Source organism: Rhinatrema bivittatum, chromosome 17 (assembly GCF_901001135.1).
Source record: "Rhinatrema bivittatum chromosome 17, aRhiBiv1.1, whole genome shotgun sequence".
Classification (NCBI taxonomy): Eukaryota; Metazoa; Chordata; class Amphibia; order Gymnophiona; family Rhinatrematidae; genus Rhinatrema; species Rhinatrema bivittatum.
This window is the reverse complement of record NC_042631.1, coordinates 41,471,976-41,616,154: the sequence shown is the minus strand read 5'-3', so window position 1 is coordinate 41,616,154 and position 144,179 is coordinate 41,471,976. Positions and strand designations below refer to the sequence as shown.

Here is a 144,179-nt window from a genome sequence, read left to right as displayed (position 1 = left end):
TCGAGGGCCTATGTTCCTGAATACTCTGAAGATTCTCCTTGTCCAGAAGATATTGCATGTACAGACATTGTGAGCTACTATTCAGAAGGTATATAGGAACTGGCACTCTCTCCTCGAGGGCCTATGTTCCTGAACACTCTGAAAATTCTCTATTGACTAGAAGCTTTTCCAGATACAGATTACTGTGAGTTACCACCGCTCTCTCAGAGCTTTCGCTGGAACCAGGTACTCGCTCCTCGAGGGCCTAACCCTTTCCAGCTACTGAGCCATCTTAAGACCTTATGTGAGTTATCACCTAGTACTGGCTATGTATATCTGCATGCCCTGTCTATTCACTATCTACAGTCTCTTTGCAGCTCAGCAACCTTGGAATTGCAGTTCTAGTATCTGAAGGACTTCAGCCCTGCCGGGCATACCAGCTCACTACTGCCACCTCTGGTGGTTATACTAACTTTCTAATAAAAGAACTATCTGTGTCTGTCTCCATACTCTAGCCTAGCCAGTGGTCCCTCTCGGGACTCCCTCCTGGGGGCGCTGTCAACTGCCATCGGCCCAAGGATTCACCTATCTACTTGCTGTCCAGTTGAGCAACATCTCTAGTACTCCACTGGTACAGATTGCCAACTCTGCAGTCTACATCATAACATATTGCCATTCCTTAGCAGACCCATAGGAGGCAGTACACTACAGATTGCTACTCCTCCCCTTTGGGGAAGGGATTCTGCTATTCTCATCTGCTAGCTCCTCCCATCCACATAGCAAATCCCAACAGATTGCTAACCTGCTAGCAGATCCCACAACAACAAGGCTCTCTGCAAAGTATAGATTGTTGCCTATGTTATTCAAGTCTATTAAATGTCTTCTCTTTTTATGTATGATTTGACTGTATAGAATAGACCTTCAAATCCTTCGTGCCCCTCCTCCTCTGTTCCGTATAACAAGAACAACAATGTGGAAAGTCTCACCGATCTATATTTCTCTATAACTCTGCATGAGTTTACTAACTTGATCTAAGAAATTATCAGCATTCAGATCCTGAGGATTTAACTTTCCTGAATACAAAGAATTATGAAAACCTGTAGAATGTAAATGCACCTGCACATAATCAGCAGGTGAATCTCTGTTGCTTATTTCATTTAGAACATGCTGTATGCCTTGCCGCACAACGTCTTGCACATCTCTGAATGAGGTTATTCTCTTTATATTAATAAAACAAAATTCCTCTGAATAAAGTACACCATTACATTTTTCTAAATCACGGATCCACCTTCTCACAAATTCTACAAAACTCACTGGTTCATTTTTTGCAGATGCATTTTCAGAGGGGCCTGATATACAATAATTTGCCAAACCCTCTGAAACACTATTATCACCAGTACAATTATCTAAAGCCATACTTTCAAATTCTTTCTCTACTGTATCACTGTGTGCTGGTTCCCTCTCTCTAAAGTTCTCACTGTCTTTTCTTTTGGACATAGGCCCTTTTGTAGCATTTTCACGGTCTAAAAATTAAAAATAATAATAATAAACAAGTTTGCATGAGGGTCATACTTTTTATTGATTTTACAATATTTTAAGAAGAATTTTGTAAAACTATAACAGTATAAATGCTTACTATTTTGCTTAAATTTTGGTTTTGCATGATGGCTTATCAGATTTCTTTGGCATTTGCTGCTCTTAGTCTGTTATATAAAAAACACATGCTAATATCTTTTCATTAGTAAGATACCAACAATAAATTTATAAATTGTCCTGTAATCAACGAGAAATTAATTCTGTAGAAAACACATTGAATCAAATATTTATAAGTTCAATGCATCAGTTTAACTTTATTGAATCAAATCTTTAAAATAACTTCAATTTTTATTTTTAAAATTGTTTCTTCTCCTAACTTCTTTGGACCATTCATAACACTCCGCGATTTAAACAAGTTTGTAGACTTCACTTATGTATTTACCGCTCGGAGTCATTTTTAATCATCTGTCCACTAGAGTCATTTTTTTAGGTATATATATTAGGGATGTGAATCGTTTTTGAACGATTAAAATTATCGTCCGATAATTTTAAAATCGTTCTAAACCGTTAGAGTACACGATACAATACAAATGCCCACGATTTATCTTCAGGAGCATTTATATTGTATCGTTAAATAGGGCACGGGAATTATTTGGGGGAGGGCGGGAAAACCGGCACACCAAAACAACCCCTAAACCCACCCCGACCTTTTAAAAGAAATTCCTTACCCTCCCGAACCCCCCAAAAACCTTTTACATGTACCTGGTGGTCTAGCGGAGGGTCCGGGAGCCATCCATTCAATCGTGCCGTGAGGGTGCTGCACTGGAGGTTTCATAATGGCGCCGGTCTTCTTTGCCCTTAACTTGTCACAGGGAGGGACCTGCACTCGAATCGTGTTGCCATACGGCCGGCGCCATTTTGAAAATGGCGCCAGCCATATTGCCGTACGGCAGCACGATTCGAGTGCAGGAGGTTGTTCCCGGACCCCCGCTGGACCCCCAGGGACTTTTGGCCAGCTTGGGGGGGCCTCCTGACCCCCACAAGCCTTGCCAAAAGTCCAGCGGGGGTCCGGGAATGACCTCCTGCATTCGAATCGTGTTGCCGTAGGGCAATATGGCCATATGGCCGGCGCCATTTTCAAAATGGCGCCGGCCGTACGGCAACACGATTCGAGTGCAGGAGGTCAGTTCCCGGACCCCTGCTGGACTTTTGGCAAGTCTTGTGGGGTCAGGAGGCCCTCCCAAGCTGGCCAAAAGTCCCTGGGGGTCCAGCGGGGGTCCGGGAGCGATCTCCTACGCTCGCGACGTCTGGGGACAGGAACCAAAATGGCACCGGCGCTACCTTTGCCCTGTCATATGACAGGGCAAAGGTAGCGCCAGCACCATTTCTATCAAATGCACCCGTGGCCCGAGAGTGGAACATCACACTGGGACCCACCCACTGGACCCCAGGTAATTTAAGACATTTTGGGGTGGTTCGGGAGGGTGGAGGATTTATTTTAAAGGGTCGGGGTGGGTTTTAGGGTTGTTTTAGTGTGCCGGTTTTCCCGCCTTCCCCCGATTTACGATTTACACGATATTTAACAAAACAAAACTGCGATGATCTGATTCCCTCCCCCCACAGCCGAAATCGATCGTTAAGACGATCGATCACATGATTCACATCTCTAATATATATATATATATATCAGGCAGGTCCTTATTCGCTGTTGCCTGGGGCCTGATTGGTGCTTTGAACCACTGGAAAGCCATAGTGATGTTCAAAGAAGGAGTTGAGTCCCAGGTAACAGAGGACAAAGAAGCAGTCTGAAGCACTACTTGTGAACCTGGATCATCAGTGGTGCTGAAGATATGAGCTGGGGATGAGAATAGGATCGTCAGAGTAGGAGATGGATGAAGAGGATGGAATGAGAAAAGAGGCATTGAAAGCGAGGTCATTGGGAGAGTGAGAGGGGGGATCATTTGAGGGGGGTTAGGAGGGGCTGAGAGGAAGAACACTGGGAGTGAGGACAGGCTGGGGTGCATGTGTCTGTGTATGAGAAAGAAGAAAGTGGGGGCAGTGTTTGTGTGTGATTGAGAAGGGAATGGAACTGGATGTGTGTGTTTCTAGATTGGATGGGAGAATAGAGAGTAAATGGGGATGTAAGGGAGAGCAAGACTAGAACAGGGATAGGGACATTTCCCCCTCTCCATCGCAATTTGGATACCCTCTCCCTGGATCTCAGATTCTACCCCCCAGATCATTGAACCTCCCTAGCTCTCCCTTCTCCCCTGATCCTAGAACTCCTACCCCATCTCCCCATTTTTAACCCCTGATCCCAGATCCTGCCTCCTCTGATATTCCTCCTACTCCTTCCTTATTCCCAGAACCTCTCTCCCTCCTCCTTCTTTCCCCATCACAGATGCCAGATCCCCTCCCATCTTATTCCCCCTCCCTTGCTTCAATCTTCCTGATCTCCCATCTCCCATCTCCCCAATCCCTTTCCTTACCTCATTCCTGGTCCTTCGCCCTCTCATCTCCCCAATCTCTTCTCTGCATCCCTGATCCACTCACTCTCCCCATCTCTGAGATCTCCTCCCCATGCTGACAATTAAGATCATTTTTCCTTACCCAATAAAAACAAAAAATATTTTATAAAAACACAAATGAGGCTGAGAAACTGTAATGTAATTTAAAAGATGGAAATGTTTGTGAATATGCTTCTGAAGTTTTTAATTCTTGCCACTGAACCTACCCCTCAGCTGCTGCAGGAAACTGTGGGACTGTGCCTCAGACCTTCCACTTCCTATTGTCCAAACTTTCCAGGCAGGGGGAAGAGAAGGTGGGAAATCACATCATCATCAGTGCTTCACTTAAACACTTTCCATTGGGTTATAAACTGTATTAAACATTAAACAGAAGAAAGGTCCCTTCCACAAGACCATAAGCAGGCTAAATATATTGCAGATTACTAGAAATTTCTGGTTTCATAGGAAACATTTAAGAAATAGCTTTATATGGAAGCCCCTGTGGACTTCTAGAGATCTGGATATTTTTAATGATCAAGACTACGACTTGCTCATAGCTACACCTTGGTGTGACTCTAAATAGAATTCCAAATTGAATGATTCATGGTAATGATGAGGGCTTTAGTTTTGACAGTTTATAACCCAATGGAAAGTGTTTAAGTGAAGCCAGTGGTACATTAATTGGCTCTCTCTCTTTAAAAGCTGGGCCACAGCAGTGTTTGTAACATTTAAGGCAGGAGGCCAGTGATGAATACAGGATATTGCTATTCCATTACTGAAATACCAAGAACTGCTTCAACAGCTTTTGGAAATCTTATACATAATGATTATGTTAATTTTAGGAGAGAGCCAATAGATGCAAACAGGGAAAGTGCTGTACTTGATGCTCCATTTGAGCACAGCCTTAATTACATTTCCTGGATGCAAAGTATATGTTTTCGTGCTAGAAAAAGGATCTCCCAAACTGCATACAAGATAACCTTCAGTGTGTTCATGCAGTACTAATGCAAGTATTGAAAGCAATAATTATAGGAGCTGTAGGTTTCCTATTAAACTATTCCAAAACCTTCAAAAGAACAGACCCAGCTGTGATCTGCAGTCTAGCCCTGGGATATTTGTTCCACATAGTGAAAGTAGTAAGCAAATAGGTCATTGGGGTGGGAGGGGAGGAGGAAGGGTACTTGTTCTCATGGAAAATTCTAATGATTTACACTCAAAATATAACTAAAAGCATTTTCTTTAAATTTGGTTACCACAAAATATTTTGAGCCCATTGCAAAAGACTCCACACTTCCTCAACCCCACCCTCACCCCTAGAAGAACATCCCTACATCCTCCTCCCATCCCTGGTAGGTTTTTCTGCATTCTCCTCCCGCCCGTGCTCTAAAGCTCTCCTAGCATTTTGCTCCCCACCAAAGCTCTTCTCGCATTCTGCTCCCTGCCCCCTGAATGTAATCCACTTTGAAGTGCTGAAAAAAAGCACAAAAAGTGAAATGTAAAAATCTAAATAAATCTAAATAAAGCTCTCCCCGCAAGCTCCTCCCCCACTAATTGTTCCTGCATTCTTCTCTCTACCCCTGCAACCCCCAAAGTTCTCCGCACATTCTTCACCCTGGTCTCAACTTCTCTACCCTTGCCTTTCTGGAAAGCTGTGGCTGCATTCTCATCCACCACTTCCAGGAAGCTTTGGCTAGACTCCTCTGCAGCTCCCCCTGATTGTTCTTGTACTGCAATTCTTGTATGCTTATGATCCTCCATACCAAGGAGGAAAAGTGACAATTTATTATCTACTTTCTGTGCTGGGGCCAGCCTGAAGGTATGAGTGACTGGCCCAGCACATGGGAAGCTACTGCAGCCTGGTTGGAGAGGGAACAGAATGCACCAGGCTCCACGTTGCCAGCCTGGCTCACTGTGACACCACTTTCGCCGAAGTTGCTGCCATATGCAAGTTCATGGTTAGCATAATGAGTTGCACCGGTCCTGACTCTTAAGTAGGTGGGGATTTCATTTTGCACCTGACAGTACATGGGGTTAAGAATCTCTACTGTGCAAGACCACTGCTGGAATTTCAAAGGGAACCCAAGGGCCTGGAAGCACACACAGGGAGTATGAAAATTGCTCTCTGTAGCATGACGGCAGATAAAGATCAACTGATCCATCCTGTATGCCTAGTTTTTCTGGTCTACACTGTTAGGATATATTCCAGTTACTAGTCATAAAGGCTTGACTGTTTATAGGATATCACTTCTTATCTACGGTGTATTAAAGATTAAAATTTGAAGTGTACATTCATTTTGAAACAACATGAAAAATGTAACAAAACAACCTGTTTCATTATGTGCCATTTCAAAATGAAACAAAACAAAACATTATTGGGTTTTTCATTTCATTGCAAAAAAAAGGCAAGCATTCATCCCCAACCCAGTCTGCCACTGCTGCCATTGCCACAAAATCCTCAGCACCACCAAAATTAAAAAACTGACCCATCCCCACCATCCCCCATTACCTTATATTTTCCCACCCCTACAGATGCCTCTTACCTCTGTCATGAGCTCTCCAAACCCCAAATGGAGCAGAAACGATTCTTACTGGGTCCCAATTTGAAAATGATGCTTGTCAACCTTGAGACCAGCACCATTTTGTTGAATGACCATTCAACAACATACAACCATATAGCATACAGCCATACATACAGCCATATATCCCTCCTATCCCCCCAATAGGAGATGGCTATAGAAGCCCACCTGCAGATCCAGTGTCCCTTCTTCCAATCCCCTGAATCAGCAATGGCAGCAGAACCCCCTGGTCTTGCTCCAAACCCTGAAACAGAGGCATTGTTAGGTACTTAGAAAGATCAGGGGCTGAAACTCAGAGAGACCAGGTTTTGAATCTCACTTCCCCCACCAACACTTCTTGTGTTTTTGGACAAGTCACTTGATGTCCCGTTGCCTCAGGTACCCACTTAAATTGTAAGCTCTTTAAGACAGAGACTTATTGTACCTGGATTCTAAAACCAACAAAAGACTGTAAATTGCCTTGAGCATTATTTGGAAAGGCTGGAATCAAATTTCAAAATGTAAAATAATTAAATATGATTTTTAAGATCAAGTTGTTTCACTTACCATACATTTAATGTGATGGGTGGGTGGGCCTGCCTGTTCCCAATCTTCCAATCTGGATCAGATGATGGTACAGCCCCCTATCAGGTTTGTTTTTCTATCACTTTCTACCGTTCTCTTCTTAAATGCTCACTCTCCACTCCAGCCCCACCCATCCAATCCTACTCATTTGCTCTCACCCTAGCCTCCTTTCTTACTCTCTCACCCTTCCAACACCCCACCATATGCTATCTCACTCCTCTGCTCTCACCATCTAGGACCCCACCTTGCTCTCTCTTCCACCCCTGAAGACTCCCCAGTCTTATCCCTGTTCCCCCTTTCTTGCCATTTCACCCCACCTCCCCTTGCTTTCATCCCCCAGCCCCTTTGCCCACTATCTCCCAATTCATTATTTGCTTCCCTAGCCTCAATTTGTATTTTCTCTCCCCATTCTCTTTCCCTCTTCCTCCTTCTTCTCTCCCCACTCTCCCTTTGTTCTTGTTCTCCTTTGTGATCCTCCCTGTATCACACCACATCACAAGATCCATACTTTCTCTGGCAGGTGGAAAGTAGAACAAAAAAATGGTGTTTACAATATTAATTATTTTATTACAATATACATCACATAACATAGAAAATCACACCGCTACACATCAATCAAAACCCTAAAAAATATCCACCCCAACTAGGACTTAGTTTTGACAACCCCACTTGTCTTCTTCAGGGGACAGCCAATTAAAACAACACTTTCACATGTACATATATCATCAAGACTTTTACATAACATCTGATACCAATGGCTACACACAGTCAAACTTCTCTCATTGATGAATAACACATATTTTTATCTTCTTCAGTATGGCCAAAAAATCGCCATCTTATGTTATTAGCTCAGTATCTTAATCACCACCAGCATAAGTCCTTCCTTACACACTAACGTGTACATATGAATTTCAATGCGCTAAACACACTGCTCCTCTCCATATACTACAACAGCAGTTCGGTAGTCTATCCAACATACTGGCTGCCAAAAGTTTCTTCCCAACGGCGCAGTTTCAACGTACTCACAACTTCAGTGTGCACGTACGTGCATGCATCACCTGACATGTGTGATTTTCTATGTTACATGTATATTGTAATAAAATAATTAACATTGAAAACACCATTTTTTTGGGTTGTATTTTGGCATGGATTAGTAAATGGTGTAATAATTGTTACTCCTTGGTCAGTGCCGTGAAGGTGGAAAGTAGAGTCATTTTTACCTGCTTCCTCCTCTGCTGGCTGTAATATGAAGTTTGACTGCACAGGCCTGATCCTAGGAGACTAACTCTCCACATCCTCTTCAATAAACACTGAATCAAATAAATCATTTTATCTTTCCGCAATGGCCTTATCTTCTTTGCCGGGAAAAATCATGGAAAATGTTATAAAAAATAAAATAACAAAACATTTAGATAGACATGGTTTGATGGAGCACAGCCAACATGGATTTACCCAAGGGAAGTCTTGCCTCACATCTCCTACATTTTTTTGAAGGTGTGAATAAACATGTGGACAAAGGTGAACCAGTACATATGGTATATTTGGATTTCCAGAAGGCATTCAACAGTCCTACATGAGAGGTTTTTTAGTTTTCTTATAAATGATCTGGCAAGGGGTACGACGAGGGAGGGGATCAAATTTGCGGTCGACATAAAATTATGCAGAGTAGTTAAATCTCAAGCGGATTGTGATGAATTGCAGGAGGACCTTGTGAGACTGGAAGATTGGGCTTCCAAATGGCAGTTGAAGTTTAACGTGGACAAGTACAAAGTGATGCATATAGGGAAAAATAATCCTTGCTGTAGTTACACGGTGTTAGGTTTTGTCTTAGGATTTACCATTCAGGAAAGAGATCTAGGCATCATAGTGGATAATACATTGAAATCATTGGCTCAGTGTGCTATGGTGATCAAAAAAGCAAACAGAATGTTAGGAATTATTAGGAAGGGAATGGAAAATAAAATGGAGGATATCATAATGCTTCTGTATCGCCCCATGGTGAGACCACACTTTGAATACTGTGTGCAATTCTGGTCACTACATCTCAAAAAGGATATAGCTACACTGGAGACAGTACAGAGAAGGGTGACCAAAATGATAAGGGGCATGGAACGGCTGCCCTATGAGGAAAGGCTAAAGAAGTTAGGGCTGTTCAGTTCAGAGAAGAGATGACTGAGGGGGGGATATGATAGAAGTCTACAAAATCATGAAAGGACTTGAACAAGTTAATGTAAATCGGTTATTTACTCTCTCAGATAATACAAGGACCAGGGGGCACTCCATGAAGTTAGCAAGTAGCTCATTTAAAACAAATCGAAGAAAATTCTTTTTCACTCAGCGCACAGTTAAACTCTGGAATTCATTGCCAGGGTATGTGGTTTCAGCAGTTAGTGTTATTAGGTTTAAAAAAGGTTTGGATAAGTTCCTAGAGGTTAAATCCATAAACTGCTATTATAGTAATTAATAAGTAATAGTAGCTTGTGATCTGTCTAATGTTTGGGTACTTGCCACTGTTGGAAACAGAATACTGGGCTTGATAGACCCTTGATCTGACCTAGTATGGCATTTCTTATGTTCTTATGTAATAAGTTCTTTAACTTTGTTTAACAGGTATCTGGAATACCCCCTTTGGCAACAGTATTGTTAGGTTTTTGGTGACAAGCCATTTGGCCTAGCTCAATTGTTCCTAAGCTGACCAACAGATTTTTAAACTGGAGAGAATCACACCCTTAAACTACTGAATAGTTCGGGAAGTATTCACGTCCAAAATGGTTTGTCTTTCCGGAGTCATCAGTAGAACCCAACCAGTTGAATACTGCTGCTGTTCACCAAGTAAACAGGCAAGTGTCACCTTCCTCTTGTAATTAAGTCTTTACTTATGAGGATCTTTCCAGATCCTGAATCCACCAGGGCCTGGGTGGGCACTTCATTGTTCCACTAAATGATAAAGTCTGAAAGTTCCCTACATGGCCCATCTATTAAGTTATAGCTTGCATTTTTGTAAAAGTATTTGCCCATTCTTGATCCACTCTTCATTCTCCCATTGAAACAATTCTTTCTAAAGTGTTCTTTCACTCCACAATGGGAGCATGTGTGTTGTAGTTGTTCAGCTTTGATTATGACAGTGCTTACAAATGTTTTGGCATGCCCTTCCTTCTGGTGGCTGCATGCTCTCTTGCTTGGGTCTGCTAACTTGCGTGCCCATTCTGTAGCCTCTAGCCAAAGGCAGTCCTCGTTAGCATGGTCACCCATCTTACAGAAGGAGCATGGCCATGATAATTGTTCCATTTTAAGTATACCTCTTCCTACCAAGGGTTTTTAATTTTCTTCTTTTTCATAGGAGCAACACTCTCTCTCATGTCCATTCCCAGCACAAAGTGAGCAAAAGGAAAATGTATCCAGACTCTTGCTAGTCAGGAGGGTGGGTACCTCCAAAATTCCTTTTTTTCCTCTGACCTTTCAGTCATCCCTGCTTTGAAGGTCCTCTCTTGTCAATGTTCTTATTAACCTCTGATGTTGGCTGAGTTACTAGGTTGATATCCATAGCCTCAGTTCCTTGGTATCAGTTTCTAGCCAAATATCCTTGCTTCCTACATTTGAAACAAGCAGAGTAGCCATATAGCTATGCTTTGAGTTTGGAGGCAGAATTGTCCTACTCTGAGGACTGTTGTTGGGTTCTGTGCCATGATAGGGAGCCTGTGTAGGTTGTCTCTCCAGTCTCCACATTTCTTCTGGCATCATCTGAGCCAGATGAAAGGCATCTGCCACTTCCAAGGCTTTCTCCAGGGTGAACCCTGGGTATTGACACACCCAGTTCCACATGGGTTTGGTCAGTCTATCCAGGAACTGCTCTAAAATGACCTGATTGGCTACTTCAAGGCTTGTCTTCATCTCTGGCTATAGCCACTAGGGATGTGAATCGTGTCCTCGATCGTCTTAACGATCGATTTCGGCTGGGAGGGGGAGGGAATCGTATTGTTGCCGTTTGGGGGGGTAAAATATCGTGAAAAATCGTGAAAAAATCGTTAAAAAATCGAAAAAATCGAAAAATCGAAAAACCGGCACATTAAAACCCCCTAAAACCCACCCCCAACCCTTTAAATTAAATCCCCCACCCCCAAATAACTTAAATAACCTGCGGGTCCAGCGGCGGTCCGGAACGGCAGCGGTCCGGAACGGGCTCCTGCTCCTGCATCTTGTCGTCTTCGGCCGGCGCCATTTTCCAAAATGGCGCCGAAAAATGGCGGTGGCCATAGACGAAAAAGATTGGACGGCAGGAGGTCCTTCCGGACCCCCGCTGGACTTTTGGCAAGTCTCGTGGGGGTCAGGAGGCCCCCCACAAGCTGGCCAAAAGTTCCTGGAGGTCCAGCGGGGGTCAGGGAGCGATTTCCCGCCGCGAATCGTTTTCGTACGGAAAATGGCGCCGGCCATACGTGTATGGCCGGTGCCATTTTCCGTACGGAAAATGGCGCCGGCAGGAGATCGACTGCAGGAGGTCGTTCAGCGAGGCGCCGGAACCCTCGCTGAACGACCTCCTGCAGTCGATCTCCTGCCGGCGCCATTTTCCGTACGGAAAATGGCGCCGGCCATACGCGTATGGCCGGCGCCATTTTCCGTACGAAAACGATTCGCGGCGGGAAATCGCTCCCTGACCCCCGCTGGACCTCCAGGAACTTTTGGCCAGCTTGTGGGGGGCCTCCTGACCCCCACGAGACTTGCCAAAAGTCCAGCGGGGGTCCGGAAGGACCTCCTGCCGTCCAATCTTTTTCGTCTATGGCCGCCGCCATTTTTCGGCGCCATTTTGGAAAATGGCGCCGGCCGAAGACGACAAGATGCAGGAGCAGGAGCCCGTTCCGGACCGCTGCCGTTCCGGACCGCCGCTGGACCCGCAGGTTATTTAAGTTATTTGGGGGGGGTTCGGGAGGGTGGGGGATTTAATTTAAAGGGTCGGGGGTGGGTTTTAGGGGGTTTTAGTGTGCCGGCTCACGATTCTAACGATTTATAACGATAAATCGTTAGAATCTGTATTGTATTGTGTTCCATAACGGTTTAAGACGATATTAAAATTATCGGACGATAATTTTAATCGTCCTAAAACGATTCACATCCCTAATAGCCACATCTTTCCAGCATCTTTCAGCAGATGGAAAATGCTTCATAGGGTTTCCCCCCAGCTGTAGGGTACTCTAGAATTTCTGCTGGAAGATCTCTGTCATATAACCCGTTCTTTCCAGGATGATAGTTTTGACTGTGGAATACATTTTTCTCCCATTTGACTGTCACTTTGAAGGCTGCTTGACTCCTGCCAGTGAGCAAATTTGCTAGGTATATGGTCCAACTGGCTTCTGGCCAGCCTGACAGGCAAGCAGTTCTTTCAAATTTCTTTAAGAACACATCCGGGTCTTCCCCCACCTTCATTTTAAACAGAACAGGAGGTGGCGGGTGTGCCTGTGTCACTGTGGTTTACATTGCTTGTGCCAAATAGGTCAGTATCATTTGCTGGTTGCTCACCAATGTCAGCGGCTGGGCCACTTCTTTAGTCAGGGTGTGCACTGCCCCCCAGGTTTTCTGCTGCTCTTTGATGAATCTAAGAGAACTCAAAAATACTTAAACATTCAATTCCAACAATATGCTTGTTTATTCATAGAAATGTATATAAAAACAATCCTATCTAGACAATAAATGCTCTCTAGCACAATCATTCATCCATACCTCAATCATTCAATCACATACATAAAAACATTTTATCATAATGTAATACACCATCCCCAAGTGATAATTTCAATTATGCTGAAAATACACAGTATCTCATGCAATCTAATGCAATCTAAACTTGAATATATTTTTTAGGACCCCGCCAACATCTTAGACTTTTCAAAATCTGGTCTTCTCATATTCCAACAATGAACGTTTTTACATTCCGATCTTCAAAACAATAAAGATGGCATCATCCACTGGACCTGTCCGACAAGGACTCCTTGTTTCACCCGTGTCATCCGGGCTTCATCAGGGAAACTCTCGCCAACTATTTGTTTCTAATACATTCTTCCCACGTCATGCGCTTTCACGGCTTGAAACATACAACCACCATTTTCATATAAATAATCTTTAATTCGTTCAATTTTCAAATTACTGGAAAAGATAGCTTCACATCCAATACATCATTTCGCTATTCCCGGTAGCCAACAGCTTCCTCCGGAACTGACGACACCACGTACAAATAGGGATACAAAAATCCTCTGCCTACACTTATTTAGGTACATCTTTAGAAGGAATTCTAGCGAGATATAACACCCTCTACAAGGATAATTTGTTCTCAACCAGCCAGAGTTTCAATTTTTTTAGACACTGAACGATTCTATCAATAGCTTTAGAAAAGAAAGCTCCAGTTGTTCCGATGGGCTGCTGAGCTAGGGAACCACTGCTCCTCCTCTCTCACCCAGGGAGGTTAGCCTAGCCATGTGCCTGATGACATAGTTGGGGTGTTTTACTGGGCAGGCCATTTTGGAATGAGCCTGCCCTAGCAAAACCTGAAGTTTATGCATGCATGTAAAGAAGTATGAGCGTACTAAATTTTCCAAGTGCGTGCATACTTATGGGGGCATGGATACCTATAAGAACATAAGAAATTGCCATGCTGGGTCAGACCAAGGGTCCATCAAGCCCAGCATCCTGTTTCCAACAGAGGCCAAAACCAGGCCTCAAGAACCTGGCAATTACCCAAACACTAAGAAGATCCCATGCTACTGATGCAATTAATAGCAGTGGCTATTCCCTAAGTAAAATTGATTAATAGCCATTAATGGACTTCTCCTCCAAGAACTTATCCAAACCTTTTTTGAACCCAGCTACACTAACTGCACTAACCACATCCTCTGGCAACAAATTCCAGAGCTTTATTCTGCATTGAGTGAAAAAGAATTTTTCCCGATTAGTCTTAAATGTGCTACTTGCTAACTTTATGGAATGCCCCCTAGTCCTTCTATTATTCGAAAGTGTAAATAACCAATTCACATCTACTTGTTCAAGACCTCTTATGATCTTAAAGACCTCTATCATATCCCCCCTAAACTGTCTCTTCTCCAAGCTGAACAGCCTTAACCTCTTCAGCCTTTCCTCACAGGGGAGGTGTTCCATCCCCTTTATCATTTTAGTTGCCCTTCTCTGTACCTTCTCCATCGTAACTATATCTTTGAGATGCGGCAACCAGAATTATACACAGTATTCAAGGTGTGGTTTCACCATGGAGCGATATAGAGGAATTATGACATGTATTCTCGTATAGATTATATATATTGCTCCTGGAGCTATGGTTTGCAAAATACAAAACTGTGATATACATGAGGTTCCCTTCGTGGATCATTCTATGATTAAATTACAATTAGCGTTTATCCAGAGAAGAAGGAGGCCTCCAAGTTGGAGATTGCCAGCCACAGATTATCATGATATAGAGTTTGTAAAATTTTTGAAACAACAATGGGAGGAATATCTACTATTTAATTCAGATAAGAATGTAAGTGCTCTTACTTTTTGGAATGCTGGAAAGGTGGAACTATGGGGGCATATTATTGCTTACCAAGCTAAGCAATGACGGGTTCATTCTAGTAAAATTTTAGAATTCTAGTAAAATTTTAGAATTATTCAAAAAGTTATTTCGGCTTAAGTGCTCCCATCATACTACATTTGATTCTAGTGTTAAAAAATTGCTGACACTCAAAAGGAATTGGATGATTTATTAAACTATAACACAAAAAACATATAGGGCCTCATTTTCTAAAGTATTGCAGGCCTGCGATACTTTAGAAGATGAGGGGCGGGGGGCCGAAATAGGGGGAGGGCTTGTGCTAGCCGGCAGCGATCTCACCATCACTGTGCGATCGCTGCCGGTTTAGCACCCAATAGCACCACCATAGGAGGTGTAGCTATTGGGAGCGAAAGCTGCCGCGAAAAGGCACTTACCTTTTCGCTGTCCAGCATCGGCGCAGAGTTGGCCCCGGTGATGCCCCGACTCCTCCTCTTCCAAAGCCGACTCCACCCCCATCCTGGTATCTCACGCGATAAGGGACTTTTCGTGTGCGAGCGGCGTGGAAAATGAGGCCCATAGTGACATATACAATATATCATAATCTTTATTTTTTTCACAAAGAAAATATTTCCAAAAAAACCTTTCTTTTAAAATTGCAAGACACAAACCCAAGGAATACCCTCCTAAAAATCCCAACCTATACTCACACTCCATTCATACTTCCTTTCACACACATATTCTCTAAAAACCTTGTTTTCCCAACATCTTTTCTTATATATTGAAATTTTTCAAATATCTTTTCTCATTCCAAAATGAATTTTTCAAAAAGCAGAAAAAGATTCTCATTTCAATGAATTTTCATAACTGCCAAACGATCACATTCTTTATTTAATATCAACAGTTATACTATTCTTATACTCTCTGCCTCAGGAGGAAGAAAGGTTTTTTTTGAAATATTTTCTTTGTGAAACAAATAAAGATTATGATATATTGTAAATGTCTCTATATGTTTTTTGTGTTTGGATTTTTGTGATATGTTACTAATTTGCCAGTGTAGTTGTATTTATTAAATTATAAGGCATAACAAAATATAATTTTCCCAGCAATAGTAGGCAGAATTAGCCATGCGGTCTGGGGGGTGTTGCGTGACCGGCAGTAGGCGGAGTTTCTCCTAGAGTACAGAGTTTTGAACTCTGTGCGGCTGCGCGGTGAGGTTCCTGCGCGATTGCCCGATTTACCTCAGTCTCTTTTTTTCTGTGAGCAGGACTGCACACGGCTGTTTTTCTCCTCTCCTCGTCTCTTCAAAATTTTCAAATTTTTTTGATTTTTTTGATTTTTGAAAGCTTCAGTGATGGTTCCGAAGCCATCGCGATTTAAATATTGCCAATGTGGCATAATTATGTCCATCGCCGATGGACATAATTATTGCTACATTTGCTTGGGCCCGGAGCACGACACAGCCTCATGCAGAGACTGTGGTCGGATGTTGCCCCGGGCCCGAAGACAGCGCGCCAAAATAATTGCGCGCCTACGGTCCCCTCATTCTTCGCCGGACCCGGCGAAGAAAATAAAGAAGAAGCTGCCTAGAAGAAAGACTTCGCTGAAAGGGGAATCGGCCAGGTCGGTGCCACCACCAGGGCCACGAAGGGAGGTCGAGGCCTTGACTCCCTCGGGGGATAAGTCAACTGCGTCATTGGTCAACTGCGTTCCCGCTCAAGTCAACTGCGTTCCCGCTCCTCGACGCCGAAGCACTCGGAGCATAGGAAAAGCAAACGGAGCAGCCACACAAGGCACGGCACATCGGCGCATGGCACATCCCATGGCGCATCGGCGCACGGCGCATCTCACGGTGCATCGGCGCATGGCGCATCTCACGGTGCATCGGTGCATGGCGCATCAATGCCACGGGTAACTCAGGATGGCTCTTCGATGCTAGGTGCATCAGACGGTGCTTCAGGGAGAGCTGCTTCGCTATCTGGGTCATCTCAACATGATGTTCAAAAATGGAAACACGTTAGCCATCACCATCATGGTAATGCAAAGCATACAAAACATCAGGACCCACCTATAGCTCCACCATTGACCTCTCCCCAAGATCCACCTCAAGGTGAACACCATTCCAAACAGAAGGCCAAGAGGAAATATCTCCAAATGACAGAATCCCCACGTACTGATTCTGATGTAGAAATAGTTCACCTGTCTACTAATCAATCGTCAGAGGGGGAGAGTTCTCAATCTGATTGTTCCTCTTCTCTGAGATCTCAATCAAGCCACCATATGGAACCATGCCGCCCTTCTTAGGATTTCTCTCTAGGAGAGCTGCCCCCTCCTGCAGAACTACTTCCTATGCCTTCACATCATACATTAGCATCCAAGGCGATGTCACAAATTTCTCTTGCTTTGACTTCTTTTTTCCATGATCTGGAAGAGATACATCCACGGATTCCAGGTCCACCGTCTCCAACTTCCACTCCACATCTCCCAACGGTCCCGCCACCAAAGCAGAGAGAAAAATCACATCCAGTTCCAGTCAATCCAGATTCACCACATTCACCATGGACTTCATCGTCACCTTTGTCATCTACAGTTTTTCCGTCAGATCCCCTGAGGGCCTTCCCAAACCATATTCTCCTCTGGAGGATTTATCCTATGCTAAATTTATAGAAAAAGTAGGATCTCTCCTAAACATTGAAACAGGAAAGGTTCCTGACCCTCGGGTGGAGGTTCTCGGAATCCTGAAAATATTTGAAATGCTGCCTGAACCAACTGTCTTACCACCACATGCGGTGTTAGATTCGGTTCTACATAAGATGTGGGGAAAACCCTTTACTACTTCAGCGGCCTCAAGGAAAATGGATTTAAAGTACAGGATGTGGAATTCCATGATATATGAATCCACCCAATTACCCCATAACTCGGTAGTGGTGGAATCAGCACTATTACGGGCCAAAAGATCAAAACTCCATGCAAATTCACCACCAGGGAAGGATCATAAATCCCTGGATGATTTTGGTCGTAAGGTATATCATTCCTCCATGCTGGCCACGAAGATACAACACCATGAATTTTACGTAATACAGTATCTCTTTGAATGTTTACAGAGATTACGTCCAGTATGCGTGGCTTCGGATAATTCCTTACCGCAACCATTCACAGACATGGAGGAAGGTCTCAGACACTTACTCCATTCAGTTTATGAGTCATTTGAATCATCGGCTCATTCTTCAGTGACAGCAATAGCAGCACGTCGCATGGCATGGTTAAGAGCTAGTTCCATAAGGGACGATGTCCATGACAAGTTGGTGGATATTCCTTGTTTGGGGGACAATCTTTTTGGTAACAAGTTTGGTGAGACAGTTACCCTTCTGAAAGAGCAGAATATGGCAGTTCAATCCCTGACTTTGTCAGACCTGCATTCTTCTTCTAAAAGATTTTATCCTTCATACCGAAGAAGACCTTATGCAAGGGCACCTTTCAGACCATATAACACGTATAGGTCTCAGTATTATCAACATCAACGTTACCAACCACAACCACAGCCTTCACGTGGGTGACCTCGCCAACCACATCCACCAAAACCAACTCCAGCAGCACCACCAAAGCCAGCACAGTCTTTTTGAGTTACCCAGAGCCACCTCCACCTCACTACATAGGGGGCCAGCTTCAGCTATTTTATGCCAGCTGGGAGGAGATTACTTCAGACCGCTGGGTGCTAAACATCATAAAAGAAGGTTACAGATTAAATCTGTTAACTCTTCCCACACTTCCGCAAATTTCCTCTCTCAAGATCATATCAAAATATTCAACAGATCTACAGGAACAGTTAGTCAGTCTACAGACGCATAACTCAATCCGAGTACTTTCAACTTCATTACAAAATCAGGGGTTTTACTCCCCATATTTTCTCATTCCAAAAAAGTCAGGAGGTCTTTGACCCATCTTAGATTTGAGAAACCTCAACAAACACATTCAAAAAGAAAAATTCAAGATGATGTCTCTCAAGAGCATTCTACCCCTTCTGCAACCCAACGACTGGCTATGCTCCATAGACCTGAAGGATGCTTATTCCCATATACCCATGCAACCTTCCTCCTAGCAGTACCTTTGTTTCCAAGTTCAGAGCATTCATTACCAGTTCACAGTCCTACCTTTTGGCCTTTCCTCAGCCCCGAGGGTGTTCACAAAATGCTTAGTGGTGGTGGTGGCTCATCTCCGACAGCTCTCAATAGATTTTTCCCTATCTCAATGACTGGCTTTTGGTAGCCTTGGATCTGACTACCTTAAAGATTCATGCATTCCAATCAATTGTCTTCAGAAGCTGGGATTCATAATCAATTACGAAAAATCCCATCTTCAACCTACTCAAGTTCTACAGTTCATTGGGGTGCTCTTCAACACTGTACATCAGAGGGCGTACCTAACACATAACAGGATACAAACACTGTCTTCTCTGGCTCAACGTCTGTTCAATCAATCACATGCATCGGCATGACAAATTCTTCAACTGTTGGGTCATATGGCAGCAGCCATCCACGTAGTCCCATATACAAGACTCCACATGTGTCATCTACAATGGGGTCTCAAGAACCAGTGGTCACAGTTCTGGCAACCACTATCAACCAGAGTACGCCTCACCAGACAAATGCGAAAAGACATTCAATGGTGGATGCACATCAACCACCTGAACTCAGGAGTACCATTTCAGCGGCTTCCTCATCAAGTCACTCTCACCACAGATGCCTCACGGAAGTGCTGGGGAGCCCATCTAAACAACTTAAAGACTCAGGGACGTTGGTCTCTTTGGGAGTCCAATTTTCAAATCAATCTCCTCGAACTTCGAGCCATTTGGAAAGGACTTCAAACCTTCTCGACAACACTTCGGGGGAAGCATATCATGGTGTATACAGACAACCAAGTAGCCATGTTTTATATAAACAAAGAAGGAGGGTCAGGTTCCTGGATCCTCTGTCGAGAAATGCTTTGCATATTGATGTGGGCAGTATCCAACCAAGTCTCGATACAAGCCACTTACTTTCCCAGTCTCGACAATGTAACAGTGGATCGCCTCAGCAGAATTTTCCATCCACACGAATGGACTTTGAACCGGGATGTAGTGGCCAACATATTCCATCAGTGGGGATCTCCAACCATAGATCTATTTGCCACAGAGAGCAACTGATAAACTCAGGCATTTTGCTCCATCTACCACAGCAAACTTTGTTACGCTCCAGATGCTTTCCTCATTCCATGGACGGAAGGTCTACTTTACGCTTACCCTCCCATTCCACTAATCCATTCGCCCACCAATTCTACTGGAAAACCATCCCCAGCTTCTAACTCAGGAAGGGGGATCCCTTCGTCATCCAATGCATCAATCCCTTCATCTGACAGCATGGAGATTAAAAGGCACGAACTAAACTACCTGGGACTCTCATCTCAACTGGGACGTTCTCATTGAATCCAGAAAACCGTCCACCAGGTATAACTATGCCGGGAAATGGCACCGGTACTCAGAATGGTGCAGACCAAAAAACCTAGACCCTTTCTCTACAATGATAACGCATCTTCTAGAATACCTCCATACTCTGTTCGCAGCAGGTCTCGCATATGACTCTGTTAGAGTACATGTTAGTGCATTTGCAGCTTTTCACCATACTCAAAATGGACTACCTATTTCCAACCACCCTTTAATCTCCAGATTCTTGCGTGGTATTCTACATCTGAGACCACCGGTCATAGAGCCGCCAGTACCATGGAATCTCAATATCGTACTGGAACAACTAATGTTACCTCCTTTCGAACCTCTAGATGCCTGTCATATCAAATACCTTACTTGGAAAACAGTTTTCTTAGTAGTGGTAACATCAGCAAGGAGAGTAAGCGAATTACAAGCCCTAGTTCACTACTCCCCTTATTTAGAATTCTTTCATAACAAGGTCACACTTCGTCCTCATCCTACCATCCTCCTGAAGGTGGTATCAGCATTTCATATCAACCAGTCCATTACTCTTCCCATTTTCAAACCAAAACCTCATCAGAACGACAGAGATAAACTTCTCCACACCTTGGACTGTAAAAGAGCATTGGCTTATTACAAACAGAGAACTCATTCGGAATCCAGACCATCTCAGCTATTCCTCTCTTTTAACCCAAACTCTCCTAACCAACCTGTCTCCAAAAGGACTCTGGCTAGTTGGTTGTCCCAATGCATTACCTTTTGTTACAATAAGCATAATCTGCCATTACAAACGATACTGAAAGCACACCAAATAAGAGCAACTGCAACATCAGTCGCCCATTACAGAAACGTTTCACTGATAGACATTTGCAAAGCGGCCACTTGGTCTTCTTTACACACTTTCACTGTGCACTACTGCTTACAACAGCAGAGCGCTTCTGATGCAGCCATGGGCTCGGCAATCCTGTCAACCATGACACAAAGATAAGACTGTCTACTATTTAAAGACTTAAGGGTGGCGTCCTAACCTACAAACAAACATCTAGACACCACCCAGGAGCTTGGGACTCCCAGACAGCATGGCTAATTCAGCCTGCTATCGCTGGGAAAAACCAAGTTTGCTTACCATAAACAGTGTTTCCGTAGATAGCAGGATGAATTAGCCATGTGATCCCTCCCTCCTCCCTAGACAGTCTCTACACAAACGCACTAAATACATTTTACTTTCTATATTCTTCTCGCTTTGAAACAAGAGACTGAGGTAAATCGGGCAATCGCGAGGGAACCTCACTGTGCAGCCGCACAGAGTTCAAAACTCTGTACTCTAGGAGAAACTCTGCCTACTGCCGGTCATGCGACGCCCCCCAGACAGCATGGCTAATTCATCCTGCTATCTACGGAAACACCGTTTACGGTAAGCAAACTTGCTTTTACTTCCAATATAGGCTTTTTCAATGGAGTAAAAAGTCTGGAAAATTACAAATTTAATCAAAAAAGTTAAAAAATAATAATAATACAGAGGTTATCCAATCGAAATGTTATTCATAGTGATACTTCTTCCATATTAGCAGGATTTTTATTATCAGTTATACACAAGTGATGGTTCTTCAATGGAGTCTCGGCAGAGGTTCTTTGAGGATCTCTCTCTTCCCCAACTAACAACTGAAGATAGAGCCACCTTGGAGGAATCTATTAAGGATGGGGAAATTAGGAGGGTTATTAGTAAATTATATCTGGGAAAATTGCCTGGGCTGGATGGGTTCAGTGGAGAATTTTATAAAATATTGGAAGAAGAAATTGTTACCCCCTTGAAGGAAATGTTTTTTGCTGCTAAGAAAGATGGCCATTTCAAGATAGGCCATAATTTTGCCACAGTAGCGCTAATACTTAAACGAGGAAAAGATATATTGTATCCTAAATCATATAGACCTATGCCTTTACTTAATCAGGATATCAAGATTTTAGCTACCATTCTTGCCAATCAAATGAATCATCATATTCAATCCCTAATAGCACCAGATCAAACTGGCATTATCATTGGAAGGCATTCTTCCGCTAATCTTTTAAAGGTACTAATGGTTCTCCAAATAGGTTGTAACAGACAAAATGATAATGTTTTGGTTAGTCTAGATGCAGAAAAGGCCTTTGATTAACTTTCATGTGGTGTATATTGAAACAATATAACTTTGGTGACAATTTTGTAAACTGGGTACAGCTCCTGTATGCAGATTCTTGTGCATAGATCTTGCTAAATGAATCCATTTCCAATGTTTTTTCTTAGGGCCAGGGAAGAAGTTGGTGACCACTGTGCCCTTTGCTATATGTTTTAGTGTTGGAAACTCTGGCTATTAAATTAAGAAACCTGAATATTTTTCAAGGAATTGCTATTAAGAATAAGAAAGTTAAATTTAGTCTGCAGATGATATGTTTCTATTTATAGGCAACCCCAGAGCTAGTCTTGCTGAAATCATTATTACCATTCAAATATTTGGATCCTTTTCAGGATTAAAAATCAATTATAATAAATCTGAGGTGTTTCCCTTAGATGTACATTACCAACCAGATGGATGGAGACATTTCCTCTTAGGTGGCCTCTGGATAAACTTAGTTATCTGGGTATCTGGCTTCCTTGTACTGTTAAAGGTCTTTGCAAATAAAAGATCTTAGAAAACCAGCATAGAATTAAAGAACTTCTTTATAAATGGATAACATCCCGCTTGAACTTGATGGGAAGGTGTGTAATCATTAAAATAGTAATTCTTCCTAAAATCTTGTACTGCAAGTTAATGTTGCCTATTTGAATAAAGAACAAAGAAATAAATAGCTTTAGATCTATGCTTACTAGGGGTGTGAATCGTGTGATCGATCGTCTTAACGATCGATTTTGGCTGGGGTGGGAGGGAAATCTGATCGTCGTGTTTTTTTTTTTTAATCGTTAACAATCGTAAATCGGGGGAGGGCGGGAAAACTGGTACACCAAAACAACCCTAAAACCCACCCCAAACCTTTAAAACAAATCCCCCACCCTCCCGAACCCCCCAAAATGTTTTAAATTACCTGGGGTCCAGTGGGGGGGGGGGGGGGTCCCGGCGTGATCTCCAGCTCTCTGGCCACAGCTGTGTTGAGAAATGGCGCCGGTGGCCCTTTGCCCTTATCATGTGACAGGGCAAAGGTAGCGCCGGCGCCATTTTGGTTCCTGGCTCCCGACGTCACACGGGCAGGAGATCGCTCCTGGACCCCCGCTGGACCCCCAGGGACTTTTGGCCAGCTTGGGGGGGGCCTCCTGACCCCCACAAGACTTGCCAAAAGTCCAGCGGGGGTCTGGGAGCGACCTCTTGCACGCGGGCCGTATTGCCAATCTTCAAAATGGCGCCGGCGCTACCTTTGCCCTCACTGTGTCATACTGTGAACCAAAATGGCGCCGGCGCTACCTTTGCCCTGTCACATGATAAGGGCAAAGGGCCACCGGCGCCATTTCTCAACGCAGCCGTGGCCAGAGAGCTGGAGATCACGCCGGGACCCCCCCCCACTGGACCCCAGGTAATTTAAAACATTTTGGGGGGTTCGCGAGGGTGGGGGATTTGTTTTAATGGTTCGGGGTGGGTTTTAGGGTTGTTTTGGTGTGCCGGTTTTCCCGCACCCTATTTAACGATACAATACAAATGCCCCTGACGATAAATCGGGGGCATTTGTATTGTATCGTGCACTCTAATGATTTTGGACGATTTTAAAATTATCTATTTTAATTGTTCAAAAATGATTCACATCCCTAATGCTTACTTCCTTTATTTGAAGTAGCAAGTGAGCACATTTTTTTTTTTTTTTTCTCCTTTATCTTTTGGTCATCAATGTTACAACGTTATTGTTAAATTTTGAACTTATGTACACTGTTCCAAGTTTCATAACCTTGTTCTATGTAATGCCTTTTGGCAATTTTCATGTTCTGTTTCAATGTAAACCGATGTGATCTTTATTTCATATAGGAACACCGGTATATAAAAATCTAAAAATAAATAAATAAATAAATTTAAAATTGGATACCTTATGAAAAAAAATGGGAGGATTGGCTGTCCCTGGTTTGCGCTTTTATAATATAGCCTGCCTTATGAGATATATTCAATAATGGGTCTCCTTGCATAATACATTTGATAGTTATGAATTACAACAGGAATGGTCTCGGTCATACCGAGTAATTAATCTTTTACATAAGCCCAGGGCAGTGTCATGCTCTTTACAGATTTCTGGATTCTGGGTTTTATCTTTTGGAGGGCCTAGAAATGGCGGTGAAAGAGTATTCATAGATCTTGTACTGTCTCCCCATTTCTATTTTTTACCATAGTTGATGATTTCCTAGTTGGCTTAAATAGTACTTTTTAAATTCTTGGATGTGGAATGGATTTTATTGCCTGGGTTATTTAATACATCCAGAACTGGGAGTCTTGTAATCTTTTCAGCAATTATAGGAAGAATGGGGCCTTTCTGGAAATAATTCTTTTGTTTACATGCAACTAAGGCATTATTGTCTTAGTATTTGTAAAGAGAACTTAGACCAAATTACTTTAAGAACATAAGAACATGCCATACTGGGTCAAACCAAGGGTCCATCAAGCCCAGCATCCTGTTTCCAACAATGGCCAATCCAGACCATAAGAACCTGGCAAGTACCCAAAAACTAAGTCTGTTTCATGTTACTGTTGCTAGTAATAGCAGTGGCTATTTTCTAAGTCAACATCTCCTCCAAGAACTTATCCAATCCCTTTTTAAACACAGCTACACTATTTATTTTATTTATTTGAAGAGTTTTATATACCGTTATTCAGAAAGCCATCATAACGGTTTACAAAGAGAATAAATTTTAACACAGAGGTTTTTAGATATAAAAAAAAACATGTTGTAATTACAATAATGATAAACATAAACAAGTAAGTCTCTGCAGATATAAGGTTGAATGTGGAGGGAGGTTAGTAATGTTGAGAATTAAGGTTATGAGTTCATTTGAGAGTTGGTCTGTGTAGATGATTGTGGATCCAAGAAGAATTTACGAAACAGTAAAGTTTTTAGGTCTTTTTTGAAGGTTTTTATATTGTGTTGAGTTAGTGCAGTTAGATTAGTTTTAAATGTGCCACATGCTAACTTCATGGAGTGCCTCCTAGTCTTTTTCTTATCCAAAAGAGTAAATAACCAATTCACATTTACCCGTTCTAGACCTCTCATGATTTTAATCACCTCTATCATATCCCCCCTCAGCCATCTCTTCTCCAAGCTGAAAAGTCCTAACCTCTTCAGCCTTTCCTCATAGGGGAGCTGTTCCATTCCCTTTATCATTTTGGTCACCCTTCTCTGTACCTTCCCTATCGCAACTATATCTTTTTTGAGATGCGGCGACCAGAATTGTGCACAGTATTCAAGGTGCAGTTTCACCATGGAGTGATACAGAGGCATTACGACATTTTCCGTTTTAGTCACCATTCTCTTTCTAATAATTCCCAACATGGTGGCATTTCTAAAGATAAGCGTTTATATTCTCACATTAAGGTATTTATAGATGCACAGTTTTTAGTAGTAAACTAAAAAAATTACTGAAAAAATAATTTACAAAATATATATATAGTTTTGCATGGACTTGGATGAGACCTATGATTATTACTAACAGGGTACAGTTAAACATGCTAAATGTTTCACAAGATTTCTATGGTACGTAGTTTAGCAAATACTTATAACCTCGATTTATGATGGTTTCTTTAACCTAAGGTCTCTACCGTTGGTTGTCATTATTTTCCTTTGTGTCTATAATACTAGCAAAAAGGTTAATTTTTCATTATTGTAAGGATGAAACAGTGCCATATGTTCAAGAATGGAAGCAGGCCAATGTTAAATTTTGCAAGTATTGAAAAGTTGAGGAGCAAAGACAATTCTAATCTAAAGTCTTTTCTAAAACAGGGGTTATTTTCATCTATGGGATAGAGTATCTTCAAGTTTGTAACGAGGCATACATTTTATTGACAAGTCTGCAGCACTATATTATGCTATAATTGTCACCACTTTACATGGAGTTGTTTAGATGTTGGTGTGCATGATAAGAGTGAATTGTATGAGTGTATGTCTGGTGTGCGCATATTGGGGTAGATTGTAATAAAATACGCTCTCACATACTTTTGTTCGCACACCAGGCGCAAACAAGAGTACGCCGGATTTTAATAGATACGCGCGTATCCTTTTAAAATCCGGGGTCGGCGCGCGCAAGGCTGTGCAAAATTGGCAGCCTGCATGCGCCGAGCCGTGCAGCCTGCCTCCGATGCCTCCGAGGCCGCTCCGAAATGGGAGCGGCCTTGGAGGGAACTTTCCTTCCACCCCCCCCCCGCACCTTCCCCTCCCTTCCCCTATCTAACCCACCCCCTAGCCCTATCTAAACCCCCCTCTACCTTTGTTTGAAGAGTTACGCCTGCGCGCGCACCGGCTGCGCAATTCCCCGGCCCAGGAGCAGTTTCGGAGGCCTCGGCCACACCCTCGAAATGCTGCTGGGCCAGAACCACGACCGTGACATGCCCCCGACACACACCCCCAGGAAAGCCCCAGGACTTACGCGCATCCCGGGGCTTGCGTGCGCCGCCGAGCTTATTCAACATAGGCTCGGTGCACGCAGGGGGAACTTGGGGCAGGTTTTCGGGGCGTACGCGCGTACCCCTTTGAAAATCTGCCCCACTGCGTACATGGGGAGGGGGAGCTAATAAGTGGAAATAAAAAATGGAAAACTGGTGAACAGAGTGTAATATGAGTTAGCACCATCTGTTACATAGGATGTTCATTTTATATTTTGTACTTATTTTGTTTTTTTATTGGTTGAATAATGTATCTTTGTATCTGTTACTAAATCTGTTACTAAATCTGTTACTGTTAATAAAAATGAATATACAAAAAAAAAAAAAAGACAAATGAGCACTTGATGTGATTTACCTGGATTTCAGCAAGGTTAACTATATGGTCCCGAATAGTATGTTCATGAACACAATGAAAAGCCTGGGAGTGGGTCCCAAGGTGGTGGAATGGATTACAAACTAGATGACAGACAGAAGTCAGTGAGTTGTGGTAAATAGAACCTACTCTGAGGAGAGAAGAGTCATAAGTAGAGTGCCTCAAGGATCGGTGCTAGGGCGGGCAGATTCTGTTCAATATTTTGGTGAGCAACATTGCAGAATAGTTAGAAGGAAAAGTTTGCCTTTCTGCAATTGACACTAAGATCTGCAACAGAGTAGACACACCAGAAGGAATGGAATGATAAGCGATCTAAGAAAACCTGAGAAGTGGTCAAAGTTTGCGGCTGGGATTCAATGCAAAGAAATGCAGAGTTATTTGGGGTTCAGAAATCTGAAGCAGCTGTATGTGATGAAGGGTGAAAGACTGATGTGCACAGACCAGGAAAGAGACCTCAGGTGATAATATCTGAAGCAAAGTGACAAGGTGGTGGCTAAGGCCAGAGGGATGCTGGGCTGCATAGAGAGAGGCATAACCAGCAGGAAAAAGGAGGTGATAATGCCCTATGCAGGACACCTTTAATACTGTGTGCAGTTCTGGAGACTGTCTAAAAAAGGGATAGAAACAAGATGGAAGTGGTCCAGAGAAAGAGAACCAAAATGGGGAAGGGTCTGCATCAAAAGCGATATGAGATGAGACTGAAGGACCTGAATTTCTATAGCCTGGAGGAGAAGAGGTGCAGGGAAGATATAATAGACTTTTACATATCTGAAAGGAATTAATGATGCACCAGAATAAAATATTTTCCAATGGAAAGAAAGCTGCAGGGGGTCATGATATGAAATGCCAAGGAGTTAAAATCAGGAGCAATGTCAGGAAATATTTCTTCTCAGAATGGGTGGTGGATGCCTGGAGTGTCCTCCCAGAGGAGGTGTGAAGACAAGAACAGTAATGGAATTCAAAAGGTGTGAGATAAATACAGAGGATCCCTTGTGGCTAGAGGATAGAAATGAAGAAAAATGTGATATGTTAACTGGGGTAACTTTCATGGAGTGGCAGTTACTTTCTTAAATAAAAATAAAACCCTGCTGGGCAGACTGGATGGACCCCTTGGGTCTTTTTCTCTCAACATTTACTATGTTACTATGTTAGTTTGTGAAGCTCTGGTTCACATTGCGGCAATCAAGTTGACCCTCCCTGTAGGATCTAGAATCTCTATAAAGATGAACAAAAGCGATTTGTTTGATTACCTCAGTAATCTTTCTTCCAGGATATGCTCATAGATGTGGGTCTCCCTGAATTCTTTCGACAGAAGAAGGTTTGCAGCAATACATAACACCCTTCCCAGATTGCAAATACACTTTGCTGACCCATTCTCCTTCCCGGAAAAGGCTAAGCATCCTCTGTTTACCTGTTCACCTGCAGAGGGAAGCTCAAATCCTCAAGCCCCACCTTCCTAAGAATCAGTGTGAAGCAATCTGGGATTGCAGCCAAACGCTCCTTCTATAAAAGGTTTCTCTAAGGCACAGGTGAACTGTTCCTCCTCTCAAGTCCTCAGTTCGGTACCTTGTGTCCGAACTTCGGACAAGATGGGCATAGGTAGAGGGACACGGATTCACATATGGATCCTAGTAATAGCAGCCACCTTTGTCCAGCTACAAGGTAGGAACTTGCATATTCTATTTCTTTTATCAGTTTTATCAGTTGAACTAAATCTGTTCAAACAACAAGGTTAACTTGAACTCTGAATGTAAGAAACTTTTACTAGTGAGTTTATATGGGTGGAATTTTTTTTTCCGCTTACAAATCCAGTAAATGTTAACTGGACAGGCTCAACATCAATAGTCCATCTGCAAACACAGGAGCCTGGGGCAAACCTAATATGAAAGAGAAAGTGCAGAACCTAAACCATTTTAAAATAGTAGCACATCTGTAAATGCTGGGAGAGAAGTTTATGTTTTAAAAAAGAATGTCTTGCTTTCAAATTAGTGAAAGAAACCTGATGACAGTGGAAGTGGGTGGTGTGTTTGACAAAGGCTGACAAGAAAGATCTCACATTCTTGTTCTCCTTTGATCTTACTCTGTGGGTGCTGTCAGCTCCTCTTCTAATTGTAGCTGAACCCCAAACTTTTTAGCTTTCACTCCTCCCAGTTCTGCTGTCCTTTCTACTGGATCTCTTGGCTTCCTCTTCCTAGTATTTAGGAAAACGATTAAGAGCACAGATGCATATGCAGCCATTCTGAAAGCTGGAAAAAAACTGAAACCAATCTAAAACCAGAGATTTCCTCAAGGATTATATTGATCTTAAAGAGGCAATACTGGCCACATTTCTTTTGTTAATCCAATTGGCAGTGGAAATACATAAAATCATTAGCTTCCATCCTAGTTTTGGTTGTGATTTGTATTTATCTCCTGAGGACACATTAGTGATTGAAAACTGCTCTTAATGCACCATTTCCATCATTGCAAATCTATGTAAATTAGTGTATTGTTGTGCTGCTTGATGAACTCTTTAAGGATAAGCTCACAACTCAATTTCCAACCTCAGGCAGATCTACGTTTGGTTCATAGAATCCTTCCATGAAAATAAGCATCTAAAATTCAAAGGAGTGCCCTAGAGCCAAGTGATTACATGCATGCATTCATTTATAATATCAAGTCAACATGTTGGAAGAGATTGAAAAGCAAACAAATTCTCAGACTATCCAAACAAATAAGGTGAAATTTTATGAAAGCTATAAAATGAATAGTTTTGTGCCATAGTAAATCAACATCCTTGGCAGTAAGTAGCAATGGAACATCCCCACATTTTTACAGTTTGAAAACTCAGCGCCAGTATTGCACCAGTACAAGTAAAGTATGAAAAACCACAAAAGGGAATGGACAAGAAGGACTATGACCATTAACAGAGTGTGCACACCTATGATAACAAAAAAGTGTAAATGTATGAAGTGAAACGTGTAATTATCATAACTGTGCACTAATACCGCACCGTTAATACCCTTCCAATTTCTCCAGAAGCCACGTTATAATACTGTTCCCTTGGAACTGCAGTGATATTAACTATGACACTTTTGTTTTTAACCATTTTGCACATCTACAACTAGATCTAGTGAATTTAACAGGCTTAAAAGGCAGGTTCTATCTTACTGTTCTCCTCTCTGGTGCTCCAAAATACCTTTAAGGTAATTTTAAAAAATAGATCTAGTTTTGCTACCCTGTCATTAGATTTTCTGAGTAGTAAAAGTTGCAAGATCTAGTTGCTGTTTCATTGCATCTTCTAAAATACATGTGGCCATGCATCATTTTTATGAAGTTCTGTGATTGCAGGGACCCTTTGCTGCTGTAGGACTTCACCTGAAATTCATTGCAAAAGCTTTAGATGGTTAAGCACTGTGAGGGATTTACAGTGTACACATGGGGTTAAAAAAAAGTCACTGTCTGGGGTGCCTGGCATCAAGATGGGACCAAGGAGGCCAATATTCAGCAGGCCAGTGAATGGAAAAGTCACTTGGGTGACTTCACCTGGATATTCAGCAGAACATACCTGGGTAAATGTTCCACTGAATATACCCTGCTAAAGTTATCCAGGTAACGTGACGACAGCGTATCCCCCGGCAAAGTTTATATGGATAGCCTTGAATATTGGCACTAGCTGGATACATTTTAGCTATGCCCCTGGAATGTCGCCCAACCTGCATCTTTTTCTCCAGGTAAATTTAGCCAGTGGTTGGGGAAAATCTGCATTTCTCAGTTTTTGTCCAGGTAACCTTTGGAGTTACCTGGACAAACCTTTGAATACCGACCTCCAGAAGAGAAAGTTACATAGTAACATATAGAGCAGTATCAGGGAGACCTAACAGAAGTAACTATTACTAGGGTGTGATAATGGCTGTTGATAACTAGTACAGAAATGTATTATTTTATAATTTTATATTATATTGTATTTGGTACATGGTATTTTTAATAGAGCTGTACATCACCTTAAGCATTTTTTAACAGTAAGGCATTCAATAAATGTAATAAATAAATAAATAAAATAAAACAGACTATTGGCAGCAGAAAAAGACCATCCATCCATCCACTCTGCCCAGGAAGTAACTACTGCTCCGTGCAGGTTACCCCAAGCCTTATATTAAGGATAGTAGTATTAACAATCAAAACCAAGCACTGTCAAACTCATAACAAAATTATTGCTAGCAACATTTTTACAGGGGGAGCAGCCTTCCTAATAATTCAGACAATGCTGCTTGAACGGGCTTTGCTTTTGGACCCAGCCACAGAAGCAGTCCTGAGCTTTTTCCCTAATCTCTGCATATCAGCACCCCGGACTGTAAAAGTCAGGGCCTTGACTTTTCTCCCCTGCTGTCGAAGCAGAGAGCAATGTCGCAGTTGTGTCAAAATCATGAAAGCAGGGACAGTAACTTTTAAACCAGCTCGCAAGTGCACATGTGCACGCGCTTATCGGCCCGTACCCAGGGACGCGACCGTTTATAACTTAAGCGCTTATATGCATGCATGCTGTAAAGAAGCCTGAACTGTGCGCATATGTGCACTCAGTTTAAGTGGATGCGTGCCTATGTGCACAAATACCGCTTCTGCTGCATTCGAGGGGAGATTTTAAAAGCCACACACGCCGACACCAAGGGTTTTCCCATCTGTGCTAGTTAAGGGATAGGACTTCCAAACCCCTCTAGTTTAACAGCCTCCCTTCTCCCCTGTTAGCCCCGACCTTTAAAACCCCGCTGATCTGCCTGTATTTTTTGGTTTTACTACTTACACATCATAGCAGAAGTAAAGTTACTTGGCAGGGGACTCTGGCACGTGCCAGTGCATGTAAGTATTTAAGCACAAACTTAATGATAAAATTCTGGAATGCCCATGCCCTATCCAGACCACGCCCTTGCCCCCCATCCCCCTTTTGGAAACTTTCTATGCACGCCTTGGCATTTACACTCTTATCCCAGTGGCTTTTAAAACCTGCTCAGCGAGTGCCGGCCCATTCCCTAATTTTGGCGTGCATTGGGCTTTTAAAATTCACCTTTAATTGTTTCCGGATAGTAATATTGGTGTCTTCTGTTAGGGGTAGTAGCTGCCGCTCCTTGCAGGTTATCCTCATGCACCCTTTTCTTCATTTCTACCTCTAGCCTTTGGGGATCTGCAGTGTTTATCCCATGCCTTTTTGAATTTGTTTACCTTTTTCATTTTCACCACCTCTTCTGGAAGGGCATTCCAGGCATCCACCACCCTCTCTGTGAAGAAATATTTCCAGATGCTGGTTCTGAGTCGTCCCCTGGAGTTTCATTTCATGATCTCTAGTTCTACTATTTGCTTTCCAACAGAAAAGGTTTGAGGATCGTGCATCAATAAAACCTTTCCAATTTCTGAAATTCTGTTACCATGTCTTCCCTGCACCTCCTGCCTTCCAAGGTATACATATTCAGATCCTTCTGCCTTTCCTCATAAGTCTTCTGATACAGATCCCACACCATTTCAGTTACCTTTCTGTGGATCGCCTCCTTTCTCTATCCTTTTTGAGATATGAGTTCCAGAACTGAACACAAAACTCCAGGTGAGGCCTCATCAAGGACCCGTAGAAGGGCATTATCACCTCCTTTTTTTTTTTATTGGTTATTCCTTTCTCTTTGTAGCACAGCATTCTTCTGCCTTTAGCTATCACCTTGCACCAGACATTATCACACAAAGGTCCCTTTCCCAGTCTTTCACTCACCATCACATACAGCTCTTTTGGATTTCCGCATCCCAGATGCATGACTCTGCACTTCTTGGCATTGAGTCCCAGCTATAGATAGGGACGGTGTAGTGCTAAGAGTTCACAGATCCTTATATTGAGTTAATCAGAGAAATGAAGCATTAAATCAAGCATTTTCAACTTTTATTCATAAATTCTTAGAGCAAGGTTTTGGTCCCCTGACACGGACCCTATTTCGCCACATGGGATGTGTTGGGAGGGACAGAGGCCCGAAAAACAACTGATGGTAGTGTCAAAGGGTTCTTAGTACATAGGGATACAATCATTGGTTCATGCACTATCAGGGGAAAATGCCGATGTTGAGAGAGGGACGCCTTGAGGAGGATTGTCCAAGAAGGAGTAAGCTGCTGGGCGCAGTAAAATAGTGCACAAAAGGTTCCCAGTCGATTTCTATATATGACCAGCTTTTTAACCAGAACTATTCAAAGGGGAGAGAGAACTCTGACAAACTCCGCGGAGATGTCATTGTTTCACCGTTCCAGCTACCTTCAATGCTACATTTGTCAGAGTTCCCTCTACCCTTTGAATAGTTCTGGTTAAAAAGCCGGTCCTATATAGAAATCGATTGGGAAACTTTTGTGCAGTGTTTCACTGCGCCCAGCAGCTTACTCCTTCTTGGACAGTCCTCCGCAAGGCATCCCTCTCTCAACACCAGCATTTTCCCCTGATAGTACATATGGATACGATCATTGGCTCATGCATTGAGAACCCTTTGACACTACCAACAGTTGTTTTCAGGGCTTCTGCCACTCCCGACGCAGCCTATGTGGCAAAACACGGTCCACGTCGGGGGACAGCAACCTTGCTTAAGAATTTATGAATAAAAGGTGAAAACATTTGATTTAATGCTTCATTTCTCTGATTAACTCAATATAAGGATCCGTGAACTCTTAGCGCTATACCATCCCTATCTATAGTTTTTCACCAATAGTGTATACTGCTCATCATCTCCACTTCCTATTTGTTATCGAGTCACAGCTGCCAAACATTTGACTACTCTTCAAGCTTTCTTATATCCCTTTTCATTCTCTCTACTGCTTCAGGCATGTCCACTCTATTACAGATTTTAATATCATCTACAAATAGACAAACTTTACCTTTTGTCCCTTCTGCAATGTCACTCACAAACATATTGAACAGAACCGGTCCCAAAACCAGCCCTTGTGGCACTCCACTCAATACTGATCTCTCTTTTGACTAGGTTCCATTTACCATTACACACTGTCTCCTGTCAGTCAACCTGTTTGTAATCTACTCCACCACTTTGGCCCTGACTCCAAGTTTCTCATTTTATTCATGAGCTCCCTATGCGGGACTGTATCAAAGCTTTGCTGAAATCCAAGTATATTACATCAAGTGCTCTTCCTTGATCCAATTCTCTAGTGACTCAATCAAAAAAATCAATCAGATTTGTCTGACAGGACCTATCTCTGATGAATCCATGCTGCCTCAAGTCCAGAACCCCACCACTTTGTAGAAGGTTCACTATCTTTTCCTTCAAAAGAGTCTCCATTAATTTTCCCACCACCAAGGTGAGCTAACCGGCCTGTTTTTTCCAGCCTCCTCTCTGCTACCACTCTTGGTAAGTGGGACCACCACTGTTTTTCTTGAGTCATGTAGCACCACTCCTGTTTCTAGGGATCTACTGAACAGTTCTTTCAGAGGACCAGCGAGCACATCTCTGAGCTCCCTCAGTATCCTAGGATGTACCTCATCCAGCCTCACAGCCTTGTCCACTTTCAGTTTTCCTAGCTCTTTTTCCATACACTCTCTTCTGTATGTATGTAGTCTTTTTAACCAGCAACAGTCCTTCTCCAAGGTCTTCTGTAGTGAACACCAAACTGAAGTATTTGTTTCTATTTCAGCCATTTCTTCATCTAATCACTTCAAACCTCTCTTTTTTCTGATATATCTGAAAAATGTTTTGTCATCTTGCTTTACCTCTTTGGCAATCTTCCACCTGACCTTTTGCTTTCCTTATTTCTTTCTTCTTCTCCCTTACTTTCACCAGATATTCTTCCCTGTCTTCCTCTTTTTGGGATCCTTCATACTTCCTGAACGCTGTTCTTTTTGTCTTTTTCAGCATCTCTTTTGAGAACCAGGTCAGTTTATTTTCCCTCTTACTTTTGTTTACTTTTCTAATGTATAGATTTATTGCCTTTGTAATAGCTTCTTTTAATTTGCCCACTATTGTTCCACCTCGCCCATTTTCTCCCAGTCTTCTAGTTCTTCTTCCAGAAACATCCCCATTTTGGCAAAGTCTGTGGGGGAGTTAGGGGTTAAAGTTATAGATATTCAATATATATATATCAAGTAGAATGCTTTACAGACTGTAAGAGGTTCTGACCTAGACAAATCTAGATAATACAAGATACAATATAAAAGAAAGCCTGGCAGCCAAAAGGCATAAAATAAAGTCCTTTTCAATTCTAGCTGAATCTGCTTTCACTAAATCAAAATGACTTGTCCTCACTCAACGCACTTCTTGAGTCTTTGAATCTGTAAAAGAGAAAAGTCTGTGAAGTACACAGAAATTATGCAATGTGTAAAGAATTCCTATCACCCTGAAGGTTGGGTAAATTTCCCAGTATATTTATTCTAAATTGGCAAACTAATATTTAAAATTACTGCAGTAAATATAATGGAAAGCTAAGTACCTTTCAGGAGCTGCTGTCATTAGACAATGGGGCCTGATGTCATAGTTAAAAAAAGTGGCATGGGTTATAAATTGTTTTCAAGTTACTAATAAATGGGTAAAATCTTTTAAACATAGCACATGATGGCAGATAACAATCTAGAAAGATGCAGTAATATTCATAGAACAACCATATATAATCACTTTAAAGGTGTCATTTTTTCCAAAGTGATCTCACCAAGACAGAAGCTTTGAATCTAGTATTAAGAGCTGACACATTGTACTATACTGAAAAATGAGTCTGTGTGTGAACTAGAATGTAATAAAATTCCAAGATGTCAATACAGAAGTGCTGGAGAGTAGGCAGCAAAGGGTTCTATTATATCACTGTAATTCACCTAATAGTTTTTTTTTCTGTTGATGGTGAGCTAGTCCTATGAAAAAACAGTTCAAAGGCTTTGCAATGATTAGCAGTATCAGCTGATACTAACACACAGTTCTCTCATTATAAGGCTATTGGCAAGAGATGTTATAGAGAAGGCATTTTATAACAGGGATCTGCAATGTATATCAGAAGAGTTGGGTTTTAGGGCTCCATTTACCCCAGTCTAGTTTGGCATCTGGAAGCCAAACAGAATGAAATATTTGGGTTTTGCTGAATAGCAAGTGCACTTATTTATTTATTTTATTTACATTTCTTATATCCCATTTATAAAAATCAATTCCTTCAAAGCAGGAGGACAGGCACAAGAAAAATTCAGATCAAGAGATTCACAAGGAAGATTCAGCATATACACACTATTAATAGCCTTTTCAACTCTTACAGATACACTAGCAACATACATCCAACCCTGAGCACTGTTACCGATACCGCAATGCAATCCCATTATTTCCTATGAAAGAAATGTTGTCACTTTTAAAATGTTTTTGTACTTGGGGTAAAATAGCTAAAATAAACCTGGTTCTTTTACTCTAACACATAATGGCACCCAAAACATTTTACACCTTTCCCCATATTGTAATGATTAGCTAACTTTCCACACATAAAATCTGGTATTAAAGGGTCAATTTGGATTTAGATTTGATTACTCATCTTTGCAAACCTGAGCTTAAAGCTTTTCACACTAGGGATCACAGTGTTTGCATTTTAAAGATTGCTTTGGCATACCCTAACAACTATAATCTCTATACACATACTCCATCTCTCTTATCCTAATATAAACACATTCACATTTTTACTCCCTCTTTCAGGCTTATTTAGTCACACCTTGCATAATCAAATTTGCACTATACACATGTTCTGCATGCATGCAAACCTGTTTATAGAGCTATCCTTAGCTACTCAGACAGCACACACCTGTGTGTGTAGTCCTGGGACATTAGGATAACATAATCTATAAACAGTATTGGCAAACTGCTGAGTCACATTAGCAAACATGGCTCACCCACACTGGCTACTCATAACACTACATAGCACTACTATGTGCTAGTGTATAACCTTCAGTACATATAATTGACACATACCCATCCCTACTAATAGCATATTATGCACAATACTTTTGATAATGAGCCTGAGGTTACAGTTTCCTTGGTTAAACAAACACATAAAGTGGTTAAATTACCACATGTTTGAAAACTGTGATCAGTAACATCAATCATTAATCTGTCTGCTCACAAGTTTGAAATTTATGCTAATTCAACCCCTATTTGTATCTATTACTATGTGTCCAATATATGCTCAAATATTTTATTTGGTTAAACAAGAACCCCTGAAGAATTTACTTTGAGAGTGCACTCTTAGTGGCTGCTTCAAGAGAGTGAGAGGAGAAAATAGCATCATAAGAGAGAGAGAGTGCACTAAGCATCACTTAGTGCTCTCTGTCCAGACATGTTCATTTCTTCTTGAATACCAAGTATGCATACATTTATGCCAATACTTCAATTATGGCTGTACAATATAAGCTGAATTTTCAAAAGGTGTGCATGTAAAAACCAACATATAGGCATGTAATTGCATATACTCACTTATATACTAAATAAGGGTGTGTGAGTAAATCTATACATGTAAAGAAGGGGCAGTTCAGGGGCGTTCCCAGGTGGGGACCAACATTTATACATGGAAGTTGCTAGTTCATAAGAGATTTACACATGTAGATATGGCTGTTTACTCATATATTACTTACATATGTGCTTTATCTGTAAACACTTTAAAGTGAAATACTGATTAGGTGGGGGGGGGGGGGTCTGGGTGAAATGGGGGGAAGCTGAGGCTGAAGAGCCAGGAGGGCAATGACCTGCAGATGAAGTGGGCAAACTGGTAGACTAATTGGTAAAACTGGTAATTTCACTGCTGCATGCATGTTAAAAAAAAAATCTCCTGACTTACACGCGCAAAACCTGACTTCCGGGGTAAATACATGTAAATTAAGTGGATAAAATCTCCATGTATGTATTTTTAAAGTTAGAAATAGCTTTGCCGCTACTTAGCCGGATAAATCCTAAAAGTGCTACTTATGAAGCTAACAGGGTCATTTATCATTTTGCGTTAAGGCCCTAACACGTGCGGTAAATGGTGCAAAGCATGGAGTTAATGGTAATGAGCGGCTCCTAATGTCAAATGTCTTTCTGTGCACTACCAACCGAAAATGTTTGAGAGCGAGCGAGAGAGAGCTAGGCAGAGAGAATACATTGTACAAATCAACTCCTCTTTTACCTTTCATCGCTCCTAATGACAGAAAATTTTCAGTGATGTCAACTTTTCTGCTCGTACCTCTGACTGAGTATGTAAAACTGTCTCCCCCAAACCTAGCCCACCCTCCAAACCCCCAAAATATCCCTTTTATAATGATATAAATAGTAAAGTTACATATTCTCCCTCTCTCCCTCCCCCCTCTTTTTGGTTGGTAACGTACCTGTGGTGGATTAATAAGCATGTGATGTGAAAATTAGCACTAGTGTGATAAATTTATCGCAGCTTGTGGAAATTACCTGTGCCATGCAGGAGCACATGCCTCCTTTTTTTTATCGTGGGCGCTATTTTTGCTATATTTATAGCTTTTTGATTAATCTAGGCCTAAGTCAAATAACTGGGCAAATCTGAAAGATGCTACTTATCTGCTTAAGTAAGATGATGAATGTCTCAAATAGAGCTACTTACACAGATAAGTATAACTATTTAAGACCTATCCGGCTAGCTGACTTGACCGGATAAGTAGCCCTTTTCAGACTTATCTGGCTATCTGACATAACCAGATAAGTGCCGCTTTTAAAACTTTTCTCTTAGCCAGAGATATATGAACTTATCCAGATAAGTGCAATATGTGTGTTTACATTTTTTTTTTACATATGCACACATGTTTAAGAACATAAGAACATAAGAAAATGCCATACTGGGTCAGACCAAGGGTCCATCAAGCCCAGCATCCTGTTTCCAACAGTGGCCAATCCAGGCCATAAGAACCTGGCAAGTACCCAAAAACTAAGTCTATTCCATGTAACCATTGCTAATGGCAGTGGCTATTCTCTAAGGGGCGGATTTTCAGAGCCCTGCTCGCGTAAATCCGCCCAAAACCGGGCGGATTTACGCGAGCAGGGCCCTGCGCGCCGGGAAGCCTATTTTACATAGGCCTCCCGGCGCGCGCAGAGCCCCGGGACTCGCGTAAGTCCCGGGGTTCTCGGAGGGGGGCGTGTCGGGGGCGTGTCGGGGGGCGGGCCCGGTCGTCGCGGCGTTCCGGGGGGCGTGTCGGCAGCGGTTTGGGGGCGGGTACGGGGGCGTGGCTACGGCCCGGGGGCGTGGCCGCGCCCTCCGTACCCGCCCCCAGGTCGCGGCCCGGCGCGCAGCAGGCCCGCTGGCGCGCGGGGATTTACGTCTCCCTCCGGGAGGCGTAAATCCCCCGACAAAGGTAAGGGGGGGGTGTAGACAGGGCCGGGTGGGTGGGTTAGGTAGGGGAAGGGAGGGTAAGGTGAGGGGAGGGCAAAGGAAAGTTCCCTCCGAGGCCGCTCCGATTTCGGAGCGGCCTTGGAGGGAACGGGGGGAGGCAGCGCGGCTCGGCGCGCGCAGGCTATACAAAATCGATAGCCTTGCGCGCGCCGATTCAGGATTTTAGTGGATACGCGCGCCTCCGCGCGTATCTACTAAAATCCAGCGTACTTTTGCTTGAGTCTGATGCGCAAGCAAAAGTAGGCTGATCGCGCTTCTTTTAAAATCTACCCCTAAGTGAACTTAATAGCAGGTAATGGACTTCTCCTCCAAGAACTTATCCAATCCTTTTTTAAACACAGCTATACTAACTGCACGAACCACATTCTCTGGCAACAAATTCCAGAGTTTAATTGTGCGTTGAGTAAAAAAGAACTTTCTCCGATTAGTTTTAAATGTGCCCCATGCTAACTTCATGGAGTGTCCCCTAGTCCTTCTACTATCCGAAAGAGTAAATAACCGATTCACATCTACCCGTTCTAGACCTCTCATGATTTTAAACACCTCTATCATATCCCCCCTCAGTCGTCTCTTCTCCAAGCTGAAAAGTCCTAACCTCTTTAGTCTTTCCTCATAGGGGAGTTGTTCCATTCCCCTTATCATTTTGGTAGCCCTTCTCTGTACCTTCTCCATCGCAATTATATCTTTTTTGAGATGCGGCGACCAGAATTGTACACAGTATTCAAGGTGCGGTCTCACCATGGAGCGATACAGAGGCATTATGACATTTTCCGTTTTATTCATCATTCCTTTTCTAATAATTCCCAACATTCTGTTTGCTTTTTTGCCTGCCGCAGCACACTGAACCGACGATTTCAATGTGTTATCCACTATGACACCTAGATCTCTTTCTTGGGTTGTAGCACCTAATATGGAACCCAACATCGTGTAATTATAGCATGGGTTATTTTTCCCTATATGCATCACCTTGCACTTATCCACATTAAATTTCATCTGCCATTTGGATGCCCAATTTTCCAGTCTCACAAGGTCTTCCTGCAATTTATCACAATCTGCTTGTGATTTAACTACTCTGCACAATTTTGTGTCATCTGCAAATTTGATTATCTCACTCGTCGTATTTCTTTCCAGATCATTTATAAATATATTGAACAGAAGGGTCCCAATACAGATCCCTGAGGCACTCCACTGTCCACTCCCTTCCACTGAGAAAATTGCCCATTTAATCCTACTCTCTGTTTCCTGTCTTTTAGCCAGTTTGCAATCCACGAAAGGACATCGCCACCTATCCCATGACTTTTTACTTTTCCTAGAAGCCTCTCATGAGGAACTTTGTCAAACGCCTTCTGAAAATCCAAGTATACTATATCTACCGGTTCACCTTTATCCACATGTTTATTAACTCCTTCAAAAAAGTGAAGCAGATTTGTGAGGCAAGACTTGCCCTGGGTAAAGCTATGCTGACTTTGTTCCATTAAACCATGTCTTTCTATATGTTCTGTGATTTTGATGTTTAGAACACTTTCCACTATTTTTCCTGGCACTGAAGTCAGGCTAACCGGTCTGTAGTTTCCCGGATCGCCCCTGGAGCCCTTTTTAAATATTGGGGTTACATTTGCTATCCTCCAGTCTTCAGGTACAATGGATGATTTTAATGATAAGTTACAAATTTTTACTAATAGGTCTGAAATTTCATTTTTTAGTTCCTTCAGAACTCTGGGGTGTATACCATCCGGTCCAGGTGATTTACTACTCTTCTGTTTGTCAATCAGGCCTACCACATCTTCTAGGTTCACCGTGATTTGATTCAGTCCATCTGAATCATTACCCATGAAAACCTTCTCCATTACGGGTACCTCCCCAACATCCTCTTCAGTAAACACCGAAGCAAAGAAATCATTTAATCTTTCCGCGATGGCCTTATCTTCTCTAAGTGCCCCTTTAACCCCTCGATCATCTAACGGTCCAACTGACTCCCTCACAGGCTTTCTGCTTCGGATATATTTAAAAAAGTTTTTACTGTGAGTTTTTGCCTCTACAGCCAACTTCTTTTCAAATTCTCTCTTAGCCTGTCTTATCAATGTCTTACATTTAACTTGCCAATGTTTATGCTTTATCCTATTTTCTTCTGTTGGATCCTTCTTCCAATTTTTGAATGAAGATCTTTTGGCTAAAATAGCTTCTTTCACCTCCCCTTTTAACCATGCCAGTAATCGTTTTGCCTTCTTTCCACCTTTCTTAATGTGTGGAATACATCTGGACTGTGCTTCTAGAATGGTATTTTTTAACAATGACCACGCCTCTTGGACATTTTTTACTTTTGTAGCTGCTCCTTTCAGTTTTTTTCTAACAATTTTTCTCATTTTATCAAAGTTTCCCTTTTGAAAGTTTAGCACGAGAGCCTTGGATTTGCACACTGTTCCTTTTCCAGTCATTAAATCAAATTTGATCATATTATGATCACTATTGCCAAGTGGCCCCACCACCGTTACCTCTCTCACCAAGTCCTGTGCTCCACTGAGAATTAGATCTAAAATTGCTCCCTCTCTCGTCGGTTCCTGAACCAATTGTTTCATGGAGCGTTTGCTATTCCTAGTGTTGTTTGAAAGGGTAAATAACCATTTCCTATTTATCCATTCCATACCACTCATGATTTTATGACTCATATCCCCCCTCAGCTGTTTCTTTTCCAAGCTTAAGAGCCCGAATCTTTCTAGCTATTCTCCATTTTGACTGGTCCTCACAGATGGTAATTTTAAACAGCACCCATTCCCCCCTACAAGTTTTTAACCTTCTAGATTGTATCTTTCAGTTTCTTTCTAAAAAAAAGTCTTCATTTTACCATAGTCTCTCTTTTTATAGTTAAATGCTACTGCAGTCATTTTCCTTACTAATCACCCTCCAGTGATTATGTCAAATTATATTACATTATGATCACTCTTGCCAAGTGTATCTACCACCTTTATCTCTGGCACCAGGTTCTGCATGGCACTAAGATCTAGATCTAATATAGTTTCCCTTCTCGTTGGTTCCATGATCAATTGCTGCATGAAGCAGTCCTTGATTACGTCTAGGAGCTTGAGATTTATCTCCCTTGCATGTCCTGATGTGACATTTACCCAATCAATGCTTGGGTAATTGAAGTCTCCCATTATTATTTTGTAGCCCATTTTATAAGCCAGTCTAATCTCTGTTAGCATTTTGCAGTCTGTTTCTTCATCCTGACCAGGTGGACAGTAGTATACTGTATTCCCATTATTATACTCTTCCCTTTTATCTTTGGAATTTCTAATTGAATATGTAGCTTAGTTAGGGGTAGTAACCACCTCAATAAGCAAGCTACACCCATGCTTTTGTTTACTCGACTATGTAATTCAGTCCTTGTTGGTTGTTGTCTATATATAGATCCTCTTTTCTACATTGCCCCTGCCGTTGAAGCAGAGAGCTATGCTGGCTATGCTTTGAAAGTGAAGTAACAAACTTTCTCCCCTGCCGTTGAAGCAGAGAGCTATGCGTTGAAAGTGAAGTAACAGACTTTCTCCCCTGCCGTTGAAGCAGAGAGCTATGCTGGCTATGCGTTGAAAGTGAAGTATCAGACTTTCTCCCCCGCCGTTGAAGCAGAGAGCTTTGCTGGCTATGCGTTGAAGGTGAAGTAACAGACTTTCTCCCCTGCCATTGAAGCAGAGAGCTATGCTGGCTATGCGTTGAAAGTGAAGTATCAGACTTTCTCCCCTGCCGTTGAAGCAGACAACTCACAGGGTCATTTTCCAAGGTGTGATAGCCCATTATCGCGTGCATTAGGGCATTATCGCACGTGATAACGCCCTAACGCACGCGATAATGGGTTTATCGCGGCGGTAACATTAAAATTAGGGGAAGGAGTAGAGTTAGGAGTTTGTGAGGGGTTTAGGGAAATGGGGTGGCGGCACCACTGCCAGTGATAATGTTTTGGACATTATCTCTGGCAATAACGCAGGAAATAGCACCACCTTTTAATGTGGCGCTATGGGGGGGGCGATAGTGTGTGGCATGGCGAAACTGCAATGCTGTGATGTGGCCGGCTGCACACTAGTTTCCCCCACCCCTTTTTTCACCTTCCCCGCCCCCTTTACCATGGCAGCTCATCATTCCGCAGGGAATGATGAATCTAGCCCGCAATCTGAATCAAGCCTTAAGTTGATTCTACAAATAAGCTCGCCTGTATATGAAGGTTTTAAGTGATGCTTTAAATGTTTTTAAGCACTCACATAAATGCAGCTCTGCTGGAAAAAAATTCCACAGGACTGGAGCCGCTACTGAGAAGGCAGAATCCCTAGTCTCCGAGAGATGTGCGCTTCTTACAGAGAGGATATCCAGCATTCTTCTTTCGGAGGGCCTAAGTAGATGTGTTGGCTGATAGAATTTTAAAAGAGCATTTGATCATGGGAATGAATTTGAATTGATCAATTTGAAAACAATTGTCCCTATTTTGTATATCGTCCACTGAGGCAGTGGAAGCCAGTGTAGGTCCATGAGTCCTGGTGTTATATGCTCGTTTCGGTGTGTTTCGGAAATGACGCAGGCTGCAGAGTTTAACAGCAGCTGAAATAGTCTGAAGGAAATATCAGGGAGGCCAATATAGAGTGTGTTACCATAATCAATAAGTGGTAAAATGGAAGCCTGAACTACTATATCAAAATCTGGTTTTTCCAGAAGATTTTTTAAACTGGAAACCACATGACATTTGTAGAAACCAACTCTAATGATGGATCTAATATATGGATGAAAAGTAAGATTATAATCCATCCAAAGTCCTAGGCTTTTAATGCTTTTCTTAATCAGAAAAGTCATATTATCAATGACAATGGATGACTGTTGGATTTTAGGGGATACACTCTGAATCAAAAGACATATTTAGAGCCAACTTGTTGTGGTGTAACCATTGCTTAATGGTTGAAAGACAAATCTGGAGGTGCTCTGTTGTATCTTGCCATTTCATATGGGTACAGATGAAAAATTGAATATTGTCCACATATATTTTGTACCCCTTATATGTCTATATCTTCAGTTAGTGCCATACATTCTAACTCTCTAGTCTTATTTTTCAAATTTCTGGCATTTACATATGAACATTTTAAAGTAGTTTTATTTGAATTTCTATTTTTATATGTAGACACAACCTGCTTTTTATCAGATGATACAGGCTGTTTGGAGTCATTTTTATCTGCATGCTCTATTTTTAAATGCATCTGGGATTTTTCAGCTTTTACAATTACCTACTAAGGTTTGCCAATATCCTTTGAAGATACCTTCCCCCAAACTATGTGCTGCTGAGCAGCTGTCGACTTTCCCCTATGTTCTGGTTTAAAAGTTGCTCTATCTCTTTTTTCAAAGAGTGCCAGCACTTTGGTTCCACCCTGGTTAAGGTGAAACCCAGCCTGTCAAAATAGCTCCCCTTCTCAAGTATGTTCCCCAGTTCCTAACAAATCTAAAACACTCTTCCCTGCAGCATTGTCTCATCCATGCATTGAGACTCTGGAGTCCTAAGCATGGAACAGAAAGCATTTCTGCGAATGCAGCCCTGCAGGTTATGGATTCAGTTTCCTCCCTAAGAGCCTAAATTTGTCCTCCAGAACCTCCCTCCTGCACCTTCCTATGTAATTAGTACTGATAGGTACCACAATAGCTGGCAGCTCACCAGCACTCTATAAAATCTTAGTTAGATGGCACATGAGATTTGCTAGTTTTGCACCAGGCAGGCAAGTTACCAAGTGATCTTCATGCCCACTGGCCAATTAGCTATCTACTTTTCTAATGATCGAATCACCCACTACAACAGTTGTCCTAACCCTTCCCTCCTGGGCACTAACTAGTAAACTACTAGTTATCCAGAACCAGTTTTCTCATCTTCTCCCATTAAGTAAGTGACTTTGCAAACCCACAATTCTAACATTAGTAAACAAAAACTATCTCTACTAGCTTAGACAAAGTCTATTTTCCTACCACACAAACAATTCTAACACTAGCAAACTCAAACTATCTTTTAAAACTCAGAGAATCAAAGATTATATTCCTATCACACAATTCTAATACTAGCAAAAAAATACTTTTACTAGCTCACAGAATCAAGTTACACAAACAATGCAAACAGTAGCAAACAAATATAACCAGTTAGTTTTAAAGTTATTGGCTAAAGACAGCCAATAACTTTAAACTTAACTGTTTAAATTCAAAAGAACATCGCTGGTTAAGTAGCCACAGAAAAAGAAAGGCGAAGCAGAGCAGATCTGGCTTCTTGATTGTCAGCCTCCACCCAAGTGACACAAAGGTTGAACCTGGCAGCCCAATCCATCCTATCCCCAGGTCCCACCAAAGAATGTTGCAAAGTGTAAGGCCTGCTGGAATATTGGCACCATCTCCTCTCAAGCCACCCCTCCAGGTTGTAAAAATTACTTACCCCTGGGTACTCCCTGCCTCTCTGTCAAGCATAGCCTAATCTTCCCACCCCAGCGAGACACCCTTAAACCCATAAATGCAACCGGAAGCTCAGAACTAGCATCCGGCTCCTGGACAAATAAGCTATCAGCATTGCTGTCAGAGAAAAAGAGAGACATCGGGAGTCGGATGCTAGTTCCGAGTTCCTGATCACATTTAGGGGGGTCCAACTGGGATAGGAGGGTTAGGCTAGGCTTGATAGGGTGAGAGTTGGGCAGTTGGGCAGCCAGGCCCTGCTCCACTTCTCTCTCTTATTTTGCTATGGCCACGTAACTTGTTATTTTCTTTTGAATATAGCTGGCTAAGTAGCAAATTATCCGGCCACACGCAACTTGATTATTTTAGGACTGCTCTGAGACAGTCCTAGAGTTTTCTGGACAGAGCTGAATATTTCCTAAGATAGCCAGATACCTTTGCTGCTCCCTGGAACACCTCTTTTTGATCTGGCTAAGTTTTAGCCAGATAATGACTTATCCAGTAAAACTTGGCTATTTGGGAGGGGACATTTAAACACCAGATTTATTCAGTTAAATCTGGGACTTAGCTGGACAAATCCTTTTGAATATGGACTTTTAAGTATTCTTTTGTAATGCATGCAATACTTAAACATCCCTAACACCAGCAATGACTGGAAATTCAAACCATTTGGAAAGGCCTATTACTTCCTAACTGACTCTACATTTTTTCAGTGCGTTGGCACTCTATTTGCGCTTGTAGTCGTAGGAATCTCATAATTAATCTCATCTCTTATACACTATGCGGTAAATTTTCAAAGAGTTATACACATAAAAAAATTAGCATGTACGAATATAAATAGCATCTACTCACAAACATGTTATTTTATAAACATCAAATATTTTCGGTGAATTTTAAAAGCCCAACGCGCACATCAATTAGGGGGATACACGAATATGATGGGCCAGTGCGCACCGAGCGGATTTTAAAAGCCGCCTGGATGCGCGCATATCTCCCGCTGTGCGCACAGACTTTTTTCGCCAGAAAAGGAGTGGGGCATGGGTGTGGTCTGGCAGAGCATGGGCGTTCCTGGATTTCACATAGAAATTAGCAATGTAAATACTTATGTGCACAGGCGCTCAATGGGGTCCCCTGCCGTGTAACTTTACTTCTGCGTGTAAGTCTTAATGCCAAAAAGAAATAAACAGATCAGTGGGGTTTTAAAGGTCAGGGAAAACAGGAAAGAAAGGAGACTATCCCTTACCTGGACAAACTGGGAAAACTGGTAATGTTGTCAGCCCGCTTGTCTATTAAAATTCCTCCACTTATGGAGTAGATGCAGCATTTGCGTGATTAGGCATGCGCCTACTTAAAATTGCGTGCCTATGTGCGCGCACGCAGCCTATTTTATAACGTGCGTATATACATGAGTATGTTCTAAGATAGCCGTGTCCCTGGGCGAGAGCCGACAAACGCGTGCACATGTGCGCCCACGCGCCTGTTTGAAAGTCACCGTCCCTGTGCAATTTTTGCTTTTGCAAGCTCATGTATACAGGTACAAGAGGGAATTATGAGGTGGAGACTTTTATGCACATAGGTTGCTATTTTAAAAGACATGCACGTGGATCTGCCAACTTATTCTTGACCTTCAGGTACCTGAAGACATAGAGGCAGATGATAGCATGGGTTTCTCTTGTTTGTAGCTGAGTTTATTCCATGGCTGCTTAGTTCTTAGGTCTGAACAATAGCACAGAATACAATAGCCACAATTCTAATTTCAATACCCATTCAAATGTGGTAAAGAAACCTGTACAGATTTAAAAGATTATGTTACTCGGTACTTCTAAGTATAAGGAAACTACGGGAATATTCACGGAGGAATGGCAGCCAGCCATTGGAGGCTAGGCAGCATAGCTACTCATGATTTTCAGTCAGTGACTGGCATTTTAATTCACTCCTATGAAATCTCACGTCCCTTCAACTGCTCCATGTACTTTTTCAGTTACTAGATTTAAGGTCATAAGCAATGCCCAGGGAAGGTAATTTAATAACTGTGCATGGTGGGTTAAAGTCTACCAGTATCTTTTCCGCACAGACTTTAGGACAAATTTTCATAAGTTTGCTTTTAAAATTTGCGAAGTGTCATCATACGTACACAAGTTCATCTACATGAACTTTCACCTGCTCTGTCGAGGATGTAATTTTTGCACTTGCATACTTTGTAAAATTGAAAAGCACTGGCAACAGTCCCCACTCTGCCCTCCTGGAATTCCTCTCTTTGGAATTCCTTTCTTTGCTTCGTGTGAAAACGCATGCAAAACCATAAGAACATAAGAACATAAGAAAATGCCATACTGGGTCAGACCAAGGGTCCATCAAGCCCAGCATCCTGTTTCCAACAGTGGCCAATCCAGGCCACAAGAACCTGGCAAGTACCCAAAAACTAAGTATATTCCATGTAACCATTGCTAATGGCAGTGGCTATTCTCTAAGTGAACTTAATAGCAGGTAATGGACTTCTCCTCCAAGAACTTATCCAATCCTTTTTTAAACACAGCTATACTAACTGCACGAACCACATTCTCTGGCAACAAATTCCAGAGTTTAATTGTGCGTTGAGTAAAAAAGAACTTTCTCCGATTAGTTTTAAATGTGCCCCATGCTAACTTCATGGAGTGCCCCCTAGTCTTTCTACTATCCGAAAGAGTAAATAACCGATTCACATCTACCCGTTCTAGACCTCTCATGATTTTAAACACCTCTATCATATCCCCCCTCAGTCGTCTCTTCTCCAAGCTGAAAAGTCCTAACCTCTTTAGTCTTTCCTCATAGGGGAGTTGTTCCATTCCCTTTATCATTTTGGTAGCCCTTCTCTGTACCTTCTCCATCGCAATTATATCTTTTTTGAGATGCGGCGACCAGAATTGTACACAGTATTCAAGGTGCGGTCTCACCATGGAGCGATACAGAGGCATTATGACATTTTCCGTTTTATTCATCATTCCTTTTCTAATAATTCCCAACATTCTGTTTGCTTTTTTGACTGCCGCAGCACACTGCACCGACGGGTTACATGTGTATTTTTACATGAACTGAGCCCATCAGTCTTGTAACAGCCACTTACACACATCAAACCGTCTTTTATGCATTAAAATGGTTTGAAAATCAGGCCCTGAAAGACAACATCAAGGGGTCAATTTTCAAGAAGCCAGTCAGTGGTAACTTAACCGGCTATGTTATATCCTAACAGCCGCAAGCTATCCGGCTACATTCAAGCCTGTTATCCATTAGCATGGACTTAGCCAGTTAAACTTTGCCGGCTAGCACTGATAATCTGTACCACTTGGCTAAGTTTCCCCTCAATCAAATCATGCCCCCAGGATCCCCTACATGTTAGGGGCCTTATTTTTAAAGAGCTTTATGCACATAAAACAGTGTACTATGCATATTCAAAACCTGATTTACGTGTGTACTTTCATTCCACTGACAGGAGGCATTCTGGGAGTGGAGTTAGCGAGGGGAAAAGATTTATATGCGCTCTTTTGATTTGTGAGCATTACACCTGCTCTTTCTACACTTCTGTCCGTGCATATAGCAGCACAACCCACGAATTTTCAAAGCAGCACTTTCTACCCACAGGCTTTAACCCTATACAGGCTGTTAGAAAATGACCCATCCTGTGGCTGCCTAGTGAAAAAAGGCAGTTTTATGTAACCACTCAATGGGGTACATTTTCAGGGGATAAGATTTTGTTGCGTAACTCCTAAAGTTAGATGCCTACAACCTTTTCAAAATTTACCCCCAAATCTGTAAGGCCATTCCTTAGCATTCTGGGAGCTGTAGTCACAGGTCATTACATCTCAGTGCATACAGCAATGAGAGTTAATAAAACTGGACTGGCTGAAAACGTTTGAGTTTTTAAGAAGAAGATACATGGATGAGATTGAAAGAACAATATGTAAATAGTTCTCTTTGGCCCCTTTGGTCTCCAAAGTCTATGCATATGCTCCCTACTTGGTCTTCTTGGTCTTTTAGGTAGGCAGTGCCTTGTGTGGCTATAAGAACTCACACGCAAATGTGTGAATTTTAGCTCTCTTGTCTTCCTGGTACATATCAGTTTTTTTCTCATATTTTTGAAGGTCTTTGAGGAATCCAAGTTTCAACCGAATGAACAGTTATATATTTAGAAAAACAGCAAAAGATGTAATAGATATATGACATACAAAGCAATGAGAAGCTGGGTGAGCTCGATTCTAAAAGTCTATCAACCACCTAAGGCTTTGAGGTCAGCACAGAAGAATTTTACTGGAAGTCCCAACAGTGACGTTAGCCCATCCTAATGTCACTAGGGATCGGGCTTTTCAGCAGCAGTGCCCATTCTTTGGAACTCTCTTCCTGATGAAATTAGAATGGAACCTTGAGCAAAAATCTTGAAAAAGGCATTAAAAAACTTTCTTTTTAAGAAAGCCTTTACTGGGAAACGAGTAAGGCAGGGTTTTTTCTCATCTGATGGGTGCATCTTTGTAATCTACTCTGTGACTAACGGGATCATTTACTAAGCATTTTTCCCATAGACAAAGCATGAGAGAAAATCTTTAGTAAATAGGCCCCTAAGTTTGTTGTGATGTATTTTATGTATGTCTCTATTGTAAATTGCTTCCATTTTTTTAATGATGTATGCAGTATATAAAATTTAAATAAACTAAACTAAAATAACCAGTGTATGCCACATGTAGTTATGATAACCAATGGAATAATGTATATATGTGATACTTAACAGAGTCCCAGAAATACCCCGTTTTGTTTTTACACACTGTGGCTATACCTACAGCACCAGAATGTAATCTGCTTTGAAAGATGGAAAATAACTTGAATAAATAATTTTATGGGCAGCCAAGACTTCTGTCCTCATCTGGCACCCACTCCCTTTACACCTCATTAAATAAACTTACACAAATAACATGAGCCACATAAACTTTATGGGAACCATGATGCTACAGATTTATTAAGAAAATATAACCAAACAATTGACCTAAACATAACAAATAAGATATTTATTTATTTATTTATTTTTAATTTTTATATACCGATGTTCCTGTAAAGAATACATATCGCACCGGTTTACAAGGAACTGAACAGTCGCCTCCAGGGCGGAAATACATTAAAACAGTCGCCTCAAGGCAGAATACATTAACACAAGTATACAGGAAAACTATTAAAAGAGAACTTTCATAAACTCAATTAAATGTAACTGTGAACCATAAATCAGGAACCATAAATCAGGAACATATGTACAGAGGTAGGTATATCGTCTGTCGCTTCAGTCCGGGAGCGATTTCCTGACGCAAATCGTTTTCCGTACGGAAAATGGCGCCGGCAGGAGATCGACTGCAGGAGGTCGTTCAACGGCGGTCCGGAACCTCCGCTGAACGACCTCCTGCAGTCGATCTCCTGCCGGCGCCATTTTCCGTACGGAAAACGATTCGCAGCAGGAAATCGCTCCCGGACCCCCGCTGGACCCCCAGGAACTTTTGGCCAGCTTGGGGGGGCCTCCTGACCCCCACAAGACTTGCCAAAAGTCCAGCGGGGGTCCGGAACAACCTCCTGCAGTCGAATCGTGTTGGTCTATGGCCGCCGCCATTTTGCGCCGCCATTTTGGAAAATGGCGCCGGCTGAAGACAACACGATTCAATTGCAGGAGGCTGTTCCGGACCGCCGCCGTTCCGGACCGTCGCTGGATCCCCAGGTAATTTAAAGCACAGATGCAGCTTTGATTTCCTTAAGAGAAGCGGGACACGGGAGTTGGATAAACCTGTCTTACACAAACAGTGCAGTTAGCCACCTTTGGGCAAACTCAGCTGGAGCTAAGCTAATGAAATATATTAGGGAAAAAATTAAGTAGAGCAAGAAATAAGACCGCCGCCGTTCCGGACCGCCGCTGGATCCCCAGGTAATTTAAAGCATTTGGGGGGGGGGGTCCGGAGGGTGGGGGATTTAATTTAAAGGGTCGGGGGTGGGTTTTAGGGGGTTTTAGTGTGCCGGCTCACGATTTTAACGATTTTCACGATACTTTACACACCCAAACGGCAACAATACGATTCCCTCCCCCTCCCAGCCGAAATCGATCGTTAAGACGATCGAGGACACGATTCACATCTCTAATTGATATGACTCTTTGTATTACAGCATTTAGGTGTGCTGATTTGGGGGAAGTTATAGGTAGAATCCCATTGCTTGAAGATCTTGTAGTTCTCTGTGGAGTGTGAAAGTGAAGTGCTGCAATGTGCCATTCCATTTTATTGTTGTATAGGGTTTTATGAATTAATGATAGTGTTTTAAACTGGGAACAATATATGATTGGGAGCCAGTGTAGATCCTTTAAGATTGGGGTTATGTGTTCCGTTTTTTTAGTATTTGTTAGAATTCTAGCAGCCGAGTTTTGCCAGAGTTGAAGGGGTCTAATGGTGGAAGTTGTGAGGCCTAAGAGTAAAGCATTGCAGTAGTCTATTTTTGAGAAAAGAAGTGCTTGCAGAACTGTTCTAAAATCATGATTGTGAAGGAGTGGTTTTAATTTTTTTAAAACATGTAACTTAAAATAACCGTCTTTAATTAGATTATCCAGTTTTTCAGTTTAGTTTGCTATCAAGTGTGACACCCAGGTCTTTGACTTCATGAGCGATAGAGTATTTGCTTGCCGATGTTGTTATGTGGATGGCGGGATGAGGCCACGGAGGCACAGAATAACAAAGGCAACAACAACTGCCTTTCCTACACTTTTAAAGCTACAGAAATATCCCCTCTCCCTTGCAGCTTATCCAATCAGCCCGACAGACTATATTCCAGAGCTTCTTGAATGTCCACAATGAAGCAACAGAGCACCACTATCCACCTCCCCCCCCCCTTCCTAACCCCTACCATCCTCCTAAGGGCTACTCCACGGTTGCCCATGAGGCTAGGCCTGATGCCCACATTTTCTTGGGCAGCCGGGTACCTGGCCCCATCTACCTTCCTCATAATAATAATAATGATAATTTAATAATATGACATTTTTGGAAGTCAATGTTGCATCTGAGGATTTGACTTTTTAAAATAAAAGGTTAATTTCATTGTATTTTTTTTTCTGTTTTTGTGCTGTGTTATAAATGTATTCATTTTTATCTGGTTTTGAGAGTTTGTAAGAAGGATGACACTTCCCATGGTATATAGTTTATGGGAGATATTATCAATGCCATTTACATGCATAAAACCCGGGATGCTCTAAAACCTACCCAGGCTAAATGTGTGGAAAGCACGCACATAACCCATCTTCACACATGCCTTTATATATTCAGGGAGGCGGGAGTCATGACTTACGTATATACATTTTGATTTAAAAAGTATGTGGGTGCATTACTCCATAATAGTTGTGCCCTGTTTGGAGCAGAAGAGGTCTAGAACTCACCACCTGTTCCAGAATGTTGCTTGCGTTCATGGACATTGGTCTATTTCCTAAGGAAATGCTTCAAATATTTCTGTTGTTAATATGTGGCAATATATCCTGGCTGTAATCACTGGAAAATACTCTCATAAATCAATCTTTTCCCCCCCTCAAAGATGGCCATGCAAATAGTTTGATTTATCCCTTAAACTCAAGACTATAGTGTACAATTATTTTGTAAATGCAATGTTTGCTAATATTGGGTAAATTTTATAACATGCGTGAGCACGTCCATGTGCGCACGCTACCCGGCGCACACACATGGACACACAATTTTATAACATGAGAGTGCAGGTGTGCACATGTTATAAAATCAAGAGTAGGCACGAGCAAGGGGGTGCAAAACTGTGCACCTTGCGTGCGCTGAGCCCACGCCGAGCCGCACTGTCTTCCCTCGTTCCCTACCCCCCACCCCACCTTCCCTTCCCTTCCCCTGCCTCCCCCACCCTTTCCCCCCTACCTTTTTCGGTTTTTTTTTCTTGTTTTAAAACGTACTTCAACTCTGGGGATGAAGTAAGTTGCGCGCACCGGCCAATTGCTGGTGTGCGATCCCCCGCAGAGCAGCAAATGACCGCTGTGCCGGGAGCCTCTGACCCCCATCCCCACCCCGCTCTAGACCACCTCACCCTGCCCCCTTCCCGCCCCTTTAGAAAAGCCCCGGGACTTACACGCGTCCCAGGGCTTTACGTGCATCGCCGGGCCTTTTGGAAATAGGCCCGGCGCATGTAACCCTTTGAAAATCCAGCCCATTCTGTGTATTTCTCTAATTTTGCATTGTTATACATGAAGTTTGATATTTGATAGCTTTGACAGTTTTAAGCTGTTCATGAATTGATGGTGAATTGATTAAGGAAGTTTTCTTTCACATCCTGCATGGTATTTATTTCAAACTAAGAAAGTATTAAAAAGTATTGTAATTCCTGTTTAAAATGTCTTACAACTAAAGAAGATTCAAATGGAAACATTCTAGGACATGAGCCAATGAAAAAGTTTTGCCAATTTGTATTTCATCAGTGAAACCTTTAGCTGAAAGAAAAAAACAATTGAATAAATGTGCAAATGTACACAGTCTGAATCCTACTGTACTAGAATCTACCATATTGTGCTGTGCAAACCAGAAATACAATCAAATGGGATCTAAATGGTAGACTAAAATATTATCACATTAGTAAACTGCAAATGGGATTATAGAAAGAGACAACAGTGGGATGTTCTCTGAAGGGAGTCATGCAATGCTCTGTTTGTTTGGGTTTTATTTCACATATTGTTTTCCTTTCATTCTGTTCATCTGTAGATGCCATTCTGTTTCATTGCAGACTGGTCTGTTCTAGGGGTAAACCCTGATAATTCACTTTTATCCATATTTATCAAGTTCCCATTTATATCTTCACAGCCCAATCACAGTATGATTATGAGACGGAGACAGACGAGGTCGTTGACTATGACATTGACGTTGACCAGACTGTTCAGCAGCAACAAGGTGAGAATCTCTTGTTTATGTATTTTTTTGTGTTAAAACTAGGTATCACATAATAATACACTAAAAAAGCCAATGTAGGATGCAATATAATATGGAGAAAATTATGAACATGGGAATATTGATGCATTTCAAGCTAGAATATAAATTACATAAAACATTAAAACATAAGAACATACCATACTGGGTCAGACCAAGGGTCCATCAAGCCCAGCATCCTGTTTCCAACAGTGGCCAATCCAGGCCATAAGAACCTGGCAAGTATCCAAAAACTAAGTTTATTTTATCCTTCGTCAGGGTGGGCTTGATGTTTGCAAAAGAATGCAACCATACTGAAGTAACAAAAATTAAGGTGCCCAGGTAGAATTATGTAACTACCATGTATTTATTCTGGAATTTACTTCCAACAAAGTCTTATCCAAAGCCAGCAGGAAATGGTAACTCCACCCTAGCTAAATATGGAAAATGTGATATCAATGTCAGGCTTAAACCAACCATATTATTTGACCTAAAGTTTCCCTGACTAACAGAAAACACATTTGTGGTTAGTTAATGCCTGGAACGAAGAACCAATTTTTTGAATTTCTTTTTACAACCAGCTCAAAAACCACAGAGAAAATAAGATTTAAGGTGTTATATCTGAAAGTAACAATTACTTATGTAGAAATTCAGATGTGTTTTTAATTGGTACAATACATTGTATCAATCATTTACATCTTCTACATGACGTAAATGGAGTGGTAAAGACAGGATAGAGAAATTAGGGAAAGACAGAAAAGAAAAATTGATTTATAAAAGTTTGAAATCACATTTCTAGCATTAACTTTTTATACTGCCTCCTGCTGCTACCATTCACCATTCCCATGCTCTTGTTTTCTAAATCAATTGTTTCCTTCAGGTTTTGTTACACAAGGACCATCTCAGAAAGTGACGATCATCCAAGGATTACAGACCACGCCTGTAGTAAAGTGTAAGTTATTCATAGGAAGCAACTTGCAATTAAGGGAAGATGAATGATGGGTGCATCACAAGTTAGATGAATGATTGCATGGAAAGACAACAGAGAAATTACACGACACATGATTGTGTAGATGCCGTGCATGGACAATATAATATCTGATGTAGGATAGGACAGACAAATGCACAGACGAGATAAAGCTGGTAGACATGATTTTAGGCTATGATGAAAGAGTGAAAAGCAGAAGAGCAGAAATATGGATACATTGATAGTTGGATAGTTGAACATATTTATGGATAAATAAATAGGTGACTAACATGGATGAAAACACCAAATTATATATTCAATGAATATTTTCATATTTAGTTTACTAAAAAGACATGCAATACAGGTAGATGTCAATAAGCAGGAAAATGAAACTGATTAAAATGGTCATTGCATATTGCCATGGCACTTTCAGTAGATTATGATGAAATTCTGGCCACAGTTATACATTTGAATCCATGATAATGGAAATAATGGACAAGTAGAAGGATATATGAAATGGCTTACTTTGAGTGCAAGTCAATCTAAATAGATTCTAACAGTATCTGTTGAATTCACAGCCATGAGAACTGCTCACAATGGCAAAGTCTGCAGCACTTGGGGTAACTTCCACTTCAAGACCTTTGATGGGGACATTTATCACTTCCCAGGAACTTGCAACTATATCTTTTCTTCCCACTGCAAGAGCAATTACGAGGACTTCAACATCCAGATGAGGCGCTCCATAATGAACAATGTAGTTACCATCAGCTATATCACCATGAAGATCGATGGGGTTGTCATTGAAATAAAAAACAATTCTGTTTTGATCAATGGGGACCCGTAAGTTTAAACATCTTAACATTATATGAATTGGCATTGTATCTTTTAACGGGTGGATACAGCAGGAATTTCTGTCCCTTAACTGAATATAATGTATCTGCATATGTCTGCTTCTTTACTCCACCCTTAACGTGACAGCTAATTTGTTCTTCCACTAAAATGGCAATGCTGTTCCTCCTTTTCTACTCTAAAATAGAGTAATTGAAGTAACTGTATTAAGTCCATCCAGAACAGAGTGTGCACTGCTGAGGATTATCTTACTTAAAAGTTTTAAAAACTTACCTCTCTTCTCTTTTGTCTTCTACTCCTACAGTTCTCCAGTTTCCTTAATACATGATGCATTAATCACTCCAGTTGACTGTTTTACTGGTCCTGTGATGGAAATCTTTTCCTTTCAGGGTTCAGCTGCCTTACAGCAAGTCTGGAATCCAGATCGAAAAAAACAACAACTATTTGAAACTGACTGCTAAGCTGGGTTTACTTTTAATGTGGAATGAAGAGGACAGCATCCTGGTAACTAAACTATTTTCAGATAATATGGAATGCCCCCTAGATATAGCTCTGAAATTCTTTCTTTCAGTATTATGTAGCTATAACACTCCTTTTGCCCAAGTATTTGCTAAATTTAATGTTTTAGCCAAAAAGGCACAAGAGTGGAGCAAAGAGAACATGCAGCAAGATTAGGTACAAAAATGTGAGGAAAACGTTTCAGCAAATCAATATAGAATCTAAAACGGTATTTCATCAAAAGTTGAACTACAAAGTTCACACTGCTATACCATAGTTTTAACAATTCAGCTTATAAAGTCCCAGATATAGTCAGATCCCCCAAAATGGCCATGTTTCGCCAAGATAGCTTCTTTGGTAAGGATATCACTAGGAATTCTTGAATGTAAGAAAGCAGTATCTCCAGCAAAGGAGTCCTGTTTGAGACACAATGCTCTCTTACTTAAATTCACCTATATTTAATGCATCAGTCATTTGATAAAATGCTCTTTGTATGTGGACTGGAATTTGCTGAGTTATGAAATACCCCATAATAAGCGTTCAACATCCATCAGATCAACAGAGTTTTTATCTCCACAAGACAAGACCTTAGAGCAGTGGTAGTCCTCAAGGGCTGCAAAAGGATCTGTTTTCAGGATATCCCTAATGATTATTTAAGATGAAATGCTTATTTTTATTCTCTGATTTAGTTTACCATTACCAACTATCTGTAGGTATTCAATAAGTTCTTTCCTTATCTCTTAAGACTGCTCAGTGGACTGTTATCCTTCTTAACATGCATCAATGATATTCCAAGGAAGATAGATAGAAAGCAACTTCAGCAACTATCTGCTAACTTATTCTATTAAAATTAAGAAAATTACTTTCATCTTAACTTTTCAACATTTCCAATTGTCACTTTTAGATATGAGCCCTGTAGGGTGGCTGATGGTGTTTTATATACCAGTAAAGAAACTGATCAATTAACTAACCACTATGGGGATCAATTTAAACTTCCAGATTGTCATGTATTACTTGCATGGAAATGAAATAGATATCAGAAAATCATAATTCAGTTAATCAGATTGACCAGTTCTACTGTTTGCAGTATATTTCTCTCCTTTTTGCAGGCAACACATGGCGGTCTCAAATGTTTGATTTATAAAGTTGTGATTTCATAGATCTAAATTTTATGGTTTACAACAATACCCTATATTTTCATAGCTTTCAGAAGTAATAAAGATATTTCTGAAATATAAACAAATGAATGGGGCAATTAGTGTTACTTTCACTTCAGTCTGATTATAATCTGGAACTGATTTTCTTGTTTTTTCTTTCCTCTCAATTCAGCTGGAGCTGGATGACAAATATGCCAACCAGACCTGTGGGCTTTGTGGAGATTATAACAGCATTTCCATTCAAAATGAGTTCATTTCCAACAGTAAGTACCTCATGGGATTAGGTACTAGGTTTGTCCTTTAACCTTTTTCTGGGAATCATCTGAATTTAGAAATGGATTACATTTGTAACCCCTCGGCTGAAGTCTTCAATTCAAGAGTACTCTTTAATTTGAAGGGTTTATGATGTCCCCACCTTGTATGCATATATAAGCCCCACTCTATTCCAGGATTCCCTGTTGGGGAGGGGGCACAATTACTCTCCAAAGCCATGAGCGTTGTTCTAGCAATCTTTATATGTAATCATTTTTTACTGAGTTTAAGATTTTGATCCACTCAACATTCAATTAAAAGGAAATACCATGGAACAAGAATAGAAATGAAGTAAACAAAATACCCAGGAAACAATCAACCATGTATAATTAGATCACATGGGGGACTATTTATTAAAGGAAAAAAAAGAAAAGGAAACATGTATGCATTGTCGGGCAATTCCAAGCAGCTCTACTCATATACAGAGCCACTAGCACTGGATCTAATGGGGTGGTAAATCACTAGAGCTATCCCTGACTTGGAAGATAATTATAAAGTTGATCTGGTTTATAGAATACAAATGTAACATCTTACAATTTAATTTCACATTTACCTGGAAATCTAAGCAAGAAGGTGGCCCTTAGGGCAACCATCTGCTTCTTATTCAAAAACATCTTATGCCTTTGTTGGGTTATCCTAGATAAATCAGAAATAGCGCAACTCTGTGGCCCAGAAACACATTTTGATTAGCACACACATACAGTTTTAAAGTCCAATTTTTGTCTGGTTTCAAAGGTAAGGCCACTAAAAAGGTTGCCCTTGAAATGACTTCTGATTGGAAATCTTGTAGAAAACCATCTTATGAACATTAACTCAAAGCATATGATTGTTTACCATGAATATGAATGCTAATACTGTAAACCATTGTGATCTTTTGGATCGACCATATATAAAACACCTAAATAACAAATAAATAAAACCTGTTAGGTCCAAAGTATCTTCTAGGTCTGTTTAAGCGATTCCTTCCTTGAGTACTAATAGGTAGATGAAACACTTCAGCAATAGATTGTATAGAGTATACAGGAACCTTCAACATTTCTTGATACAATTTCTTTAACATATTCATAATTGATACCAAATGAGATTTATGAAAATTTAAGAAATAGAAGCAATCCCCACTTCAGAGGTCAGAGCCAGAGTCCTGGAAAAGATAGTCTTCCCAAGCCTGGAGGAGTATGGGTATTGGGACTGAATGAGACATCTGTCCCACTAAAAGTGGCAAATCCAATGCCAAGTTCATTCCTTTCTGAATTTTCTCCCTGAGTAGGGAAGTCCCAGATTTCTCAAGAGTTACCTGAGCCAGCTGAAGTGATGAAATGGATTTTGATAGGCAAGGCCAAAGACATCTCTTCCTCTTCTTGCCTATAACGAGTAACCTGGCAAGGAACTCTTTCAAGGACTCTCCACTTTCTATCTGGCAAACCAGCAGGTATAAGAAGATCTTAGGCCATTTATTTATTTATTTATTTATTCAATCTTATATACCGGCTTTCAAGTTCATTTCAAGGCGGTTTACATTGATTGAAGTTGCAGTAGCAACCTTCAAACACATATATACTAAAAACAAAACATGGTACATGACTAAAATACATTAAAACCAAAAGCTAGCTGACTAAAAATATATTAAACTAAACCCTTTCAAATCCCAACAATTCTGCCACATCTTCCCAGGTACCCCCCTTCCCTCCACCCATCCATCTACCCTCCTCCCCTCCACCCACCCATCTCCCCTCCTTCCCTCTTAGACTCTCCTCTCCCTCCTCTCCTAGTGTCTCTGTACTACTATGGAAAACTGGGTCAACTATTCAGGCTAAAAGCCTGTTCGAATAGCCAGGTTTTTATCTGCTTCCTAAAGCTGTTAATGTCCTCCTCTGTCCGAATCTCAGCGGGTAAGGAATTCCACATTTTTGGCCCTGCTAAAGATAAGGACCTCTCTCTCACTGAACTAAGGTGAGCCAGCTTGGGCGATGGAATGGTCAACAAGGCCTGCCCAAGGGACCTCAAATTTCGTGATGGGACATGGATACGTAAGGAGGCATTCAGCCATTCCGAATTCGTGCCATATATTGCTTTATGTATTAAAGTTAGGCACTTGTATTGTATACGGAACTGAACCGGCAACCAATGTAAACCCATCAGAACTGGGGAAACATGATCAAATTTTTTTGTGTCAGATATTAGCCGTGCAGCGGCATTCTGCAACAATTGCAGCGGACGGATAGTCGATGAGGGCAAACCCAACCATAGGGCATTACAATAATCTAACTTGGGTAGAATTAATGCCTGGACTACAATCCGGAAATCATTTGAGTGCAATAGTGGTTTTAATCTCCTTAACACTCTTAATTTGTGAAAACCGTCTTTTAGGATAGCCTTCACAGAAGATTTCATTTTAAGCTCAGAATCTAGCATACACCCTAGATCTCTTACCTCAGATTGAATTTTATATAAAGGGAGACAGTTAAGGATGTCCTTTTCTACTTTCTCTGTTACCTTGTTACCGATAAAGAGTATTTCGGTTTTTGAATTGTTTAGCGCTAATGACATATGCGTAAGAAGTTGGTTTATTGATTGATAATAGACATCCCAGAGTTTCAATGTAGCTGACAAAGAATCTTTTATGGGTATCAATATCTGGATATCGTCCGCAAAAACGTAGTGTACCAGCCCCAGACCCGCTAAGAATCTACATAATGGGGCCATATAAATATTAAATAAAGTTGGTGAGAGGGAAGAACCCTGAGGGACTCCAGTATGAAGATCAATTACCTCGGATTCAGCTGTTCCCAATTTAACAACGTATGATCTATTGGCCAGAAACGATTTAAACCAATCTAATGTTTTGTCTTGAAGACCCACTTCGCTCAATCTAGAAATAAGTACTTCATGATTGATGGTGTCAAACGCCGCTGATATATCCAACAGAATCAACAGATAGGAGGTATTCTGGTCGAAACCTCTTTGTACGGTATCAAGTAGTGAGATTAGCAGGGTCTCTGTATTCTGAGCTTTCCGAAAACCATATTGGGCCGGGAAAAGCAGCTGATGTTCTTCTAGGTGGTCCATTAACTGTCGGTTGACCACTTTTTCAATCAATTTGGCCACGAATGGAAGAATTGAAATTGGTCTGTAGTTTGTCAAGATTTCTGGATCCAGATTAGTTTTCTTCAAAATAGGTTTCACCATTGCACATTTCAGACTGTCAGGAAATGTGCCTTCTTCTAGTGATAGATTGACAATATCAGCTAGTGGTTTGGCTATAATATCTCGCACTACCTTCAAGTGATTGATCGGCATTTTGTCCATGGAGTGATTAGCCGGTGTCATTTTTTTTATTAAATTCGCTATTTCTAGCGATGAAATGGAATCAAATGTTGACCAATTCACAGATGGATTACTAGGTAGAACAATATTTTGTAAGGTCTGTGTATTGAGATTTTTTAATACGATTTGAATTTTTTCCTTGAAAAAGGCGGCAAATTCATTGCTCTTGTTTTTTAAGTTATTCCCCCAATTAGCTACATTGCCTCTAATATTGGTCAGTTCTGATACATATTGAAACAAAATCCTAGGATTAAACTGAAATTTATGTATCCTATCCGAATAAAAATTGCGTTTGGCCGTGTTAATTGCTTCTCTATAGTTATGTAAGGCCATTCTATAGTTTACTTGTGACACTTCGTCTCGGTGTTTCCGCCAAATTCTTTCCACTTTCCTCAGTCCTCTTTTTAGCTCTTTTAGATGAGAGGAGAACCACGGGGCTCTGTATTTACCTTGAAGGGGAATCGATTTTTTTACAAGGGGACATAGTTTGTTTGCTAACTCCAGCATAGTTAAGTTCCAAGATTTAACTGCGTCCAAAGTATTCGATCTATCTAGAGATAACACAGCTTCCGGGAAGTTGGCAATAAGATCCTCACTATTACAGGCCTTTTTAACTTCAATTTCTATTTTATCATCTGGCAGCGTCTCAATCTGAGGCCTTTTTAGGGAAAGACCGGCAGTAACTAAATAGTGGTCCGACCATGGTACTGGTAGACTACTAGGTACTATATTGACCTTCAGGGCGTCATTTAAAACACCAAATCCAAAGTATGGCCCGCTTTATGCGTAGGAGCATTAATAATCTGAGTGAAACCTAATGCTTCTAGTGTATTTAAGAAAATCTCACAATTGGCCGAACGTGGCCACAAGTCCACGTGTAAATTAAAATCCCCCATAATAATTGTAGGAATCTTAGTATCAATCATAGATGAAAACAGTTCTATAAGGGGAGAACTATTATGCTCTAATAAGCCCGGAGGTGTATATACCAGGCAGATTTGTAATAGGCTAGATTTAAATAGTGCAACTTCATATCGTGCAGCTATATTAATTTTTAGTTGGGACAAATGGTAGGTTTTATTCACTAATAATAGTAGGCCCCCTCCTTTTTTATCTACCCTAGGGCAAGAAAAAATATCATAGTCTGCATGGGGTAGCTGATTAATAAGTACTGTATCGGAAGACCTTAACCACGTCTCCGTAATACCACAGATATCAGGTTTCTGATCCTTAAGATAATCCAGAACGACCGGATCTTTTACTAATCGATTGGATGTTAACCAAAGACAAAGATAACATTGTTAGTGTTATAATTTTGTGATTAGGAATAAGAGACACTTGGGTCAGATACCGCTGCGTGGGTCTTTTCCATTTCTGATCTTGGCGCACTATATTTCTGTTACAGTTAATCCTAGCTGGAATCGGATATCCAGCCATATTGGGCTTTAGTACTCACAGTTATTATGGAAGCTTGGATGGTCTGTGGACACTGGGCACCAGGAGGCACCAAGGGGGGCGCTAAGGGGAACGCCCCTTTAGCGTGCCCCTTCAGCTCGCGCCGACGGCTCGCGCCGCCAAGCTGGTCAGTGTCTTAAATGGCCCCGCGCAGATTGATGACGTCACCCGGGGGGAGGGGTCGGCGTCTAGCGAGGGGGAGGACCAGGTCTCCAGGAGGTATTGCAGCAGCTGTAATCAGCAAAGTCCAAAGTGCAGGTGCAGTAAAAAACAACAAAGATTCTTCTCTCCCTTGGGCTCTTGTGAACCACCGACTCGGTCAGCGTCTTAAATGGCCCCGCGCAGATTGATGACGTCACCCGGGGGGAGGGGTCGGCATCTAGCGAGGGGGAGGACCAGGTCTCCAGGAGGTAATGCAGCAGCTGTAATCAGCAAAGTCCAAAGTGCAGGTGCAGTAAAAAACAACAAAGATTCTTCTCTCCCTTGGGCTCTTGTGAACCACCGACTCGGTCAGCGTCTTAAATGGCCCCGCGCAGATTGATGACGTCACCCGGGGGGAGGGGTCGGCATCTAGCGAGGGGGAGGACCAGGTCTCCAGGAGGTAATGCAGCAGCTGTAATCAGCAAAGTCCAAAGTGCAGGTGCAGTAAAAAACAACAAAGATTCTTCTCTCCCTTGGGCTCTTGTGAACCACCGACTCGGTCAGCGTCTTAAATGGCCCCGCGCAGATTGATGACGTCACCCGGGGGGAGGGGTCGGCGTCTAGCGAGGGGGAGGACCAGGTCTCCAGGAGGTATTGCAGCAGCTGTAATCAGCAAAGTCCAAAGTGCAGGTGCAGTAAAAAACAACAAAGATTCTTCTCTCCCTTGGGCTCTTGTGAACCACCGACTCGGTCAGCGTCTTAAATGGCCCCGCGCAGATTGATGACGTCACCCGGGGGGAGGGGTCGGCATCTAGCGAGGGGGAGGACCAGGTCTCCAGGAGGTAATGCAGCAGCTGTAATCAGCAAAGTCCAAAGTGCAGGTGCAGTAAAAAACAACAAAGATTCTTCTCTCCCTTGGGCTCTTGTGAACCACCGACTCGGTCAGCGTCTTAAATGGCCCCGCGCAGATTGATGACGTCACCCGGGGGGAGGGGTCGGCGTCTAGCGAGGGGGAGGACCAGGTCTCCAGGAGGTATTGCAGCAGCTGTAATCAGCAAAGTCCAAAATGCAGGTGCAGTAAAAAACAACAAAGATTCTTCTCTCCCTTGGGCTCTTGTGAATAAAAGAGTTAGCACTTCCTCTGTGCTCCTTTGGTGTTCCCCAAGGGAATCCTAAGGGGCATGCCACTTTGACTTGTGCCTTTAGCTGTGTGCCAGTGGCTGCTGCTTATATAGCTAAAAGTGGCCCCAATTAATGATGTCAGCAGGGAGAGGCAGACCACAACTCCTCTCCTCTCCTTCCCCCCCCCCCCCCCCCCGGATGCTGAAGTAGAAGGCAGCCACAAATGACCCAAATCAAGCAGTAGAGGCAACTTTGGTCCTCCCTCCTTCTTATGTTCAGCACTGGAGTCCCCTTCTAACAGTTTTTAATATCCACAGTAATAAGTATTCTGGATTCATGATATGGTTTCAAATATAACTTTCTTGATAATTGATTTTTAAATTGAAATAAGTGACAATGAACAAAGTCTTATTCAATACAGTTCATTACAAAGTTGTTTTCCAAAAAATCAGTGACTATGTAAAGAAGGTATTATCTGATCTTTCTTTCCATATCCCATCTCAATTTTGGGGGCATTTTTGGATCTTCCTCCCAAAATGGTAGCTATCAAAATTGGATTGGTATAGAAGACATAATTAAAAGTCCCATTTCTCATTCAGTTGTCTTGAGTAGACTTCTTACTGTTTCTCCAACCTCCTCAATTCCCTTGATGAAACTTGAACGGCGCCTTCTGTCCAGAATATCTTGATGATATTTCAAGTGGGTAACACTAGATGCGTCACTGGTCTCCTTCCTTTCTCCTTTCCTCTTCAGGGACATGGTTGTATGTCCCAATCTCTTTGAACCTCATGCAGTTGATGGCATCTCACAAGGGGAATTTAGGTAAAAACAAATAAGACCAGTCTCCAGAAATCCAAAACCAAATGAAGGAAGGGTGGATAGAATTTCCTTCAAAAGAACTTTACAAAAATAAGTAACAAGCATTCTTAATCAAAAAGGGAAGAATACCTATTCTACTCTTTCTAAACCCAAGACTTAACCTATAAACCTTAACCAAAGGGTCCCTTTTCCAAAAACTAAAAGGAAAAAAAACAGAAGCAGAAACAACACCATACTGCCTTCTAAAATTCTGAAAATTCACACCCTCTCTAGATGTTCCCCTTTTTAAAGGAACAGGAAGCAATCACACAACAACCCACATGGGAGAGCTGGAAATCTCTTATAATACTTGTCCTCTGTCTGTATTGATGATACAGACTCAGTAGGACCCTAATTATTGATTCAAGGAATTTAGCTTTCTGCGGGCAAATGTATGTCTGAACTCTACAATTTAAAGAAGTCGTTCAACAATCTTTTAGTATTCCTTCAGTTTTTATTCTTTTATGACATCATATTTCAAAATGTTCTTATTCATTTATTTTACTCTGTACATGATAATGCCTGCCATGCAAATATTGGAGACGCTATACCTAAATGTAATACTGAATGTCAATTTTACCTGCCAAAACAAGGATCTGTATTTCAATAAAGTGAAACCACATTAAAACCTATTCAATTGTGTTTTTTGGTAGATGTTAGACTGAATGCTCTGCAGTTTGGAAACTTGCAGAAGCTGGATGGGCCCACAGAAGAGTGTGAGAATCCTACACCTGCTCCTCAGGAAAACTGTGCAGATTATGTAAGCAGATTTGTTCCTTAATCTCCTTGGTGTTGATTATATTAAAAAGGTGAATGATCATCTAATTCAGGTTGCTACAGAGAAGACTGGATGATATGATCATTTTACTTATTGGACAATCTAACTGTGCGTTTGGGATGAATTCAGACTATTTCAGTGTTGAGTTTATAAAGGCTAGCTTAACAACTGCTGTGAGGAACCACTCATGGAGTAAGTTTGTCTCACAATAGTAAGAGCAGACAGAGTTCTAGTGGCCTTATTAGTCCTATAGAAAATTGGACCACCAAAAAAGATGGCACATTACACGAGTTTTCAAAATCACATGACAGAGTTTAAAAAATACTTCATTTTGCTTTGTAGCCTTTGTGATATCATTTCTCCTATAGCAGGCAAGATCGCTCATGGTAACTATTACTATTTTATGAATGTATGAGCTCACTTTCCTGTTTCAGATATGCCTAAATATCTGATATGCTTGAAGATAGTATGGGGATTGGACAGGAGAATTTGGGGAAGTAAAACAGAGGGGTATTGTACAGTAAAATCACAAAGATGATGTTGAAATGAAACCTATGTTGAAACAAGATTCTAAAGAACGAGACAAATTGAGAATTCAGCTTTCCTGGTAGGAGTTGTGCATTAACACAGATGTTTACTTTATTTTGATAGGAAAACATTTGTGAGACTGTGTTGACTAGTACAGCATTTCTGAGCTGTAATGCTCAGGTTGACATTTCGCCCTATGTTGAGGCTTGTGTCCAGGACTTATGTCGCTGTAATACTACCATCAATACTTTCTGCATGTGCAACACCTTCGCTGAATACTCCCGTCAATGTGTTCATGGTGGTGGGACCCCTCTGGCCTGGAGAACATCAGATTTTTGCCGTAAGTATCTTATAATGAACGCATGGATTTAAACATTCCAGTTGACCAGAACCGAGGTCAATGAAAGGGACCAGAACCGAGGCCATGAAAGGGACTTAAAAGCATTTCTCTTGGTCTACATTTCTTTTTCCAGGGGGCTTAAGAATGAACTTATGACAATAAAAAAAGACATAGTGTCCTGTCTACTTTAGCATTGCCTATGTGATATCAGTCTAACATATAGAGCTTCTACCATAATTTTGAGCATTGTCTCATTTTTTTCACACTTTTAGCCAAACAATGCCCATTCAACATGCAGTACAAGGAATGTGGGTCACCCTGTGCAGACACTTGCTCCAATTCTGAGCGAGCACAGGTCTGTGAGGATCACTGCATGAATGGCTGCTTCTGTCCACCAGGTAAGAACAACCTGTTCTCCCAGTTGTAACCCCTTTTTCAATCTCTCACTTTATTCTCATATTCTGGAGGAATCTTAACATTCAATAGAGAGAGTAAGTTAGCTTCATCTTCTGGGTTTAGTGGTATCTCCTAAAATTTGGGAATAGTTTCATAGTAATTTGCATATTTTTCCTGTTAAGCAAGATTACTCCTGAATTACATAATGCAATTGGAGACAATGAAATACCAAACAAGTGATTAAAGGTAAAACCTCAGCTGATAAAATATGATATAACAGAAAGGGCTCAACATGAAGGAAAGCAGTGAGACGCTGATGGCTCAGTGCTTGGGGTTTTGTTAATCTTGACTGACTAAGGCTGAGTATGGGTCAGTTCTGTAATTAGGGGTTGAGGTTAAAATCCTTTAAACTTATCTTTGCTTCCTCATATCCTTGAAACCTGAAAGTGTTGTACAGCACCAATGACATTCATGATTTTTATTATCTAAAAGAATGTAACTCTATGCTGCAGCTCCAGTATCTTTTTACAATGTAAGTCTGGCAGAGAAAAAGCTTGGCCCCAAGTGTGCAATTCTCTGTTTACATTGACAGTCATCAGAAAGAATGGATGATGCATAAGACAGATATCGCATCTCTATACAAATCTAATTACTATATTCAATTAGGGGCTTGTGATGCATCAGTTGCCTTTTCTCCTTTCTTTAGGAACTGTTTTTGATGACATAAACAATGCTGGCTGCATCCCCCTGCAGCAATGCTCCTGTACCTACAACGGCGAGACCTATGCTCCAGGAGCAGCTTATGCCACTTCATGCCAGTCTTGGTAATTTATATTTTATTTTATTTCTTATTTAAACTTCTTATATTTTATTTATTTAGTGATTTTTTTATATACCGCGGCACGTAAAGAACATCACCTCGGTTTACAATAAACAATAATTCAGCAACAAGCTTTACAATCTAATGACCATAATTGTAAAGCAACAAGCTTTACAATCTAATGACCAATTTGTTTCTATATTTGATGCTTATTTAGGGGTAGTCAAAAAATACTGAGCTCCTAACTGTAGGTACCTATATTAGGAGATTTTTTTTTCAGGGGACAATTCACCTAAATTTGGGACCCTAAAATAGCACCTAAATTTAGATCTGCTAGATTTAGGCCCCTAAGTTAGATGCCTATTGCTAGACATCTAAATTTAATTTCCTTCCCTCTAACTCTGCACCTAGCCCCTACTTTTTAGGGTCCGTATTTTAGGAGTCTCTTGAAACAGTTAACAGTCTGATCAACGAACAAAACATGACTAGGCTCTCTGCAGGAGAAGCACCCACAGTGTCGCTTGTTGGCAGATAAGTGGCAAAGATTCTGTTGTTTGCTCTGTCATTGTTTAACACTTAAAAATTGTTGACTCAGGGTTGTTACAGGTAAAAATGTGTTTAATATGAGATTTGCAAGGGTTCTTACCAGAGCTTAGCTGACCTACCTAAAATATGCATTTTGGTTGATGGTAGAGGCTCACATTTCCAGCAGTGTCTGTTAAGTTTTCATGCTGCTGTGTGGTTATTTGGAGGTCCAGGTATCTTGGTAAAGTTACACAGTTAACATTAGCTGAACATTCAGCATGATAGGTCTCCCACTGAATACTTGATTAAAGTTACCTGGATAAAGTTATCACTGAGGCCACAACATTTTTATGGAGGGGGGAGGGTAGAATCAAGACACTGCTGGCCTGCAAGGTTTTTTTTTTTTGTTAACTTACCTACCTATATGCTGAATATAAACGGGTAGGTTTAAATTTAACTGACCATAAGAACATAAGATATACCATACTGGATCAGACCAAGGGTCCATCAAGCCCAATATCCTGTTTCCAAGTGGCCAATCCAAGTCACAAAGCACCTGGCAAGTATCCAAACATTAGATAGATCACAAGCTACTATCGCTTATTAATTACTGTCATAGCAGTTTATGGATTTATCCTCTGGGAACTTATCCAAACCTTTTATAAACCCAGTAACACTAACTGCTGTAACCACATCTTCTGGCAATAAATTCCAGAGCTTAAATATGCACTGAGTGAAAAATAATTTCCTTTGATTTGTTTTAAATGAGCTACTTGCTAACTTCATGGAGTGCCCCCTAGAGAGTAAATAACCAATTTACATTAACTTGTTCAAGTCCTTTCATGATTTTGTAGACCTCTATCATATCCCCCTCAGTCGTCTCTTCTCCAAACTGAACAGCCCTAACTTCTTTAGCCTTTCCTCATAGGGCAGCCATTCCATGCACCTTATCATTTTGGTCGCCCTTCTCTGCACTTTCTCCAGTGCAGCTGTATCCTTTTTGAGATGCGGTGACAAGAACTGCACATGGTACTCAAGGTGCGGTCTCACCATGGAACGATACAGAGGCATTATGACATCCTCCGTTTTATTTTCCATTCCCTTCTTAATAATTCCTAACCTTCTGTTTGCTTTTTGATTGCCACGGCACACTGGATAAACATGCCTGGATAACTTTAGACCTGCTCTCCACCACAACCAGATTTACACAGTTACACTTTGCCAGTAAGCTCTGAATATCAGCGCTACCCAGCCATGTTTAAACCCTGCCCTCAGAATGTCCAGCACTTCCTCTTTCATATCTAGATAAGTTCTGGCCAGATAATGGCTTCTCAGACTAAAACCCATTCAATGGGGTGGAAAATTCAAAACTTAGCCAGACAAACCCCTCTGAATATAGATCTCTTAGTGTCCTTCTTGTTCTTGCCATGATGCAAAACTCGGTTAAATAACTTTACCCTTCCTTTGCAGTTCCTGTGCTGGAGGTCAGTGGAACTGCAAGAACCTTCCATGTACTGGAACTTGCTCTATTGAAGGAGGTTCTCACATCACCACTTATGATGAGAATCGTTACACTGTCCATGGAGACTGCAGCTATGTTCTGTCAAAGGTAACCATGAGATAGGAGTCTGGACACAGGTACCAGATATGCAAAGAATAGTGGCAGAGGACTGAGCTGTACGAAATGATTTGCCTTAACACAAAGGAAATTAAGAAGAGTTACCTATTCCTCTAGTTCAGAGCTTCCTAAACCTATCCTGGGGACCCCCTGCCAGTCGGGTTTTCAGGATATCCACAATGAATATACATGAGATAAATTTCCATATGCTGAGTCTCCGTTGTATGCAAATTTATCTCATGCATATTCATTGTAGACATCCTGAAAACTGACTGGCTGTGGGGTCCCCAGGACAGGTTTGGGAACCTCTGATCTAGTTTGTAGGTTGTTATCTTTTATTGGATCAGCTTAAGAATCAGCCATGGATGATATACATGTGCTTTGCAGGCGACTATTCTTGCAATGCTGTATAAACTTCTATTATTACAGATTTGAACTTAGCAGATTGATGCTTGACAATTTGAGTTTCTTTGTGAGTAACTTTTGCAAGAGCTTTTTGCTTTCTTCATACAAATTAGAGGCTAGGAGAGGAGAGCTATATTAACAAAAGGTTTTCTCCCATTCTTTGGCAATCTCCGTAAAACCTGTCCTGATGCATTTGTTTTAGTATACAAAATGTTCTGGAGATTTATGTCAGATAAACTCCTGTACGTTATGTTTAATTGCATGGGATTATTTTTCTAATACAGCTGTGTGGAACCAACACATTTACTCTTCTTGGTGAACTCCGCAAGTGTGGCCTTACTGACAGTGAGACGTGCCTCAAGAGTGTTGCCCTCAGTCTCTATGGCGGAGACACAGTAAGTCCCTAAAAGAAAAGAATAACAGGTGTCGTGTAGGGGTGGAATATTTAGGGCAAGAAGAAAGAACAGAATAAAACTGGGAACAGGTGGGAGAAGAAGGTTATGAACTGGACAATGTTCAAAGTATGAACACAATAATGGAATTTACTATAAGCTAATATCAATCCCATCCATTTAGTGTTGTTATATATATATAGAGAGAGAGAGCGAGAGAGAGAGAGAGATTTGTAACCCTTTTCTTGGAAGTGGCATGTTCTCCCAAGGCACACAAAATGAATTTATATTCTGGGGCTGTCTATACTGATTTCTTCTTTCCCCTTCTTTATCCCCAAGGGGTGGGTCCTTTCTGTGGGGGGAAGCTGATGCTTATGGTCCAGGAGGCGGTGTGCTGTTTCCTGTAACATGTGTGTAATTCCCACTATGGTCTGTGCTGCTATAGTGATACAGGAACAAACTGCACCGGACACAGAGCTGAATGTTCAAATAATATTTTACTGATTCTGCAAAAGTTAAACATCCAATTATGAATAAATGAAATTACAGTTGACTGTCTTCTTCCTGCTGTGTGTCTCTGGCTCAGGTTCCTTATAAAAGTCTTACCGCTCCTGCTCTGAGTGTATAAGAAGTCTGGTGTGTTGGGAAAATCTACTCTGTGTGGGGTCCCTGTAGAACATAGAAAAATCCTACCTGAGTCCACAGTTATTTTAACCTATTAGGCAACCTGTGCCTGTGTCCCTGGGGATGAAGGTCCTGTGGAGGGTCTCCAAATTGCTTCACTGTCTTCCTTGTAATTGTTACATCTCTGAAGGAGGGGTCTGATGGTAAAGTTCAGAACTGTGCTCTTCTAGCCTAGCTCCAAACAAGGAGGGGTAGCCAAAAAACCTCCTGCCAAAGAAAAATAGTATCAGTCTCTAACAGCCAAAAATCCTCTCTGAAGGGAAATCACTGCAGATCTGTCTCTCTCCTAGAGAGGGTTCTGTCAGATCTTCAGTGTCCTGGCATCTGGATCCAGGGAACTGCCTTCACCAAAAAGACCAGGTTTCCACTCCAGTGAACTTCTCAAAAATCAGCAAGCCACTAACCAAACTATCTGCTAAACTGAGACCAACCTCCAGTCAGTCAGGGAGAGTCGAGGAAGGAATAGCCTTCAAAATATAGAGCAGTGAGGGAACAGGCCTCATTCTCAAAGAAAAACAACAGGAGCTCCTCATTCCTAAAAAGATGAACTAAACAAACCACACCTATCCTCTTAGCCTCTACTTATATGCAAAGGGGTAGATTTTAAAAAGTGTGCACGCACCCATGGACGCGATCATTTTATAACATGCGTGCATCAGTAGGTGCATGTTATAAAATGCGATGTCCACATGCACATGTGTGCTTGATTTTAACATCCGCTCGCGTATGTGCAGGCAGTCCACAATCCGCGCGTGCAGGGTGGAATTTTACAACCTCTCATTACATCATTTCTTGCATCATAAAACCTAAAGTAAAAAAAAAAACCTTTGCATTTCAGAATTTGATAGCTACAATAAGAAATGTCCTAGTCGCTTATATATTCTTAGAAAAACTATCAACTCATAGAAAGTATAGAAATGAAATGACCTACTCCACACAGAACTTACTGTGACCTCTCTCTCTTTGATGGCTTGTTTTCCGCTAAAAACGAAAATGAGGCATGAGACCACACCGGCTGTGACTCTTTAAATAGATAGAGCACGTAACAGCGTTCATTTATCTCCAAGCCATTCCTCTCTCTAATGATGTCATCTCTAACGTCAATATCTTCTTGCATCAAATTTGCACGTAGAGCAACTTCTGTCACTACTGGTACTTTTTTGCCCCTTTATGGTAATTTAGGCTATTCATGCCATTAGGGTGCCATTTTACTACAGACTTGCAGCCTTGGATTTCTTTTACCCTTTCTGATGTTGTCTATCAACAAGTTTCATTAGAAATAATTTAAAATGTCCAATTTTAAAGCTTAAAATAGGCTGCATTGCTTCCCCCATTGATTTTAATGGGAAACAAAAAAAAACCAAATAAACATTTTTTTTTTCATTTGAAATTAATGAAATGGAGGGAGTGATCTACAAAACAAATAAATGAACCAAAAAACAATTTTGCCTCTGCACATCCCTATCAAAAAAAGAAAAATCACATCATGTAGCCCTATGTACCCCTTTTGACATCATCTGCTTTCCCTGACAGATATTATTGGATTGGTTTATCCCAGAGGAGTTGGTACTTTTAGCTCTTTGCAATTTGGGGGGTTATAACAGTGAGGGATTGGAACTCCTCAGGAAAGTTTGTGTGGTTTAAACCAGTCAAGCTGACCACCCTCTTTCTCTGTTTTATTAGGTCATTGTGATTAAACCCTGTGGCAGTGTATTTGTAAACTGGATCTATACCCAGTTACCTTTCTCAGCAGGTGAGTTCTTTTCTCATCCCCGTTATACACATTGCCTTACCCTCATTGCTTTATGGCCACCGCTGCATGTCAAAGAGGACCAAACCCTTCACAACTAAGGCTTCAGGTCTTTGTACAGCTGGGTAGCTTCATTGTCTATCCAATCACCCCTAGCAAATTATGACCTAACATCTGTAAACTGAAGAATATGAAATAAAGGGCTGGGAGGTAGGAATTTGGAGACAGAATGATCTGGAAAGAGTTTGTATCCATGCTCAACATCACTTCACATTGGAAAAGTGATCTATATCATAGAGGCCCATTGACATCTACTGTTGTCTCTCATATATGGTACAGTACACTGTAGATTTGTAACTGCTAGCACTGTGCATATGAGGTAACGGAGTGAACATGCATAGTTACATGGATGTGCGCTGTGTATCCGAGTACCTGAGAGTTGTATATGTGTAAAAAGTCTTTATCTGCATTTCTGAAAGTGTGCGGTATGCAACTGTAAATGTAAGGAGTGACTGAATGTATATATGAATGAGGGGGGACTAAATATGTGACTCCAACACTATTTGTAGGTTTACTCTGGATATTAAAAGCCAAATCCATTTGAGGAGGGCACTGAAATTCAGTTTAGGAATGCTACCTCCAAGGGAAGGCCCTCTCTTTCTGATATTGGTGAAGACTTTGTGAATGAACACTTGGACATTGGCTGTTTCTCTTCTCCTCTAAACAATGTTCAAAAATTAAAAGCATTGTTATACCTGCATTTTTGTCATCTGATCCATTGTGTCTTTTTCATTCACAGCCAATATCACCGCCTTCAGAGCCTCATCCTTCTTTATCATTGTGCAGACTAGCATGGGCCTCCAGGTGCAGATCCAGCTTGTGCCCATCATGCAAGTCTATGTGAGCTTGGACCCATCCTACAAGGGGCAGACCTGTGGTAAGAAGCATTCAGTGCAAGTACAGTCTTAATCCTCCACAATTACACTCAGTGCTATCTGCTCAGCTTCTTATGTTTCTCCTACAAAGGTCTATGTGGAAACTTTAACAGCAACCAAGCAGATGACTTCAAAGCTATCAGTGGCGTAGTGGAAGGAACTGCGGCTTCTTTTGCCAACACTTGGAAGACTCAGGCTGATTGCCCTAATGTCAAAAACATATTTGAGAATCCTTGTACTCTCAGCATAGAAAATGGTAAGTAAATATATTACAAAGAGCATTCTAGGTATTACCTATAGTAATTCTAATTCTGTTGGTCTTTTCCCATTTAGTAGATTTAAGAGAAATGATGTGAGGATAATTAAACAGAACCTCCAGCCTAAAAGGAAGAGTATGATACATGATAGAAAAAGATCAGTAGCAAAGGTGAAGCAAGAATGGATGAAGTGCTGTATTCGAGCATCTACTGTAGAAAATATTATTTTGATCTCTTGCTGTCACCTCTGATGTTGGAAGCAGAAATTGGCTGTATAACTGTCAAGTGGTGATATCATCCAGATCCACTGGGAATCCCAGGCCTCTCATTCCAATACTGAGATTAAGTCAAGAAAGTGAAGCTTTTATAAAATCCTTTCCCCCTACCCCTCCCATTGCACAACTGATTTATTTATTTATTTATTTAATATCTTTTATATACCGACGAACGTTGGGAACATCTCATCGGTTTACAGAGAACAGAACTTAGCAACAGGCTTTACATTTGTCACATGATTATAATAGGAATAGTAGAAATAACAATAATAACAAAAACAATAATATACGAGTAATATGGAAGTTATACAAGTAATAATTAACTAAGTGGGATACATGATAGTGGTTAGTCAGAAGAGGGGCAGGGAGATTCTGCTAGATATGATTGATATCAACATTTGTAGGAGGTATAAATTTGTATATACAATGGTTGTCGAGGAATATATACACGTTTGTGAGTAAAAATGTTCTTATTTACAGTAAGCTGTCTTGATAAATTTGCTTTCCGGGAAGCATAGTAGAAAGCTAATTGTTAGGCAAGGTGGAAAGGGGTGGTTAGGGGGTGGGAAGGAAAAAGGGATGGGGGGGGGGAGAAGGGAGGAGGGAGGTTAGGAGTTAGGGAGGGGGGGGGGGGTAGTGAATGTGTGAATGTTAGGTGTATGATCTAATGAACTGATCTAATGAACACAGCAAATGCAGCTTGAATGGATAATGCAGGACCTCAGCATGGCTGCTGAAGCATAGGGTTCATTCTGTAACAACAAATACATGTGCAAGGAGCACCAATTTTAGAGTGAGTTTATAAACATAACTTCGCTCTGAAAATCATCCCACCAAATTTACACACACACACACACTCAAAATTACGCAGGTTGAGTTTAGTTTAGTTGTTTCCTTAATCATCTTTCCACCATGGAAATTTTCTGAGGAAATTTACTTGTGTATTTTTGAAAATGAAAATTATGTGCATATTTATGTGTTATTTTTTATCATCTGCTCTGGACATTATCTTTGGAAGTATCGGAATGCAATAAATACATAAAAATAAATAAGTGCAAAACCCTCCCCATTCTGATTTCAGAGATATCTCCACTCAGTCCAGGCAAACGTACCCACGTGCAGTAGATGAGAGACCCACGCACGTTTACTCGCAGGCCACTTCCCGGGTAAAGCTGCGTTCTTTTACCTCGGAAATGGCTCTGCTTAGAGCACTGAGCAGTGAGGGAAATCCACTAACCCCTCTCGTTTCTGCCCCTCTCCAGAGAAGTTTGCGGTGCACTGGTGCTCTCTGCTGACTGACACCACAGGCCCTTTTGCCTCGTGCCATAGTGTGGTGAATCCGAATACCTACCATACGGTAATTTTCATTGGCATGCGGCTTTCCTTTTCATGTACACGTTCTTCTTCTGTCTCTGTCCTCTTTCCCCCAGCTGCTTATAAACGTCAGGCATAAGCAGCTACAGTGTATTTTCACTTAGTTTCAATTTTTAAAAAATTTAAAAAATCCAGCATAGGTACTAGAGAATTTCAAAGGAAAATGCACAACTCGGAGCTCAAATGGGTAGTAGGGAATGCTGGTGACTGATATGGGGCAGCTGGGCAGAATTTAAAGGCTGATGTCTGTTTGTATGGTGTATGTATAGCAAATGATTATTCACAGAATTTTGGCCTCCTTTCTTCTGCAGAACTGCATGTTTGATACATGTAACTGTGAGAAGAGCGAGGACTGTATGTGTGCGGCCCTCTCCTCTTATGTCCAAGCCTGTGCTGCCAAAGGGGTTTCGCTGAGCGGATGGAGGAAAAATGTCTGCAGTAAGTGATAGAACCAATTAGAAATCTTTCATGTGCCATGTTCTACTCTCAATCTCCTTCAGAGAAATGAGTGAAAAATGTCATCTAATCTGAAATGTGGCACGAGAAGTGGTTGTGAAATTATCCTACATTGGGTCATTTTGCAACAATTAGATTCACATTTTGCGGTGTCTCCATGGCTAGCAGTATAGTGTAACGATTAAAGAGCTCTGCAGTCTCCCTGTCTACCTCTTACTGGGTGATCCTGAGCAGATCACAGTAATCTCCCAGTGCACAAACTTAAATGGTATGCTTTTTGCGTAGGGACATTGAATCTGTGAATTATCGTGTGCAGTACTGTGACAGTACTATGTATCCGTACATATTCATCTGCATTCAAGGCCACAATTGTATGAATATAAATATTCCCTAACAATACATTAGTATAACTGAATTTTACTCTGCTTTTCTCCAAAGCCAAATATACTACTACCTGCCCCAAATCCCTGACATATAGTTACTCGATCTCTTCCTGCCAACCCACCTGTCGCTCTCTCAGTGAACCTGACTTCACCTGTAACATCAAGTTTGTTCCAGTCGACGGTTGCACCTGTGAGGAAGGGCTGTATCTGAATGATGATGGCAAATGTGTGCCTGCCACTGTTTGCCCTTGTTACTTCAAGGGATCTGCTGTGCCCTCTGGCGAGGTCATTCATGAAAATGGCATGATGTGGTAAGCAGAACTTTTAGAAAATAGTTCATGTGGGATGTGCCTCTCTTGCTTGTTTCTGTGTTATACCAGGCTAGATAAATGACCTAACAGCTAGCTCTACCTGTAGGATTATAACTTTTTAAATCCTATCTGCTTGCATGCCCTATACTATCCTATATACCAACAACAGCGTATATGGACCATAGATATGTTGGCCTCAATATTCCAAATAATCAGTTTAGGTAAGTTAGCCAAATAAGACTCATCCAGCTAACTTGCATGGGATATTCAGCAGCACAGTTTTGCTGTTGAATATCCCTGTATTTGGTAGAGATGTGAATTGTGTCCTCGATCATCTTAACGATCGATTTCGGCTGGGAGGGGGAGGGAATCGTACTGTTGCCGTTTGGGTGTTTAAAGTATCTTGAAAATCGTGAAAATCGTGAGCCGGCACACTAAAACCCCCTAAAACCCACCCCCGACCCTTTAAATTAAATCCCCCACCCTCCCGAACCCCCCCCCCCCAAATGCCTTAAATTACCTGGGGGTCCAGCGACCCCCAGGGACTTTTGGCCAAAAGTCCAGCGGGGGTCCGGAACGACCTCCTGCAGTCGAATCGTGTTGGTCTATGGCCGCCGCCATTTTGCGCCGCCATTTTGAAAAATGGCGCCGGCTGAAGACAACACGATTCAATTGCAGGAGGCCGTTCCGGACCGCCGCTGGACCCCCAGGTAATTTAAGGCATTTGGGGGGGTTTCGGGAGGGTGGGGGATTTAATTTAAAGGGTCGGGGGTGGTTTTTAGGGGGTTTTAGTGTGCCGGTTTTCCTGCCCTCCCCCTTCCCCCGATTTACGATTTTTTGACGATAAATCGGGGGGAATTGGTATTGTATCGTGGCCCTAACGATTTTTGACGATTTAAAATATATCGGACGATATTTTAAATCGTCAAAAAACGATTCACATCCCTAGTATTTGGTACTACTTAGCTCAAATAAGTTATATCCAGTTAAGTTAGACCTGCAGATCTAACTTATCCAATTAACGTAACTGGATAAGAATGAATATCGCTACTTATCTAGCTAGCTGCATAAACAGTGCACCTACTGCCTACCCACAACTTATTCGGCTATCTGCTTAACCAGATAAATGTCTTATCTGACTAAGTGGTAACTGCTGAACATAGCTGGATTTTCAGTGGTCACCACTTAGCTAGAAAAGTACAACATATCCAGCTAAGTAGTATTTGAATATCGGGCTCATAAGTGCTAATTTAATCCTGATGAACTAAAGTTTAGTGATGTGTACAGATATTTTGTGGCTATAAGTGAAAACATTGCTAACGGAAAATGTGCTAAAGAAAGATACATATGATATTTGGCTCGCTTATAACCTATCTTACTATATTATTGTGTACATAGTACATACCATGCTAGCCACTTCTAACTTCAGAAGATCATAGGTTCCTTTGAAATTGTTGAAGGTTGCCTCAGCAATCTGTGATTCGCTCTATTTAAGCCAATGGAGCTACTATCAAACCTTCCCTGCACCATAGAAATTCACAGGGTTCCACAAATTGTTCATAGTCAGCTACAAATGCACCCTGTAAAGCAGTGGTCCCCCTGCTTTGGATCTCTTGGATCCAGAGGAAAAGTCAACACCTCAAACGAGGACAATCAAACAGTTCTTGTTTTGCTCCATTGCATGCATGGAGTCGTAGTTCTGATCTTCCCACTTAGTTTGGGGAAATCAATGGAAACATAAGAACTACGACTCCATGCATTTAAGGGGCAATTCCAGGACTGGATCACCTATTCTGTTATTCTGGGATGAAATAGCAACCTTACTTTCAGTTTGTACACAAGGATAAGCATGCATATATATTTATATATCTTTGATATACAAACCAGCTCAATTTGCTCAGTTATATTTTTTTCTGTTCTCTCTCCCCTACATTTTATATCCTCTTCCAACGTTAGTTCAGTCATTGCAGAAATAGTCTTTAGCAGGTGTTGCATGAGCTGGCCACAGCAGGCCTTCTTACCACCGGTTGCCTGCTCCAGTGCCTGGTTCTGCTGCTCTTGCGGCCAGTGGCCACCGCCTCCGACCCCAGACCACTCCTCTTGCTCCCAGCTCTGCAGTGGATGTTTCTGCTCCGTGGCGGGCCTCCCTGCATCATCTGCAGGGAGAAGCCACCATCTCATGCCGCGCCCCTCCCTAGGCACGCACGCATGCATCAGCTGTTGTTTTAAAGGGGCTGCGGCAAGAACCTTACCCGCGGCCCCAGATGATAACGTCACTGGATCCCGGTATATAAGGCCGGGCTCAGTCAGTACTTCCTTGCCTTGGCAACAGGTCTCCACCCTGGTTGTGTCCTTAGTTGCTAGTTCCTGTGATTCCTCCATGTTCCTGACTCGTCTGTGTTCCTGTTCCTGCTCCTGAGTTCCGTGGCTACCTTGCTTGTTCCTACTGACTGACGTCCCGGCTTTGACTACTGCTTCGTCTGATCACGCTTCTGCTTGTCTCCTGGTATTGCCCACTGCTTCGTCTGACTATGCTACTGCTTGTCTCCTGGTATTGACCACTGCTTCATCTGATCATGCTTCTGCTTGTCTCCTGTTATTGACTACTGCTTCATCTGACCACGCTTCTGCTTGTCTCCTGGTATTGAATACTGCTTTGCCTGACTATGCTACTACTTGTCTCCTGGTATTGACCTCTGCTTCACCTTATTACGATTCCGCTCATCTCCTGGATTTGACCTTTGCCTTGCCTGTCCATTCTTCTGCTGACTTCTGGTATTGACTCACGCTTGCCTTGCCACTCTTCCTTGCTTGCCATCTGCTCTGACTTCAGCCTGTTCTAAGATGCTCCACTTGTCTTCATTCTGGACTTGGCCTTTCAGGCTTTGGCCTGTTCTTATTCGGACGCCCTCTGTCTGCCTCCTGTTCTCATTGGCGCCTGGGTCTCCGGGACTCCGCCTCATCCAGATCGGACCAACTATTTCAACTATCACTTCTGGCTCCTGGCTGACCTCCTCGTCATCCCTGAGAAGATCTCGGACGGAGGCCCACCTAAGTCCAGCCGGCCCCCGGTACCCAAGGGCTCAACCTGCGGGGAACGAGGGCTGGTATTGGCGAAGCTCCAGCCGTCTCCATCAGTCAGCCAGTTCTGCCTGCTGACGGTGGGAACCCGTAGGGCTTGCCCTGCGGGTAGCGTCAACTCCACCTCGGCCCAAGGGGCCACCTCCTGCGCAACAGCAGGAGGCCATGCAAAAAGACTTCTTCCAGAACGCGTCAATAATATGCCTTAAGTTTAAACACCAGTGAATTTCCTTAGCTTAATTAACCTGTAAGGGGCTCATGGGGACTGGCACTGGGGGACCATTGCTGTACAGGCTCATGGTGACTGTCAGAGTTTCCATCAATTAGAACCCTCTCTCACATCAGATTGCACTGCTTATCTGATACAGAGATGGCACAGGACTCGACTATGGCCAGGACAAATAGTCTGTTTCTGGTTTTGGGTTTACTCGCTAATGGATGTGAAGTGTTTGCTCCGAGCGCATTAAAAGGAATATTGAAGGAAAAGAAATTGTAAAAGAATGAACTAATAACAGCGGCTCAGCACCTGAAGGCATTTCTGCATGTCTGCTTCATATCTTGCAATCTAATAGAGCTTTATTTAACCACTGTGTGCATCTCTATTATATTTAGTTTGGATCTTATACAGCAATCAGAGCTGGCTGATCTGTATATTGAAAATTGATCTGTCATTTGGAGTAAAAAACATTACTGACTGGCTTTGTTTTCTTTACTGGCTAATTGTTACATAGTGAGGGCCACATTTAGCCAGCTTTGTCTGCATACATTCTCTGGTTAACTGTAGGCCTGCTCGTTCATTGGCCAGACTTCACCGGGTAACTTTGACTGCCCTGTGTTGAATATCAGCACTAACCAGCCAAAGATTAACTCCTCTTCAGATCTGCCTCTGTTGTCTGGCTAAATTTTTTGTGGGCTATAATTTGCTTGGCCAAAATGTAGCCAGTCAATAGGGGAGACAACGGAAACAGCAAGGTTTGTCTGACTAACTCCTAAAGTTAGCCGGTCAGAAACTTTGAATATGGACCTCAGTATACACTGAGACTTCTAGCCAAACCAATTACATATGTGATATAGAGAAAATCTTTAGGTGAAAAGCCCCCAACAGGATGATGTGATCTGCAGTTACGCTGGCCCATGAAAAGGAGCAATGAACTGAAATTAAAAGGATCTATGGCATCTACTTTGAGATGTCTCTCTTATCTAAGCCCATAAGGGGGGCACTGTGCAACCACATAGCCCAGAAAATAAAGGAAGAAACAGATTTACACTGCAGCTCATGCTTTTCCCTCTCCCTTACAGCACCTGCACACAAGGGAAGCTGAGCTGCATTGGAGGCCAAACTTCACAACCAGGTAACAAAAAAAAAAAAAAAAAAAGCATTTCCTCCAGCTCTCCTTACTTTATCTCCTGCCATCAGGACTCTTGCGCAAGCTATTCTGGTTTTTATAGTTAAGGAAGCAATTGGCTTTTCATGTTATTCTTTACCTTTAACATTGGGTGTAATCAGCCATCCAATGAGACATTCCTTTATCCATTCCCTTATTCAGCTGTGCCCAGCAGTGGGATCGATTTCCTGCTTTTCCTGCCCCACGATGCAGGGGTTCCCATTAGAAGCTTTGCTGCACTGATCACTGATACTCCATGGCCAGCTGTAATGCAGATCCCCTTCAGTTCTCTTCCCTGCATTCTCACAGAGCGTGGGGCACACTAAACATTGTTAGTGATTGCTGCTGGACATCGTTTTGCCAAGATGATTTGGGTTGATCCTGGTTTTGCAGTATATTTGCCTCCTTTATTCATTTTTTAGTTTGGTCACAGTCATTGAGTAGTTAGAACATAGAGCTTTGAAATGGAGATGTAGGTTCAAATTCCATCTGCACCATTGACTGTTTGACTTTAAGTAAGTCACTTATGTCCCTTTCGCTTGACCTCTACTTTCGTTTGTGAGCACATCAAGGCAAGGGCCTTGTGATACAATAATTTATCTTCAATGGCACTTGATTAAAAAAAATACATATTGCTGCTATTTTTCTTCCAGTCTGTACCTCGCCCATGGTTTACTTTGACTGCACCAACACTACCCAGGGCACCACAGGGTCCGAGTGCCAGAAGAGCTGCCACACGCTTGACATGGAATGTGTAAGTGTCCAGTGGCAGGTCTGGAACGGGGAAGGAGGAAGCCAGAAATATATCCCGTCCATTCAGAAATGGTTTTATAGCATAAACTAAGGCTCATGTACAGGTCGTGTACCCACACCAGTATCTCTGTTTACGAAGCCCAATAACTTTGGTGATGGAGTGAAAAAGATGCAAAACATTATAAATAACATTTTCAGAACTGTTGTAATGAGCTCAGACTGGAAGTCAGGCAAGGACTGGCAAGTGGCAGTGTGATGTTATCAGAAGGTTGTGATTATTCTGCTGAGTATAGCTGGATATTGTAATTATCTTACTGAAATGAAACGTATTACATTATCCTTTTCTAATCTACATACCAAGGCTGTGAGCTACAACAAGTAGAGAATATCCATTGATTTCTTTCATCAGCTTTTAAGCCAATGGTGCAACATCCATGGTGGTGCAGAGAAACCTTTGCATCAATGAATGTTTCACCTCAGCTTTTTCTGCTGCTGTTATATTATCTCCCTTCATGTGAAATCATTTTCTGCTTTCTCTCTGACATTTACAGTACAGCACACAGTGTATCTCTGGCTGTCTGTGCCCTGAGGGACTGGTGTCTGATGGCAATGGCACCTGCATCACAGAAGACCACTGCCCATGTATCCACAACGAAGCCACCTATGAGCCTGGGGCCACGATCAAAGACAGCTGTAATACGTGGTACGCACCTGATCCCAAACCACTTAACCCTCCCCAAATCACATGGACATAGGTTTTCTAGAGGATACTAAATCTCTTTTGTAGTTTAGACACAGAGCAAAATAAAAGCAGGAAAAAGCCTTGAAGATGTTAATATGCAGCAATTAGATTTTAGAGAATGTCTATAAAAATGTTTCTCTATTTTAATACAAGATAGAAGAAGAAAGAGTGATGGAAACATTTTTATTTTTATAATTATTGGCCAAAATACTAAAAGCTAGATTGAATGGATGCATGCCCTGATAAAGATTTATTCATTTTTAGTTAAAAGAATTTCTGATTCTAGAAAGCCAAAAGTAAATACATTTATTTATTTAATTTGTTTGTTTGTTTGTTTTTCTATACCAATGTTCATCGTACATATCACACCGGTTTACATGGAGATAGAGGGGTCTATCAATGTAGACTTCCTATTTTACATTGGAACTTTGCGAGCTTATTGCGCTTTGTCACATTATGTTGTTATATATTGTACAATAAACTAGGTAGCTTTTTACAATGGGATTAGTGACTTTTTACAATGAATTTAGTGACTTCTTGCATAGAGACAGTTAGTAGCATTTTCTATCGATGTAGACTTCCTATTTTACATTGGAGCTTCGTGAGCTTATTGCGCTTTGCAACTTTAAGTTGTTATACATTGTACAGTAAGCTAGGTAGCTTTTTACTATGAGATTAGTGACTTTTTACAATGAAGTTAGCTTATTGCGCTTTGCAACTTTAAGTTGTTATACATTGTACAGTAAGCTAGGTAGCTTTTTACATTGAGATTAGTGACTTTTTACAATGAAGTTAGCTTATTGCACTTTGCAACATTATGTTGTTATACATTGTACAGTAAGTTAGGTAGCTTTTCACTATGAGATTAGTGACTTTTTACAATGAAGTTAGTATCTTCTTACATTGAGATTAGTTAGTAGCTTTTTACATTGAGGTTAGTAACTTTATACAGTGCCTTTATGTCCTTTAGGATAGCATCTTTGTGATTGTCTGATGATTGGTCTGTGGAGAGTCGTTCTGTGAAATGTAGGGGGTGGGTGGAACTATGTATGCGGTATAATTAGAAGGTTTGTATTGTTGAGGTTGACCGCAATGAGAGCTGACATGGTTCTGTGGGGGGGGGGGGTTGTTGTGGGATGTGGTGGGCAGGTGGGGGGAAGATGTGTGTGGTGGGGGGGGGGGGATTTAGCTTTGTGTGTTGATTTTTCTCTCATATTTGCATGTTTTTGCTCCCTGTTTCAGTACATGTAAGAACAGAATGTGGCAGTGTACCAACAAACCCTGCCTGGCAACTTGTGCTGTATATGGAGATGGACATTACATCACCTTTGATGGAAAACGCTATAACTTCAATGGAGACTGCGAATACACCTTGGCCCAGGTAAAAAATAAAACGTTTTTATTGGCACTTCTAATGTAGACGATACTAGGGTACTAAATCAGTTTACACCGTAATTGGCAATCTGTAACTAAGCTATCACTTTACTATTTTCCTCAGGATCACTGTGGTACGAACAACACCAATAGCACCTTCCGAGTTATCACTGAGAACATCCCCTGTGGCACCACTGGAACCACCTGCTCCAAGGCCATTAAAATCTTCCTTGGCGTGAGTAGCTTTGCTTGCATAAAGTACATGGTCCTTTCTCTGAAAAGGAGATTTAGGATTTCCCACTGTTTTTGGAGGATCCTCCATCTACGCTAGTCTATGTCACCTACAAAATAACATTTTCTGCTGCTCCTATTTCTGTTTTATATAAACCTCTTAAGTATTCATCCTCTGATGCAACTTAAACAGGATTGCTTTTAGGGAATCTTTTTTTCAGGGCACACATTATTCCTGCTATTATGAATGTGCCAACATAGTTGGCATCTTTAATGTTTGAGGTTGGTTCTCACAGCAGCTGCATGTGAACTTGTCTGAAACAATGCAAACTATGTCTACCAGCATCTTTATATAAAAAGTTTGGGACTGACGTATCACTTGGTTTACTTTTTAATGAATTTAGTACTTGTGAATGGTGCCAGCCTGACAGCCCTGGAATCCTCCATAGTCTTCCATTTATTTGCAAAACAGGCAGAGCACGGGCAGCATCAGTGCAAGCCCAAGCAGCTCTGTCAATGTGCCTCAGCCCTGCTCTGGAAGAACCACCTCTAGGGGCAAGAGGGAAACTCATTCTCCAGGTCTGCGCAGTCTTTGGCCTCTCTGCTAAATGGTGTCAATTAGTGCAATGTGGTCATGTGGAAACCTCTGCACTGGAAAATGGACTGAGACCACCAAATTATTTACATAGAGCAATGCTTTAAGCTCTTATTCTGAGATCACTTTGAACCAATGATCTAGAGGTAAAAGGCTCTGAACACTAAAACAAACTGGTTTTCTGACAGTGAGACAGCCATAGACGTGCTATAGATCTATAGATCATTATGTGGGATATTTTTAACTGTATTCCAAGTGGTATCTACCCAATAAGAGAGTATCAAAGTGGTGTGACAAATGTTACTCTAGGTATCTTCAAAGAAGAAATAGTGCTTATGACAAGAAAGTTTCCACAGGTTTGCCGAATCATTGCTCAGTTACTAAATTACTTATCTATTGATGAGTATTGACCTCTTATTTGGTTTTGATTTATGCTTTAGTTCTTTGAGTTGATACTCACTGATGAGCACTTTGAAGTAGTGGAGAGAGGTATTGGATTGGAAGTGCCATACAAGGTCCGTAAGATGGGCATCTACCTGGTGATTGAAGCCAAGAATGGACTGATCTTCATGTGGGATAAGAAGACAAGTATCTTCATCAAACTCAGCCCAGAATTTCAGGTAAGGTTTGTCTCTAAAAGCGCAAAGCCCCTCTGTCTGTGCAAAATTTACATATACTATGCATTAGGTGATCAAGAAACACAGGATAAAAGGAACAGGAAGTTTGCTAATGGGATAAGTAAGTAAGCACATTGAGTTTTCTGGTATTTAGGTAATAAAAATTATTCATCACTGAGATATCATGATACAAGGTAGGAATAGAAAATTAGTAAAAGAATTATCTTATACCAGGACACCACTGAACACCCAAAGATTCATGTTTTCAAAAGTCATTGTTTCTGATACTTTTTGCAAACCTACTCTCATATTTCATTGGATTCTCTTCGCAGGGGAAGGTCTGTGGCCTCTGTGGGAACTATGATGGAAATGCAATCAATGACTTCACCACCAGGAGTCAGTCTGTGGTCGGGGATGTGACAGAGTTTGGAAATAGCTGGAAATTCTCCCCTACCTGCCCAGATGCCAGTCAAACAAAGGATCCATGCACTGCAAACCCTTACAGGAAGTCCTGGGCAGAGAAACAATGCAGCATCATTAACAGCAAAGTGTTTGCTGCTTGCCACCCTCAGGTATGATTCACTTTATACTCAGGTTCCTGGGGAAAGGATAAAAGTAGTATGCAACTAATGGAAACTGCAACTGACTGCTCTGACACCGAGGGGTAGATTTTAAAAGATGCACGCGGTTCCCGGCACGCACACCTGGATGCACCGATTTTATAACATGCGGCGCTGGCGCGTGCATGTTATGAAATCCATTGGCTGTGAGCACATGCACGCCGGATTTTATAATCCAGGCGCGCATGTGTGGGCAGCGTGTGCAGAGGGGGTGTGAATGTTTGAAAAGTACACGCAGCGACACAATCATGCCTTCCCCACTTTCCTCCCCCCACCTAACATTCCTTCCCCTTCCCTTTCCCCTCTCCTCCCCACCCCATAAACCTAACCTACATTTCCTCAAATTTTTTATTTTATTACTTACTGCTCCTTGGGAGCAGAAATAATTTACACGTACCAGCTGGCTGCCGGCGCTTCTTCCTGGGACAGCAGCTAATGGCCACTGTCCCGGCCAGCCTCCCTCCTGCCCCTCCCCACCCAGACCATGCCCCTGGCCCCGCCCCCTTTTCAGGGCCCGCCACTTGTGCACGTATCGGCACTTACGCGCTTGGCCGAGTCTTTTTGAAAATGCATGCAGCACGCACAGGGCCTAGCCCATAAGTACCGATTTTTACACACGCCGGGCGTTTAAAATTCGTCCATAAGTTCTTAGTAGGGATGTGCTGTCATTTTAAAACAATATGAAAACATCACCAATATTTATTGTATCATTTTCTATCAAAACTGATAGGAAAATCTAACAAACTATTGGTTTTGTCATTTATGTTGTTTTAGCCCATGCTATAGACAAAATTAAGTAAAGCATATGCACTGTGAAAATGATAGCCTTGTAAAAAATGTAAGCATGTTATAAAAAATAGTGTGTGCAAAAACAAAAGGAATAAAATGAATAATATATAGTAAAATAAATGATATATGTAACATAAATCCAAAACAAAACAAAATAATGACATAAAAATATTTTATTCATGTCCATCTCTACTTCTTAGGAACCTAGAGGCTAATATTCAAAGACATTTAGCCAGATAAACCCAAGGTCTGAATATCTTGGACATTTATTCAGATAAATGATCCAGATAAAATTTATCCAGATATCTTGGAGGTGTTCAGGAGTATTCTGAACAGCTTATCCCAATGTTTACATTTAGCAGAATAAATTATGCAGCTAAGTCTGATGTGCCTAGAGCAAGGTTAAACTTATAATAAATGCCATATTGGGTCAGACCAAGGGTCCATCAAGCCCTGTTTCCAACAGTGGCAATCCAGGTCACAAGTAGCTGGCAAGTACCCAAACATTAGATAAATCACAAGCTACTATTGCAAATTAGTTGCTGTAATAGCAGTTTATGGATTTTTCTTCTAGGAACTTATCCAAACCTTTTTTAAAACCAGTTACACTGACTGTTGTAACCACATCCTTTGGCAATGAATTCCAGAGCTTAACTATGCGCTGAGTGAAAAAGATCTTCAATTTGTTTTAAATGAGCTACTTGTTAACTTCATACAGTGCCCCCTGTTCCTTCTATTATCTGAGAAAGTAAATAACCAATTTACATTAACTTGTTCAAGTCTTTTCATGATTTTGTAGACTTCTATCATATCCCCCCTCAGTGGTCTCTTCCCCAAGCTGAACAACCCTAACTTCTTTAGCCTTTCCTCATAGGGCAGCCTTCCATGCCCCTTATCATTTTGGTTGTCCTTCTCTGCACTTTCTCCTGTGCAGCTATATCCTTTTTGAAATACGGTGACCAGAATTGCACATGGTATTCAAAGTGTGGTCTCATCATGGAGCGACACAGAGGTATTATGACATCCTCCGTTTTATTTAGAGATGTGTATCGGGGGGGGGGGGGGGGGGGTGTTTCGGTTCAGGTCCCCCGCGGGTAATTTTGTTTTTTCCACGGTTCAGGATTTTTTTTTCGTGGTTTCCGTATCTCGTGTTAGTGCATGTGCTGACATGCATGCATGTTATAAAATCGCCCATAACGTTTTAAAATCTACCCTAAGATTCTTACAATGCAGAAGCTCTGTTTAAATAATAAGAATGTATTAAACATGAAGACTATTTGAGTGAACAATTTGCCCAAGGTTCTTAACCTTCTCTATGTAAAAATAATACATAGTCCTTTGCAGAGCAAGGGCATCCACAGTATCACAACGTAGTAAAGTGTGTAACCTACTATGGAATTTATTTTTTATCATGATATATCTGATCAGGCCCATCACATAATATGCAATGTCTCAGTGCATGGTTAAGAAAGTTGCCTCTCTTTCTTGTAGTTTCTCTAAGTTTGTAAGAGTGGAAGGTTGCCTCATTAAGGTAAATACCGTTAAATGCATGCACATACATGCTTGTTTCCATCTACCCACAGGTTGACCCTGGAAAATATTATGAGGCTTGTGTGACAGATGCCTGTGCCTGTGACACTGGTGGAGACTGCGAATGTTTCTGTACAGCGGTAGCTGCCTATGCTCAGGCATGCGGCGAGGCTAACATTTGTGTATCCTGGAGAACCCCTGCAATCTGTCGTGAGTATTGTGTGCTGTTGCATTTCAAAAGAGAAACAATTATTTTCCACTATTGGTTTGTGATACTGTATGTAAAACACTGCAAGAAGCTGAAATTCACAACTCAGGCAAGTGATACACCATTTATACCCATCCTTCACCTCATACCCTATCCTTCCGCCCTTTCTCTCCATGATTTTCTACTGTAAAAAGTTAGACCCACTCCAACTATTCATATTCTTTATAAGTGAATATGTATGGCCACAGCAGATATTAAAATACAAGTAAACAGTTCTTAACAATATACTAACTAAACTTCCATAACTTATCTGGAGAACGGACCATGCTTCCGCCTGAACACACAGCTCCCAAGACCAATGTCATACCTTATTGCACGAAAGCAGCATCCTGCTGTAAGAAGCTGGCCGAAAAAGCTAATAGTTGACCAATAACACTTGCCACAATCTTTCCTACGTCTTTGTACTGAAGGGGCGAGAAAATCCTGTTTCTTGTAGTCCTCTCCAACATGACTCAAAGGGAAAAACATTTTAGAAGGGAATGAATCAAATTATAGCAAAAACCAGTCAGCATTAAAATCTGTTCCAACACTACTCAGGAATTAGCCATATCATGCAAATAGTTCCAGAAAAGGTGTTAAAGATATCCATGCTGCTCAACAGGAGTAGTACCTGGAAAAATACCATTTGACAAACGTCCACATTGTGTATCCTGGAGTATACTCCTGTTTGTTTATGAGTGGGGTGACCCCTGCAGCCTGAATATATTTTGCTAAATGATAATGGCTCCTCTTGCCCTGCTTAAGTGAAACTGTAATGGTTTGAAAACATCAAGGATAACTTTCAAACCTATTTGTGGTATTGCATTTGTGTGCATAAGAGGACATGGAAACATTTATCTTAGTGTTTTACAAAACGTGCAGCAAGTTGTGTTTATGTTTCAGTACACACAAATAATTGCAATGTAATGAAAGCACTTTCTCTTTGTACCTATTTTATGAACATATGCCTATATATTTTACACTCAAAAATAGATAATGTATGCGTAAAACCCCTGATTTATATGTGGAGGCGGAGGCAGGTATATTTTAAAATATACATGAGTACTTGAAATCAGTAATCACCAGTTTGCCGATACCACTCCCAGTTCACCCAGTCCGTCTCCAGTTCACTGAGACCCTCCTAGTACTTCACCATGAACTCTTCCCAGTTCACTCAGACCTCCCACACAAAAATAGCAGACAACAAACAAGTCTGATTTCATTTGTCCAAGTTAATTAGCAGGTATAAAAGTGCGGGAATAAATTGGCTAATATATTCACATAAATCTCTTATAAAATATCTCTTGATGACTCCATCCCAGAACACCCCTAGACCCCCCCCCCCTTTCTTGCACTCATAAATGTGTGTGAAACCAAAAATACAGGCTACTTATACTATCTTTTCACTCATAACCCCTTTGAAAATTAACTTATCAACATCCTCCAGTGTATGCCAGTTTCATATATGTCAGGTAGTAGGGGTGGGATGAGGTCAAATTAACCCACAATGCATTCACCAAACATGATAGAAAGTGGATTAAATCTGTAGCAACATGGAGAGCTTTGCATTCAGGCTTACTGTCTGTATTCTCTTCTTTCTAAGCTTTGTTCTGTGATTACTACAACCCGGATGGAGAATGTGAGTGGCACTACAAGCCCTGTGGAGCTCCCTGTCTGAAGACCTGCAGGAATCCTAGTGGGAAATGTGTTAATGAATTGGCAGGTTTAGAAGGTAAAACAATATTGAATGATCAGTGACATGTATTGCACTTTTCTGCTCTGAGCTTTTGAGTGAAACATATTTAGGCAGCCCAGTTAGGGAATTATGATTTTGCCTGAACACATGAAGTTGAGGTTTGTGAGCCCTCTTGTAATACCACATCTTTCTAAAAGTTAAGGCTAGAAATGTTTCCATTTAAAAAAATATATAATCTTTTTCTTTTTGTAAGTGATTTAAATACCTAATTACTTCCACCAGTTCTCTCTGTACCTCCTCAGTGTACTCAATCTAGCTGGCAATCAGTGCACCACTGACTCATAACTCCAAAATGTCTCATGTGTTGAAATTTTATTGCTTTGTTTCTTTTCTCTAACTGTGGAATTTGAACATTTGCCCAGATTAGGTCTTATGTGCTTTGGCAACTATCTCAAGTAGGAAATGTTTCTTTAAAAAAAATGTATATCCAGCTAAATGCAGACTTTTTAATATTTCCTCCACTTCTCTGGCTAAATTTTAGATGGATAACTCATTATCCTTCTAAAATTTAGCTGGATAATTTAGGGGCATTTGTATTGGCTAACTAAGCTAATTTTTAACTATACTTGGCTAACTTTAGACCTTCCTTAGAGCAGATCTAAAGTTATTTTTGAGGCGTAAAAGTCACGTTTGGATTTGAGGGTGGATAGCCTATAGCAATGAAGGGCAGATTTGTAGCTAGAGGTATGTTGAGGTGATGGGTCCTTACGCCATGTTCTCTCTTTCTGTCTGTTTGTTTTTCATTAGTTTTAACTCAGTGGTGTACCATGGTTTCAGGTTTTTAAAGGATGGGTGCAATTCGCGTCTAGTGATTGGACATAGTTTGTTAGCAATGTCCAGGGTAAGATTGCTTTATTGAAGATAAAAACTAAGCAACGCTTACTTTGGACATATTGGCTTCTAATCCACATTTTGTTGCCTACACGGCTTTGTTAGATAGCCTTCCTTGTTGCTTTCTCAACCCAGGGTAAGATTGCTCCATGAGGCTAGGGCAGCTTCAGGGATAGAGCAATCAAGATTGGATAAGGAGGTCAATAAGGATGAAATTAGGTCATCAGTAGAGCAGGGTTTTCTGGACACAATGGTGATACTTTGGGCAGGATTACTAGTGGTCGGGGCATTTATAGAAAGGCATGTTTCAATGAGGAAATGGTCCGACCAGAGAACAGGTGTGCAAGAGGGAGTCTTGGGGGGGGGGGGATACAGGAGTTGATGAAGCTGAGGTCAAGGGTGTGCCTGGCTTATGTGTAGGGGATGAGATGATTTGTTTAAAGCCAATGGCGTGGAGGGAGTTAAGAAAGGTTTCACAGGAGGACATAAGCGGGAAGGAGTCTACATGGAGATTAAAATCTCCAAGAATGATGGCAGGGATTTCAATATTGATGTTGTCCGAAATGAATTCAGTGAGCGGGGATGAGTTGCATTCGAGGAAGGCAGGGGGGGGGGGGGGGGGGGGGGGAGTAGACTAAGCAGACTTGTAGTTCCGGGGATTTGAACAGGCCTATTTTAAGTTTGGGGGGGGGGGGTGTCGATGGATATAGGTTTGAGTTTTAAATACTTTTTGGTTGCCAAAAGGAGGCCTCCGCCTCTTTTCTTAGGTCTCGGGATGGAGAGGATCTCATAATAGGGTGTAGGAAGCTGGTTGAGAAGGACAATATCAGAGTCTTTGAGCCATGTTTCTGTGACGGCACAGATGTCAGGTTTACAGTCAATTAGGAGATCATTAAGGATGGGGGTTTTTTTGGAGAGGGATTGGGCATTGAATAAGACTATGGAGAGGGTTGTGAGACCATGCTACTTATGTCTTAAATGAACCTTTTTCATCTTCCAGTGGCATTAGTTTACATGACCAGCAAGACATATATATTCAATCTGAACATTTGATGTTACCCAGCTGCTGAAAATCTCCAAGGTTTTATGCTATTATAAAGGAGGTGTTGTTATTCAGCTGTACCAGCTCATCAAAGACAGAATCTCCATCTACACTGAAATTTGAAAGGTTTTAATCAGAGTACCCTTTTCTGATCTTGTTTAAAAGTCCTAAAGCCTTCTCCATTGTTCCTAGGCTGCTATCCGAGATGCCCATCAAATATGCCCCTTTTTGATGAGGATGAAATGAAGTGCGTTGACAGGTGCGGCTGCTATGATGAGGAAGGGAACCACTACAAGCAAGGTGCAAAGGTGTACACATCCGAGAACTGCATGTCCTGGTATGTTTGGATTCAGAATGATTTCAGAAATTTACCGCATTGCAAACTGACCTAACATTTCTCCACTGGAAGTGTTCTGTTACCATTGCTATGGCAACTCACTTCTGTTATTCCTTATTATGTTTGGTGATATTTTACAACCTACATCCGGCCACTTAGTGTTGCCATTGAAAGACTGCTGAGACTTTCTTCTGCCAAGGGTCTGTGAACCTTGCATCTACAACATCCCCAGCCAGGTGCCCCCCTCACCTGCCAACATGAACCACCAGCCTGGCCAATGTATATTTTCTAAGATAAGAAAAATCTGGAATATTATTTAAAATTTTATTTTTTGCGTAGTTCCCTGAAAAGAAGTTTAGTTGCGATTGGAATAATAATAACAGTAAAATCATTATTACTCATATTTCTTCTTTTCTTTGTTTAGCTCATGCACAATGGAAGGCATTAAGTGCAATTATGATGTCACAGGTATGATTTTAGAGATGTTTGTTATAAAATATTCTCAAAATTGTAGGCTCCCAGATGTGCACTTATCACTAACCACCTTCCGCTTATGATTTGCAGCCTGCCACTGTGAATATGAGGGGAAGATGTATAATTACCACGATGTCATCTACAACACTACCGATGGTATTGGTGGGTGCATCAGTGCAATTTGTGGTATCAACGGGACAATTGAAAGATCAGTTTCAACATGTACTACAACACCGACTACGACATTTCATTTTAGTAGCACGTCTTCAACCACATCAGTCATAACAACAAGTATGTTTTCATCTTCCGTTAACATTTTTAAAAGTTGTGCATACTAATAAGCATTTAATTTCATGTAATTTCCTAGATATGTGGGGTAAATTTTTTAAAAAGCTTAGTAAGATCTTACAATGTCGATATTCAAAGCCATTTAGCCAGATAACTCAAAAGTTAACCAACTAAATGCTGAGTTTTAAATATCCTTTAGGAAGATGTCTTTATGTGCCTAAAAGCTGGATGATTAATGGGCATTTTGGCTGTGGTCCAGGTCTAGCCATGCCCTGCATCAGGTCTTACAGTTATCTGGCCTTGGGTGGCCGAATTACTTTAGACTTAACTGGCTCTATTCGAAAGAATATAGTCGATTAAGTGTCCATGCTGAGTTTTAAAAAAAACGTACCTCACAGGCCTTGCTGTCCAAATCACAGCACCCCTCACCCAATTATGGGTTCTGCCTGGCCAAACCTCCGCACTCTCTGAGCATCTTTTCAACATTAAAACTGCTCATAATTTGACATCAACAAGCCCTCCTCTGCTTCCCTTTCCACTTCAACCTTAACTCTCCCACCTTCTCAGTACCTTTTGAAATCTCTAGCTTCAGCTGGGTTCACGATATGCTGCTACTGTGATCCCAGCTGGCGCTTTCTCCATTGCTCTGACATAGGCAATATACATAAAATGTATCTTGACAAGTAAGAGGCACTTCAAGGGCAATTCAAGGAGAAGTTGAGTTAGCTTAATAACTTATTTATCTAAATTAAGACATGGCAAACAGCAGCATGAAAGTTAGCCTGGAGAGTACTCCTGGATAATTTTAATCTTAACTGGCAATATACAGTGAGGTTCATATTCAGTAGGTCATTTACTGGACAAGTTATCCAGCTACAATCATTCAGATAACTTCCCAGATATTCAGTAAGATAAAGGTCTCACTGAATAATCCACCATTAAAATTATCCAACTAACCATATCCAGATAACTTTAAACATAATTGGATATTTTGATATTCAAACAAAAGCCTGGGTTCACTAAGTCGCTATATTGTATCACAGGAGGGGCCCAATATCATGGAGGGGCGTTCCCACGATATCGCCATGTTGTTTTGTCTCATGGTAAAAGTCCACGAGGCAAAACAATGTGGCAGAGGCCTGTACAAATCCCGATAGTGGTCCCAATGCACATGGCTGCGTTTGCTTTAAAGAGACCTGCAGCCCAAAACAATATTGCCCTGATAAGTGAAAAAAAGGGCACTGAGAGTCTAATTTGACTTTCTCACCACCCTGGGGCTACTAACTGAGATGGAGCTGCAAAAAAACATTTAAAAAATGGAATAAATGTTGCCCCCCCCTGCCCAGGCCCGTTCCATATAAATGAACCCCCGAAGAGCTAGTACCCCCACCCCTGACGCCCTTTCCATTAAAATAATACAGAAATAGTGTCCCTGCCCTTACCCCTTCCACCCCAACCTCCAACTCTTCAAAAAGACTGGCCGTGGTATAGTGGGCCACCTACCTGGACCCACCTCCCCCCCACACTCCTTAAATAAAGCATCTGTGGTCAGGGTAAAGGCCTTGGCCATGTGGCCATTGTCCTGTCCCTGGATCTTGCCCCATCACATGACATTTTGAAAAATGGTGTCAACCAGCCTAGAGCCCACAGATCCATTTAAATCTATTGAGGGAGCATTGGGACCCATGTTAAGGTCTTGATGCTCCCACGGCAGATTAATGATATTCCAAAAACTATACATACAGGTCTGGATTTTAAAAGGGTTACGCGCCGGGCCTATTTTAAAAAGACCCGGCGATGTGTGAAAATCCCAGGGACGCGTGTAAGTCCTGGAGCTTTACTAAAGGGGTGGTCCAGGGCGGGGCATGGGCGGGGTGGTCTGGAGGAGGCCATTGCCTCTGTGTCAAGGGATTGTGTGGTGGCAGCCTGCCGGTAGGCGCAAAAGGTAAAATAAAAATTTGGGGGGTGTTAGAGCAGGGCTAGGGGGAGGAAAGGTTAGGGGAAGGGGGTGGGAAGGTCAGGTTAGAGGGAAGGGAAGTTCCCTTCCAGGCCGCTCCAATTTTGGAGCAGCCTGGGAGGGAATGGGGGAAGGCAGCATGGCTCAGCGCTCGCAAGGTGCACAATTGTGCACCCCCTTGCGCGCGCCAACCCTTGATTTTATAACTTGCACGCGCCTGCGCGCACAAGTTATAAAATCGGGTGTACATGTACGTGCACTGGGTAGCACACGCACCTTTTAAAAATCTACCCCAAAATAATTTGGCTGATAAAATTCTAAGGGGCGGATTTTCAGAGCCCTGCTCGCGTAAATCCGCCCAAAACCGGGCGGATTTACGAACGAGCCGTCCGGCGCGAACGAGCCGGGAATCACGTGACGCCGACGTCACTCGACGTGCCGCCGACGTCACATGCTTCTCGCCAAGGATTGCAGAAATGGAGTCCTCACTCCTCGCTCGATCACCAGGGAGTTGTGGTAAGTCTGGGGGGGGGATTAAGGAGGGTGAGGGGCTTTAAATTTTTATTTTGGCTCAACAATCGCGATTTCCCACATATCGAACATATCTATGTTCGATATGTGGGAAATCCGATCGTTTATGTCGAATCAATTTTTTAAGTAAAAAAAAAATATGAGTTGCGTTTTACTAATGCGGTCAATCCGAATGCACACCCCTACTGTTCGCGCTCCTTTTAAAATCCGCCCCTAAGTGAGTTGGGTTATTTTACTTACGTAGGATTAGGTATGCATGAGCTGCTTTGCATGAATTTGCAAAATGTATGCATGCATATGTCATGCAAAGCTGTACATTGCAATAGGTTCAGGAATCTGGCCAGAAATATGTGCAATATAGCAAATATCATGCAATATTGCTGGGATAAGACTATATCGAGCAATATACAGCATTTATTGCATGATATATGTCTAATGTGCATTATAACCCTATTGTTGCTTGATGATGCTCCCTAAAATTTGGTTAGGTATCAAATTTATCTGGGTAGGTAAGCCCAGATACCTTTATTTGAGGATGTTCAGCGGAGTATTTATCTTGCTGAATATCTCTAATAACTTATCTCGCAAAATAGTTATCCAACTAAGTGATGGTCAGGATGGGGGGCATTCAAGAGAGGAACACATTATCTGACTATCTTAATTGACGATATTCTGTCTTATCTAGCTAATTAGCTGAATAAGTTTAGACTTACTATTCAGCTGGTCTAAAGTTAGCCAGATAAACTTATTTGGTTAACTATTAGATAGCCGGGAATAAGTTTATCCAGCTAATTTACTCAGCTGGATAGTGACTGAATATGGCCTCTATATTCTAAGCAACTATAAATATTAATATATTTTACACATATAATAATAAAGGAAATTGGATAATTTGAAAAGTAGATGAGGCAATTGTAAACATCTGGTTTGGTACCCCAAGACTCTGTATGAGGGGTCCCGAAAAAATTGCAGTCATGTACTAAATCTTTTTTACATCTACCTGCCTAACAAGCACAAAACAACTTTATGATAAATTGCAATATTTTTTAATATTTAAAAATTATCAAAATAAAGCCTTCAAATTTAATTATTCCTTTTGGAAAATAAATTACTATAATATGATATAGGATAACATGCAGCATGTTATGATACTTAAACTGAATTCCTGTGTAGCTGTATTAAATAAATAAGAATATCCTCAGGGGGGTATTGGCCTGTGATTTTATGTAGCATAATCCATAGAGTTGGAGGAAAGACACCTTAGCTTTGTAAAGCATTATTGCATCTGGGGATGTGCATTTGTTTTATATGAATGGCATATCTGAACCAAAAATGACTTCATAAGAAAATAAGACTTTCCATACTGGGTCAAACCAAGGGTCCATCAAGCCCAGTATCGTTTCCAGCAGTGGCCAATCCAGCTTACAAGTAGATAGATTCTAAGCTGCTTATCCCAATAATTAAGCAATGGATATTTGCAACTGCACCTTAATAATGTTTTATGGACTTTTCTTCCAGGAACTTGTCCAAACCATTTTTAAAAGCAGATATACTAACAGCTTTCACCACATCCTCTGGCAATGAATTCTAGAGCTTAATTGTGCATTGAGGAAAAAAATTCTCTTACTAGTTTTAAATGTATTACCTAGAACTTCATTGTGTATCCCCTGGTCTTTGTCATTTTTGAAAGAGTAAACAACTGATTACAATTTTATTATTCCATTCCACTCACTATTTTATTGACCTCTGTCAAAGCTCCCATCAGCCATCTTTTTTCCAAGCTGAAGAATCCTAATCTTTTTATTCTTTCCTCATAGGAGAATCATTTCATCTCTATGCTTTTTCTAATTCTATTATATCTTTTTTGAGATGTGGTGACTAGAACTGCACACAATATCCAAGATGAGGTTGCACCATGGATCGATACAGAGGCGTTATGATATTCTCTGTTTTATTCTCCATTCCTTTCCTAATAATCCCTAGCATTCTATTTGCTTTCTTGGCTGCTGCTGCACACAGAGCAAAAGCATAGAAATACCTTGAACTTATTGTGGCATTTTAGTTTCATTACAAAAATGGTGTTCCTTGTTCCTGTGAGCCTACAGGAGCTTTCTTGGTGCCTTTTCAAGCTCTTCCAATTCCCCTATAGCTCACCAAAAAAAGCCACAAGGCCTGTGCTTACCTGGCTGGGCCAAGCTAAGCCCAGCCAGAACCTACTTGGGCCCCTATGAACCCCTTCCTTCTCTGAAAAATGTGCCAGGGCAGGGGACCTCCATAACCAACTACTCTTTCCATGGGGTTTTCTGAGAAAGAAAGGGTGGGAACCATACCCACTTGCTCCTGCATTGCTGCAATTCTTTTAAAAAGTGTGCCAGTAGTCCTGAGGCCAACACCAAAGTGGCATCCCTTTAGCCACAGTTTCAGGGCTTGCCAGTGTCATTATGTTGTAGAAATGTATAATCTAACAACTTAATGGTACCAGCTGGCCCTGAGACTGGTACTAAAGAGATGTCACTTTGGGGTGTCAGTGCCATTTTTTAAATGATCACTGTGGAGCAGGAGTAAGTGGGCATTACTCCTTCCTCTTTCTTTCTCCAGGACCTTCTCAGAAGGGTTAAATTGGGCTGTGAAAGTCCCCAGCCCCAGAAAATGTTTCAGGGGAAGGAGAGGTGTCAGAGGGGGCCCAGGGAGGCCTTAGCTGGGCCTGCTCAGTTCAATCAAACAGGCCCACACTGTCTTCTTTTGAAGGCATGAGGGGGATTAGAGTATCCAGGGGCTTCCCAGCCGGGCTTGGTTCTGCCCAGCCTGAGAGGCTTAGCCACTGCAGCTTTCTAAAGGTGGGGAAGGGATTATTGGAGACCTTGAACGGCCCCCAAATGAAAAAATGAACTGAAACAAATTTATTTGGCATGCATGTCCCTAATTGCTTCTGTATAAACTTGTGGATCTCTGGTTTAGATCCAATCATAGTCTACTTGGATTTTTAGCCTTCTGACGTAGATAAATTTTGTACCAAATATAAATGTGAATAAGATACTCAATCATTTATCAATACTGGGAATGTTTAGTGAGTATAGTGTCAATCTATTCTGTAATAGTAATTTTTGCATAGTTATTTTAAACTGAAGTAATATTTGTTTCTTCATTTTTTACCCAATAGCACCAACAACCACAGTATGTGTCCGTGAATCTTGCAAATGGTCACAGTGGTATGATGTCAGCTATCCAAATCCTGGACTTGAAAATGGAGATTTTGATACATTTGAAAATATTAAAGCCAAAGGATTTACAGTGTGCAAAAATCCAAAGCAAGTTAAATGCAGAGCAGAAAGATTTCCTTATACACCCCTAGAGGAGCTGGATCAAAATGTACAATGCAATCCAAGTTTTGGTCTGATATGCTACAACAAAGATCAGCTTCCACCAATCTGCTACAATTATGAGATTCAAATCTTATGCTGTAGCTATGTGCCATGTAGTACATCTGAACCCATAACTACTGTATCAACCACAATACCATCCACTACTACTACAGAAGGAACAACTACAAATACAGAAACTACCACAACCACAGAAACTACAATAACTGCTACACTTTCAACAAGTAAAAGCACTTTAAGATCTACAACAACTCCAACCACAGAAAACACAACTCCTGAAATTACCACTGTCCCTTCAACTCCTTCAAGAGAAACAACTACAAGCCCCACTACAATCTTTGTACCGACAACTACATCAGGTTGCAAACCAAAATGTAAATGGTCTCCATGGCTTGATGTTGACCTACCAAGCCTTGGCAGTACAGAAGGAGATTTTGAAACATATGAGAACATTCGAGCAGCCGGAAATAATATCTGTGAAAAGCCTGAAAACATTCATTGTAGAGCAGAAAGGTTTCCAAATAAAACTATTGACCAAATAGGGCAAATTGTACAATGCAATGTATCATTTGGACTTGCTTGCATAAATCAAGAGCAAATGGAAGAGTTTCCGATGTGTTACAACTATCAAATACAAGTGCTGTGCTGCAATGACTATAGTCATTGCAACACAACCACTAATCTTCCAATAACTACCTCAGCTATAGTAAGTACAATTAGCACCACTGTACCAACAACTAGTATATCAGAAAGTAGCACTATTAAGGAAACAAAACCGGAAACAACTACAAAAACTACCACAACAATAGGTACAACTGCTCCAGTGACCCCAACACCAGAAATTACAATTTCAACACTCAGAACCACTACACCATCAACAAGTACCCCACTAAAAACTACCACTACAATAGAAATCACAACACCAGAAACTACTACAACTAGCAATACTCCTGTTATAACAACTACCACCACAGAAACTACATCAGAAGTCACAGTCACAACACCAGAAACTACAACATTTACAGAAACTAAAGCACCAGAAACTACCACAACGACTACAGGTAGTACTACATCTTTGACAACCACCAAAGAAACTACAAAATCAACAATCAAAACTACAAATTCAGTAACAACCCCCCCAGAAACTGCCACCACACCCAAAATTACAACTTCAGAAACTACTACAACCACAGTAGGCACTACAATTCCAACAACATCCAGCAGAGAAACCACAACATCAGAAGTTACAACCACTAAACCTTCAACAACTATATCAGTAGTTAAAACTACAACATCAAAAACGACCACACCTAAAATCGAAATTATCACTCCAAAACCTCCAGTGCAATCAACAGCAAGTCAAGAGATTCCAAGCACAGAACCAACAACAAAATCTACTACAACAACTACACCTCCTGGTACAACCACAACAGCTACAACTACAACAAGTACAAGTCATTCTACAACTACAGTCACAGCAACTACACCAACTACAAGTTCAACAATAGAAACCACACCTATTATTACAACCACAGAAACAACAATCACAACAACTCCATCAACCATTTCAACAACTGAAACTGTACCTATTACTACAACTACTAAGGCAACCACAACTACTACAGAAACACCTACAACATCCACAGTGTCAAGTCCACAAACTACCACCACTATTACAGAAACACCTGCTACTACTACTACAGTGCCTACTACAACAACTACTTTACCTACTACAACCACAGAAACTACCACTATAGAAAAACCATCAACACCAACAATCATCATTACAACTCCTTCAACAATTATAACAGAAGGAAGTACCACTACAACATTGCCAACTACTTCACCAACTGTGGGTTGTAAACCAAAATGCAAGTGGACCACATGGTATGATGTTGACTTTCCCACATCTGGAATTCAAGGAGGAGATATTGAAACCTATGACAACATCATTGGTGCAGGAAAATCAATCTGCAAGAAACCACAAAATATACAGTGCAGGGCTGAGAACCTCCCTGACATAAGTATTGATGCAATTGGACAAATTGTACAGTGTAATGTATCATTTGGACTGGTGTGCAAAAATGAGGATCAAATTGGAAAATCCAAACAGTGCTACAACTATGAGATAAGAGTTCTGTGCTGTGATGATTATAGTCATTGTACAACCACAAGTCCTTCTACAACTACAGCAACTACAACTTCAACAGAAACCACACCTATTATTACTATCACAGAGACAACAATCACAACAACTCCATCAACCACTTCAACAACTGAAACTGTACCTATTACTACAACTACTAAGGCAACCACAACTACAACCACTACAGAAACACCTACAACATCCACAGTGTCAAGTCCACAAACTACCACCACTATTACAGAAACACCTGTTACTACTACTATAGTGCCAACTACAACAACTACTTTACCTACTACAACCACAACAGGTACAACTACAACAACCACAACCACAGAAACTACCACTATAGAAAAACCATCAACACCAACAATCATCATTACAACTCCTTCAACAATTATAACAGAAGGAAGTACCACTACAACATTGCCAACTACTTCACCAACGGTGGGTTGTAAACCAAAATGCAAGTGGACCACATGGTATGATGTTGACTTTCCCACATCTGGAATTCAAGGAGGAGATATTGAAACCTATGACAACATCATTGGTGCAGGAAAATCAATCTGCAAGAAACCACAAAATATACAGTGCAGGGCTGAGAACCTCCCTGCCGTAAATATTGATGCAGTTGGACAAATTGTACAGTGTAATGTATCATTTGGCCTTGTGTGCAAAAATGAGGATCAAATTGGAGAATTCAAAATGTGCTACAACTATCAGATAAGAGTTCTGTGCTGTGATGATTATAGTCATTGTACAACCACAAGTCCTTCTACATCTACAGCAACTACAACTATAGCAACTACAACTTCAACAGAAACCACACCTATTATTACTACCACAGAGACAACAATCACAACAACTCCATCAACCACTTCAACAACTGAAACTGTACCTATTACAACAACTACTAAGGCAACCACAACTACAACCACTACAGAAACACCTACAACATCTACAGTGTCAAGTCCACAAACTACCACCACTATTACAGTGCCTACTACAGTGCCTACTACAACAACTACTTTACCTACTACAACCACAACAGGTACAACTACAACAACCACAACCACAGGAACTACCACTATAGAAAAACCATCAACACCAACAATCATCATTACAACACCTTCAACAATTATAACAGAAGGAAGTACCACTACAACATTGCCAACTACTTCACCAACGGTGGGTTGTAAACCAAAATGCAAGTGGACCACATGGTATGATGTTGACTTTCCCACATCTGGAATTCAAGGAGGAGATATTGAAACCTATGACAACATCATTGCTGCAGGAAAATCAATCTGCAAGAAACCACAAAATATACAGTGCAGGGCTGAGAACCTCCCTGACATAAGTATTGATACAATTGGACAAATTGTACAGTGTAATGTATCATTTGGACTGGTGTGCAAAAATGAGGATCAAATTGGAAAATCCAAACAGTGCTACAACTATGAGATAAGAGTTCTGTGCTGTGATGATTATAGTCATTGTACAACCACAAGTCCTTCTACAACTACAGCAACTACAACTATAGCAACTACAACTTCAACAGAAACCACACCTATTATTACTACCACAGAGACAACAACCACAACAACTCCATCAACCACTTCAACAACTGAAACTGTACCTATTACTACAACTACTAAGGCAACCACAACTACAACCACTACAGAAACACCTACAACATCCACAGTGTCAAGTCCACAAATTACCACCACTATTACAGAAACACCTGTTACTACTACTACAGTGCCTACTACAACAACTACTTTACCTACTACAACCACAACAGGTACAACTACAACAACCACAACCACAGAAACTACCACTATAGAAAAACCATCAACACCAACAATCATCATTACAACTCCTTCAACAATTATAACAGAAGGAAGAACCACTACAACATTGCCAACTACTTCACCAACGGTGGGTTGTAAACCAAAATGCAAGTGGACCACATGGTATGATGTTGACTTTCCCACATCTGGAATTCAAGGAGGAGATATTGAAACCTATGACAACATCATTGCTGCAGGAAAATCAATCTGCAAGAAACCACAAAATATACAGTGCAGGGCTGAGAACCTCCCTGACATTAGTATTGATACAATTGGACAAATTGTACAGTGTAATGTATCATTTGGACTGGTGTGCAAAAATGAGGATCAAATTGGAAAATCCAAACAGTGCTACAACTATGAGATAAGAGTTCTGTGCTGTGATGATTATAGTCATTGTACAACCACAAGTCCTTCTACAACTACAGCAACTACAACTATAGCAACTACAACTTCAACAGAAACCACACCTATTATTACTACCACAGAGACAACAACCACAACAACTCCATCACCCACTTCAACAACTGAAACTGTACCTATTACTACAACTACTAAGGCAACCACAACTACAACCACTACAGAAACACCTACAACATCCACAGTGTCAAGTCCACAAACTACCACCACTATTACAGAAACACCTGTTACTACTACTACAGTGCCTACTACAACAACTACTTTACCTACTACAACCACAACAGGTACAACTACAACAACCACAACCACAGAAACTACCACTATAGAAAAACCATCAACACCAACAATCATCATTACAACTCCTTCAACAATTATAACAGAAGGAAGTACCACTACAACATTGCCAACTACTTCACCAACGGTGGGTTGTAAACCAAAATGCAAGTGGACCACATGGTATGATGTTGACTTTCCCACATCTGGAATTCAAGGAGGAGATATTGAAACCTATGACAACATCATTGGTGCAGGAAAATCAATCTGCAAGAAACCTCAAAATATACAGTGCAGGGCTGAGAACCTCCCTGACATAAGTATTGATGCAATTGGACAAATTGTACAGTGTAATATATCATTTGGCCTTGTGTGCAAAAATGAGGATCAAATTGGAAAATCCAAACAGTGCTACAACTATGAGATAAGAGTTCTGTGCTGTGATGATTATAGTCATTGTACAACCACAAGTCCTTCTACAACTACAGCAACTACAACTTCAACAGAAACCACATCTATTATTACTACCACAGAGACAACAATCACAACTCCGTCTACCACTTCAACAACTGAAACTGTACCTATTACTACAACTACTAAGGCAACCACAACTACAACCACTACAGAAACACCTACAACATCCTCAGTGTCAAGTCCACAAACTACCACCACTATTACAGAAACACCTGTTACTACTACTACAGTGCCTACTACAACAACTTCTTTACCTACTACAACCACAACAGGTACAACTACAACAACCACAACAACCACAGAAACTACCACTATAGAAAAACCATCAACACCAACAATCATCATTACAACTCCTTCAACAATTATAACAGAAAGAAGTACCACTACAACATTGCCAACTACTTCACCAACGGTGGGTGGTTGTACACCAAAATGCAAGTGGACCACATGGTTTGATGTCGATTTTCCCACATCTGGAATTATAGGAGGAGATATTGAAACTTATGACAACATCATTGGTGCAGGAAAATCAATCTGCAAGAAACCACAAAATATACAGTGCAGAGCTGAGAACCTTCCTGACATAAGTATTGATACAATTGGACAAATTGTACAGTGTAATGTATCATTTGGCCTTGTGTGCAAAAATGAGGATCAAATTGGAGAATTCAAAATGTGCTACAACTATCAGATAAGAGTTCTGTGCTGTGATGATTATAGTCATTGCACAACCACAAGTCCTTCTACAACTACAGCAACTACAGCAACTACAACTTCAACAGAAACCACACCTATTATTACAACCACAGAGACAACAATCACAACTCCATCAACCACTTCAACAACTGAAACTGTACCTATTACAACAACTACTAAGGCAACCACAACTACAACCACTACAGAAACACCTACAACATCTACAGTGTCAAGTCCACAAACTACCACCACTATTACAGAAAAATCTGTTACTACTACTACTACAGTGCCTACTACAACAGCTACTTTACCTACTACAACCACAACAGGTACAACTACAACAACCACAACCACAGGAACTACCACTATAGAAAAACCATCAACACCAACAATCATCATTACAACTCCTTCAACAATTATAACAGAAGGAAGTACCACTACAACATTGCCAACTACTTCACCAACGGTGGGTTGTAAACCAAAATGCAAGTGGACCACATGGTATGATGTTGACTTTCCCACATCTGGAATTCAAGGAGGAGATATTGAAACATATGACAACATCATTGGTGCAGGAAAATCAATCTGCAAGAAACCACAAAATATACAGTGCAGGGCTGAGAACCTCCCTGACATAAGTATTGATGCAATTGGACAAATTGTACAGTGTAATGTATCATTTGGACTGGTGTGCAAAAATGAGGATCAAATTGGAAAATCCAAACAGTGCTACAACTATGAGATAAGAGTTCTGTGCTGTGATGATTATAGTCATTGTACAACCACAAGTCCTTCTACAACTACAGCAACTACAACTTCAACAGAAACCACACCTATTATTACTATCACAGAGACAACAATCACAACAACTCCATCAACCACTTCAACAACTGAAACTGTACCTATTACTACAACTACTAAGGCAACCACAACCACAACTACAACCACTACAGAAACACCTACAACATCCACAGTGTCAAGTCCACAAACTACCACCACTATTACAGAAACACCTGTTACTACTACTACAGTGCCTACTACAACAACTACTTTACCTACTACAACCACAACAGGTACAACTACAACAACCACAACCACAGAAACTACCACTATAGAAAAACCATCAACACCAACAATCATCATTACAACTCCTTCAACAATTATAACAGAAGGAAGTACCACTACAACATTGCCAACTACTTCATCAACGGTGGGTGGTTGTACACCAAAATGCAAGTGGACCACATGGTTTGATGTCGATTTTCCCACATCTGGAATTATAGGAGGAGATATTGAAACCTATGACAACATCATTGGTGCAGGAAAATCAATCTGCAAGAAACCACAAAATATACAGTGCAGAGCTGAGAACCTTCCTGACATAAGTATTGATACAATTGGACAAATTGTACAGTGTAATGTATCATTTGGCCTTGTGTGCAAAAATGAGGATCAAATTGGAGAATTCAAAATGTGCTACAACTATCAGATAAGAGTTCTGTGCTGTGATGATTATAGTCATTGTACAACCACAAGTCCTTCTACAACTACAGCAACTACAACTATAGCAACTACAACTTCAACAGAAACCACACCTATTATTACTACCACAGAGACAACAACCACAACAACTCCATCAACCACTTCAGCAACTGAAACTGTACCTATTACTACAACTACTAAGGCAACCACAACTACAACCACTACAGAAACACCTACAACATCCACAGTGTCAAGTCCACAAACTACCACCACTATTACAGAAACACCTGTTACTACAGTGCCTACTACAGCAACTACTTTACCTACTACAACCACAACAGGTACAACTACAACAACCACAACCACAGAAACTACCACTATAGAAAAACCATCAACACCAACAATCATCATTACAACTCCTCCAACAATTATAACAGAAGGAAGTACCACTACAACATTGTCAACTACTTCACCAACGGTGGGTTGTAAACCAAAATGCAAGTGGACCACATGGTATGATGTTGACTTTCCCACATCTGGAATTCAAGGAGGAGATATTGAAACCTATGACAACATCATTGGTGCAGGAAAATCAATCTGCAAGAAACCACAAAATATACAGTGCAGGGCTGAGAACCTCCCTGACATAAGTATTGATGCAATCGGACAAATTGTACAGTGTAATGTATCATTTGGCCTCGTGTGCAAAAATAAGGATCAAATTGGAAAATCCAAAAAGTGCTACAACTATCAAATAAGAGTTCTGTGCTGTGATGACTATAGTCATTGCACCACCACAAGTCCTTCTACAACTGTCAGAACAACCTTGCCAACAACTGTAATAACCGAGACAACACCAGTTACTCCTTCAGCTACTTCATCTTCAACAGCATTTATAACCACAACAATTGCAATTGCTTCAACTACAGAAACTATTACTGAAGCCCCTACTTCTACAATTGAAACAACAAAATTTACCATGACAACTCCCTGCTTTTGCCATGTCTATGATCAGTATTTTTCTCCTGGTAGGTGCTTTCATATAATGATTTAATATTTAACAATATGTAAGTGGCTACAAACCAAGGGGAGGGGGTCATTTAGTAAGCTGAAAAGCAGCATTTATAATGTGAAATGCTCTGTTTATCATGCGATAAACATCTATCGCAGTAATATCATGTGATATTTTTTCACAAATAATGGAGGCATTTAAAAGAACTGGTTTGTATGCACAAGGTTTGAAAATGTATGCAAAGCAACAGTATTAAATAATTTTATGTAAATAAAATAACACAGTAGCCTTAAAAAACTCAAGCCACTTTATTTGCTGATAACTCATGTGCTGTAGCTAACTTTTTACTGGGTCTTTCGGTGACTAACACATATCCCAATGCCTTCTGGATGCTTCTTAAGGAGTAATATCAAGCCTAACATAGCCCCTCATCAACGTGTGAAAGACCCCATCCAGGGGTTTTAAGAAAACACCCACCCCTTGTCACCTCTAGAGGCAGTCCGCATATAAAATAAGTAGTCAAAAAGAGATTTTTAAGTGATGCAATGATGCTCCATCCCCTCCCCACACCTCCCCCCCCCCTTACAAAAGGCCCCCCAGTAGAAGCCAATCACTCCCCAAAAACCCCCGACCAATCCTAGGCACCAGGTATACCTGCTGGAATTGTGTGGCCCTGGTGATCTAGTGGGGCCCATAGCACTCCAGGCTGGATTGTTGCTTAAGTTAAAATGGCGCCAGCCAGCCCTCATAGTAGGTATACCCCTCTCACTGCGTGGAAGAAAATGACACCTCCTCCTTAGACATGAAACACAGATACAGTATTATATAAATGATTCAGTTATTGAATAATTAGACAGCACTATTCTTCTTATCTTTGTTTTAAACAGATGCACAATTTTAGCAAGTAAATGACTTCAGCAAACTTGGTTTTGGAATATGAGATAATCCTGTTGATAAATCTGCCTCAAATTTGAAATGAATGTCCCTGTATGAAAATCCCAACTGAAATATTATTCAAACAGAAGAAATAACAATGCCCTGTTCTTTTAGGGGGTAATTTTCAAAAGCATTTAACTGTATGGAATATGGTTTTACTCGCATAAATGGGTTTTCTGAAAACCACTCCAGTGGTCGTATGCCTAGAAGTAAGCACAGAGGTGATTTTGCGTGTACTTTTGCATGCACTGCAAAGAGGCGTTCCTGGAGTGGAGTTGAGCAGAGAGAATCATTTTAGCACATACTTTCACATTTGAAAATAGACACATTTACACCTTTTCCCTAGCAGGAGTAAATCTGCACACCTATGCTGTGCAAAGGTATGCGCGGTCCTGCTGATTTTCAAAACGGGCTTAACTGTACAAGTCCACTTTGAAAATTCCTGCTGAAGTCCATATGCATTTTGTACACACGGACTTCAGCCCTAAGGGCCGGATTTTCAAACACCTACGCGCAGCGGGCCTATTTTAAAAGGCCCAGCCACGCGCATAAAGCCCCGGACGCGTGTAAGTCCCGGGGCTTCAAGAAAGGGGCGGGGAGTGGGCGGGACGGGATGGTCTGGGGGGCGAGGCAGGTCTAGACAGGGGGCGGTCCGGGGGTGAGACAGGGTGCCGGCGTGCGCAACTTGCGCTTGTCCCGAGGCAGGCACAACAGATAAAACAAAAATTTTTGGGGGGGTGTCTAGGTTAGGGCTAGGGGAGGGGGTAGGTTAGGGGAAGGGAAGGGAGATTAGTGTAGGGGTGGGAAGTTCCCCCCCCCCCAGTCCGCTCTGAAATTGGAGCAGACTGGGAGGGAATTGTGCAAGGCTGCGCGTGTCGGTGCGCGCAGGATGCACAAGTGTGCATCCTCCTGCGCACGCCAACCCCTGATTTTATAACATGCGCACACCTGCGCATGCATGTTATAAAATTGGGCATCCATGTGTGCGCGCGTCCTAAAAATCTACCCTCAAATGCGGTTTTATAAAACTGGGCTCCATAATTCTATTTTCAAAAATGAACACAAAGTGATGAGCACAGGTTTGAAACTTGGGAACAGTAGCACCAAATGCTAAGGTCTGAAACCCATGGAGGGCGCTTTTCCAAAAGGATTTCCATGGGTTAAAGAGTGATTGACCCATGGAAAAGGGTTTTAAGAAATTGCCTACCCTAACTGTGGATAAAAGTACTTGTGCAGTCCCGCTAAATGCATGCTTTTACCTCCAGATAAAGGAGGCTTTGCAGGGGGTGGAGTTAGTGCTTCCATGTGTCCTTTTGCAGTTATGTGGAAAAAGTACCCAGAAAAACAACAGGTGGAAATCTGTGTGCGTACTTTTTCCAACTTAGTTTTCAAAGAGAAAGTTTCCCTTATAAAACTTGCTGTAAAGTCTATGGGTAAACAATACTGCAGACTCTATGCTGCCGTGCCCAGTTTGAAAGTAGCCCTCTTTATGCGCATGCCGGCATCAGTCCAAGGTGGGAAGCAAATTTAAAGCTGCCATGGAAGTTTGCCTTTGAAAATATGGGGCTGATGGAGACAGCAGGTACTTGCTTTCAGTGTGCTTTAGCATGCACAGGGGTTTCAAAATGAAATCCCTAAGCATACATTCCCTTCCCCACAGATAATCCCACCCCTTTTTACCACATGGTGAAGCAGCAGACATACTTTTGAATGCTAGGGAGAGGGCAAGTGTCAGTCTGGATAATTTACCGAACAGGGATGGTAACTATAAAACCGGCACACACAATACATGTGCATGTGGGTGCACGGCCCTATAATGCTGCAGTTTTATATCCTGCGTGCACGCACGCGCACAAATTAGAAAACAGCCCTGGTGCACGTATGTGTGCTCCTAATTTTACGAGGATGAGCGCACAGCCACGTAATCTTGGCTTTGAGCTGCACAAGTGAGGGCATTTTATAACAGGCACGTGCATGCCATGACCAGTTTCACCACTTAGTCCACCAGTTTGCCCACTCTGCAGCTAGGTTCTCCAAACCAACTTGGTTCTTTAGTCTGCATGGCCCCCCCCCCCCCCCAGTTAAACCAGACCCCTCAAACACCTCAGAGATGCCTGGAAATAGTTTTATTGAGACTTGCAGCTCTTCCATAGCAGATGTAACGTTATACTCTAGTATACCTGGCTGTGCACCCAGGCACATAGACACTTCCACACACGTCTCGTGGCTCTGCCCTGGAATGCCCTTGCCCCGCCCACATTCCATCCCTTTTTTCCCTGGTTAAAGATGCTCACGCAGGTGGGAAGCTTATAAAATCGGGTGGACCCACACATAAATTACATGCCCGCCCATCTCTCGATTTTGGCACATGCCAGGCTTTTAAAATTCACTTTTAATTATTTAGGTACCTAGAAAAATTATTTTAAAAACTGTCCTCCATATGTGCACACATTGTTTAAAAGAGAGAGCACACATGATAGCAGATTTCATGGGATGGTTTTCCGTGAGCTTATTTAATCCGTAGGTCAAAGACAGATACCTCATAATAGAACCTGTGCAAGGAGAATACCTCTTAATTCAGACTCTCATTGCCTTGTTTGATCATACTTCAGTAGTGTCCCCAACAAAAATAAGATAATAAAAATATTATTAAAAAAATATTATTATTGTTTGAAATGTCTTGCAATAAGAAGAGCTAGAATGCAAGCTAGCACATATGCGCTATACAATACAGTACAGTAATAACATGTTTTCCCTTAATCCTCTCTTCTCCCCTTGCTCCAAGCTGTATATTACATAAAATAAAAATAAACTCCAAATGTCCCATTTAATAATAAAACTTAAAATAAGATAATATTTAATAAATGTTTAAATATATACCTCAAAAAGTGACAGCAACATTTATGCAATGTGAGATTCTACAATATTAACTTTAAATTCTAACTAGAGCCTGTGGTAGTTTTTTACTGCCCTGTGCGAGCAATTATGTGCTGGCTCCCCACCCCAATTCATTCAGTGTCTGTCCCGGGCCCATCAAATAAAGTCCAGCTCACCCCTGCAATCTGTATTTTTAAAAACTGACACCCCCCTTCTCCCCCAGAAGCCATGGATAGGGAAGGGTATTAGGTAACCTAGGCAAACCTTACAGCCTTACACACATTTCATCCCCCTTCCACATACACACACACACACACACACACCCGTTACAGACACAAACAATTAAATTATACATTTATAACAAATTTGACATGACAAAGAACATTCAAAAGTACAGTCTCCTGAGGCAAAAATATCACTTACAACATGCAATTATGGGCCAGATTTTCAAAGCTCTACGAGCGTAAATCGGCTTATGCGAGCTGGGCCTATTTTCAAAAGGCCCAGCGATGCGCGTAAAGGCCCAGGACACGTCTAAGTACCGGGACTTTACTAAATGGGTGGTCCGGGGGTGGGGCATGGGCAGGGCGGGGCGGTCCAGAGGCGGGGCAGGATCAGAGGCTCACGGCACAGTGGCCATTTGCCGCTGTGCCGGGGATCGCACGCCGGCAGGGCTGAAGTAAGTTTTAGAACAAAAGCCAAAAAAGAAAAAGGTAGGGGGGAAAGAGCGAGGGAGGGAAGGGAAGGGAAGGTGGGGTGGAGTGGTAGGGAACGGGGGGAGCCGGCGCGGGCTTGGCATGTTATAAAATCGTGTGTCCACTTCTGTGGTGCCAGCTAGAAAACTCTGCAAAAAAGACACTTGGAGCTCCTATGGAATTAGACTTTTTGTATTGCATGCTGGGTGTGGGCTTGGCCCTCAGAAAGCCATGAACAAACAGAATTACCATTGCAATATAGTAAACCTCCCATACCAAACAACCCTAACAACCTTATCTATAAAAAGGCAACACTGCACATATTACATATTATGAATATTTATCAGAGACATGTCTTTTATGTTCTTTCATTTCAGTTTTATGCACATTTTGCCACCTTTTAATTCTAACACTGATTTTCATTTGTCATAGGGGACACCATATATAATACAACAGATGCTTCTGGTTGCATTTTCTATGCAAAGTGTAGTAAAACATGTGAAGTCGAGAGATTGCCGGGGCCATGTGCGTCAACAACTTCCCCAACATCTCCAACAATCAGCCCAACAACAACTCCAACTATTCCAACAACCCAACCAAGAAGTCCAACAACCAGCTCAACCGTCAAGACAACAAGCTCTATACCAGGATGCCCACCAAAACAGGTAAGACAATGTAATACCCTATTCTTTTGTGCTTTATTTTATACACAGTAATAAGCAGATGCTCATTATCAGCTTGCTTTGTACCACTGCTTGTGCTGGTGTCTGTTCTCTAAATAACATGTCACTAGTTAGCCGGATAAGTCTTATCCGGCTAACTTTACACCTGCTGTTGAGCAGATCTAACTTATCCGGTTAACTAGATAAGTCCTAATATCTGTATAAAAATAGAGAAGCCAAGAAATATATGATATAAAAACAGTGGAATATTGTTCTAGGTACTATCAATTAATTAAATTTCTACTGTTTTGGTTTTTTTTGTGGTATATTCACACTAAAAGCTTGACACTTGGTTCGAGGCAGGTGTTAAATTTTGGTTGTTAATATGTACATCTAATTAGTACATGGAGAAGAGTATACCATACTATTTTGCATGTACACACTAAAGCTTCATCTATATATCCTTCCTTCATTTGTTATGCTAATTTTAGTATATACATGCTAATGTCTTTTCAGACTCTTAGCCTGCTTGCTAAGCCATTATTGCATAGTAAGCTATTTATTTTTAACACTAAATGGATTTAGAGTGCATGGAAATTTTTAGTGGATAGGATCCTAAATGACATATTTACACTATCCCTTTTGCTTTAATGAATGACGATCAGTTACTTACCAAATTCATTTTATTTTCTGTGTATAGAAACATGATAGTAGAAAAAGGTGATATGGCCTTTTATTTTCTGTGTATAGAAACATGATAGTAGAAAAAGGTGATATGGCCTATCTAGTCTCCTCATCCACTCAACTAATTTAGCTTTACAACTCCCGTAAGTCCCTCAGAGATCGCTTGTATTTATTTCATGCTTTCATGAATTCAGATACCATTTTTTTTCTCCACCACCTGCACTGTGAAGCCATACCATGCAGCTACAACACTCTATAAAGAAATATTTCTTAAGATTACTCCTTAGTCTACCCACATTCACCCTCATCCCATGACCCCTTGTTCTAGACCGCACCATGAATACTCTGCGCAGTTCTGGTTCTTCCATTTTAATTTTGCATTCCTGACTGCCTTCCCAGCTTCTATTAGCTTTTCCAGATATTGTTGCCTATCTTCCTCTTTCTGTGATCTCTTGACATTTATGAACACTAACCTTTTTTCCCTTACCTTATCAGCTACTTCTTTAAAAAACCATAGCAGCCACTTTTTCCTTTATTTGCTTTCTTAACAAAAAGATAGTTGCCCTTATAATATCTCCTTTTAGTTTTGCCCACTGTTCTTCTACTTCCCCTTGATTTTCTCAGCCAGATAGCAGTTCCTTGAGGTACTACCTCATTTTTAACAAAGATAGTTTTCCTGAAGTCGAGGACCCTCATCTTTGAATGAATCTTCATCTCCTGCACTCTAACACTGAACCACATCATCTGGTGATCACCGGAAGCCAGTCTATCGAAGCCAGAAGGCAAATAGATGAAAGATAGACCAGTGGCCTTAGATATAGGGATCCTTCATCTATGTGCATTCCAGGTTCCTGGTACTGAAGTCAGGCTACCAGTCTATAGTTTCCCGGATCACCTTGGTGCCCTTTTTAAATATCGGGGTTATATTGGCCACCCTTCAGTCTTCAGGTACATTAGATGATTTTAATGATATGTTCAAATTTTTACTAATAGATCTAAAATTTCATGTTTGAGTTCTTTCAGAACCCTGGGGTGTTTACCATCCAGTCCAGGTGATTTGCTACTCTTTTGTTTATCATTATGGCCTACTAATCTTCAAGGTTCACCATGATTTGATTCAGTTCATCCGAATCATCACTCTTGAAAATCATCTCCAGAACCAGTATCTCTCCAACATCCTCATTAGTAAACACAGAAGCAAAAATGAATTTAGTCTTTCCATGATGGCCTTATCTTCCCTAAAATCCCCTTTAACCCCTCAATCTTCTAAAGGTCTAACAGACTTCCATAAATGTTTCCTGCTACATCAGAAATACTGTCCTTGTTTCTAAGCACCAGGTCCAGTACTGCCCACTCCTATGTGGTTTCCTTTACCAGATGACAGAACAATTCTTCTTGTAGAGAATCCAGGATCTCCATGCTTCTAGAAGACACTGAAGCTGGGATGTCCCAATCAACATCCAGCAAATTGAAATCCCCTAGCAATAGTATTGATTTCAGAAGACTTGAAAATATTGAGTCATTATTTCCTTTTCCATTACAGTTAAACGAGACTTGGCTAATAGACAATTGCACCATAGCGACTTGCAAGGGAAACAATGTAGTTACTATTGAGCCTGTGAAATGCCCAGTTGTGAAGTCAATTACCTGTGAAAGTGGGTTCCCACCAATTAAAGTCTACAGCGAGGATGGTTGCTGTTTCCACTATGAATGTGAATGTAAGTGCACAAACACAGTGAATGTAGCAAAGAAAATGCCTAGATTACTATCAATGCATGCAAAAGTCATTCTTTCTAGGTTCCCAGATCATATTTTTATCCTTTTTTTTTTCTGTAACTTGATCAGAACCTAAGAATCATATTATATTTGATTCTGGTTTTCTTCTTTTGGCCAGTTAGTAGATTTTGTCTCCAGCCTCATACCATTTTTAGAATTGCTCTTGACATTTCTGCTTTTAATAGCCTAATGTATAACATTGCTTTTGAACTTTTCACTTTTTCTCCCTGTTAGGTGTCTGCAGTGGTTGGGGAGATCCTCACTACATTACCTTTGATGGAACCTATTATACATTCCTTGACAACTGTACCTACGTCTTGGTGAAACAGATCAATCCTCGATTTGACAACTTCCGTGTATATATTGACAATTACTTCTGTGATGCAGAGGATGGTCTTTCCTGCCCTCAGTCTCTCATCATTTACTATAAATCCACTCAAATAATATTGACTCGTGTAATGTTTAATGGACGGATGACTAACAGGGTATGTCATTGTTTTTACACCTTTCACAAGCCCTGATTTGATAGTCTTAAAAATTCAGAAAACTATTCACTTTTGGGATGGAGATCCACACTTCTGGCCACAGGTCCATTTGTATTATTGAGATGGTATATTTGTCCTAATTGGAAAATACACTATTTTATATCCAGATCACTACATGAGGTGAAGTAAGAGATACCAGTCACTGTGAAAAATTGACATTTTTTCCCTTGTCCTAATTTTTAAATTACTCACCCTACTGCATCTGCAAAAATAGGCAAAACACATCTATAGGAAGCAAACCAATTGCCATATTCCAACAGAGCTTGAATTCCCAGTTTAACATCTATAGTGTAAATCACAGGTAAACATTGACTGTCCAATATCGCTACACCAGAGGTGCCTCATGATAACCCACAGTGGTGGGAATTAAACTGCTACCAAGCATACACATTTATCTAAGGAATTAAGACAGCAATTTTCAAAAAGCCCACAGCTGCATGCTGTTTGTTTCCCTATAAAAAGTGCCTGCAAGACCTATGGTCAAAAGTACCTGTGGTCTTGTACCTATTTTCTGTGTAGGCAACATATCCATGCAAAATAATGCATATAGATTTGAAAATACAATCTTCATGCACTGTTTCCCACTTCCCCCAAAACGCACTCCTCAGAGCACCTTCCTTCAGTTTGGCTAAAAATGCATGTGGCATGAAAGCCCTTGTGTATTTTTAGCTGGGCAGAAGAGGGCTATTTTTAGAGAGGTTAGTTCATCAGGATAAATCGATATTTACATGGACAAACAGCTTTGAAAATTACCCCATAAAAAATGAAATATATATGTCTCCCCATCCAATACACATACATACAAAAAAGAATGCCAGGCAATAACATTATAATCTGCTGTGTTTTTAGGTGATATGATAGCAAAGGGCTTGCAACATTATACAAAGCAATGAATTAAAAAAGTTAGCTTTTTAACATTAGAAATTACTTCTTGGTAGGCAGATGTTCCGCATCTCTAAGCACCTGGTGTTTGCCATTGTCAGGAAGCTGGGCTAGATGGGTCTTTGGTCTGGCCCGGTATGACAATTCATATGCAGATACTGAAGAAAGTAATGGGATTGCTTCTAACTCAAAACTGTTTAAAATAACACCTGTAGTCTATGAGGAAAGCACTGAGTGACTTTCTTTATTCCTGTGTTCAGATTAAGTACAACAAAGAATGGGTCACCCCAGGCTTCACCAAAAATGGCATCACCATATCCGCTACTGGTATCAAAATGATTGTTGAAATAGCTGAGATCCAGGCCTATATCTCCTTTACTGGCATGATCTTTGTGGTGAAACTCCCATTCAGTAGATTTGGATATAACACTGAAGGCCAATGTGGTAAGTAATAGCTTTGGTCACTTTTTATATTTCTCATGTGCTTGTACCTGGTGTTACTGTCTTGCCCTACAAATACTAATGATTAGCATTTGGAACATTTGCCTTTACTCATTAGGCTCTCTGAGGTCAATTTTCAGACATAGCCAGCTAAGGCCTAGATTTTCTAACCTATCGCGGCGGCGTGAATTGTGCGGTGTGGGGAGACAGGCCTGCGAAAGCGCCATCATAAAAGGTGGTGCTATTTGGCGTAAAATAGGCAGCGAAAAGGTTCCTTACCTTTTCGCCGTCCACCCACTGTCCCTTTTCGCGTGCAATCGCTTTGAAAAAAGACCCCCCTAAGTAAGTTATTTATTTATTTATTTATCAGGTTTTATGTACCATCATTCAACTCCATTATAAAGCCATCATAACGGTTTACAAACATGAGAAGATTACAAACATATTAATATGACTTTTAACAATGAGAGACATCCGTTGCAAAGATTAACTAAAACTAGCACTACGGATTGCACGAAGGGGATAAGACTTACCTGGCTAACTAATATGAGATTTTCAGCAGCATGGCTGTGCTGTGAATAACCCCGTATTTGCTACTGCTTAGCTGGATAAGTTTTACCCAGCTAAATTTGGATCTGATGGGCCCAAAATTGAAAGCTGGCCGTTTAAGTAACTTAGCTGTATTATGACTTATTTGGCTAAGTTACAAGAGATATTCAGCGGCATGGCTATGCCACTGAATATCTCAGTACAAGCTGCTACTTAGCCAGATAAGTTATATTTGGCTAAGTTAAACCTGTTCATTGGCAGATATAACATACCCACATAACTGATCCAACTAAGGCTAAATATTGTTACTTAGCTGCACCGTGGGAATGGCAAGCAGGCCCTTGTTTCTCGATCGCAGATTTCTTTGTGGTGTATGTAATCTAATTGTGACATTAAGCCATTATCTTGCTTCTCCATATAAAATTTTGTGAATGATGCAGAGTTTTATACTCTATGGGGCGGATTTTCAAAGGCCCGCGCGTGCCGGCGCGCCTATTTTGCATAGGCCACCAGCGCGCGTAAGTCCCGGGGCTTTTGTAAGGGGGCGTGTCGGGGGCGTGTTGGGGGCGTGTCGGGGGTGGGGCCTACTGACGCGGCATTTTGGGGGCGGGCCGTGGCATTTTGGGGGCGGGCCCGGGGGCGTGGCACCGGCCCGGGGGCGTGGGCTAGGCCTCTGGACCAGCCCCCAGGACCGGAGGACAGAGCAGGGCTGCCGGCAGACGCGCGCAAAGGTAAGGGGGGGTTAGATAGGGCCGGGGGGGTGGGTTAGGTAGGGGAAGGGAGGGGAAGGTGCAGGGAGGGCGAAGGAAAGTTCCCTCCGAGGCCGCTCCGAAATCGGAGCGGCCTCGGAGGGAACGGAGGCAGGCTGCGCGGCTCGGCGCGCGCAGGCTGCCGATTTTGTGCAGCCTTGCGCGCACCGACCCCCGATTTTATAAGATACGCGTGGCTACACGCGTATCTTATAAAATCAGGCGTACTTTTGTTTGCGCCTGCTGCGCGAACAAAAGTATGCGCTCGCGCAACTTTTTAAAATCTGCCCCTATGCATTGGTTTATAGGTAACCAGTATAAGTTGATTAATACGGGTGTAATGTGATCATATAATAATACAAACAACTGAATTGATTAGGATCTGTTCTTTTCTTATCTTCTAGGTACATGCACGAATAACAGAACAGATGATTGCCGCTTGCCAGATGGCACAGTTGTTGCCAACTGCTCCCAGATGGCTCCCAAATGGCAGATTAAAGTCCCAGAAAAGCCGTACTGCAATGTTCCACCGGTACCACCTCCAACATCCACACCAGCACCACCAACACCTTGTCCAGCTCCTGCAATCTGTGACATTATTATGAGCGAGTAAGGCATCCCCCTTAACTTCTGTGTACCACAACTTTGTCTATTAAGGAAGGATTAAGTAATTTGATTTCTAATCTTTTTCTATGACCCAATAACATGTTGGAATGTTCCCTGAATTCTCCATTAACCTATGACTTTTTACCCCAAGATCAAATGCCCATTACCTGTTGAATACTTGATATGCTTGTAAGTTGAATTTTGTCTCGTCAGATTTTGTGCCCATAGTTTGAATCTGTTCAATCTCCTTTTTGTTTGTGTCTGAAGTATTTTTGCAGCATGCCATAAGGTTGTACCTCCAAAATATTACTTTGAGGGCTGTGTGTTTGATGCGTGCCACATGAGGAACGAGTCCATACCATGCTCCAGTTTAGAACTGTATGCTTCCCACTGCATTGCAAATGGAATCTGTGTCAACTGGAGGAGCAAGACCCTCGGCAAATGTCGTAAGTATTAAAGGCAAATGACTTGAATCGGCAGAGGTAATAGGATTACATTTCATAGTGATTGTATAATGTTGATAAAAGATAGACGCATCTATGATTCATGTAGTTTGTTATACCTCTGTAAATTGTGACATTAGTTGAAACACAATAGGGCCTGATTTTCAAAAGTATTAATATGTTTAAAACTGGGTTTTACATGTGTCCCTGCACTTTATCCATGTACGAGGGCTTTTGAAAATTGCTACAATATTCACCATTGAATTATATTTTGCCCACATTAAATGCACATAATGTAGATAAATGGCTTTTGAAATTGCTACAATAGTATGTTACATTTACATGTGCAAATCCTTTGAAAATTCACCTGATAATATAGAGAGATGTTGTTGCGCAGGGATGCTCAAGACCACATTTGAAAAGGAAGCATAGTCATTCTAGACAGCCAAGTATATAACAGCCTTTAAATAGCAATGTTTGTCCATTTCTGGGGTAATTTTAATATCTGCCCACAATGCTGCATAATTCAGGGGTGCTTTTATCCAATGTGCTTTATGCTAATTTTCTAAGGGAAAATTCAAACTTACTTCATACTTCCCCTTAGAAAATGGTCCTGGGAAAAAACATCCCTCAAGATCGGTACTTGCTTTGGCTGCAAGTACTTTTTCCCTTGGATATAACACTGGTAGATTTGAAAATGAAATCTAGGTGCTTTACTTCCCTTCCATGATCACAACAGGTCACTAGGAACACCTTCTGCAAATGCAGGTAAACGTTTGCACATTGCTGATCCCCATGCATACTTTTACGTGCATAAAGGATGGGCAGTTTTCAATAGTCATTTGCCCTTCCCAGGTTTCACAATCTGCAAAGAATACAATTTTCACCAGGACTAATATGGCTACTAGAAGACCTTAAAGGGTTTCACATAATTAAATATATTCTTAAACATAATTTACTCATTACCATATGCATAGGCACATTTTCAGTAAGGTATCTAATTGTGCAATGTATTACACGGGTACTAGTAAGCTTATACAGAACAAGGAGATTACAAATACAAGACATCTTTGTACTAGTGATGTGCATTCATTATTTTTGTTTTTAGTGCGCACTAACATGATTTAGGCCACACTAACTTGATTTAAGGTGTACTAAATGAAAACACATAAAAATAAGTGAAGCAAACAAACCAAGGGGATCATTTATCAAATTGCAATAGGGCCCTAATGCCCAATGAGATGCGTATGCAAATTTTATTCGTGGGAGGCATCGATGGAAATGAGGGGTGGTTAACACAACGTGCACTGGAAATAACCACACCATTTTTCCCAGTGTTATGCCTGCAATAGCTGTGCATAACAGCTGAAACAGGATTTATTGTGAATCCCATTTTGAGAGTGAGAAAGAAAGAGAGAGAGAGTGAGACTGATTCACATATAAGTAAACTTTTTATACCACTGTAGGAGGGGGCATTCATCACTCAGGGTGAGGTTTGGGGTGCAGTTTTACATGCACAGTCAGATGTGATTTGGAGTGATGAAAGGTACACAAAGATGACATTTGTACAACGAATTCTCCAGCTAGCTTAATGCACTCACTACCTAGCTGCTATCAAGCTAGGGCAAGAGTACATTGTACAATCATCTTTGTGTACCTTTCATCACTCCAAATCACATACAGTCTTCTCTAATGTCTACTGTGCTGCTCGTACCTCTGACTGTGCATGTAAAACTGCACCCCAAAACCTAGTCCACCACAAAACCTCACCCCGAGTTACTAGTTGCCCCTTCTACAGTGGTATAAATAGTTTACTTATATTAGAGCCTTATAAAGAGTCTCTCTCTCTCTCTCACCTCTCTGGGTTATAGCAAAATGATAAGTCTAGCCCATATTAAAAACTATTTTGTAGATGTGCACATCCCTATTATATGCATTCAGTTCGAAAATCATTTTGATCTGTGTGTAAATACATGTGTACATTAGGTGATCTAAAGGATTAGTGGACATATGTCCATATACAACTATTGCACGTCCACAACCTGTTCATCTCTCCCCCATCACTTTCTCTTCCTCCTTCACCTATAATCTGCCCTTCTGTCCTCCTCCCACTCCCACCCTGCCCAGCCCTTACTATGGGAACACCTCTTTTTATGTGGTCAAGTTTGGGTGTGTTCTGAGAGTAGATATATAATTTTGGGCAACTGAAAATCCACTTACCCATATAGGTTGACTTACATGAGTTAACTCTATTTTTATCTGTGTAACAGGTGACTAAGGACCTGATTTACAAAGGCTTTTCTCTCATGTTGGGCCTATAGGAAAAATGCTTAGTGAATCGTGCCCTAAGAGGTGCATATTAATCCCACCAGTCTGACTGCCTTGATATAGCCAGAAAATGTTTTAGCTGACTGAACACTTATTCAATTATGTCAGGTGTGGTCCAGAGGTGTTTCAGGGTGGAGTGGCATTATCTGGCTAAGTTAGACGGGTATGTTTAGGGCAGGCCTATAGTTAGCCGGATAAACTTACCTTGCTAACTTTAAGGTAGCTGGGTATATTCAGCGGCACAGATTAGTTTATCTGGCTAATTTTGACAGCTGGCCAGAGGCTGTTTATGAATCTCTTTGAAAGTTTTCCCCATACAGTTTAGTGTGCCACATTATAATGTGCCAAATATATCATTCCTATAGAAATGATTTATTATTATTTTTCATTTATAGACATTTGATATCCTGCCTTTTTCCACGAGTGACTTCAAGGCAGATTACAAAATAAGTTTTAACTAACTGTTACATCATTAGTATTACTGCAGTAGATTGAGTTGACATTATTTATCAAGTCAAACCATTTTATGGTTCAAGGCTGAGGTAGAAATGTGCCACTATTATGGAATTTATACCATTACTAGGAAAGAAGAAGGGAAGGGGTGGAGCTCTGTAGTGAAAGAATATGCAATGTTAATATGTATAGCAGATATGTTTGATAATTATTAGGTTTCTTTCATTGATGGAAACTGAGATGTTCACATCTTCTTTGAAAATTCGTACAATACATTGAATTGAATTGTAAATAGGTTTTACCCGCGTTAAATGCCCTTAATGCGGGTTAATGAGCATTTGAAAAATGCTGCACTGGTATGTAATTTACATTTCCCTTTGACAATTACCCTGATAGTGAATTAAACCCTATATTGTGCCCTTGTCAGATGAGCCATGATGCTTGGTATTGAGATTCCTCTCACAATACATGTCGCATCACAGCCAGGCAATTTACGAAGAGCTCATATCCTAATGTTTAACCTTTCTCAATTCCATAACCTATGTCTGTTTATTTTTGTTCTCATACAGCTTACAGTTGCCCTGTCGGGAAGATCTATGAAGCATGCGGGCCCAGCCATCCCGAAACCTGTGACACTAGGTATGGAAAGAACAAAAGCATAGCTCACCTTTTAATGAACTTGTACAAAAGATTTCGAACACATGCACAGATAATATAAAACACTGGAATACTATAAGTAGGGCTTGTACCTGGTTATTGCTGCATGGTGGAGCTCAATATATACTGCAGTACTTGTTAAATGTTGTCACCATTGCTTATACCAGTCTCTCTTTTCACTGCAGGAGCGTGCAGTCCACCAGTGAAACTCTCACCGAAGGATGCTTCTGCCCTACAGGACAAATGCTCTTCAATTCCGTCACCGATGTCTGTGTTGAAAAGTGTGGTAAGCACTGTTTCTGAAACCTTTGTATATACCAGGCTCAGTTTCCTTAAAGGGATGATGGCACCCATTAGACCTACACCTCACAAAAAAACTGCTAACCATATTGGGGTAGATTTTCAAATAGCGCGAATTGGCCTACTTTTGCTGGCGCATCAGGTGCAAGCAAAAGTAAGCTGGATTTTAGTAGATATGCGCGGAGCCACGCGTATCTGCTAAAAACCTGGATCGGCGCACGCAAGGCTATTGATTTTGTATAGCCGGCACGCGCCGAGCCGCGCAGCCTACCCCCGTTCCCTCCGAGGCCGCTCCGAAATCGGAGCGGCCTCGGAGGGAACTTCCTTTTGCCCTCCCCTCACCTTCCCCTCCCTTCCCCTACCTAACCCACCCACCCGGCCCTGTCTAAGCCCCCCCTTACCTTTGTCGGGGGATTTACGCCTCCCTCTGGGAGGCGTAAATCCCCGCGCGCCAGCAGGCCTCTTGCGCACCGGGACGCGACCTGGGGGCGGGTACGGAGGGCGCGGCCACGCCCCCGGACCGCCCCGAGCCGTAGCCACGCCCCCATACCCGCCCCCAAAACGCTGCCGACACGCCCCGAAAACGCCGCTGCGCTCGGTCCCGCCCCGACACGCCCCTGACACGCCCCCCTCCGAAAACCCCGGGACTTACGCGAGTCCCGGGGCTCTGCGCGCGCCGGTAGGCCTATGTAAAATAGGCTCACCAGCGCGCAGGGCCCTGCTCACCTAAATCCGCCCGGATTTGGGCAGATTTAGGCGAGCAGGGCTCTGAAAATCCGCCCCATTATTGGAATCAGCAGCAACATTTTTCAATTTCTACTATGCTTTTGTGGTCACATGGATTTTACAGTTTTGCAAACATATATGCATGGCAGCAGAATCCCTTGGCCACACTGTATCATGGAGAAAGCAGAATTTTGTCTATATGCTAGGGTAAACATGTCTTGTCACTTGCAATCTTGGTGCATTAGATATTCCTATATACTTGCTGCACATGACTCTAATAATGGATCTCAGTCCTGGTCCATTCATGGATAGTTGGGTAATTACAAGTGTGGCAGGCAGTAATAGAGATTTTGTGTGAGCAAATACACGACAAGACCCCAGCCACAGATTCCTTTAGACTTAAGATGGACATAAACCTAAGTCACTGAAAATTCAGTTAGCTTTGAAACCCATAGGATTCTTATAAATTTTTGATTCTGACTTGTTCTCAAACACAATCTGAAAAAAGTATGTTACAGATTTCCAATCGTGTGATTTTTTTAGTTCTTTCCCAATGAGGAAAATGTCAGATAGTGTAGCATCCTCAGCAAATCACATACAATACTATATATCCCACCATGTCTTATGGCACACACTGACTCCCATAATGGAAACAGTAGTATTAGGGTAGAGTATCCCCACCACTGTATCCAAGACCTATAGTCAGTTGTACATATGGAAAGATAAATTCCACAACTTGTTGTGAAACAGGGTCATTGGAGCTATCCATCTGAAAATCTAAAATCAATAGGCTACAGTTCTGTGATTGTGATTAAAACAACAGCAATAGTATATCACTGAATAACACAACTCTTGAACTATTTCCTTCTAGCATGTGTGGGACCAGATGGAATGCCCAAATTGGTAAGTATTTCAAATGGAACATTTTAAAATATGCTTCAGCCAGCTTTTCAGAACAATATACTACTATCCAGTAATCCTAACAATGCAGATTATTATAGTAGAGGATTATGTGACAACATGTGTTTTTCTATACTCCCATTTAAAATGATATAATATGCTTTGCTGGATCAAAACTATCTGTTCATGAGTCTGTGTTGTCAAATTAGATCTATCCATTTGTGAGTCCACATTTATTAGCCCTTTAAAGAATATGTTTTCCCCGGCATTCAGCACTATTTAGATGGATAAGTGGGACTTATTCAGCTAAGGAGCGGCCATTGAATATGCGCCCATGTCCCATATACAGCTAAAAAGTTAGCTGCTTAAGTTGTGTGTGGGCATGGCCAGATTGAGGCGGAGCAAGTTAGCTGTACAACTGATGTGGCTAACTGCTAATATTCAAACATAGTTTCATAAGTTATACGGCTTAGTTAGATATTAGAGATGTGAATCGTGTCCTCGATCGTCTTAACGATCGATTTCGGCTGGGAGGGGGAGGGAATCGTATTGTTGCCGTTTGGGGGGGTAAAATATCGTGAAAAATCGAAAAATCGTAAAATCGCAAAACCGGCACATTAAAACCCCCTAAAACCCACCCCCGACCCTTTAAATTAAATCTCCCACCCTCCCGAACCCCCCCCAAATGACTTAAATAACCTGGGGGTCCAGCGGCGGTCCGGAACGGCAGCGGTCCAGAACGGGCTCCTGCTACTGAATCTTGTTGTCTTCAGCCGGCGCCATTTTCCAAAATGGCGCCAAAAAATGGCGGCGGCCATAGACGAACACGATTGGACGGCAGGAGGTCCTTCCGGACCCCCGCTGGACTTTTGGCAAGTCTTGTGGGGGTCAGGAGGCCCCCCCCAAGCTGGCCAAAAGTTCCTGGAGGTCCAGCGGGGGTCAGGGAGCGATTTCCCGCCGCGAATCGTTTTCCGTACGGAAAATGGCGCCGGCAGGAGATCGACTGCAGGAGGTCGTTCAGCGAGGCGCCGGAACCCTCGCTGAACGACCTCCTGCAGTCGATCTCCTGCCGGCGGGGGTCCGGAAGGACCTCCTGCCGTCCAATCGTGGGGGTCCGGGGACCTCCTGCCGTCCCCGGACGGCGGGGGTCCGGACAGTGGGGGTCCGGAAGGACGGGGGTCCGGAAGGACCTCCTGCTGTCCAATCATGTTCGTCTATGGCCGCCGCCATTTTTCGGCGCCATTTTGGAAAATGGCACCGGCTGAAGACAACAAGATTCAGTAGCAGGAGCCCGTTCCGGACCTCTGCCGTTCCGGACCGCCGCTGGACCCCCAGGTTATTTAAGTCATTTGGGGGGGGGTTCGGGAGGGTGGGAGATTTAATTTAAAGGGTCGGGGTGGGTTTTAGGGGGTTTTAGTGTGCCGGCTCACGATTCTAACGATTTATAACGATAAATCGTTAGAATCTCTATTGTATTGTGTTCCATAACGGTTTAAGACGATATTAAAATTATCAGACGATAATTTTAATCGTCCTAAAACGATTCACATCCCTATTAGATATGCCACAGAGCCGGTTAGACCTATCCGGTTAAGCGCTCGGTTATAACTTGTATAGTCAGCAGCATAGTCAGGCCGCTGAATATACATCGTAACTTAGCTGGATAAGTTTTAACGGCTAAGTTACTTAATCGGCCAGTTTCGAATAATGACCCCAGAATGGCTAAAAATAAACATCTGATACTGATATCAACAATTTTAGTTATATAAGTTGACTTTTAGTGAATAATGTCATATCAGGACACATTATAAGGGTGAAGATCTTGGCTGCAACTCTAATTCTTTTTCCTTGATCAATTCAGCAACTATTAACATTGTGAATGAGTTCAGCCAACACAGTCCTGAAGTATTTACTGTTGTAATATTACAGCCTGGAGAGACCTGGACAAGCAACTGCCAGCAGTGCATATGTGAGAAGAACACAATCACAGTTCAGTGCCAGACAATGAAATGTCCAGAACCCATACCAGTTACTTGCATTAAGGAAGGATATGTGCCTGTCCAAGTGGTGACAGTGGAAAACCCATGCTGTCTCAAGTCAGAGTGCCGTAAGTACCTTGCAAGCTCATCCATGAAGGATAATATCAGATAGCATTGATGATTTGTAACTCTACAATCTGGCTTTAGGGATAAACTCTTCAACCTCTTAAAAGCTTGAGGAGCTGAATTCTCAGTTTCCAACCCTGTCACATACAATCGAGAGTGAAAGCAACCACAGTAATTCCACTACCTGGGATCTGTCTCATCTTGGTGTGGGAACATAAGCTATTATACAGATGAATTAGGAAATACTATAGAACCAAGAAACCACTACATGAAGTCTTTCAGTTCTCTGCATCATGATCCTATTATGTTTTTTCTTATCCGTTACTACACAGAATGCAACATCAGCTACTGCTCAAACAATGTAAAGAGCTGTCCACTAGGATTCGAGCTAACTTCTGTCATTTCTGATGGAGACTGTTGTGCCACTTTCTTCTGCAGTAAGTTCTGAATTGTATTTGAGTCACTGGGTTTTCATTGCATGGCTTTATGAATGAAAGAAATTTGAGAAGGGAAGTATGCAGAAGGGGCAGTATCTTGGTCTAATGCAAGTATGGATATTACTGTACCCAGAGGACAATATTCAAACTGTTCGCATTGGGCCAAAGGCCGTGGGTATTTTTTTTACCTGCGGGCACATGATTGCACTAACTCTCAAAGCAAGGATATTTTTGCTTTGAAACTTGCCATGGGGACAATGTGCATGTTACCTTTCCTGTGGGTAGAATTTTGTTTGAAAAGTACACATGAAGATTTGAAAATGCAATCTATGTGTGGACCTTTCTTCCCCTAATGTAAACATACACCCAGGAATGCCTCCCCTTAATGTGGCCACAAGTCTACGCGCTTTCTACAAAGTTCGGACTTAGCCACATTGAGGGAAGTCAATTTTCAGACGGCTGGTTAGCACAGTGCTTTTACCTGTGTAAATCACTTTGAAAATTATCCTCACTGTATGTGTGGTGTGTGACTTGGTTGCATCGTTCCTTACTTTGCAGATCTATATATCATAAAGATACTGCAACAAAATATAATGCAATAACATCAACAAAAGATAATAAGAAAAAGATCTCAGAATGCATGAACTGTTTTGGTTAGCAAAATCATAACAGTTGCTATCATATGTCTGCTATGTGCATGAATGAATGATGAGTGAAGTATGTACAATAAATATGAAATGGTGCACTGTAGCACGTGCAGGGTATGTTGATATGATGTGCCGGTACTGCTTTGTATAATTTCATTCTAAGGACATTGCAGAAAGAAATTATCAATATGTCAGTACCCATAGCAGATCCATATCATTTATGTTTGTCTACTATGGAATATATGAGTAGAACTTATGTATCCAGGATAGTAATAGTTTTCTGTTAGTACAATTATATGGCATTGGTTAATAGAAAAGTAATAGTACATGCAAATCATGCTCGTGGGATAAATATTTGTGTTTTTAGTAATGACATGTCCTCAAAGCAGGTTACAATTAGATAAATTCCTCTGTATATCTTTGCCTGTCGCTCATATACAAGGCAGTTGTATGTAATTTGTTGAAAAAGGACCCAGATTTAGGGCACTACATAAGCAATAGGGATGTGAATTTTTTAAATAAAATGAATAGTAGCCCAAACCAAAGTGGGCATTTTTGTTTCAGTTCATTTTACCATGAAACAAATGCCTAATCCCCTGAAAACCTCCAAACTTTTTGTGCTATTTGTTTTCAGGAAATAACACACACTCTTTGCAAACAGCAAAATAATGTGTGCTATTTCCTGAAAACAAATAACACAGAAAACAAAAGTATGGCACAAACTGAAAACTTTTGCATGCACATCCCTAATAACCATTGAAATAATAACCATACCAGTAATAATTATTGTAAGCATGTTGAATATGATAGAAATATGGAAATATACAGTTTTCCAATTATTCTACTGGGCAAGATTTTCCTCTTTTATATTCATAATTTTATTTTCTCAACAGAGCCATTGGATGTCTGTGTATACCATAATACAGTCTACCAGGTATGGGAGCCAGACAGAATACTAAATAGGTTTCCTATGTTTCAGCTATGAATCTTCCTCTCTACCCACCCAGAGCCCCCACAAGTTCAAGAAAATATGTTGCAATGCCATGAGTAACAATGACCCCTTTTCCAGCATTTTATTCTTCTTGATAAAAACAAACCATTTCTTAGTGTTGATAGCAGTAGAAAGATAGACACCATGCATAAATATCACATTCTATTTGATTGCCCTGAAGCACAAGGACTTAACACTTTGTGAAGTTAGCTGGATCAGGGAACATAAGATCTGATACCGAATCATGTTGGGCAGTTGAGCAAATCATGAAGATAGCTCACGCAGCCAATCGGTCTATCTTCTTTGCCAGTAATGGCTGTTTAGAGCCTTCACCATGACTTGATTTTAATTCCACAACATAAAGTTAGAAAATGTAGGAGCAACTGTCGAATACCTGTGGTTCTTGTGAAATATATGGACGCTTTTAGCATGTGAACTTTATGCTACTTTTCAAAGAGAAAGAATATGGGTATTTTGTCTTTGAAAATTAGCATAAAGCATGCTTGCTAAAAGTAGCTATGTATTGTACACCTGCTCTTTTGTGCAGGTGATCAAGGAGGGTAATACTTGTGAAACAATATGCGTGCAATTTCCCTCCCCGACCTAAAAAAAATATCTGCAGACACCTCCTCATGGTCTGGCTAAATATGCACACGTTGCAGAAAATGGCTCATTGTTTTAACGAGGCAGAGCAAGACTTTTTCAGCCAAGTCATTTTACCCAGGTAAATAGTGATTGCCCTGGGTAAATGTCTATGAAAATTGTCCTCACAACATATGCTTAGAACGAAAGAGCATGGGAATGTTGCCCTTTGAGATAATCTTTTTTTTCACATGATTTATGCACCAATTTAATTTCAGGTTTACTCCTCTTGTGTGACTTTCAGAATTGCTATAACATTGTGCAACATTACACTAATTCACAGCAGTGTTTGTTCCCAGTTGTGTTGAATACAACAAAAATGTTGGGATGACATACCAAATCATATATACAACTGTAGCATGGCTTTGACTTTCTGTTTTGTATCGTGCAACCTCTGTATTCCATCACTAACTCTTCTTCACTATCCTATGCATCAAGATCAGTCAACTGGATACAAAGCAATACTAATGTTTTAACTGTGAGTGCTCTTTCTTTGACTTCCTACAGCCTGGAGCATCCATTCCCCCAACAAAAGGAAGTTGTGAAGAGTGTGACTGCACATCTGAAAAAGATCCAAAGACCAAGTTAAACCTTGTAAAGTGTCAGCCCATTATCTGTAATACAGAGTGTCAACCAGTGAGTACCTCCTTGTGTTTTACACTCCAAATGTATCTTCATTCAAAGCTCAGAACTGGATGAATGTTATTACACTGCAAATAACACAATTTCCTTCTTGTTGTTTATGCATAGGGGTTTGAATACACTAAACAAGCTGACCAGTGCTGTGGCGAATGTATCCAGGTGGCTTGTACAGTGAAAATGGAAGATGAGATAGATAAAGTGCTCCAGGTACTCTACGGTTTGTAGTTCTTGTAAACCGAAGAAAGATTCTAAGAAGTTAGGGGCAAACACAAATAAAATATATCAAAACACCTCATCTTGGCACAAGCCTACTGAGCTAAAGAAATTTTCACAATGTAAATGTATCACACCAGCTCTGACCCACTGCATAAAGAGTATCAACAGGAACTGAGTTACTTCTGACGAAGTGGACTCTGTCCTCGAAAGCTCATGCTTTAATAAACTGGTTCGTCTATAAAGGTGCCACTTGACTTTGGTCATTTTTGCTACACTAGATTTAACACAGCTATCCCTCTGACAATTCTTAACATAAAGTGCTGCATTGTAGTTTATGTCACATCACATCAGTTTAGGTGAACTGAAAGGCATCCTCACAGGGATGTTAGCTTGAGTTAAAACATGGCAACCCTTTTGTAAAGTATTTTGAAAAGTTTGCGGTATCCCTATGACACGTCTGCATCTCTACCTTGAATTTGTGAGTAGAAATGTGCACTTATGTGAAATAGTTTGTTAAACTAACAGACCTGAAGAAGAATCCCCAAACTCTGAAGTGGATTTTTTCAGCTCATCAGATCTAGATCCAGTTCAGATTTATTGGATTTCCTTCAAATTTCACCCAAATCTAAGAAAAATAATTTGATACATTTCTCCGCCCCCCGCCCCCTGCAATATCTGGATGAACCAGGCTAAAATCCACCTTGTCTAGTTTAATGTCAAAATGTTCACACACTTCTATTCAAGAGATCAAACAAAAGAACGAACAGTATTTGGTCTGCATGCGCATCTGGCTGGCAGCAGAGGGAGACATGAAGGAGTTTCAGCGGAGTTGTAAATGTGGAAATGTTCCATAGAAAACTCAGCTTTACGTTGTTTAAAAAGCAAGAATATGTGGATAATGTTTTATTAGTTTGATAAAAAACAATAAATAATGCTTAATTTTTGATGTGTTGTATTTCTTTTCTTTTTCAATTTCAGCCTGGAGATATCTGGTACTTGCCTGGGGATAACTGTACGTATTATAAATGCGAGAAGACCAATGGACAGTTTGTCCCAACCTCTGTGACAAGCCAATGCTCCGTTTCGAGTCCTCAGGACTGCCAAACTGTACGTTCTTTACAATCTCTCTTTATTGTGCTGGAACAAATGTTGTACTGGTGACGGGTAGTAGACTCTTCCTGTGCTGGAACCTGAGCAGACTAGTGACGCTTCTTCCTCATTTCTTTATCACAGGGTTTTGAGTACAAAAAGGCAGCTGGTGAGTGCTGTGGCAATTGTGTACAAGTGGCATGCACAATGCAGACAGCAGACAATACCACGAAAGTGCTCCAGGTACTTTTATAATAATGGCAACTGGGAAAGGTTTCAGGAAGTCACTGTCACTCAGACATTAAGCCAGAGAGGACAGGATATCTCTCTGCCTTGGCCTATAAGGCTGTGGTGAAAGGGTTGGGGGAGGGAACATGCATCTACTCTTCCTTTGAAACAGAGAAATCCTATGTGGTTCTTAAACCCTTGCTGATAACAAAGTGCCCTTATTTTTATAGGCTCTTCCCACACATTTACTTTTGCTACTAGCCCATAGGAAGTTGTATAATGCAATGTAACTATGATACAAATGGTCAGGACTACAAAACATTCTTCAATATCCACATTATTCATTCACTAGAATAACCCAGTTTGTAGCCCATTGATCTTTTTATGAACCTTTTTATAATGCAAAGTAAAATGCTCATGTATGGCTTCTTTAGTAACTAACACAGTCCTAAGATATATATCTCCTCCATAACTTTATTGTCTTTCATGTCTTAATTTCAGCCTGGAGAAGTCTGGTATCCACCTGCTGATAAGTGTATATCCTACGAATGTAACAAAATTGAAGATCAGTTTGTTCCCGTCATGGTGAAAAGAGCATGTCCAGTTGATGACGAAAAGCCCTGCAAAGCTGTACGTTTCTCAGTAGCAATTTATTGTGATTAGTTGAGTAATAACTGGAGAGAAGAATGCGACAATCCCATGTGCCAGGAAGCCTGAACAGATCTACATGTTTTGTTTTGTTTTTATCATAGGGCTATGAACTCAAGTTGGAAGCTGGCGAATGCTGCAGCCAATGTGTTCAGGTGGCTTGTACAATGCAAACGAAAGACAACACCACTCACATTATCCAGGTTAATATCACCACTTGGATTCTTTTTTCAGCTCTTTTTTGAGTTAATTAGGATGGGATTTAGGCAGTAATTGGGGCCAAATGTTTTTAAGCATTTTCCCATACATATAAATTGTTAAAAACCTTTAGTGCATCTGGCCATTGTCAAATAGAAGAGGCAGGCACATTTATTCAAGCACAGACCTCCTCCTGGTCATAGCTGTAGAAAATCTCATAATGTGATCATATTACAGTGAAATCTTGAGGGCTGTAAAGAATGATTTAAATCTTTGTTCAGTGGATCTAAACTTGCTTGAAGGTTTGTCATAATTCTCTCACCAGCATTTTTCTGACATTGTTAACCTCTATCCTTCCTCTTTTTTTGGGGTGGGGGGATATCAATTTCTTTCTGCTCCTTTAGGCTTCCAGGCCAGTTGTCACTTGCCTTTTTTTTAGCCATAGCATCATCAACCCCTCTTCACCCCCCCCCACCCCCACCCAAACAATTATTATCTCCCTCCCCACCAATTCAGCCCAGCCATTGTAGCAACAATCCTTGGCTGGGGAACATATACCATGATGAGGGTCAACAGTGTCTATAGGCACTGTGGGTGGGGTGGAGGGCTCCGCTAGGTAATAGAAAGTGGGGTAGGTTGAGGTAGATGGTCCCTCAAGATGCCCCATCCTGGTCCTCTCCCTTGTGCATTTATCCTTCTGCCAGTTCTCTTCATCCTTACGTTTATATTTTCTCCTCCAGCCTGGCCCAAGGCAACAATGGAATTAAGCTAGTGCAGGGCCTGCAAGCCCGCATACGCTTACAGATCCTGTGGTGATCCCATCCCCTCCATTCAGGCTTCTAAGGAAACCCATGCAAGCAGTAGGGTTGCTGCAGGTCCTGTGAGTGCGCCTGCTTCCAGGCCTATGCCAACTTCTTTCCATTGCTGCTGCAGGCCAGACCAAAGGAGAGGAGAGGAGAATACGGGCACAACACATTCTATACTCCTGCTGACGTGCTTCAAGCTCTGGGCCGGTGTCAGCAATGGGATCAGATGGTGCTTCCAAAATTTGGCACCAGATACAACTACCTACATTGCATATGTTAATCTGGGCCTGACCATGGCTCCTTTTTGAACTCAGCTAATGTAGTTCCTAAATCTAGCCAGTGAATGTTGCCATTATGTGATAACTGAAATTTTCTCCATCTAGGGGCAGTGAATGTTGCCTCTACAGCATCCCCAGCCTTGCCTGGCCTTCAGGGCAAAGATCTGACCTCGGAATTAAACCTGGGTCCTCCACATTACAATATAAAGCACTATTACTGTGCTACCAAGCAAACCCCAACCATTATCCATTCTACAACATCTTACTGTACTATACATAATAAATGCCATCATTACCTGATTGTAGTTCAGGGTGATGGGGCCATGCAGTTAAATATGTGAAAGTACTTAGCAGGAAATCTATCTTTAGCTTTCAAAGACTAGACAGCTTCTTTTTTTTTTTTTTTTTTTGTGTAAACGATTTTTATTATTATAATAGGTTATAACAGTACAGACAGGATTAGAGATATACAGTTTCTCCCATATCCCAATCCCTCAACCTAACAGGAGTCAGCAATTGCAATACAAGTTTCCCCCCCAACCGCCCCTCCCCCCTCCCAGGTGCATACTGAACGTTCATAACAAACTGATATTCTGTGATGCTACACGAGTGGGGCCTTTCTCGGCCAGCAGGCTTCAACAGTTAAGAATCAGGCTTCTGGCCCGATGTGGCAACGCTTGCAGGTATCCATTCCAAATCTGCAGAAATCTACGATGTCTCTGGGGGTCCCTCTGTGAGGCCATGTTTTCCATCTGCATGAGACGATGCAAATGGATAATGGATAATTGATGCTGAGTTGGAAAATGAAATAAAATTATGGATTTGTTTGAACTTTTATTAACTTTTAAATTCTTAATTTCAGCCAGGACAGACTTGGAAGCCACCTGGTGATAAGTGTACCTCATATGAATGTAATAAATTCAAAGATGATTTTGTCCTGGTCACCTGGAAGATAACATGCCCACCATTTAAGCCTGAAAACTGTATACCCGTATGTACTTTTTAATTTATATTTTAAACATCATTATTTTATTTCTGTAAAATAGTTGTATTTGTGAAGGGTAAAAGAGATAATTTGGAGTTATACCATCTTTAATCTGGGACTAAGATTTTTCCCTACCATCTTATTTTATGCTCATTTGATATGTCTTCCCTTGGAATTCAAGGGATTTGAGAGAAATGAAATGAGAATGTAGTAGATTAGAAAGACGTTGGTTAGATACTGGGAGTAGAGAGGATAGAAATCAGTGGTGTAAAAAGAATACTGAATACTTTAGACAGATAGTACTGATGAAAAAACAATACTTCATGGGATTGATTAAATCTACTAATAACCACAAAGTACTTTTTGGTATTGTGAATTCTATATTTGGGGTTAAATCTAGGAAGACCCTGCAATATGAGGATGTACATGACTCTCTGAAACCTTAGCTGTCTTTTTTCTTGATCAGGTGGAGGCACTGGTAAACAGCCTAAAACAAAATCAGGATGGTTTAAGAGAATCGACAGAATATAAAGATTATTCTGGGATTAAGAGAAATGTACAGTCTGTCATCTTGAGTAATTTGAATGACGATGATAGTCTCATTTTGGAACAGGAAACTGGTTCATAAGTTTTTATGAATGATTTTGAGTCTCTCTTTTTGATAGAATTGAAATAATGTCTGTCTCAAATTAAACCCTCTGATTTTCCCCCTGACCCTTGTCTAGCGTGGCTTGTCAGAGATTGTTCTGATAGTGCTTTGAGATTTTTGCAACAAGTTATTAATTGCTCATTGGAAAAAGGGTATGTTTCCACAGAATTGTAAGATGGCAGTGGTATCTCTTCTTCTGAAGAATTCCAGCTTGGATCCTAGGCTATGTAAAAACTATCGCCCTATCTCAAATGTACTCACAAAGGTCTTTGAGAAGGTGATGACTAGACAAATGTCCTCCTTCTTAGAAAAGAAGAATGTATTGGATTCAGCTCAGGCTGGCTTTAGAAGAGGGTGCAGCACAGAAATCTTATTAGTTTCATTAATACTTCCTAGGTTAGATAAAGGGGTAAATGCAATTTTGATTCTTTTGGAGCTGTCTAGTGCATTTGACCTGGTGGACCACTCTTTACTGTTACTGTAGGATTGAGAAATAAAGTATTACAATGGGTAGAGATTTTTTTTACTAAATAGAAAACAGATGTTGGTGTTCTAGGGAGAAACTTCAAGTGTGAAGGAAGTAAAATGGGTGTTCCTCAAGGGTCATCCCTTTCCCCATTACTATTTAACATATTTTTAGCACAGTTAAGGGCAGTTAATTCGTGGATGCTGGATTCATGTTATTAAATCGGCACATCCATGTGCGCATGCCAGGCACATGGATGCCCCCATGGGTCTTTTAAAATTAACCTTTATGTGTGCAACTCTTTGAAAATCCACCTTTTAGCATTTTAAGCCTCCCATTGGTTAGAGGAACTTGGATTTATGCATTAGTTCCACTCTGAATCTATTCTCAGATGGGCCTCCAGATTTAGACTCAAATAAGAGAAAAATAGAGAGCACAGGGTGGCTACTTTTTTTGGTCTCAGGTTAGACCTTCAGATGCATTGACACAATGTCACCTGGTGAAACATCATTATTAAATTCTTAAATTCAAATCTTACCATTTTCCAAATGCTTTTTGCCTGATCTGTTTCTTCAAGAAATGTGTAGAAAGAACTTAATTTGCTGCACAGTTTTCTGTCTTTCCGCGGAGAATGAAGGGAATAATACCAGTTACCAGTTATTGCCCTCCTGGAATATGCTGCTCTGTAATAGCAGTGCTTCCCTGATATATCACACACTTCTCTGTGAAATCACGCACTTAACATGATATCAGTCCACAACAGCCTTCACTGCTACCTCTTGTGTGTCACACCTGTTTTGCGTTATTTTTCCCATGAACACTAAACAAGTTATGGCACTAATAGCTTTAGAAGAATCTTCGCTTGTCAGATGCCCACCAGCACTTACCCATCTTCTCTTTTCTGTACTGATCAGGGTACAATTCAGATGACAGAGGATGGATGCTGCCAGACATGTGAGCCCATACCAAGTGAGTAAAGTGACTTTGGCTCATCAGATATATACACCACTGTGTACTGAATGCTTGATATATAATATTTAATGTTAAAATCTGCTTTGTTGCTTTTTTTCAAAAGGTATAGGCAATTGCAAACTTTTTAAGAATTCCACCGTCATCAGATCCAGCACATGCCAATCTTCTGAACCAGTGGAGTTATCTTACTGTGAAGGCTCCTGTGGTACTTCTTCTATGTAAGTCATGACTTTGTATTATATATTTTTTTTTGCCTGATTGTCTTGGTGACCATCTTTCATGTATTCATTAGGAGAAGTAGTAGGGAGCATGTACAATATCTGCTACCAAAGCAGGTGCTAACTTTAGAAGTAATCAGTAAATCATATCAGTCATGGGGTTGGTTAGGTTGAAAGAAGAGGTCCACTGAGCCAATTTGTATTACAATGCAAGGCAGGCCATCAGAATCAGCTGACTGATATCTAGAAGAAATTAAAAAAGCCAAGCAGCCACTCTAAGTGCAAAATTCAGCAGAAGGAAGGGTGATTAGTGCTCATAAATGTTGCTGGTTACCAAAATTGGGTAAATTGCTGTGCATCTCTTCTTTTACTGAATCTTCTTCATTCTGTCTGATAATGGGATTTTTCAGGTATTTAAACTTGAATGTGTTTATGTGATTAGATTATCCTATCAAGAATTTTCTGTAGTGGTCCTCTGGGTCACAACAGTCCCTCCAAAGCCTGATCCATGGCCCGCATTGGGTTACAGCCACCTCCTCCCTTCCTAAGCCCTGATTGCCACTAGTACCAGCAACCCTCACTATTTGGTGCCAGATTGAGCAATATGGGATGAAAAAGCTGAGTGAAGTCAAGCAGTGGAAGCACCCAGCTGCAGGCTACCAAATTTTCCCTCTTCATCCCTCCTCCAAGAACAGGGCAACAGCATTTACCCCTGAACCTGCCCCCATATCTTCCTAAGAATAACAAAACCAAAGTCATTCTCTGCCTCATGCAATCAGCTGAAAGAGGCTCAATGTGTAAATACTTAAGGACCATTATTTTAATGTGATATTAATAACTATTATTCACATAACCCTGCCCACAGTAAACAAAATGTCTATAAGGTCCATGCCCAGTACAATTTATGACAACATTTGAGTAGTGGAAGAACATAAGAATATGCCATACTGGGTCAGACCAAGGGCCCATCAAGCCCAGCATCCTGTTTCCAACAGTGGCCAATCCAGGCCATAAGAACCTGGCAAGTACCCAAAAACTAAGTCTATTCCATGTTATTGTTGCTAGTAATCGCAGTAGCTATTTTCTAAGTCAACTTAATTAATAGCAGGTTAAGTAACTTGCTGAAGCTCTAACAGTAAATGGTGAATAGGGGACAGGAAGTTTGACCAACCTTGGTCATAAACAGTTGCTAATGGAGAACATTAATAATACACATAATACTGCATGTCATAGGAGTATTTCAACAGCAAATTAAGACATCCTCTTCTTTCCTATCATAATCTTTATAGCTCACAAGTTGACTGATTTACTAAGCTGTTTTTCCCCATCATTACAGAATGGGAAAACAAATCTTAATAAATCAGGCCCCTGGCATTACCATTATCTCAATGACATTATGTCACAAATACACTTTGGGTGAATGGACCTTACTTATTTATTTGTTTGTTTTAAATCACTTGTTTCCCACACCCTCCAAAGTTTGGGGTGGGTTACATAAAGAAAACATATATAATTAAGATCGCATAGTTAAAGAAACATAAACAACAAAATAGCAGTGATCACAAACACAAGTCCTAACTAATATGTGTAACAGGACTTAGCGCAATAGAGTTGGAATAATTGTTAGTTTTACATTTGCGCTTCTGGAAATGCTGCTCTGAACAAAGTTGTTTTTAGTGCTTTTCTGAATCCTTTTGAGTCTTTTGTGCTAATGCAGTTGTAATAGAAGGAGGTTCCAGATTATAGGGCCAATTATTGAACAAGCCCTTTCCCTGGTGGTACTGAGGCATGTTAATTGCGATGAGGGTTTGTATAGAGATTCTGGTTGGCAAAGCATAGAGCACATGTTGGTGTATATATGCATAAAGTTGAAGGTATCCATGGTGAATTGACATCCGTGACTATGTTGTGCATTATTGTCATTAACTTGTGTCCTTATATCTAAGTATCCAGAGCCATTTGGGCTCTGCATTTAAATTCTAGCAGTGCCATTGAATACACCATGCTGAATACTCACTGGCATGCCTACTGTGGGTTGCTATAGAAAATTGCAAAATATCAGCAGAATGCTATGGATTGGTGACATATTAAAGCAGCCAGCACTGCACATCCTTGGCAAACCTAACAATTAGAGTCAGAGATGTCAATAATTGTGGTTGCTGTTTTCTAAGATGTATCTTCTTTGTTTGTTTTGGGCTGAGCAGGTATTCAGCTGAGGCAAACTTAATGGAGCACACATGTAGCTGCTGTCAGGAGGTCCAGACCAGCAAGAGAAAGGTGACCCTGAATTGTCTGGATGGAACCAGCAAGAGTTACTCATATATCTACGTGAATGAGTGTGGTTGCACAGGCACTGCATGCGGCCAGGAAACCCAAACTAGCCAATCACAGCAGGAGCAGCAGGAGCAGCAGCAGCAGGAGCAGCAGGAGCAGCAGCAGCAGCAACAGCAGCAACAGCAACAGCAACAGCAACAATTAAATCAATAAAATGGACTCCAAAAAACATGACACACAATAACTCAAAACTACCTTAAATGAACTATGGAACTACTAGATGCTTTAGACTGTAGAGCTGAAATGCTCTGCCTATGTAGAAAAAATCTCTCTCAATTTTTTCCACCTTTTTAAATGTTTCAAAGCTTGCACCTTTGTTCTTTCCTAGTTGTGACTTGAGGGAATTACAGAGTCTGAGTATTCAACAAGTATCTAATGAAAAAAAACTGCATGCCAGCCACATTTTAATGTGTTTAGAGAGGGGGCTAGTTACCGCATGTGAAACTGTAACCAACATTCACTGTACCACAGGTCACTGCTACAGACTCAGATGAGCTTTAAATCACGACATCACCTTTGATGTATCGAGGCATCTCTGTTTTGGTAGCCAAAGAACCGTGATATTAATTCACACACTCAACATACTTCGGTCACTGTGCAGGCCATAGAATAGTTCATTGAATTTTACACTAAACAAAACTTCCATTGTAGACTATAAACTAAAGAGGTTAAGGTTTCAGCAGTCTGTTATAGCGTGACACATATTTCCAGCCATCACAGTAAAGTAAAGTCTATTATCTCTCCATAGACATAGATGATACAGGAAAGATTTGTTAATTAACCACAAACTGTAATCCCATCTTCTTCGCTGGCTTGTTTTTCCAGCATTAAAGTGAACATAGATTGTAGATACTCTTCCTTTCCAATAGCTTGTACTCTAAAGATAATACTGTATTTGTCTTCTGGGTGTGAGTGAAACAGTTACTATCCATGCAAAGCTGCTGCAGAATACTCTGTTTATAAGATGAAGGCATTGTAATGAAATGAAAAATTTGGTCAAACTGTTTACACAATAAATCCATTATTGGTAGAAGAGTAATATGAACGATTTTTGTGAATAGCATAAATAAGGATAATATTAAATCTTATCTAGGAAACCTAATTATTCTATATTTTTGGTATAGGCTATTGTTATTTATTTTTTCTGCAGAAATAATTTTGGGGGGTTACTTCCGATTGAATATCGTTCAGTGGGGATTGCATTGTTTTTTCTACTGGTTTTTGGTTTCTTATTAAGAAAAGTCATAATGATTAATAAACTTTTAGCATTTTGCAGCTTAGAGGTTTCAACTCTTTTTTTAATATGAGTTTTTAATATTGTTTCTGTCTGTACTGTTTATGCCTTACTTTCTTCTTATCTTATATTTTACTTTCTTTATTCCCTTCTCCATGGTAAGGATAGTATTTGCCTTCCTTTATGACTCTCACATCCAGAATCTATTATAGTCACCTCCAGGATTCTCACAATTTTTTTCACGTACAGGCCAACTACTGCAGTGACCTTCTGTAGTCAAGGGTGCAGGATGAAGCTTTCTAGAAAGATGTTCCTAACATTGCTCATTCAATGACCTGCAGGTATCACCATAGGAGAACTTCTTGGCACCACTTCTATCAGGCCAGTTAATGCTACAATACTCACTTCTAGCAAGTCCAAAGAGCTGAAGTCTGAGCCAGCTATTGAATCTGTTCTCTGTGACTGCAGTTTGCTATAGTTGACCTAAAGTTTTTGTATATTTAACCATTAGGGATGTGCATTCATTAAAAATGAATGTCCAATCCGCAACAAATATGCCTCTTTTGTTTGATTCGTTGGCCCATGAAAACAAATGAGCGCATCCCATGAATGAAACATGTCATTAGGTTCATTCATTTTCGTTTTCCCTTAGAAAAGCATTGACTGCATTGTAAAGAATAGACTTTGACTGTCCGAGGCTCAGGCTGGACATGTGGAAGCCATATAACCAGCCCTAATACCTATGTTTAATTGTGAAGTCAGAGAATAACCGAGATCTGTTGTCAAGGAAACCAGACTGACAAATTAAGGGATTATATCAAAGTAAGCATTTTTCTAAACAGTGAATCATTGCTCTGTCTGTTCTTCTTATAGTTTGTGCAGACTGTTTCAACTTGCATTTGAATCTTTCATCCAAAGGAGACACATGCTGCTTAGTTGTTGAATTGAGCTCTGTATGTTATACTCAGTGTTTTGAATCAACATTCCATTCTTTTCTAATCCTTTTGGCTGCTGTCATACTGTGTTCATTTACACAGGTTTTTAAATTTTATTTAGCATTTTACTGTCACTGTGACTTGATTTGATATATATATATATATATATAAGAAAGTCGGTATATAAAAACCCTAAATAAATAAATAAATAAATAACCAAGAGGGAAGGCTTGTGTTTTCAAGCCCCTCCTGGGAAAGGCTGTATAGCAGCAGTGATTTAATTTAATTTTAAAGTTGATACTGAGATCCAGTCCCACAGTAGTGCCAGCATTATTGCTACTATGCTACTAGCTAGCTATGCCAAAGTGCCCAAGAAAGATAGAGAGGCTTTTTTTACTCTCTGTATCTGGATCTGTATGAACCAGAGTCAGTGCGTCCACAAAGAAAGCAGGCAGTGCCATTCACCACAGTTTCAGTCAGCCACTTTGTGGATTAATTATGTTACTGCATTTGCTAGTGCATGGCTGTACTACATACTCATACATATATTATAGCATTATTCATCATTCTCTTTTTTTCTGTGCGTTTGTGTGTGCAGTGCACTAGTCTGCAGAGCAAAATACTAAGACAGTATTGTAGTGCCTTCTCTCTGTGTGTTGCTGTTCAACATTACACACAGAGTGATCACTTTAGTCAGTGTTACACACACATCCACTTCATTGAAAATAATAAAGATAAAAATATCTTTTATCCATCATTTAAATCCCAGCAAGCAGGCACTGCACCTGATCAAATCCCATCATGTCAGTCAAAGGTACTAGAGGCTGTGGGAAGCCTACAGTTGGTAGGGAATTTTTTTTTTTACAAGATAACAGTGAGTCCCCCAATAAAAATAAAGAGGAATTTTTTCAAATCCAAATCATCAGCAAGAGAGGCAGGCATGACAAGCCATAAGAAATTGAAATTTGGGGAGGGTATGCCAGTGCCCCGCCCACGACCCCCACACCCGAAACGCCCCTTTTTCGAAGCCCTGAGGCATACGCGCCTCCCAGGGCTTGCGCGCGCCACCGAGCCTATGCAAGATAGGCTCGGCACACGCAGGTGCAGGTTTTCGGGGGTGACGTGTGTAACTCTTTGAAAATCTACCCGCTTATGAATAAAAAATCCAATAATTGAAAATTTTCTAATGCCCCTAAAAATTAAGGGGCAGATCTGAAAATCTGCATGCAGGCGTAGATTTGTTCGCGCAACCCGGTGCAAACAAATCTACGCCTGATTTTATAACATGTGCAAGCAGCCACGAACATGTTATAAAATCCAGGGTCCGCGCACGCAAGGGGGTGCACAATTGTGCAACTTGCACGCGCTGAGCCACACAGCCTTTGTTCCCTCCGCCTCCCCCCACCTTCCCCTCCCTAACCCTACCTAACCTGCCCCCCAGCCCTACCTAACCCCCCCCCCTTACCTTTATCAGAGAAGATCTAGGTATCATAGTGAATAATACATTGAAATTGTTGGCTCAAAGTGCTGCTGCAGTCAAAAAAGCAAACAGAATGTTAGG

At 41.2% G+C, this 144,179-nt stretch overlaps 1 protein-coding gene across 3 annotated transcripts; it reads left to right on the top strand.

The window, feature by feature from the left end:
• Positions 1-28,673: 28,673 nt before the first annotated feature.
• On the top strand, positions 28,674-141,729 carry LOC115079411 (mucin-5AC-like). Of its 3 annotated transcripts, none has more exons than XM_029582981.1 (54): positions 28,674-28,779; positions 54,765-54,851; positions 55,747-55,818; positions 56,412-56,673; positions 57,072-57,186; positions 58,510-58,600; positions 66,203-66,309; positions 66,979-67,195; positions 67,468-67,593; positions 68,298-68,415; positions 70,407-70,545; positions 71,244-71,354; positions 73,719-73,788; positions 74,585-74,722; positions 74,812-74,976; positions 76,515-76,609; positions 76,938-77,064; positions 77,521-77,776; positions 82,157-82,209; positions 82,896-82,996; positions 83,547-83,698; positions 84,980-85,118; positions 85,236-85,346; positions 86,378-86,557; positions 86,887-87,126; positions 89,547-89,703; positions 91,344-91,472; positions 93,562-93,706; positions 94,131-94,174; positions 94,271-94,471; positions 100,117-104,561; positions 105,306-108,705; positions 113,630-113,862; positions 116,087-116,261; positions 116,554-116,804; positions 118,007-118,190; positions 119,890-120,094; positions 120,359-120,537; positions 123,885-123,954; positions 124,158-124,258; positions 125,870-125,901; positions 127,828-128,005; positions 128,336-128,440; positions 129,981-130,021; positions 131,228-131,356; positions 131,471-131,569; positions 132,557-132,685; positions 132,812-132,910; positions 133,397-133,525; positions 133,648-133,746; positions 135,688-135,816; positions 137,840-137,894; positions 138,001-138,115; positions 140,320-141,729. In XM_029582981.1, the coding sequence occupies exons 1-54, from the start codon at positions 28,707-28,709 to the stop codon at positions 140,600-140,602; spliced, it is 14,886 nt and encodes a 4,961-aa protein (XP_029438841.1). In that variant the 5' UTR covers positions 28,674-28,706; the 3' UTR covers positions 140,603-141,729. The 3 variants fall into 3 exon arrangements, with proteins under 3 accessions (XP_029438841.1, XP_029438840.1, XP_029438839.1); XM_029582980.1 differs by having other exon boundaries at positions 100,117-106,054; positions 106,793-108,705; XM_029582979.1 differs by having other exon boundaries at positions 100,117-108,705.
• The last annotated feature ends 2,450 nt before the right edge of the window (positions 141,730-144,179 follow it).

Coding starts and splice junctions, on each gene's coding strand:
- LOC115079411 (XM_029582979.1), top strand. CDS start 28,707: ATGGGCATAGGTAGAGGGACACGGATTCACATATGGATCCTAGTAATA. Junction 57,187..58,509: donor ATGAAGAGGACAGCATCCTG/GTAACTAAACTA, acceptor CTCTCAATTCAG/CTGGAGCTGGATGACAAATA. Junction 120,538..123,884: donor CAAGACCCTCGGCAAATGTC/GTAAGTATTAAA, acceptor GTTCTCATACAG/CTTACAGTTGCCCTGTCGGG.